Source organism: Ranitomeya variabilis, chromosome 3 (genome assembly GCF_051348905.1).
Source record: "Ranitomeya variabilis isolate aRanVar5 chromosome 3, aRanVar5.hap1, whole genome shotgun sequence".
NCBI classification, from domain to species: domain Eukaryota; kingdom Metazoa; phylum Chordata; class Amphibia; order Anura; family Dendrobatidae; genus Ranitomeya; species Ranitomeya variabilis.
In genome coordinates, this window is record NC_135234.1 from 647018548 (window position 1) to 647159112 (window position 140565).

At 47.1% G+C, this 140565-nt stretch overlaps 1 pseudogene; it reads right to left on the reverse strand.

Moving 5' to 3' along the window:
* Window positions 1–47207: 47207 nt before the first annotated feature.
* LOC143817760 (serine/arginine-rich splicing factor 9 pseudogene) lies at window positions 47208–121126 on the reverse strand (annotated as a pseudogene).
* Between the last annotated feature and the right edge of the window lie 19439 nt (window positions 121127–140565).

Genomic DNA, 140565 nt, shown 5'->3' on the forward strand with positions numbered 1-140565 from the left:
GAAGGGCTGGTCTGAGTATTTCAGAAACTGCTGATCTACTGGGATTTTCACGCACAACCATCTCTAGGGTTTACAGAGAATGGTCCGAAAAAGAAAAAAAATCCAGTGAGCGGCAGTTCTGTGGGCGGAAATGCCTTGTTGATGCCAGAGATCAGAGGAGAATGGGCAGACTGGTTCGAGCTGATAGAAAGGCAACAGTGACTCAAATCGCCACCCGTTACAACCAAGGTAGGCCTAAGAGCATCTCTGAACGCACAGTGCGTCAAACTTTGAGGCAGATGGGCTACAGCAGCAGAAGACCACACCGGGTACCACTCCTTTCAGCTAAGAACAGGAAACTGAGGCTACAATTTGTACAAGCTCATCGAAATTGGACAGTAGAAGATTGGAAAAACGTTGCTTGGTCTGATGAGTCTCGATTTCTGCTGCGACATTCGGATGGTAGGGTCAGAATTTGGCGTAAACAACATGAAAGCATGGATCCATCCTGCCTTGTATGGAGCATCTTTGGGATGTGCAGCCGACAAATCTGCGGCAACTGTGTGATGCCATCATGTCAATATGGACCAAAATCTCTGAGGAATGCTTCCAGCACCTTGTTGAATCTATGCCACGAAGAATTGAGGCAGTTCTGAAGGCAAAAGGGGGTCCAACCCGTTACTAGCATGGTGTACCTAATAAAGTGGCCGGTGAGTGTATATATATATATATATATATATATATATAAAATTTCCAGGTCGTACAGACTCTTAAAGGGCCAGTACAAGCCCAGGGACATAGTGTGTGTACTGTGCGATCTGGTGCTTAAGAGTACTGTGGGAGTCCACGAGGTGTACCCCAGGGAAGGGGTGGTGTCCCTAAAAGGATGGTGTCCATAAGTGGGCGGTGACCCAAACAGGGATGGTTGCCCAAAAGGGGGTGGAGTCCCAAAAGGGGGCGGTAACCCAAACAGGGGTAGTAGCCCATAAAGGGGTGGAATCCCTAAAGGGGGCTGTAACCCAAACAGGGGTGGTGGCAAAAAACGGAGCACTTGCCCAAAAGGGGGCAGAGCCAAAAAAAGAGGCGGCAATCAGTGAGGAGTCACGACTGTCCTTTTTGGCTGGATGGAGAGCGTGTGCGGGGGTTGATAGACCCGGGGAGGGAAGCGTCTTTGCTGAGGACCCTTCCAGGAAGTTCTGTGTCACCTGGGACAAAGGCGAAAGTAAGTGGCATAGGTGGGGACACTAAAGGTCTTCAGGTAGCCACTCTCTATATTGTCGCAGCTGATGTTTCCACATACCATGAGGTGGCTGTAGTCCCGAACTTGCCTTGTCCTATGGTAATAGGACAAGATTTGGAAGCACTGTGGGACTGGTGGAAAAAGGGTGAAGTGTTTGTGGCAATTATGTGTATGGGAGGTAGTAATGTTGAGAATGCGCCCCCTAGAGTTAACAGTCCTAAGGTGGGCATGACCAAGGAAAATGGTGAACGGGCCCAACTTAGTGACACGACATTGGCAGAAACACCTTCCAAGACTGATGGGTCAGGTATACGGGTGACCAGAGGAAAAGGTGCGTCTGCCGAACTTACTGACGTGACGTCACCTGAAGTGTGCGACAATATGACTGGTAATGATCTGGTAGATAAGGATTTGGTGGTTAAACAGAGTGGAGCTGACACCCAGTTAGAGTGTGAATTGGGGGTTCGCCATACTGTGGGGTATGACAGAGAATACAAGGGTGACTGTGACTCTGAGGAAGTAGGGGAGTACAGTAAAGAAGAGCCCCAAAAGAAGGGCAAATCCTTTGGTCGCCGGAGACGTAAAGGGTGCAAAGAGGTGGTTCCAGTTGCACCTTGTGAAGAAGGGGAGGAGGCCAAAAAAGGAGTGGGGCCTGAAGTGGATACCCGGTTGAAGCAAGAGGAGCTCGGAGACAGGCTGCTGAGTGCCGTGTGGGTGCCTTGGAGAAAGAGGTGGCAGAGCTCAGAGGTCACCTGTCAAAGTGGCAAATTGTGACCAAGGCCCTAAAGGATACGCACGGAGGCGTATTGAGGCCATAGGAATGCATGGCAATCGCAGGCATGACTGTGGTAATGTGATAAAGTCCGGCAGTACTGTGAATGGCCGATATGTGTGTCGCAGAGGAGAAGACTCTGCGCTGCCAGCCTGAAGCTATGTGGTGTTCTGGGACCTATAGTCTCACAAGTATTTGGTATATTTATAATGGGAGGTCGGCAGGGCTAGTTATGTGAGATGGGTGGGACAAACTAGCCACACACCCACACTCCCACCCAGGGGAGTGGTTAAAGGTATATAATGTGACCAGAGTGTGAGTCACATGTTCCTGTGTGGTTCCAGTGTTTCGATCTGAAGGGACCAAGTGCAAGGTCCTGGAAGCCCGTTTTGGAAGTCCTGGGAGTAGGATTCCTGAACAGCACGTGGTGGGGCTTTGAACTTGGTGGCCTGGGGTGTTGGACTAATGTCCTGAATAGCACCCGGACAGGTCACATGCCTGGGGTGTTGGATGAAGTCCTGAATAGCACCGGGACAGGCCACATGCTGGTGAGTTGGGAGGTCCTGGGAGTAGGACCGGATCCCTGAGAAGCGTACAGTGAAACTGTTGGGGAAGCTACCATCCTTCGGTGGGTCTGGACTAACTAAGGTGTGCCGCCCAGGCAAGTTGGTGATCCCCGTGAGGCAGCTTTCCCGGAAGAGAGGACTGATAAGGAGTCAGCAGGTGGAGCAGGAGCTCCCGTAAGGTACCATAGACTGTTGGTGCTTGTGTTGTTCTATGAACTATGTGGTAACCCACGGCAACTGGTAAGGAGAGGACCAGCGTGTTTAGTTGCCACAGACTAAGGATCTGAAACTTGATGTGATGTCCTGGTACAGTGTGTAAATGGACTGCTCATTATGTGGTTTATGATACCTTAATAAACTGAATAGACTGTTTTGTTTGAAAAACCCGTGCCCGTGTGCTTGAATCCCGTGCCAAGCCAGTGTCCCCCAATACACTCAATAAGTGCAATCTTACATATGGTGCTAGACCACGGGCAACGTTCCAGGAAGCACATGTGGAGTTAATTGCTGTGGCTCGGCGGGGCCACGAAGATTGTGTCTGGCTGTAACTTGGCGGGGTTACGAAGCTGACAAGCATCTTGTTGTGGATCGGCGGGTCCACGAAGGGGACAAGCTGCTTGCTGTGGATCGGTGGGTCCACGAAGTTTGCGGTGGAGCCATGCAGAGCCTTGTGGAGCATAGCTACAGTTGCAGCAAGAGGTTCCGCAGCAGCAGCGGCTTGTGGTCAGCAGCTGGAGGTGCCGGTTGTATGTGAATGCAGCGGGAGCTGTGGCAGTACCAGCAGGAGCTGGTGAAGTGATATATATATATATGTATATATATATATATATATATATAAAATTTCCAGGTCGTACAGACTCTTAAAGGGCCAGTACAAGCCCAGGGACATAGTGTGTGTACTGTGCGATCTGGTGCTTAAGAGTACTGTGGGAGTCCACGAGGTGTACCCCAGGGAAGGGGTGGTGTCCCTAAAAGGATGGTGTCCATAAGTGGGCGGTGACCCAAACAGGGATGGTTGCCCAAAAGGGGGTGGAGTCCCAAAAGGGGGCGGTAACCCAAACAGGGGTAGTAGCCCAAAAAGGGGTGGAATCCCTAAAGGGGGCTGTAACCCAAACAGGGGTGGTGGCAAAAAACGGAGCACTTGCCCAAAAGGGGGCAGAGCCAAAAAAAGAGGCGGCAATCAGTGAGGAGTCACGACTGTCCTTTTTGGCTGGATGGAGAGCGTGTGCGGGGGTTGATAGACCCGGGGAGGGAAGCGTCTTTGCTGAGGACCCTTCCAGGAAGTTCTGTGTCACCTGGGACAAAGGCGAAAGTAAGTGGCATAGGTGGGGACACTAAAGGTCTTCAGGTAGCCACACTCTACATTGTCGCAGCTGATGTTTCCACATACCATGAGGTGGCTGTAGTCCCGAACTTGCCTTGTCCTATGGTAATAGGACAAGATTTGGAAGCACTGTGGGACTGGTGGAAAAAGGGTGAAGTGTTTGTGGCAATTATGTGTATGGGAGGTAGTAATGTTGAGAATGCGCCCCCTAGAGTTAACAGTCCTAAGGTGGGCATGACCAAGGAAAATGGTGAACGGGCCCAACTTAGTGACACGACATTGGCAGAAACACCTTCCAAGACTGATGGGTCAGGTATACGGGTGACCAGAGGAAAAGGTGCGTCTGCCGAACTTACTGACGTGACGTCACCTGAAGTGTGCGACAATATGACTGGTAATGATCTGGTAGATAAGGATTTGGTGGTTAAACAGAGTGGAGCTGACACCCAGTTAGAGTGTGAATTGGGGGTTCGCCATACTGTGGGGTATGACAGAGAATACAAGGGTGACTGTGACTCTGAGGAAGTAGGGGAGTACAGTAAAGAAGAGCCCCAAAAGAAGGGCAAATCCTTTGGTCGCCAGAGACGTAAAGGGTGCAAAGAGGTGGTTCCAGTTGCACCTTGTGAAGAAGGGGAGGAGGCCAAAAAAGGAGTGGGGCCTGAAGTGGATACCCGGTTGAAGCAAGAGGAGCTCGGAGACAGGCTGCTGAGTGCCGTGTGGGTGCCTTGGAGAAAGAGGTGGCAGAGCTCAGAGGTCACCTGTCAAAGTGGCAAATTGTGACCAAGGCCCTAAAGGATATGCACGGAGGCGTATTGAGGCCATAGGAATGCATGGCAATCGCAGGCATGACTGTGGTAATGTGATAAAGTCCGGCAGTACTGTGAATGGCCGATATGTGTGTCGCAGAGGAGAAGACTCTGCGCTGCCAGCCTGAAGCGATGTGGTGTTCTGGGACCTATAGTCTCACAAGTATTTGGCATATTTATAATGGGAGGTCGGCAGGGCTAGTTATGTGAGATGGGTGGGACAAACTAGCCACACACCCACACTCCCACCCAGGGGAGTGGTTAAAGGTATATAATGTGACCAGAGTGTGGGTCACATGTTCCTGTGTGGTTCCAGTGTTTGGATCTGAAGGGACCAAGTGCAAGGTCCTGGAAGCCCGTTTTGGAAGTCCTGGGAGTAGGATTCCTGAACAGCACGTGGTGGGGCTTTGAACTTGGTGGCCTGGGGTGTTGGACTAACGTCCTGAATAGCACCCGGACAGGTCACATGCTTGGGGTGTTGGATGAAGTCCTGAATAGCACCGGGACAGGCCACATGCTGGTGAGTTGGGAGGTCCTGGGAGTAGGACCGGATCCCTGAGAAGCGTACAGTGAAACTGTTGGGGAAGCTACCATCCTTCGGTGGGTCTGGACTAACTAAGGTGTGCCGCCCAGGCAAGTTGGTGATCCCCGTGAGGCAGCTTTCCCGGAAGAGAGGACTGATAAGTAGTCAGCAGGTGGAGCAGGAGCTCCCGTAAGGTACCATAGACTGTTGGTGCTTGTGTTGTTCTATGAACTATGTGGTAACCCACGGCAACTGGTAAGGAGAGGACCAGCATGTTTAGTTGCCACAGACTAAGGATCTGAAACTTGATGTGATGTCCTGGTACAGTGTGTAAATGGACTGCTCATTATGTGGTTTATGATACCTTAATAAACTGAATAGACTGTTTTGTTTGAAAAACCCATGCCCGTGTGCTTGAATCCCGTGCCAAGCCAGTGTCCCCCAATACACTCAATAAGTGCAATCTTACATATGGTGCTAGACCACGGGCAACATTCCAGGAAGCACATGTGGAGTAAATTGCTGTGGCTCGGCGGGGCCACGAAGATTGTGTCTGGCTGTAACTTGGCGGGGTTACGAAGCTGACAAGCATCTTGTTGTGGATCGGCGGGTCCACGAAGGGGACAAGCTGCTTGCTGTGGATCGGTGGGTCCACGAAGTTTGCGGTGGAGCCGTGCAGAGCCTTGTGGAGCATAGCTACAGTTGCAGGAAGAGGTTCCGCAGCAGCAGCGGCTTGTGGTCAGCAGCCGGAGGTGCCGGTTGTATGTGACTGCAGCGGGAGCTGTGGCAGTACCAGCAGGAGCTGGTGAAGTGATATATATATATATATATATGTATATATATATATATATATATATATATATATATATATATATATATAAAATTTCCAGGTCGTACAGACTCTTAAAGGGCCAGTACAAGCCCAGGGACATAGTGTGTGTACTGTGCGATCTGGTGCTTAAGAGTACTGTGGGAGTCCACGAGGTGTACCCCAGGGAAGGGGTGGTGTCCCTAAAAGGATGGTGTCCATAAGTGGGCGGTGACCCAAACAGGGATGGTTGCCCAAAAGGGGGTGGAGTCCCAAAAGGGGGCGGTAACCCAAACAGGGGTAGTAGCCCAAAAAGGGGTGGAATCCCTAAAGGGGGCTGTAACCCAAACAGGGGTGGTGGAAAAAAACGGAGCACTTGCCCAAAAGGGGGCAGAGCCAAAAAAAGAGGCGGCAATCAGTGAGGAGTCACGACTGTCCTTTTTGGCTGGATGGAGAGCGTGTGCGGGGGTTGATAGACCCGGGGAGGGAAGCGTCTTTGCTGAGGACCCTTCCAGGAAGTTCTGTGTCACCTGGGACAAAGGCGAAAGTAAGTGGCATAGGTGGGGACACTAAAGGTCTTCAGGTAGCCACTCTCTACATTGTCGCAGCTGATGTTTCCACATACCATGAGGTGGCTGTAGTCCCGAACTTGCCTTGTCCTATGGTAATAGGACAAGATTTGGAAGCACTGTGGGACTGGTGGAAAAAGGGTGAAGTGTTTGTGGCAATTATGTGTATGGGAGGTAGTAATGTTGAGAATGCGCCCCCTAGATTTAACAGTCCTAAGGTGGGCATGACCAAGGAAAATGGTGAACGGGCCCAACTTAGTGACACGACATTGGCAGAAACACCTTCCAAGACTGATGGGTCAGGTATACGGGTGACCAGAGGAAAAGGTGCGTCTGCCGAACTTACTGACGTGACGTCACCTGAAGTGTGCGACAATATGACTGGTAATGATCTGGTAGATAAGGATTTGGTGGTTAAACAGAGTGGAGCTGACACCCAGTTAGAGTGTGAATTGGGGGTTCGCCATACTGTGGGGTATGACAGAGAATACAAGGGTGACTGTGACTCTGAGGAAGTAGGGGAGTACAGTAAAGAAGAGCCCCAAAAGAAGGGCAAATCCTTTGGTCGCCAGAGACGTAAAGGGTGCAAAGAGGTGGTTCCAGTTGCACCTTGTGAAGAAGGGGAGGAGGCCAAAAAAGGAGTGGGGCCTGAAGTGGATACCCGGTTGAAGCAAGAGGAGCTCGGAGACAGGCTGCTGAGTGCCGTGTGGGTGCCTTGGAGAAAGAGGTGGCAGAGCTCAGAGGTCACCTGTCAAAGTGGCAAATTGTGACCAAGGCCCTAAAGGATATGCACGGAGGCGTATTGAGGCCATAGGAATGCATGGCAATCGCAGGCATGACTGTGGTAATGTGATAAAGTCCGGCAGTACTGTGAATGGCCGATATGTGTGTCGCAGAGGAGAAGACTCTGCGCTGCCAGCCTGAAGCGATGTGGTGTTCTGGGACCTATAGTCTCACAAGTATTTGGCATATTTATAATGGGAGGTCGGCAGGGCTAGTTATGTGAGATGGGTGGGACAAACTAGCCACACACCCACACTCCCACCCAGGGGAGTGGTTAAAGGTATATAATGTGACCAGAGTGTGGGTCACATGTTCCTGTGTGGTTCCAGTGTTTGGATCTGAAGGGACCAAGTGCAAGGTCCTGGAAGCCCGTTTTGGAAGTCCTGGGAGTAGGATTCCTGAACAGCACGTGGTGGGGCTTTGAACTTGGTGGCCTGGGGTGTTGGACTAACGTCCTGAATAGCACCCGGACAGGTCACATGCCTGGGGTGTTGGATGAAGTCCTGAATAGCACCGGGACAGGCCACATGCTGGTGAGTTGGGAGGTCCTGGGAGTAGGACCGGATCCCTGAGAAGCGTACAGTGAAACTGTTGGGGAAGCTACCATCCTTCGGTGGGTCTGGACTAACTAAGGTGTGCCGCCCAGGCAAGTTGGTGATCCCCGTGAGGCAGCTTTCCCAGAAGAGAGGACTGATAAGGAGTCAGCAGGTGGAGCAGGAGCTCCCGTAAGGTACCATAGACTGTTGGTGCTTGTGTTGTTCTATGAACTATGTGGTAACCCACGGCAACTGGTCAGGAGAGGACCAGCATGTTTAGTTGCCACAGACTAAGGATCTGAAACTTGATGTGATGTCCTGGTACAGTGTGTAAATGGACTGCTCATTATGTGGTTTATAATTAGTGTTGAGCGATACCGTCCGATATTCAAAAGTATCGGTATCGGATTGGATTTGCCGATATCCAAAAAATATCGGATATCGCCGATACCGATACCAATGCAAGTCAATCGGACACAAATATTGGAACGTAAATAAGCCCTTTCTGTCCTTCTATATGCTGTTCCGGAGGGGGGAAGAGTGTGGGTGGTGCATGGGCGGACACTGTGAGTTTCTGTGTGTGCGGGCGGGGTCTGTGCGGGACCGTGGGTGGTCTGTACGTGCCTGCCAGGGGGTCTGTACAGCCTGCCGGGGGTCTATGCGGCCTCTCCGGGGTCTGTGCGGCCTCTCCAGGGTCTGTACGGCCTGCCGGGGGGTCTGTGCGGCCTCTCTGGGGTCTGTGCAGCTTGCCGGGGGGTCTGTACGGCCTGTCGGGGGTCTTTGTGTCTGTGCAGGCATTGTCCGATGGGACTACAAGTCCCATCGGGCTATGCCTGCTACAATCACAGTGATTGACACATTAGCCAATGATGGGACAGTAGTAGTCCCATCATCCGGCTAATGTGTTGAATGTAAAAAAAAAAATACTCCATACATGCTACATACATGCTACATACATACATGCTACATACATGCTACATACATGCTACATACATGCTACATCCATGCTACATCCATGCTACATAAATACTACATACATACATGCTACATGCATGCTACATACATGCTACATGCATGCTACATACATGCCACATACATACATGATACATACATACTACATACATACTGCATACATACAATGCATTACATACAATACATACATATAGACATACAGTACATTAAAAATAGATTACATACTCACCATTACTTGTCATTTTGATCCCCGAAGCCAGTGTCAACTTGTAAAAAATATGAAAAAAACAAACAACCAATATACTCCCTGTCCGCAGAAATCCACGAGTGTCCCACAACGATCTCTGTTATGATCTGGTGGCCTAAGAGCAGCATGGGACGTACTCTGGAGAAGGTGGTACCTGTACTGACCGCAGACCCTGAACCTAACACCGCAACTAGAATTAGCCGTGGAATGTACCTAGCGCTCCCTAGACATCTCGACACAGCCGGAGGACTAATTACCCCTAGAGATAGAAAAGGCAAAACTATCTTGCCTCAGAGAAAATCCCCAAAGAACAGGCAGCCCCCCACAAATATTGACTGTGAGAGGAGAGGGAAAAAACATACACTGACTGAAATAAGAATTTAGCAAAGGAGGCCACTTCTAGCTAAATAGAACAGGACAGGACAGAGTACTATGCGGTCAGTATTAAAACACTAGAAAATATCCACCACAGAAAATACAAAAACTCCACAGCTAACTAAAGACATGGAGGGTATATCTGCATCTCCAGAGATACCAGCTTGGCTAAACAAAACCTTATACAGACCAAGCTGGACAAGACAAAACATGGAAAATAAGGCTACTTTGACACTAGCGTTAACTGCAATACGTCGCAATGCGTCGTTTTGCCGAAAAAACGCATCCTGCAAAAGTGCTTGCAGGATGCGTTTTTTCTGCATTGACTAACATTAGCGATGCATTTGCGACGCATTGACACACGTCGCAACCGCATGCGCGGCCGGAACTCCGCTCCCACCTCCCCGCACTTCCCCGCACCTCACAACGGGGCAGCGGATGCACTGGAAAAATGCATCTGCTGCCCCCATTGTGCGGCGCAGAGAACGCTAGCGTCGGTAACCTCGGCCCGACACACTGCGACGGGCCGGGCCTGATGCTAGTGTGAAAGTAGCCTAACTGAACAATAAGACCACAGCATGTGGACAGCAAAATCAAGGCCAGAACTTATCTTTGTTGAAAAGAACTGCAAAGCAGAAGAGTCCAGGCAGGGATGTGAATCCTCCAGGAACAATGGACAACTGGCACTGACTAAAGGGTGAAGCAAGACTAAATAGCCCTGTCCAAATTGCACAAAGTGAAAACACTTGATAAATGCTGTGATTCAGAGACAGCAGCGCTACCACTTACAACCACCGGAGGGAGCCCAAGAGCAGAATTCACAACAGATCTCCCGTGGAGAGCAGCAGCAACAGCTGGTGCGACCGCTCTCCAGGGGCCCCAGAAACACAATGACGGGAGGAAAGTTTCCTCCGCCGCTGTAAAAAAAAAAGTCCCTAGTCTGACTTATGGCATTGCTGTATGAGAAATTTACCCAGGCAGCAATTGCCGTAAAGTAAGACTTTGAACTATAGTAACCTCAGTGATGCACTGCAGGAGCCATTGTCTCCTGTCAGTGTGTCACTGAGGGTCCTATAGAGCAGTGACATCACCCGATGTCACTGTTCTATAGGGGAGATCGTCGTGGGACACTCGTTATTAATTGGACTACGGCAGACAGGTAGTATACGGTTTATTATTTTACATTTTTTGCAGGCGCTGAAGTATGGTAAGTATGGTGAAATGAAGAATATTAAAATACTTTTTCCTAATGTGTGTGTGTTTTATTAACCCTTTCTTACTGTTGGATTAATAACGGATAGGCGTCTTATTGACGCCTCTCCGTTATTAACCCGGCTTAATGTCACCTTACAATAGTAAGGTGACATTAACCCCTTATTACCCCATATCCCACCGCTACACGGGAGTGGGAAGAGAGGGGCTAAGTGCTGGAATTGGCGCATCTTACAGATGTGCCATTTACTGGGGTGGCTGCGGACTGGTATTTGTAGCCGGGGGGGGGCAATATCTATGGCCCCTCTCTAGGCTATGAATATCAGCCCGCCGCTGTCTGCGTAGCCAGAAAGGCTATAAAATGTAGGGGGACCCCACATCATTTTTTTGGGGGGTCCCCCTATTTTAATAGCCAGTAAAGGCTATGCAGACATCTGCGTGCTGATATTCATAGCAGGCTACAAATATTGGCCCCTAGCCGTCAGCTTTCCCCCTCTGGCGCAGAAAATTGTGCGGGAGCCCACGCCGTTTTTTTCCATTTTTTTTGTTTTTTTTAAATTTAACGCTCATAAAGGCCTCTTTCACACTTGCGTCGGTACGGGTCAGTCGCTATGCGTCGGGCCGACGTACCGACGCACGTTGTGAAATTTGTTCACGACGTGGGCAGCGGATGCAGTTTTTCAACACATCTGCTGCCCATTCTGTAGTCCGGGGAGGAGGGGGCGGAGTTTCTGCTGCGCATGCGCGGTAGAAAATGGCGGACGCGATGGACAAAAAAAACGTTCACTTGAACGTTTTTTCGTGCCGACGGTCCGCCAAAACATGACGGATCTGTTGCACGACGGACGCGATGTGTGGCCATCGCTAATACAAGTCTATGGGAAAAAAAGCATTCTGCGAGCACATTTGTAGGATCCGTTTTTTTCCCAAAACTACGGATTGCGACGGATCGCTAAAAACGCAAGTGTGAAAGTAGCCTTAGAAACATCGGCCTTTCTATTATATATCTATGGATATATCTATCTATAGATATATTTATAGATAAATATATCTATAGATACATAGAAGTATCTATCCATATATCTGGCTGCTTTCACACATCAGGTTTTTGCCGTCAGGCACAATCCGGCGAGTTTTGGAAAAAATTGATCCATTTTTTTCCACCGGATCCATTTTTTTTCCACCGGATCTGTTTTTTCCACCGGATCCGTTTTTTTCGCCGGATCTGTTTTTTTCCACCGGATCCATTTTTTCCGCCAGATCCGGTTTTCTCATAGAGTTGTATTAGCACTGGATTGCGCCTGATGGCCACACGTTTCATCCGTTTTTTGCAGGATCCGTCAAAAAAGCTGTTTCCGCCGGACAGAAAACACATACAGAGGAACGTTTTTTCTGTCCGGCGAAAAAATGCACAGCGACGGATCCAGCAAAAAATGGATGAAACTGAGATGTGAAATGATGAATCCGGCCTCCGAATCCGTTTTTTCATGCATGTTTCCATTCAAATCATGCACATTTTCCGTTTATTCATTTATTTCCAAAAACTGCATGAAAACCGGTCAAAAAACGGAATGAAAACTGCATCCGCTGCCCACATCGTGCACAAATTTCACAACGTGCGTCGGTACGTCGGCCTGACGCATAGCGACGGACCCGTACCGACGCAAGTGTGAAAGAGGCCTTAATGAGCGTTGAATTTAAAAAAAACAAGAAAAAAACATCGTGGGCTCCCACACAATTTTCTGCGCCAGAGGGGGAAAGCCGACGGCCGGGGGCCAATATTTGTAGCCTGCTATGAATATCCACTCGCAGCTGTCTGTGTAGTCTTTACTGGCTATTAAAATAGGGGGACCCCCCCCAAAAAAATGACGTGGGCCCCCCTATATTTTATAGCCAGAAAGGCTACGCAGACAGCGGGGGGATATGGGGTAATAAGGGGTTAATGTCACCTTGCTATTGTAACTTCCGATTCCGGTATCCGATATCGCAAAAATATCGGAACTCGGTATCGGAATTCCGATACAGCGAATATCGGCCGATACCCGATATTTGCAGTGTCGGAATGCTCAACACTATTTATGATACCTTAATAAACCAAATAGACTGTTTTGTTTGAAAAACCCGTGCACGTGTGCTTGAATCCCAAGCGGGTGTCCCCCAATACACTCAGTAAGTGCAATCTTACAATATATATTATATTCATTATGTAAAATAGGGGGCAGGTCACTGAGAGATCAGTAACCTGTCAGAAGCCATACTGATTAAAACCTAATAAGTAGTGTTGAGCATTCCGATACCGCAAGTATCGGGTATCGGCCGATATTTGCTGTATCGGAATTCCGATACCGAGATCCGATACTTTTGTGGTATCGGGAATCGGTATCAGGATCGATATTAATGTGTAAAATAAGGAATAAAAATAAAAAATATTGATATACTCACCTCTCCGACGCAGCCTGGACCTTACCGATGTAACCGGCATCTTCCGTTCCTAAGAATGAGCGCTTGAAAGTCCTTAGATGACGTCGCGGCCTGTGATTGGTCGCGTTGCGGTCACGTGACCGCTCCGCGACCAATCACAGGCCGCGACATCATCTAAGATCTTTCAAGCGCTTGAAAGACCTTAGATGACGTCACGGCTTGTGATTGGTCGCGTTGCGGTCACGTGACCGCTCCGCGACCAATCACAGGCCGCGACGTCATCTAAGGACTTTCAAGCGCTCATTCTTAGGAACGGAAGCTGGCGGTTACAACCAGGGCGCGTCAGAGGGTGAGTATATCAATATTTTTTAGTTTTATTCTTTATTTTACACATTAATATGGATCCCAGGGCCTGAAGGGGAGTTTGCTCTCCTTCAGACCCTGGGAACCATCAGGATACCTTCCGATACTTGGTGTCCCATTGACTTGTATTGGTATCGGGTATCGGTATCGGCGATATCCGATACTTTTCGGGTATCGGCCGATACTATCCGATACTTTCAAGTATCGGACGGTATCGCTCAACACTACTAATAAGAGCACCACATGAAGACCTCCCCCCACCAGCCCGCCCCAAAGCACGAGTTTATCATTAACTTAAGGGTAAATTCACACAGGGCGTTTTTTCCATTTTTTTTTCTACAGCAAAACCTGATCATCTTGGTAGGAAAGAAGCTGCGTCAAAAACGCAGGTTTAGGTGCGTTTTTGGTGCGTTTTTTTGTTGCATTTTTGGTGCGTTTTTATGCTGCATTTTTTTTCTTTTTCCATGCTAATGTCCTTGGATTTTCAGCAGCAAAAACGCAGCAAATAATGATACCTGCGTTTTTGCTGTGGTTTTTTTCAACACCCATTCAAGTCAATGGGTGAAAAAACGCAGCAAAAACGCTGAAAGAAGTGACATGTTCTATGTCCAAAAAACGCAGCAAAGCGCAAAATACCGATGACACAAAAAACCAATGTGTGTGCATGAGATTTCTGAAATCTCATAGGCTTTGCTGGTATTTTAAAAAGCAGCTGAAAATTAGCATAAAAAAACGCAGCAAAAAAACGACCTGTGTGAACTTACCCTACAACTGAAAATAAAGATTAAACAACAACTACAAGATGGATTTTATCAACCAACGTATCATTTAAATCAGTATATCGGCGCCGACGTGACATTGTCTTTAGTTTACTGAGCACAATCCTGCTGACAGGTTCCCTTTAACCCTCCGTCAGGGGCAACTGATCTGACAGGCGCAGCTCACTTAAGGTACCGTCACACTAAGCGACGCTGCAGCAATACAGATGTAGCGCCCCCACTGCCGCAGGGCCGAGGGGTACCCGGTACCGGGCCTCTGAGTCTCTGCTCTGGGGTTGTCACGGTGGCTAGGCCCGGTCCGTGACCCTGCTGAGGGGCGTACAGTGATAGATGTGGGTAGATGATGGTGGTGGTGATGCCGTAATGGTGCGGTGCAGTAAATAACGAGGACACTAAGTTGCAGTCTCTTTACCTCTTTACTGAAGATCTCTGGGTCCTCAGTCCGGAGTCCAGATAGCCAGGCTGCGCAAGTCCGGCCGGTCCAATGGCACCTCCAGAGTTCTCTTAGCAGATGGAAATCTGTGCCTTCCTTCTAGCGCTATGTGTTGCGGTCCTTCCCTGCTGTGCTTACGGAAAGTCCCCACAACTGTTGTGTCTGTTTCTTAAGTTCCCTCACAACTCGATTAGATGATGTTCTTCTAATTCTCCGTCCCTCCCTGATGTTACGGTTAGAACGGCACCCGTTTGACGGGTAGGCTCGGAGCTCTTCCGGGACCCTAGAGTCGCCCCTCTCCACTAGTTGACCCCCAAGACTGCATAGGTGATTTAGGTGAGACAGCCCGCCTTAGACTGACTGTCCTGCCGCTGTTTAGAGTATTGCTTGAAGCTGAATATTGTAATACTCCCTCGGCGTTCCGGCCGCCGGTTGTGCGCCTCAGTAGGATGTTGCCTCGGTCTTACAGCACGACCCCTACTGGTATTCTCCTTCTTGCTTTGATCTCGTTTCTCACTCAGCACAATCTATCTCGCTTCCAATCCCTTCTTGGGCACCGCTGCTATACTGAGCAGGCACGGTCCCGTTACTTTCTCTCAAGTTGCCAAGTCTCTGTCAGGATCCCACCCCTGACAGAGACCCTACCGAATCTTCTCCTGCAACACCCTCTGCCACAAGGTGTTGCCTGGCTCCAACCCAGTCAGCTTTCTCTCCAACTTCCTGCCTGACCCCCAGTTTTACCAGTGTGTGAGGAGTGGCCTAATGAATAGAACCCTTAGCTCCCCCTGGAGGCCCGGCGGTGAAATGTATTGGTGTCTGTGATACCTGATCAGATGAACTCCTTCAGTGCCATCGGACGTACCACAGCTCCCCTTAGTGGCGGAGCCACAGTACTGCAACGACCAGGACTCTGGGGCGCTGCACTCCCCCCCGGTTAAATCCAGTACTCCGGGACTGGGAAGAAAACAACAATACAGTTTAGCAAAAAGACATACAATTTTGTTGAGTGCAATAACAATAAGTATACTTGAACAGAGCTTCCCTTTATGGGAGGTGAGGACACTTGAACGTTACAAACATGGTTAAACATCATAGCAACATGCTATAAATAACTTTTCTTACCCAACCGGGTATTCTACTTAGTACAAATTCTTGAACAATAATTTAACATTGCCTTTAAGGACGTACACTCTGAATCCGCTAAAGACCTTCTTATAATCACATTATAAGGCAATTTAACTTTTACATTCTCCTTCTTTAAATCTGCAGGACCGCCTGTCCTAACGGCACCAGACCTACTGCCTCTCCTTTCTTACAGGACCGCTCCTTTCAGCCCGAGCCTTCTGTCTTTTCAACTACTATACATAGTATAGAACATAACATTACTTTCAGTTTAAGAGCACTGAGCCATCTCTATATGGCTCCTAGGAGGACTCAGGGTTCACCTTCTGTCCTCGTTGTCTATCAACATTATCAAACATTTTCTATATAACATTAACCTTCTCATTATTTTCTTACTGACATGTATGCTGGACACTACATCTACCCCTACGGGCCCACTGCATTCTTCTTCTAGCTTTTACTTTCTTTCAGGGAACATTATCAGCATTTCTTTACAATTAACTAGTTGGATACACATAACTTTCTCATGCAAACATTATCATCACTTTCTTTCGTCAAAACATTATTGCCATCTGTCTTAAAGCAATATCACCATTTAAGTGCAACAAATGAACATCCCCTTTAAGAGGGGACCAAGTCTCTATGAGGTAGCATATCTTCTCAAGCTACCAGTCCATACACAGCAAAGGTTCCAGTGTGGTATCTTCACAAAGAGTCCTTTTTGAAGTAAAACCAGTAGGGAGCACCTTTAATAAGGTGCAAACTATTTACAAAAAGTTTGTATCATGCACTGTTCATGATTGCGGCAGTTCTGGAAACATATGCAAAAACTTAGAAAACAAACAAAACAATAGCGATCCCGGGTCAACGAAGGGATCCCTTTAAGAGTTTACCCTGAACGGGTTTAGCAGCAAAACAGTAGAACAGTAACTATTTACATTTTCGTGGTATCGAGGTTTATCCCTCCAAGTCTGGGGGTGGCTTCCGCGGGTACCGCCCTCCTCCTGCCACTACATAAAGGGCGTCTGCACCATGGATAGGGGTCTGGGTACTCACGGTTCTCCTTGGAGTAATGGTCCGCAAACATTTGGCACACAGGGAGATTGGGGCAATGACCGCTGGTCTCGGTACGTCATCGGAGGGTGGTGTGGTCACTTCCGGCTTGTATTTACGCACGTGCAGGGCATACCACCCTTTGTCTCCCCAGTGGCGGGTATACCGAACTCGGTCCCCCGGGTAGAGATCCCGACCTGGGTGTCCCTCAATGAGGTGCGCCTCCACATCCCGCCGATTTACAAACACTTCCAAGGCGAGACCGGGCTCCTTAATGAAGCCCCAACCCCCCTGCAGCCGGAAGGTGCTGATCACGCCATAGCGCTGCGGGCCCCAGTTCTCCTCGGCAGCCTGCCGGATCTGGGCTTTAGCTTGAAGGTCCTTCTCCCACTCTACCTGGCGTCGGAGCTCCTTCTTGCGGGCCCACTCCTCTTCCTGCTGGCGCAGCTGCTGCCGGTATTCCCTCTGGCGGATGACCTCGATACTCTCCCCTTCCTCTTGGGCGTACCCTGGGAATCCAATCAGATTGCTGGTGGCAGCGCGGGTCCACTTGAAGGTCACCCACCCTCCCTGGAGCTTCACGGGCTGCTCGGTGGGTCGCAGGGGGCTGTCGGCCGTCTGCAGAGTTTCCCAGGGCCTTTCGCATTCAATGCGGCTACACACCCGTCTGGGTGGTCGTGGTGGTGGTGAGTCCACATCCACCATCAGGGGCTCTTCAGTCGCCGCGCCGGGGTCGGCGCCGTTACCGGCTTCTGGTGCATCTCCGGTGCCGGTCCCCCCCGCTATCGACTGCGGGATCGGTGCCTGGTGCTGGTACGGCCCCTCGCCGGGGGTGGTCGCTCGCTGGCACAGGCTCCGGAGCTGCCGGCACAGCTCCTCCACCTCCGCCCCGAGGATTTCCTGGTCTGCGCAGTCTGGTAAGAGCTCCCTCGGTTCCGATTGGCGGGGTCTGGTACGGGTCTTCTCCCCCTCTCCTGGGTGACTTCCGTGCTCCATGCTGCCAATCCGATTCTGCCTCGTGGCATCCAGAAGTTCTTGCTCCTCCCCGTCTGGAGGGCGGCCTCTCTCTCCTCCACCATCCCACACTAGGAGGCGGGCCCTTCTCATTGATGAGCATATCTTCTGGACATAGTAGTATCTGTGAGGGGCGGGCTCCATCTTCGCGCCACTCTTCCAGGCTACGCCCACGATGACACGCCCCATCCTTCCTGCGCGCCACATAGTACCGTAATGGCGGCGGTTTTGGCGGGGAATTTCGTAGCACAGTCTTTGCAGCATAATACAGCCCTAGCACAATAAATCACAGTTCCAAGGCACACATGACCTGATTCTTCAGGCTTAAGTACATCCTGTTCGTGACGCCAAGTTGTAGCGCCCCCACTGCCGCAGGGCCGAGGGGTACCCGGTACCGGGCCTCTGAGTCTCTGCTCTGGGGTTGTCACGGTGGCTAGGCCCGGTCCGTGACCCTGCTGAGGGGCGTACAGTGATAGATGTGGGTAGATGATGGTGGTGGTGATGCCGTAATGGTGCGGTGCAGTAAATAACGAGGACACAAAGTTGCAGTCTCTTTACCTCTTTACTGAAGATCTCTGGGTCCTCAGTCTGGAGTCCAGATAGCCAGGCTGCGCAAGTCCGGCCGGTCCAATGGCACCTCCAGAGTTCTCTTAGCAGGTGGAAATCTGTGCCTTCCTTCTAGCGCTATGTGTTGCGGTCCTTCCCTGCTGTGCTTACGGAAAGTCCCCACAACTGTTGTGTCTGTTTCTTAAGTTCCCTCACAACTCGATTAGATGATGTTCTTCTAATTCTCCGTCCCTCCCTGATGTTACGGTTAGAACGGCACCCGTTTGACGGGTAGGCTCGGAGCTCTTCCGGGACCCTAGAGTCGCTCCTCTCCACTAGTTGCCCCCCAAGACTGCATAGGTGATTTAGGTGAGACAGCCCGCCTTAGACTGACTGTCCTGCCGCTGTTTAGAGTATTGCTTGAAGCTGAATATTCTAATACTCCCTCGACGTTCCGGCCGCCGGTTGTGCGCCTCAGTAGGATGTTGCCTCGGTCTTACAGCACGACCCCTACTGGTATTCTCCTTCTTGCTTTGATCTCGTTTTTCACTCAGCACAATCTATCTCGCTTCCAATCCCTTCTTGGGCACCGCCGCTATACTGAGCAGGCACGGTCCCGTTACTTTCTCTCAAGTTGCCAAGTCTCTGTCAGGATCCCACCCCTGACAGAGACCCTACCGAATCTTCTCCTGCAACACCCTCTGCCACAAGGTGTTGCCTGGCTCCAACCCAGTCAGCTTTCTCTCCAACTTCCTGCCTGACCCCCAGTTTTACCAGTGTGTGAGGAGTGGCCTAATGAATAGAACCCTTAGCTCCCCCTGGAGGCCCGGCGGTGAAATGTATTGGTGTCTGTGATACCTGATCAGATGAACTCCTTCAGTGCCATCGGACGTACCACAGCTCCCCTTAGTGGCGGAGCCACAGTACTGCAACGACTAGGACTCTGGGGCGCTGCACAGACAACGATGCCGATCGCTGCAGCGTCGCTGTTTGGTCGCTGGAGAGCTGTCACACAGACCGCTCTCCAGCGACCAACGATGCCGAGGTCCCTGGGTAACCAGGGTAAACATCGGGTTGCTAAGCGCAGGGCCGCGCTTAATAACCCGATGTTTACCCTGGTTACCAGTGTAAAATGTAAAAAAACAAACAGTACATACTCACCTTCGCGTCCCCCGGCGTCCGCTTCCTGCACTGACTGAGCGCCGGCCCTAACAGCAGAGCGGTGACATCACCGCTGTGCTGTACTTTCACTTTGCGGCCGGCGCTCAGTCAGTGCAGAAAGCGGACGGCGAGGGACGTGTGACAGACATCAGAGGGTGAGTATGTACTGTTTGTTTTTTTACATTTTACACTGGTAACCAGGGTAAACATCGGGTTACTAAGCGCGGCCCTGCGCTTAGTAACCCGATATTTACCCTTGTTACCATTGTAAAACATTGCTGGTATCGTTGCTTTTGCTGTCAAACACAACGATACACGGCGATCTGACGACCAAATAAAGTTCTGAACTTTAATCAACGACCAGCGATATCACAGCAGGATCCAGATCGCTGCTGCGTGTCAAACACAACGATATCGCTATCCAGGACGCTGCAACGTCACGGATCGCTAGCGATATCGTTTAGTGTGACGGTACCTTTAGTTTCATTTCTCTATTTTCAGTGGTTTGTCTGGGAAACACCATCCTCCCAGTACCTTCCTAACTTTAAAGGCTGTGTGAAACCTGAGAAGCCTCTTGTGCTGCAGAGCTGCAGGAGATCAGATATCAGTGTTTTGGCTTCTCAGGCTCATTGCCCCTGCACGCGTCACACATTTGACGATTAGAATTTGCTGTTTTTATTCATCCCAATTGTTTTTTTAGCTTGTTTTATGAATAGCTAGTGCTAAATTTGTGGATTTGTCATAAAAGGTTTTGTTAGAAATAAGAGTGTGCTTCTCAGGCACATTGCGTCCTAACACATATTCTCTCTCTTGCTTCAGCTTTTCTTCTGAAATGGCGAGGAGAATATTTGACTTGTCCAATGCCCTTCATGTTGAGCAAGTGCAAAATATACTGATTGATGATGAGACAGACCCCTTACAGCTAGAAGATTTAGGGGAAGAAAGTGACATTGCTTCAGAAGATGATGTGGAAGAATGTCCAGATGTGTCTGATACAGGTCAAGATGGAGAGAGTGAGGAGGATGCTCAAGACATAGAAACAGATTACTTTTCTGGTTATTAAACATTTTTTTTACACCTGATTATATGTATTCTCATTTATTACATTCCTATTAAGGTAACTGAACACTTTTATAGCATTGAAATTTTTAAAAAAGGAAAATATAGCCAATTTTCTAGCCTGTGCCGGACAGGCGCAATGCCCCTAAACTCGTTATGAAACATATTGCCCCTGACGGAGGGTTAATAGCGGTACTAACCAGCCATGTGCCCGCACTCAGACTAACCCTGGGGGGAGAAAATAAACCTTATTTCCCCTGCAGCATTGCTGTTTCAGTCACGTGGGGCAGTGCCGACACAGGTTCAATCAACGATCTTAGTATACATAGCTGCAGCTGTAACCACACCCCAAGGCACAGACTGACACTTGATCTGCATTGGGGCCAGCTGGCGGTCAGGGCCATGGGCAGAGTTGGACTGGGATGTCTGGGGTCCACCAGGGGAATGGACTCTGGGGGCCAACCCTACAGCTATATGCAAATATCTGTCAGTCGTTATCCCCATTATAGTGGAGCATCGGCTGTAAAACATAGGTGGCTCCTGCACATCTACTGTGCGCCCCATAACTGAGATGTATAATTACGGTATTTGACATTAACCCCTTCCCGACATGTGACGGTATAGTACGTCACATGTCGGGACCCCCGCTTTGATGTGCGCTCCGGCGGTGAGCGCACATCAAAGCCGGGACATGTCAGCTGTTTTGAACAGCTGACATGTGCCCGCAATAGGCGCGAGCAGAATCGCGATCTGCGCGCGCCTATTAACTAGTTAAATGCCGCTGTCAAACGCAGACAGCGGCATTTAACTACCGCATCCGGCCGTGCGGCCGGATATGAGCGCATCGCCGACCCCCGTCACATGATCGGGGGTCGGCGATGCTCCTCCATTGTAACCATAGAGGTCCTTGAGACCTCTATGGTTACTGATTGCCGGTGGCTGTGAGCGCCCCCCTGTGGTCAGCGCTCACAGCACACCTGCATTTCTGCTGTGTAACAGCGATCTTATGATCGCTGCTGCATAGCAGAGCCTATCGGGCTGTGCCTGCTTCTAGCCTCCCATGGAGGCTATAGAAGCATGGCAAAAGTAAAAAAAAAAAGTTTTTAAAAATGTGAAAAAAATAAAAAAAATATAAAAGTTTAAATCACCCCCCTTTCGCCCCAATCAAAATAAATCAATAAAAAAAAAACAACCTACACATATTTGGTATCGCCGCGTTCAGAATCGCCCGATCTATCAATAAAAAAAAGCATTAACCTGATCGCTAAATGGCGTAATGAGAAAAAAATTCGAAACGCCAGATTTACGTTTTTTTGGTCGCCACGACATTGCATTAAAATGCAATAACGGGCGATCAAAACAACGTATCTGCACCAAAATGATATTATTAAAAACGCCAGCTCGGCACGCAAAAAATAAGCCCTCACCTGACAGCGGCATTTAACTAGTTAATAGCGGCGGGTGATCGCGATTTCACCCGCCGCTATTGCGCGCACATGTCAGCTGTAAAAAACAGCTGACATGTCGCGACTTTGATGTGCGCTCACCGCCGGAGCGCACATCAAAGCAGGGGACCCGACATCTGACGTACTATTACGTCAGATGTCGGGAAGGGGTTAAAATGCAGCAGCAGTTCAGATGTCGGACCGCAACTCCATTAATTTTCTTTGGGGCTTCCAGAACTAACAAGAGCAGCGCTCTCAGCCACAGAGTGAATGAATGGATCAGTGGTCAATTCGGACATACCCCTCGAGTCTAATGGGGATAAAAGTTCCACATTCTGTCGACTGGGTACCAGCAGTCAGACCCCTCCACCACCACCAATGAATACGTTATCACTAATCCTGTGGAGAGGTGATTACTTTTTTCACAGGAGAACCCCTGTAGAATCTCTAACACTGTGATCCAAGTATCCAATCTCTAATGGAAATAAACAATCTTCTAATTAATACTTCTAATTAATATCAGAGAGAACAAATCACGGCCATATACAACACAATCCACTATACCAAGACCAATAATACCCCATACAGGCAAGAAATACCACCACACCAGGAACAGATCACATGGTGACTGAATAATACTACATAATACCAGCATATAGGCACCAAATAATACCACATACAAGGAGAAATACCACCATACCATAACTAGACTACATATTCCACCACATAGAGACCGAATAATACCACATACAAGGGATAAATACTGCCATACTGTGACCAGACCACAAATTACCACCACTTAGTGACTGAATACTGCAATACTGATCATGAATACAAACCACAATACTAACAACACTGTTATTACCACCAGTGACATTATACACAAGAGCTCTGTATATACTGTCAGTATACATGTAATACAGGGATCACCAGTGACATTATACACAGGTGTTCTGCATATAGTGTCAGTGTACAGGTAATACAGTGATAACAGGTGACATTATACACAAGAGCTCTGTATATAGTGTCAGTGTACAGGTAATACAGTGACCACCAGTGACATTTTACACAGGAGCTCTGTATATAGTGTACAGGTAATACAATGATCACCAGTGACATTATACACATGATCTCTGTATATAGTGTCAGTGTACAGGTAATACAGCGATCACCAGTGACTTTATACACAGGAGCTCTGTATATAGTGTACAGGTAATAAAGGGATCACCAGTGACATTATGCACAAGAGCTCTGTTTATAGTGTCAGTGTACAGGTAATACAGAGATCACCAGTGACATTATACACAGGAGCTCTGTATATAGTGTCAGTGTACAGGTAATACAGTGATCGCCAGTGACAATATACAAAGGAGCTCTGTATATAGTGTACAGGTAATACAGTGATCACCAGTGACATTATACACAGGAGCTCTGTATATAGTGTCAGTGTACAGGTAATACAGTGATCACCAGTGACAATATACAAAGGAGCTCTGTATATAGTGTATAGCGTACAGGTAATACAGTGATCACCAGTGACATTATGCACAAGAGCTCTGTATATAGTGTCAGTGTACAGGTAAAAAAGTAATCACTGGTGGTATTATACACAGGAACTCTGTACACAGTATATAGTGTATAGTGTGCATATACATGTAATTCACTGACTCACCGGTGACGTTTCTAGTTGAAGTCCTTCTTCTTTGCTTTTCTTTTTCAGCCAGGACAGACCGCCATCACTTCTTCCAGCCAGGACTCATCTCTGCAAAAAATAACACACAGTCCTCAATTGCTGATCGCTTTCAGAGTACTTTCCTCACGTTTTCCCCGACTTCTACACTACGTCAGATGAAGAAAAAAAAAGCGACGTAGAGCCGCCCTGCACATAACAGGACCCTGATTTTGTTCGCTCCATGAAAAACTGTTTCCTAAAATGTAAATTATATTACAGTAGTAATAAAGTCCCTAATTGGAAATTATGCTCCCCACTTGTCACTATAAACTAATACAGCATGTTTCTCATTCTGGCCCAAAACAGTAATTAAGTCCCTAATGCTGGACCCCTATATCTAATAATCTCACCCAGCCTGGTCCCCTTTATTTTATAATATGCCCCAGCCTGCCCCCCTATGTCCCTTGTGCAGCCTGGCCCCCCAGATATCCATCCTGCCCCCAGCTATCCATACTGGCCCCCATATGTCCCTTGTCCTGCCCCCCCATATATCCATCCTGGTCAATTGTCCGGGCCTTCCCCTCGATTAATCCATCCTGGCTCCCCCCATATACCCATCCTGATCCCACTTATATATGCATCCTGACTCCCCCATATAGCCATCCTGGCCCCCCATATATACCCATCCTGGCTCCCCAATATATATGCATCCTGGTCCCTTGTCCTGCCCCCCCATAAATTCATCCTGCCCCCCTATATATGCATCATGGCTCTACCATATATCCATCCTGGCTCCACCATATATATTCCTCCTTGCCCTGCCCCCCATATATCCCTCCTGGCCCCCCATATATATCCATTTTGGCCCCCATATATATATGCATCCTGTTCTCTTGTCCTGCCCTCCCCTCCCCATAAATCCACCCTGGCCCCCCATATATGGATCCTGGACCCCCATATACTGTATATGCATCCTGGCTCTACCATATATCCATCCTGGCTTCCCATTTATATGCATACTGGCTCCCCCATATATCTGCATCCTGGCCCCCCGTATATATGCATCCTGTTCCCTTGTCCTGCCCCCTCCCATAGATCCATCCTGCCCCCCCATATATCGATCCTGGACCCTCATATACTGTATATGCATCCTCGCTATACCATATATCCATCCTGGCCCTGCACATATCTGCATCCTGGCCCCTCATATATATGCATCCTGGTCCTTTGTCCTGCCCCTCCATATATACTGTATCCTGGTCTTCCCATATGTATCCATCCTGGCCCCTCACATGTATCCATCCTAGTTCTTTGTCCTGCCACTCCCCTTATATCCATCCTGGTCCTCTTTTCCTGCCCCCCCATATATCCATCCTGCCGGTCCCCTTATATCCATCCTGGTCCTTTTTTCCTGCCCCCCATATATCCATCCTGCCGATCCCCCTTATATCCATCCTGGTCTTTTTTTCTCGCTTTTCCTCCTCATATATACATCCTACCGCCCCCTTATATCATCCTGGTCTCCATTCTGCCACCCCCCTTATATCCATCCTGGTCCTTAATGCCTGGCCCCCATGTATCCATCCTGCCCCTCCCCCCCCATATCCATTCTGGTCCTTTTTTCCTGCTCCCCTACATATATCCATCCTGCCACCCCCTTATATCCGACCTGGTCCTTATTTCCTGCCCCCCCACATATCCATCTTGCCACCCTCCGTATATCCATCCTGGTCCTTATTTCCTGCCTCCCCCATATATCCATCCTGCTGCCCCCCTTATATCCATCCTGGTCCTTTTTTTGCTGCCACTCCCCCCAATTATCCATCCTGCTGCCCCCCTTATATCCATCCTGGTCCTTTTTTCCTGCTCCCCCCCTATTTATCCATCCTGTCCCTTATCCTGGCCTCATGGAGAGACAGAGAGAGACAGACAGAGAGACACAGACAGACAGTGACATAGACAGACAGAGAGACAGAAGTTTCCTCTTACCTTCCTGCGCTCCATACAATTAACACTACTATCGAGACATGCGCCACAGCAGTTCAGGTAATGAACACTGTGTGTACCCGCACCCCTGCACTTTCTCTGTCTGCGCTTTTAAAGGGCCCATGCCCCTAAAAATCGCAGACTTTTTTTTTCTTCTTTCTTCTTCTTCTTCTTCTCCTCCTCTCCTGCCCCCAGAGACAAGGGCCCACCGGGGATTTCCCCGATACCCCACCCTGCCAGTCCAACCCTGGCCAGGGGTGCTCCCTTTAAAGATGTGCAAAGATAATAGTGCATAGATAGAGAGATAACAGATATCTGGCAGATATATAACTTCACAACCTCACAAGACATTATAACATTGCACCCTTTAGTGCCCTGCATGTGGAGCTTTTTGTCTAGCTTTGTTTTAACCAAATAAATAGAAAAAAACAATGTGAGGTCCCCCCCATGTTTGATAACGAGCCAAGGTAAAGCCGACAGCTGTGAGATTATATTACACTGGTCAACACAAAAAAATCATGAGCAAAGGTAATATGTCTGTTTTATGGAGTTTGATGTGCTGATTCAAAAAATATGCTTAGTTTTGCTCTTTCACATTAAGTTTCTGAGATAGAAGTATTTTTGTTATTACATTATTTCTGCATTGTCAATGTATGTGGTTTTTCCTATGTTATTCCAATTTCTTTGCTTGTCTAACTTAACTTTGAATTTTCTTACAGGGACAACATCAGTAAAGGTTTTAGTGAGTTTTATGGGAAGGAATATTGACAGTGCAGTCAAAGAATGACTGTTTCTCGGAAAGTCACATATTATGGGGAGGAGCTAACTGTTATGAGGCGGTAAGATTTGAGTCAGTCAGAAAACAATGGTGATGGCAGCAAGGACTGGTATGTGAGACTGATAGGAGACAGACCTCTACAGGGATCTGAGCACTGCTACAGGGAGATGGAAGGGAAGGCAGTGGACAGCCTCCATTGTGAGAGGATTTTCACTGCATTTCTAGGAGGGCAAGTCACCTCAGAGGGAAAAAAATAGCTCAGCCACTGAGGTGTAACTGAGTGAGGGTCTCCACAGAGAGAGAACCTGAAAGCAGCCAATATCACACTGAGAAACTGCCTCAGATGCATCAGATGTACTTTATGTGTCCACTTGGTGATCAAGACAAAAGCTGGGCCCCTCATGTGATATGCTCAAGTTGTTCAAATGGTCTTTGTGACTGGTTGAATATGAGGAAAGTGGCTATGCCATTTTCTGTTCCCATGATTTAGAGAGAACTCAAAAATCACAGTGATGACTGCTACTTTTGTTTTGTCAAACTGAAGGGCTTTTCTACAAAGAACAAACATAAGATTAATTACCCTGCAATTAGGCCAGTTCCACATGATGGTAACTTGCCAGTTCCTGTACCACCATTGTCTGGATTGGATGAAAATTAAGTAGAATATGAAGACTATGGAGTTGAAGATACTGGCGAAGACATGGGGATCTCAAGTCAAGAAGATTATGTACCTGATGGAGCAGCAGAGCAGCCAGAACGCTTTACTCAACATGAATTAAATGATCTCATCAGGGACCTTTCATTGTCGAAAGATAAAGCTGAACCTCTTGGTTGAAACAGAAGAATCTTCTTTATGATGATGTCAAAGTGTGTCATTACCGAAACAGAAGTAACACTTTAACACAATTTTTCAAAGTTGATGGACCAATGGTATACTGTGAATGGCTTCTTTGAAGAACTAAATCAAGAGTATTTTGTTGCAGATTGGCGATTGTTTATTGACTCATCCCAGAGAAGTTTGAAAGCAGTGTTGCTTCACAATCGAAATATGAAACCATCAATCTCTATTGCTCACTCATGTCACCTAAAGAAAAGTTATGAAAATCTGTCAGTCATTATGGATGCTATACAATATAAGCATCATCAATGGAATATCTGTGGAGGTATCCTGTTTACTCCAGTAATGTGGAAGTGATGAATGGATGAGGGAGGGATGGATGGTTGAGGGATGGATGGATGAGAAATGGATGGATGAGGGATCAATGAGGGAGGGATGGATTGATGGACGAGGGAGGGATGGATGAGGGAGGGATGGATAAGGGATGGATGGATGAGGGAGAGATGGAGGGATGAGGGATGGATGGAAGAAGGATGGATGGATGATGGAGGGATGGATGGATGAGGGAGGGATTGATTGATGATGAGGGATGGATGGATGGATGATGGAAGGATGGATGTATGGATAAGGGAAGGATGGATGCACATAGCACATTTTACTCACCTATGTAGAATCATTTTCCTTCCTGGTTAGTCCAATCAGCTGAGTCATTTCCCTACTGCCTCGCACTGTGTGCTGCATGGGGAGGCTGGATCAGGATGCGGGGGGAGGGTCTGCCAGAGACTGGGGGGTGGTATAAGTTGTGACATTAGATTGGTTTCTGTCCTTTGTGAAATTGACCTTCTAGCATCTAACTAGTCTGTGCTAATAGTGTGCAGGCAGGAGTCCACATTTCCTAATCCCAATCTTTTTAAACTAATGCTGTGTTGCAGTCAGGACTCGGGAGGTCACATTTCCTAATGAACATAGTTTGTTCTAATACTAGAGTTCTGGCACCAGGCCCCATTTCCAAATTAAAATTGTTTGGGCTAATATTGTTGTGCAGCAGAAGTCCACATTTCCTAAGTAAAATCATTTCAGTTGCAGGCAGGAGACATTTCCAAATCAAAATCGTTTGGACTAATATTGGGTTGCAGGCACCAGGCCACATTTACTAATCAAAATAGTTTAGGTTAATATTGGTGTGCATGCACCAGGTCACATTTCCAAAGTAAAATTGTCTGGGTTAATATTGGGGTGCAGGCAGGAGACCACATTTACTAATTAAAATCATTTAGGCTAATATCAGTGTGCAGGCAACAGGCCCCATTTCTTATTCAAAATTATTTGGGCTAATATTGTTGTGCAGGCACACTATCTCAGAAAATGAATACTGATTGTTAATTTAGTGACAGGTGACTGATAGGTCTGGGTTTAGGGTTTTAAAACTGCTGGTTAAAAGAGGTGAAGGGTACATCCAAACGAATGGGAAAAGGCGAGTTCTTGGTGGAAGGTGGAATAGGTTTGGTATTCGACATGTACATGGTTTAGGTGGTAATGTTACTGAAAGCTGTGCTGAACAAACACCATCCTATCCAAAGACAACTGACAACATTGACAACTGTCAACATTGACAACTGACAACAATGGTTACTGGATGGGCTACTCCACTCCCTTTCTTTGGGAGCCACACAACGGTACACCATGTAGACAGGGGCCAGAAAGAGCATGTGTTCCAGTGGATGGCAAGCGTTAAATCAAGTGGTCTCTCCTGCTCTTCCTCCACCTTAACATCACACACAGTACAATCCTCAGAGGTGGCACACCAATTACCCTTGTTTGCCCCCGAGTCCCAACTCTCCAACCACCCAACTGACTGGGAGGAATCAGAGATGGTTGAGTCTGCAAAGCTCTTCACACATTCTATTCCATGGGCATCAGAGGTCTGCTCCAAGGATTCACAGATTTCAGAGGAAGAAAGCATCTGCACCCATGCCAAAATGATTTCCTTTTGGATCCGTGGCAGGACAAAATAGGGTCTGAGCAGAATCCAGACCCACGACTCAAGACATTAACCCCTGAGGGAGGAGGTGATCATGATGAGACTCAGATACCTGAGGTGCACACGGACTGTACTGTGCTTTCAAGGCAGGAAGAGGAAGCTGACTCTCAAGGCAAGGAGTGGGAGAACAGAGAGGATGACGATGAGGTTGTAAATCCCACTTGGTGTGAACCCAGACGCATGCAGCTGAGTTGCTCAGCAGAGGGGGTGGAGGAGGAAGACGAGGATACTACATTGCGGCTTGCCGCACATGGAGCGCCCCCAGACGCAGGGCCGCGGGGTACTTGGTACCGGGCCTCTCTATCTCGGTCCTGGGGTTGTCACGGTGGCTAGACCCGGTCCGTGACCCTGCTAAGGGGCGTCTGTTATGGTCTGGTGATTGAGGAGCGACATGCGACTAGCTCTGAGCAGGTGGTAACTATACCGACCGCAGTTCCTGATCTTAACACAGACACTAGCAGTAGCCGTGGGATGTTCCTGTCACTCCCTGGACACCTCGTCACAGCCGGAGATCTAGCTACCCCTAAAGGTAGAAGCAGGAAAGCTATCTTGCCTCAGAGAAAATCCCCAAAGGATAGGACAGCCCCCCACAAATAATGACTGTGAGAGGAGAAGGAAATTACATACGTAGTATGAAACAAGATTTAGCAAAGGAGGCCACTACTAGCTAGAAAGAATTAGTACAGGACAGAACACTGTGCGGTCAGTAATAAAAACTAGAAAAAGTCCACCGCAGAGAAATGCAAAAATCTCCACACCTGACTAAAGGTGTGGAGGGCAAACTCTGCTGCCCAGAGCTTCCAGCTTAGCTGACTAGATACATACTGATAAGCTGGACAAATGAGCAAAACATAGAAAGTGCTAAACAACAAAGTCCACAACAAGTGAACTGCAAAAAGACAAGCAAGGACTTAGCTTTGCTGAAATGGTCAGAGTGACAGGGAAATCCTCAGAGAGCCATGACTCCAAGCTCAACAATTGACAACTGGCATTGAATTAGGGAAAAGGCCAGACTAATATAGCAGAGCCAGAAAGACGATCAGTGAAAACAGCTGCTGATGCTAAATCCAAGAAGCAGCCATACCACTCAAAACCACAGGAGGGAGTCCAAGAGCAGAACTCACAAAAATGCTACTTATAACCACCGGAGGGAGCCCAAGAGCGGAATTCACAACAGTACCCCCCCCTTGAGGAGGGGTCACCGAACCCTCACCAGAGCCCCCAGGCCGATCAGGACGAGCCAAATGAAAAGCACGAACCAAATCCGGCGGCATGGACATCGGAAGCAACCACCCAAGAATTATCCTCCTGGCCATAACCCTTCCACTTAACAAGATACTGAAGCCTCCGCCTCGAAAAACGAAAATCCAAAATTTTCTCAACCACATATTCCAACTCCCCCTCAACCAACACCGGGGCAGGAGGATCAACAGATGGAACAACGGGTACCACATATCTCCGCAACAAAGATCTATGGAAAACATTGTGGATGGCAAAAGAGGCTGGAAGGGCCAAGCGAAAAGACACTGGATTGATAATCTCAGAAATCTTATAAGGACCAATAAACCGAGGCTTGAACTTAGGGGAAGAAACCTTCATAGGAACATGACGAGAGGATAACCAGACCAAATCCCCCACACGAAGCCGAGGACCAACACACCGACGGCGGTTAGCAAAACGCTGAGCCTTTTCCTGAGACAACGTCAAATTGTCTACCACATGAGTCCAAATCTGCTGCAACCTGTCCATCATAGAATCCACACCAGGACAATCAGAAGGCTCAACCTGCCCTGAAGAAAAACGAGGATGGAAACCAAAATTACAAAAGAAAGGCGAAACCAAAGTAGCCGAACTGGCCCGATTATTAAGGGCAAACTCGGCCAACGGCAAGAAAGCCACCCAATCATCCTGATCAGCAGACACAAAGCATCTCAAATAGGTTTCCAAGGTTTGGTTAGTTCGCTCAGTTTGGCCATTTGTCTGAGGATGGAACGCCGAAGAAAAAGACAAATTAATGCCTATCTTAGCACAAAAGGCCCGCCAAAACCTGGAAACAAACTGGGAACCTCTGTCAGACACAATATTCTCTGGAATGCCATGCAAACGAACCACATGCTGAAAAAATAATGGAACCAAATCAGAGGAGGAAGGCAATTTAGGCAAAGGTACCAAATGGACCATTTTAGAGAACCGGTCACAAACCACCTAGATAACAGACATCCTCTGGGACACAGGTAGATCCGAAATAAAATCCATGGAAATATGCGTCCAAGGCCTCTCTGGGACAGGCAAAGGCAAAAGCAACCCACTAGCGCGGGAACAGCAAGGCTTAGCCCGGGCACAAGTCCCACAGGACTGCACAAAAGAATGCACATCCCGCGACAAGGAAGGCCACCAAAAGGACCTAGCAACCAAATCTCTGGTACCAAAAATCCCAGGATGACCGGCCAACACAGAACAATGGACCTCAGAAATTACCTTACTTGTCCATCTATCAGGAACAAACAGCTTCTCCACAGGACAGCGGTCAGGTTTATCAGCCTGAAATTCCTGAAGCGCCCGCCGCAAATCAGGGGAGATGGCAGACAGAATCACCCCTTCCCTAAGAATGCCAACTGGCTCAAGGACTCCAGGAGAATCAGGAAAAAAACTCCTAGAGAGGGCATCCACTTTAACATTCTTAGATCCTGGAAGATATGAGACCACAAAATCAAAACGGGAGAAAAACAGGGACCACCGAGCCTGTCTAGGGTTCAGCCGCTTGGCCGACTCGAGGTAAATCAGATTCTTATGATCGGTCAAGACCACAATGCGGTGCTTGGCTCCCTCAAGCCAATGTCGCCACTCCTCAAATACCCACTTCATAGCCAACAACTCCCGATTGCCGACATCATAATTGCGTTCCGCAGGCGAAAACTTTCGGGAAAAGAAGGCACATGGCTTCATCAAGGAACCATCAGAATTCCTCTGTGACAAAACGGCCCCTGCCCCAATCTCAGAAGCGTCAACCTCAACCTGAAAAGGAAGAGAAATATCCGGCTGACGCAAGACAGGGGCAGAAGTAAATCGGCGTTTAAGCTCCTGAAAGGCCTCAACAGCCTCAGAGGACCAATTAGTCACATCAGCGCCTTTCTTCGTCAAGTCGGTCAGGGGTTTAACCACACTAGAGAAGTTGGCAATGAAACGGCGATAAAAATTAGCAAAGCCCCAAAATTTCTGAAGGCTCTTCACAGATGTGGGTTGAATCCAGTCATGAATGGCTTGGACCTTAACAGGATCCATTTCTATAGACGAAGGAGAAAAAAATAAACCCCAAAAAAGAGACCTTCTGAACTCCAAATAGGGTCATTCCACATCAAGTGGACCAGTTTTAAAAATCGTCCCCACTCGACCTTCTCTGATTTTGCTGAAAATTTATAAGGATGTACATGTATGTTTGAAAAGAGGTTCTGTAAATTTTTAGGGCCAGATCTCAAATACATTGGCCACTGTTGACCTTTCACTGGAGGTTCCACTAAGCCTGTGGCTTCAGCTAAGAGGATTTTGCAAACTTTGGCACATAGCCATTAGAGTTCTATACTGGCTATGATGCTGAAATTTGGCATACTAGCTCAACTTTTGCTGCTAAACACCATAAAATTATTACCGGCTATGACAAAACAATATTTCGGCCGCAATTTTGTGTCAAAGTAGCTTGAAAAACGCGTCGCCTAAAATTTATGCCAAACTTTGCCCATATATAACTCAAGACCAAAAACCAATAGTAACTGGTGCTTTGCCCTGTACACCAAACATCTACATGACTTTGCATTGCTGCAATATCACGGTCAAAGCATATGTATTTGTGGAAATATTCACACCCACATATGATGAAAAACTTAAAAAAAACGAATTTTACCTATTTTTAGGTCAAATTTCTCAAAAAGAGTACCCCTAAAATATATTAATTCTGATATCATTAGAAAGAGCACATTTTTCTCTACAAGGATCATTGGGTTTTTTTTTGGAGTCTCTCAGTTTAAGAATTGAAAAATGCCACTGAACATGGTGTTATTTATTAATACGCAATGAATGGTAACTGCACTATTCAAACCCTTGCGTTGATCCATGGTGGTTATACCACAACCAATTCCCTAAGAATTGGTATTATAATCCTATTAAGAGTTGTAATAATGCTGTCTTTCGAGTATTGGCAGCCCCATCGCCTAGGAGCCAATTGGGAATGACCCAATAGGCACTTAGACCCCTTCACAAATAGAGCATTATCACGAAGGATCTGGAATACCATCCTGACCTGCTTCACATGAGACTCCCAATCATTGGAAAAAATCAAAATATCATCCAAATACACAATCAAGAAATTGTCCAGATAATTGCGAAAAATATCATGCATAAAGGACTGAAATACAGAAGGAGCATTAGAAAGCCCGAAAGGCATCACCAGGTATTCAAAATGGCCTTCGGGCGTATTAAATGCAGTTTTCCATTCGTCACCCTGTTTAATACGAACAAGATTATATGCCCCTCGAAGGTCAATCTTGGTAAACCAACTAGCCCCCTTAATCCGAGCAAACAAATCAGAGAGCAAAGGTAAAGGGTATTGGAATTTGACTGTGATCTTATTAAGAAGGCGATAATCAATACAGGGTCTCAAGGAGCCATCCTTCTTGGCAACAAAAAAGAATCCCGCTCCCAATGGTGACGAAGATGGACGAATATGCCCCTTCTCCAAGGACTCCTTTACATAGCTCCGCATGGCGGTATGTTCAGGCACAGACAGGTTGAAAAGTCGGCCCTTAGGGAACTTACAGCCAGGAATCAAGTCAATAGCACAATCACAGTCCCTGTGGAGGAAGGGAACTGGACTTGGGCTCATCAAATACATCCTGGAAATCTGACAAAAATTCAGGAACATCAGAAGAGGGGGAAGAGGAAATTGACATTAAAGGAACGTCACTATGTACCCCTTGACAACCCCAACTAGTCACAGACATTGATTTCCAATCCAGCACTGGATTGTGTACTTGTAACCAAGGAAAACCCAGTACAACAACATCATGTAAATTATGCAACACCAGAAAACGGCAATCTTCCTGATGTGCTGGAGCCATGCACATAGTCAGCTGAGTCCAATACTGAGGTTTATTCTTAGCCAACGGTGTAGCATCAATACCCCTTAAGGGTATGGGACTCTGCAAAGGCTGCAAAGAAAAACCACAGCGCCTAGCGAATTCTAAGTCCATTAAGTTCAGAGCAGCGCCCGAATCCACAAATGCCATGACAGAAAAAGATGACAATGAGCAAATCAGGGTCACAGACAGGAGAAACTTAGGCTGCACAGTACTAATGGTAACAGATCTAGCGACCCTCTTAATACGCTTAGGGCAATCAGAAATAGCATGAGCAGAATCCCGACAGTAAAAACACAGCCCATTCTGACGTCTGTATCCCCGCTGTTCCGCTCTAGTCAAAATCCTATCACATTGCATGGGCTCAGGACTCTGCTCCGAGGACGCTGCCATATGGTGCACCACTTTGCGTTCGCGCAGGCGCTGATCAATCTGAATGGCCAGAGACATAGATTCTCTCAAACCAACAGGCGTGGGGAACCCCACCATAACATCTTTAAGGGCTTCAGAAAGACCCTTTCTGAAAATTGCTGCCAGAGCATCCTCATTCCATTTAGTGAGCACAGACCATTTTCTAAATTTCTGGCAGTATAATTCTGCCACTTCCTGACCCTGACACAGGGCCAACAGTGTTTTCTCAGCATGCTCTACAGAGTTAGGTTCGTCATACAATAATCCAAGTGATTGAAAAAATGCATCTACATTAAGCAATGCCGGATCCCCTGACTCAAGGGAGAATGCCCAGTCCTGAGGGTCACAACGCAGCAGAGAAATAACTATTTTTACTTGCTGAATGGGGTCACCAGAGGAACGGGGTTTCAGAGCAAAAAACAATTTGCAGTTATTTTTAAAGTTCAAAAACTTAGATCTATCCCCGTAAAAAAAATCTGGAGCAGGAATTCTAGGCTCTAAGGCCGGAGTCTGAACAACATAATCTTGAATACTCTGTACTCTTGCAGCAAGCTGAGCCACACGAGAAAACAACCCCTGAACATCCATGCCCGCATCCAAATCCTGAATCACCCAGAGATTAAGAGGAAGGAAAAAGACAAAACAGACTAAAGAAAAAAAAAATGGCTCAGAACTCTTTTTCTTTTCCTTCTTTTGAGATGCATTCAGCTCATTTTTGGCCAGTTGTACTGTTATGGTCTGGTAATTAAGGAGCGACATGCGACTAGCTCTGAGCAGGTGGTAACTATACCGACCGCAGTTCCTGATCTTAACACAGACACTAGCAGTAGCCGTGGGATGTTCCTGTCACTCCCTGGACACCTCGTCACAGCCGGAGATCTAGCTACCCCTAAAGGTAGAAGCAGGAAAGCTATCTTGCCTCAGAGAAAATCCCCAAAGGATAGGACCGTCCCCCACAAATAATGACTGTGAGAGGAGAAGGAAATGACATACGTAGTATGAAACAAGATTTAGCAAAGGAGGCCACTACTAGCTAGAAAGAATTAGTACAGGACAGAACACTGTGCGGTCAGTAATAAAAACTAGAAAAAGTCCACCGCAGAGAAATGCAAAAATCTCCACACCTGAGTAAAGGTGTGGAGGGCAAACTCTGCTGCCCAGAGCTTCCAGCTTAGCTGACTAGATACATACTGATAAGCTGGACAAATGAGCAAAACATAGAAAGTGCTAAACAACAAAGTCCACAACAAGTGAACTGCAAAAAGACAAGCAAGGACTTAGCTTTGCTGAAATGGTCAGAGTGACAGGGAAATCCTCAGAGAGCCATGACTCCAAGCTCAACAATTGACAACTGGCATTGAATTAGGGAAAAGGCCAGACTAATATAATTGAGCCAGAAAGACGATCAGTGAAAACAGCTGCTGATGCTAAATCCAAGAAGCAGCCATACCACTCAAAACCACAGGAGGGAGCCCAAGAGCAGAACTCACAAAAATGCTACTTATAACCACCGGAGGGAGCCCAAGAGCGGAATTCACAACAGGCGTCCAATGAAAGGTGTGATGGTGGTGCGTGGTGCAAGGTGCGATGAATAACGAGGACACAGGGTTGCAGTCTCTTTACCTCTTTACTGAAGGCTTCAGGGTCCACAATCCAGAGCACTGCTAACAGGGCTGGCTGAGACCGGCCGGTCCGAAGGCACATCCAGAGTTTCCTTTTCAGGTGGAAATCAGTGCCTACCTTCTAGCGCCTGTGTGTTGTACTACCTCCCTGCTGAGCACCACCGGATAGTCCTCACAACTGCTGTGTCTGTTTCTGATGTTCTTTCTCACAACTATCGTTTCTGTTCTGATGTTCTTCTCTGTCCCCCAGATGATATGGCTAGGACGCACCCGTATGACGGGTAGGCCTGGAGTTATTCTGGGACCCTAGAGACGCCCCTCTCCCACAATTGCCTCCTATGTCTGCTTAGGTGATTTAGGTGAGACAGCCAACCTATAATTAACTGTCCTGCCACTGTTTGAAGTAATGCTTGGAGCCCAATACTTCCTCGGCATTCCGGCCACCGGCTACGCGCCTCAGTAGGATGTTGCCACGATCTTAAGGCACAACTCCTACTGGCTCTATTCTCCTTTGTGCTGTGATCTCGTTTCTCACTTCTCCACAATAAACCTCGCTTCGTGTCCTTTCTTAGGATGCCACCGCAACGGGTGCAGGGGCGGCTCCGTAACGTTCTGTCCTTTTCGCTAGGCCACTGTCAGGATCCCACCCCTGACAGAGACCCCCCCTGAATCTTCCACCCCTCTGCCACAGGATGTTGCCTGGATCAAACCCAGTCAGCTTCTGTCTAACTTCCTATCCAGCCCCCAGTTTTACCAGATTGTGAGGAGTGGCCTAATACATAGAACCCTTTGCTCCCCCTGGTGGCCAGAGTGTGAAGTGTAATGTGTGACTGTGATACCTGGTCAGGTGAACTCCTTTAGTGCCATCAGACGTACCATCACTCCCCTTAGTGGCGGAGCGTCAGTACTGCAACGACCAGGACTCTGGGGCGCTGCACACCGACACGGAGTCAGGCAATTTCATTTAATGCCTGCACTAAACTAACATTCCAAACTATTTGGATTATGAAATGAGGTTGGCTGCGCTTGGATTAGCAAATAACAACTCCTGGCTGAACCCCAATTTTAGGCCTAACGATTTTTAAGAGAAAATGTGTCCTTCCGATTCCTCACTGCAACACAGTTTTATGTCAAATGATTTGGATTAGCAAATACGGAGTCCTGGCTGAACCCCTATATTAGACCTAACAATTTTTAAGAGGAAATGTGACCTTCTGATTCCTCACTGCAACACCGTTTTATCACATACGATTTGTATTAGCAAATGCAGCTTCCTCCTAGCTGAACCCCAATATTAGGCTTTTAGGCTTAACTATTTTTAAGAAGAAATGTGGCCTCCTGCTTTCTCACTGCAACACAGTTTTATCCCAAACAATTTGGATTAGCAAATAGGGACTCATGGCTGAACCCTTATATTAGGCCTAACAATTTTAAAGAGGAACTGGGGCCTCCTGATTTCTCAATTCAGCACAGTTTATGCCCAAATGATTTTGATTAGCAAATAGGGTCTCCAGAGACTGCAACACAGTTTTAGCACAATCTAGTTAGATGCTGGAAGATCGATTTCACACAAGAAAGGATCCTATCTAGCTAACTGACAAGTTCACTTTCAGGAGCAGTAGCAGGAGTGGCCTCTCTGCACTGTGACACAGAGAAAATGGCGACAGCAAAACAAGATGTCCGCTTTTTATATGGACAGGACATGTGACTTCGGCAGCCAACCACAGACGACCTTGTGTCATGACGTTGTGGAGGGCTTCTGCACCCTGATTGGCTGTCAGAATGTACACACATTAAGTTGTTAAAGAAAAAAGAAGAAAAAATTACACTATGCAGCTCCTCTGACCTACACACACCCCTTCCCCTCATAAAACATATCCCTCCACCTATCATACAGCACCACTATCCTAGACAAAGGCAAAACAAAAGCATTAGTAGAAACGAGATAATTTACCTAACTGTGACCGAATTCCGCCGACTTTGAGTAAAAATGCTCTGGAAACCGAACACGAATCCGAATGTGTTACGTTCGCATTGAATTTTAGATTGGCGTACATTTTTCGAACATGTTCGTTCATCTCTAGTCTCACTTCCGCTGTTTGCACCCTGCAGGTCATCAACTTGCATTGCTACAGAGGTCGTTCGGCCTACTGATTAACCGTTTTATATGTGATGTGCCGACACGGTGGAATTCTACTCTGTACATGTTGCAGAGACTGTGGCAGCAACGACAAGCACTGGAGAAGTATGTCCTTTTGCATAGCCTGGGCCATCAGTACAGTACAGACATGGTGCAAATCACGCTTGAGGAGTGGGCACAGATGAAGCATCTATGTACCCTTCTGCACAGTTTTGAAATGGCTACTAAGATGGTTAGCGCTGATGATGCCATCATCAGCATCTCTATTCCTGTCATCTACATGCTGGAGCACATGAGGTGGTGGATCCAGAGGAAGAGGTGGAAGCAAAGGAGGATGCAGAAGGGATAACAATATCTCTACGGTCTGGACTGTCGTGGCATAGGAGAGTGCCATGGGAGGGTGGATTACAGCTCATGGTACCTGACGAACTGTTACTGAAGGTGCAGGAGCTGAGGTACAAATGGAGGAGAAACAGGTGATGGGTGCCCAATAGTGTTGAGCATTCCGATACCGCAAGTATCGGGTATCGGCCGATACTTGCGGGTATCGGAATTCCGATACCAAGATCCGATACTTTTGTGATATCGGGAATCGGTATCGGGATTAATAGCAATGTGTAAAATAAAGAATTAAAATAAAAAATATTGCTATACTCACCTCTCCGACGCAGCCTGCACCTCACCGAGGGAACCGGCAGCCTTCTTTGCTTAAAATGCGCGCGTTTACTGCCTTCCGTGACGTCACGGCTTCTGATTGGTCGCGTGCCGCCCATGTGACCGCGACGCGACGAATCACAACAAGCCGTGACGTAATTTCAGGTCCTGAATGCCTAATTCTAGGCATTCAGGATTTGAAAATTAAGTCACGGCTTCTGATTGGTCGCGTGCCGCCCATGTGACCGCGACGCGACCAATCACAACAAGCCGTGACGTAATTTCAGGTCCTGAATGCCTAATTCTAGGCATTCAGGATTTGAAAATTACGTCACGGGTTGTGATTGGTCGCGTGCCGCCCATGTGACCGCGACGCGACCAATCACAAGCCGTGACGTAATTTTCAAATCCTGAATGCCTAGAATTAGGCATTCAGGACCTGAAAATTACGTCACGGCTTGTTGTGATTGGTCGCGTCACCGTCACATGGGCGGCACGCGACCAATCAGAAGCCGTGACGTAATTTTCAAATCCTGAATGCCTAGAATTAGGCATTGAGGACCTGAAATTATGTCACGGCTTGTTGTGATTGGTCGCGTCGCCGTCACATGGGCGGCACGCGACCAATCAGAAGCCGTGACGTCACGGAAGGCAGTAAACGCGCGCATTTTAAGCAAAGAAGGCTGCCGGTTCCCTCGGTGAGGTGCAGGCTGCGTCGGAGAGGTGAGTATAGCAATATTTTTTATTTTAATTCTTTATTTTACACAGTAATATGGATCCCAGGGCCTGAAGGAGAGTTTCCTTTCCTTCAGACCCTGGGAACCATCAGGGATACCGTCCGATACTTGAGTCCCATTGACTTGTATTGGTATCGGGTATCGGTATCGGATTAGATCCGATACTTTGCCGGTATCGGCCAATACTTTCCGATACCGATACTTTCAAGTATCGGACGGTATCGCTCAACACTAGTGCCCAACAGTCAGGACATTATAATCCCCTCTTTGTTGTCCGAGGTTGGTGGGAGGGGATGAAGGAAGCAAGCTTGAGTGTTACCCCGCCACCAACACACCATGAACTTGGAACTCATGAAAGCGGCCGACACATGAGCCCCTTCATGCTGCACTATTTGCAACATGATGCCCATATTGTTAGGATTAGAAATAGTGCTGACTACTGGGTAGCCACACTGTTAGATCCACTGTGCAAGAGTAAATTTTGCCAGATGCTTCCCCCCGGAAAGGAACACGCGCATGCAGGACTATTGAAACACGCTTGTAGACAATCTTATGAGTGGGTTTAGCCAAGACAGCAGGCAGGCATCTAGTGCACATCGCAGTTATAGACTTCTAATGCCAGGAATGTTGAGTCATCAACACAAAAACATTAGTAGCAGAGTGTAAGTGGCATGATCAATTTTGGTTGAGTCATTTCACACAATTTTTAGACCAGAATATGCGCCAGCAGAACAGAGTACAAGTCTGGCATGTTGTGAACGACTGGAGATAATGGTACAGGAGTATCACAAGTTCAATATCAATGCTATTAGAAGGAATTTGGAGCTTTTCACATTTTGTTCTTCAAAAATGGAAGAGTGGCCTGAGCTCGCCTATCGCCATGGAGGTTTTGTCATGCCCAGCAGCCAGCATTTTCTCAGAACGTGTGTTCAGCGCTGCTGGTGGTGTCCTGACTGATAAGCGCATCTGGCTGTCCCCTGAAAGTATTGACCACCTAACTTTCATCAAGATGAGCAAGTCATGCATCTCCAATAACTTTTGCACTCCAACTTGGGTCTCCATATGATGGGTTTCCTGTATTGGAAGTGGTCTCAGAGCACGATTATACTATTTCTACTCTGGGGAAATTGATGCAACGTCAGTGGTATGTGACAATTTTTGCAAATGTAGTGACTCCAATATGGGTCTCCATCTGGTGGGTGGCCTGTAGTGGAAGCGGTCTCAGAATATCATTATACTATTTCTTCTCTGAGGAAATTGATGCGACTTTATGGGTGTGTGACAATAATTTTGGGAAATGTGGAAACTCCAAGTTGGGTCTTCGTCTGGTGGGTTGCCTTTAGTGGAAGGGGTCTTAGAGCACCATTATACTATTTGTCTTCTGGGGAAATTGATGCCACTTTACTGGTGTATGGCAATAATTTTTTTAATAGTTTACACTCCAAGTTGGCTCTCCTTAATATGTGTTGCCTGTAGCAGTAGGGCTCCCAGACCGGCAGGCCTGCACTTAATTTCAGTCAACTACGTGTGTTATCCTTAAATTTTGAAGTTTGAGCTGTTGCATGAGGTGTCAGGGCTCTCAGCACAGCAGGCTTACACCAGTCCCTCACCCACCTCAACTTAATTTAAACTTTAATTGAAAGCTGTAACTGCTGGCCCAAACCCTGATACCTCATGCATGGCCCATGGCTGACTACTGTTGTGCCATTATCAAATTTCTACTGTGGATGAATTGATCATCAGTCAACTACCTGTGTTACTATCTTTACATTTTTCTACCAATAGCAGTCGACGAAGCTGATATGTGTGCCAACTGAATGTGACTGAGCAGAAAAGCAATTTGAGCTGTTGCATGAGGCATCAGGGCTCCTAGCAAAGCAGTCTTCCACTGGTCCCTCACCCACCTCATCTTAATTGAAACTTAAATGCAAAGCCCTAAATGCTGGCCCAGACCCCGATACCTCATGCACGGCCCATGGCTGACTGTTGCTGTGCCATTATCAAATTTCTACTGTGTGTCAATTGATCCCACTTTTTCTCGGATCTGCCCCTAATTATTGGAAATATTTGGACTCCAAGTTGGGCCTCCTTTATGTGTGTTGCCTGAATTTGGCAGGTCTCTAAGAGCACCAGGCCTAAACCTGTCACTCATTCACCTGTTACTGATCAATGTTTCAGCTAGAAATGCTGGTCCAAGCCCTGTCCCAGCTTTATCCCATGCATCCATGCTGTGCAATTATACTATTTGCATTCTGAGTCAATTGATGCCACTTTTCCTGGTGTCTGCCCTAATTTGAGCTGTTTGGGAAGCTTTTTGGCCCTAATTAACATTTTGTCTTTGTGTTTGGTTTTGCCTCCTATTGAATTCAATGAGGTTTGGGTATGTTCTACGAACCACTCGCTCATCTCTAATAATGAACCACAGGATTAAGACATTATAAGGAGAGGACCCACCTCAGTAACTCCTATATTTAATTCCTATAATTTTTTATTACAACTAAATCTGCTGCAAATCTGTATATATTGTTGGATACCAATACTATAGGCTGGGCCATTTATATGGATACACCTGAATAAAATGGGAATGGTTGGTGATACCAACTTCCTGTTTGTGGCACATTAGTATATGGGAGGGGGAAAACTTTTCAAGATAGTTGGTGACCAAGGTGGCTATTTTTTTAAGTCGGCCATTTTGGATTCAACTTTATTTTTTAATGGGAAGAGGGTCATGTGACACATCAAACTTATTGAGAATTTCACAAGAAAAACAATGGTGTGCTTGGTTTTAACTTAACTTTATTGTTTCATGAGTTATTTACAAGTTTATGACCACTTATAAAATGTGTTCAAAGTGCTGCCCATTGTGTTGGATTGTCAATGCAACCCTCTTCTCCCACTCTTGACAAACTTATAGCAACAGTGCAGAAGAAACGCTAGCACAGGCTTCAAGTATCTGTTGTTTCAGATGCTGCACATCTCGTATCTTCACAGCATAGACAATTTCTTTCAGATGACCCCAAAGAGAAAAGTCTAAGTGGGTCAGATTGGGAGACCTTGGTGGCCATTCAACTGGCTTATGATGACCAATCCACTTTCCAGGAAACTGTTCATGTAGGAATGCTCGGACCTTACACCCATAATTGATGGTATGGTGTGGTATATGGGGTACAAAGATAGTGGGGCCATTCTTCATCAATGGAAACCTCAATGCCAATGGATATCTGAAATTGCTACATGATGATGTGTTCTCCTCTTTATGCACTGAAGATGGCACGTTCCCTGAGATTTTCCAGCAAGATGGTGCACCACCACATTATGGGTGTCAGGTCCGAGCATTCCTACAAGGAATCTGACCCCCTTAGGCTAGCATTTCTTCTGCAGTGTTTCTATCAGTGTGTCAAGAGTGGGAGAAGAGGGTTGCATTTACAATCCAACACAATGGGCAACACTTTGAACATATTTTATAAGTGGTCATAAACTTGTAAATAACTCATGAAAGAATAAAGTTATGTTAAAAACAAGCACACTATTGCTTTTCTTGTGAAATTCTCAATAAGTTTGATGTCTCACATGACCCTCTTCCCATTGGAAAAAATAAAGTTGGATCCAAAAAGGAATGACTTCAAAATGGCCGCCATGGTCACCACCCATCTTGAAAAGTTTCCTCCCTCCCATATACTAATGTGCCACAAACAGGAAGTTGATATCACCAACCTTTCCCATTTTATTTAGATGTATCCATATAAATGGCCCACCCTGTATATTGGTATAAAATATTTACTAGTCTTATTTACTGATCCTAAGTCTTGACACACTTCACCTGCCCAGATAATATTGGAGACTATTATAGACAGTTGGCATCAAAATCTATGATATATGACCCTGGCGGCCACAATATGAGCAGCAATCGGCGGCATGAATGCTGGACATTTATAGGTTATTGCCCACCTCCTAGATGACATCACTTGATCTAGCCATAAACAGAGTTCCTTACATTGGACCAATCAGGTTCGGCATTACCAAGATGATATGACTGCACATCATCAGTGGCACAACTACAACAATAGATAGCTACAGGATACTTTCTTGGTTTTCTAGCTCATAGAGGGAGGCCTTTGAGCAGGGTGCGTCCTTGTGGAGACACAAAATTGTATCTTAATTAACCAGACACACATTTTTAGCAAACCAAAAAGAAAAGGCTTTTTATCCGTATGTTGGCTTTTGAATTTAAGCATTTGTTTCTGGCCTGTCCAGAAAACAGACTTTTGTTTGTGTATCCCTGTAATATTGACTTGTATTGTGAGCTTCCTTGATGACTAGTCATGTTTACTGATGTGCTAGTTAATCATTCTCTAGGCCGCGTAGTTTGCTGATTTTTAAACAGAAGAGGAAAAATTATGCAAATATATTAATCAAGTAATGCTACATTCTTACCCTTTATGTCAATACTGAATGAATGACACTTGTTAAGAATTGAAAAAGGTTACATGCCTTTGAATAGGCTGACATCTGAGATAGCGTGAGAGAGACAGGCAGAGATTCTGCCAAGACATCCAGATATCCAGGGGATCCTACAGGACTGCTGCCAATTCATCATGGCTCCATCACGAGTCACACAAATCTATCATTCTGTCATGCCCTCAGCCACAGGTCCGGTCTCCGCTGCGCAGGGAGACCGGCGCCTATCACACAGCCTTACCCACCCTGTCCGTGGCTCCAGATGATCAGCGGCTTCTTTCTCTGCTAAGAACCTGCATCCTCTTGGCTGGTCTCTTGGAAATGCTCTTAGGAGCCACACCCCGCTTCCTGAACATACTTGAAACGGCAGGACACCTGTTCGCTATTAGGGCTGTCTGTTTTATGATGCTCTGTGCATAAAAAGCACCCTCCCCTTAAAGGAGGTGCCTGGACAATGTGTTCATTCTTTGGATTGTTGCCTCAGCTTCAGGCCACGCTCTGCTGTGCTCTGTACTTTACTTATATCTCTATTTTCACAGAGTCCTCTTCTGGCGATTCCCATCCTGGACTCCTCTGGTCTCTCCGGTTCCCACTCCAAGTTGTCTTGCCTCTCCTCACTGAATCCTCCAGACCCTGCTACCAGTGGGATCAACCTTGCTGGATTTCATGGAGATTCTGGGACTCTCTCCACCAGCAGGCTCAAGTATTCTACTGTGTTGCTAGTTTGTCAGTACGGGTTGTCCTCTGGTCCTGGATTCGTAGCATTCAGGCCACCTGGTGTTGTGACAGGGGAATCTCTGTATAGGGGTACACCTTGCCCGGTGCTCCACTACGTGGTACAGTGTTGTGATCCAGAGGTTCTTTCCCTCTGACACCTGTTTGCTTTTTGTTTTTACCTTGTTAATAAATATCTTTAGGCTAATGAGATCCACTCTCCTGTCTTTTGAGTATTGGGTATACAGCCGCCACTGTACCATCAGTGGTCTAGTGAGTCCACTATACCTTGTCACACCCTGTGGGCGTTGCATATTCTAATCATTCTATAGGAAACAACCTAGGGTTTTTTGGCCCCGGTTGGAAGAATACAGATCTGCTCCATACATGGATATGTTTGGAGAAAGCCAGGATTGGGACCCGTTGGTTGCCTAGCTCCATGAAGATGTTCGGAGAAGCCAGGTTGTGACCCTCGGATCAACTGGTCATGTACCTCAATGGACTGTCATCTTCCTAAGTTTGGTGCTACCTCCTCTCTGCCACAGGTGGAGTAGCCAACCCTAGGAGCTCTAAAGTAACAGCTGCCATTATCCCAGAGAGTCAGCGGAAGGGTGAGACTCTGTAATGTGTACCATCTTGGGGTATTTTGCTGGGACTGTTCTACATGTTATCTGCCTGTTTTGTGGTTCAATAAAGCATTGCCACACTGTTTCACCCTCACCCTGTGATGTCTGTGTAGGGTTATGCCCACATTAAAAGGAGAGCGGGCATTTGGTGGGACAATCCCTGGTCCATGTGGTTTCGGCTAGCGGACCTGGGTGCCCGCTGACACCTGTGTCTGTTTGGTCTGCTGGATCTGTTTACATGCATTGTGGAGCCCTGGACATTGTCTATGAACACCAGTCCCCTGCAGCTCACTCAGTTCAGCCTGGCTGAGTAGTAGCCCACTGCTGTCACCAAGTGACATGAGGGTCAGTGGGTGCTCTCATCCGCTGTCCTGGCTGTCTTTAGAAAGACTGTATGGACCATGGCTCATACCATTGAATGCCCGCGCTCTCTCCCCATTGGCAGAACACTACTCAGACACCACAGGGTGAGGGTAAAACAGTGTGGCAATAATTTATTGAACCACAACACAATAGCATACAGAACAGTCCCAGCAAATAACCATTATGGTGCAAATTACAGAGTCTAACCTTTCCGCTGACTCACTGGGATTAGAGCTGCTTCCTGTGCTGAATACTCCCACCAGTGGCTCCCCACTTTTGGCAGGCCCACACAGTGAGGAGGCAACCACAAGCTTAGGAAGCTGACAGTCCATTGATGTACGAGGGCAGGTGACTTGGTTGTCCAAACCTGGATTTTCTAAATGTCTTTGAGGGTTCAGTGATGGCCAATGAGCCAGCTCTGTATTTCTTCAGTTGGAGTGATGATGCCATGACTTCTGTAATGTAGACTCCCTGAACACAGGCAGAGCCTCCTTTTTATAGGTCACAACTTCTCATTCAGTCATTCCATCACAGGCTTGGGGGAAGGTGGGGGAAGGTGGAAGGAGGCCATCCCTCACTGCTGGAGTGTTTAAACAACATGCATAGATTATCCTTCATATTGCAGAGCACCAAAGGGTCAACATATTAACAAACATTCAAACATTGTGCCTTTGTTTCCCAAAGAGAGCAAAGAGAGTAGAAAAATACTAGGACTGCAATACTAGGACAGATACAACAGCTAATCAGCATCCAGTCAACAAATGCAGCCAGTGAAAAATAATTCAATGAGAATAAAGGTCACCAGTCATTCTCACATAAACCCTCAAGTCCCTGGGCCTACTGAAATAATATGTTTGAATAATTCAGATTAAATGCAATGTCGCCACATACCTCCCCCATCTTAATTAACCAGACATGAAAGGCTTCCAGTCATCCTTCTCCACTTATCGGGGACAATCCGTTAGCATGTCTTTAAGCAGAGACACAAATGTAAGAAGTTTCACCTTCATGAAAAGAAAACTTTGCATCATCCAGCTTCCTCAAAGCATATTCAATGTCATGGTTGCGAACAAACGCCAGAATCCCCGTGCTGTCCTTGTGCACATCGGCATGGCAGACATCTCCAGCTTCTCTCATATGATCTTTTAGATCTTGTCAACTTTCTGAGATGGGAAGCTCTGAGACAAGGACTCTGTATTCAGTTTGCCAAGAAGGTGATCCGTTCCTCTGGCGGAGTCCTCCATAACCTCCCCCTGGTCTCCTGCTTGACCTAGGAAAAGCCATACATAATCAATGAGAACCAAATTCGTATCCATTGCTTCCACTCACGGCATTCGCCGTATCCTGCGTATCCTGGAAGCTGATGAAGGTTAATGGTGTGGCACTGCCTACCCCATGATTCTTCAGCTCAATGGTACGGATCCTCCCATGCTGATGGAACAACTCCAGTTCCTTCTGTTGTACATTGGCAGGTAAATTGCCCACAAAAATGCATCCATTCCCCAAGCCCTGATCCTCAGCCCTGAAGAAGGCCACTTAGTGGCCTGGTAAATGGTGATCTGGTGGTACAATATCTGGTCTGGCTAGGGTGATGGAAGACCCAGTTTTCCGAGGTCCCTGAGCCTTGATATCACTAACCTTAACTGGCTGGAGGTAGCTATGGAGGTTGGCTAGTGTAGAGTGGTCAATCTGTCATATAGTGTGAACAGGGTATATCAGTTCATTCTTTGCTGGTGTATCCCAGGGATAGTGCCCCTCAGACCCTGATGGCTCGTGTTGGCCAACATTGACTGGATTTTCCAGCAGATAGGCTCCAGGTATGAGGCCCCATCCCTGGGAACAATCTTGGGCAGTGTCCAAGGCGCCCGCATGTATAACAGCACCGGGAGTGAGTCAAATCACTGGTACTGTTAGTAACTCTTTGTCCGGATGGGTTTTCTGCTGGGAAATTGGAAAATCCTGCTTGAGTGACTGGTGGCTGGTCAAATCTTTGGTTGACAGGGCTTGGGTCTGTAGCGGGGTCGGTTGGCTGTAAACTCATCGGCCAATCAGGATGCTTGGTTTGGGGTGTCAGGCTTCCGGTCGGCTATCCACTCTCGTTTTGCTGAGGCTATAAGTTGCTCAAGAACAGTAATGTTCCTGAGGGTATCAGCGGAGTGGGCGGCCTAACCATCAAGCCAGCGGTTGCAGAGTCGGCGTAGTTGACTGCCAAATTCTACATAGGAGACCCCCTAGAGAGACAGTGTGCAGAACTTGGTGCGATATCTTTCAGGGGTGATGTTAAAAAGGGACAACAGGGTGTCCTTAATAGTTCAACAGTCCAGACAGTCCTGAGGCCCAGGAGACTGGTCAGCTAATCAGTATCCAGTCAACAAATGCAGCCAGTGAACAATAATTCAATGACAATAAGAGTCACCAGTCATTCTCGCATGAACCCTCATGTCCCTGGGCCTACTGAAATAATATGTCTGAATAATTCAGATTAAAGGCAATTTCACTACAATCCTTTATTGTCTCTAAAGGTTATGTGGTAATCTCTTGTGGTGCAGTGAGCCATCCCAAAGGTAGACATTGATATCTATCAGAAAACAATCATGGATATGGTAGTGGCCATAGAGGTAAAACAGTCTCTTCTCCTTGTTCTGTATTGTAGAGAGAGCTTTGCTCAGAAAAATATTTACCAAGGAAAAGGTGGCATCTACTGAGCAAGTGGAGTTTCCAAAGAACCAAATTATATGAATTTACTTTCCATAAACCTTTTACAGTAAACTATAATTAATCTGAAGTATTTGAGTTTTAACACATCACTTACTACGTAATGTCAATATAGCTATTTTAGACTTATAGTGTGCATAAAAAGACCCCAAATGTGTTTTTAACAATTGGTCTAATGATATCGCTGTGGTCTGTACCTCCATTGTCCTTTGGAGATTTGCTATAAGGAAATTTTGTCCTTCAGGACTGATGAAGGCTAATGCTCATTTTGTCAGATATAGTAGTCATATGAATTTGTTGTGGCTCCCTCAAACAAGGATGAAGAGTTAATCTTTTTTTTTTTAAATTGATCTGGAGCTCCTGTCTCCTTTCTGATCTATGACTAGACTAGGGTAATAGTTCATTTGGTATATCGATGTCATTGTGCAACCAGACCAGGCAATAGGTCTTAAGAGAAGACCAGTCAGTGCCGAATTCAAATAGGAAATCCTGAGTCGCCCCTTCACAAAACTAATAGTAAGTTTTGACCTTGTCTCAATGATAAAGACTTACTGAATCCTTTTGCTTTCAGGGTTGGCAGCCAGCAACTGTAATTTTGCATTTGTTATTCATTTGTCTGTGTGCTCTGTAGAAAATGCTACGTTTGAGATAAATCTTCTCAAGACAGATTCCTCATAAAACCATCTTTTGCTGCCCCAGCTTGTGACTTTTTAGGGAACTAATTTAAGACATGAGAATATCAGCTCTGAAAGAACAAAACGTGGTTCCAAAATGTGTGAGGCAACCTATGGGAGCTGTTCATGTTCCGGCAGTCACCTTATAATGACAGCTTTCTGTGGAAGTAATTTGTACCATAAGAACATAACTCTTCCAGGAAACGTTTGAAATGACCACTCTATCACAAGGACGTTCTGCTGGTGTCTTTGTCTACCCTACATGTAAATATTACGATGAATGATTTTTTTATATTGTCACTGTACTCTTGATCTCATTTGAGAGAACTTGTGATAAACAGACAATCTGCAAATCACTTTACATAAAAACTATGTTGTCTTATTTCTGCAAAAGTTACTCCAAAGGATGGTTCATTATTTGTTTCCCTTTTGTCTAAATTGCCAAGCACCGCCTGGTATTGAGAATGATCCCTATTCAGCAGCTGAGATGCGGAGAACGATTACCGAAAGAAGGGAAAGGCTTTGTCTCTCTGCTTCCCATTCTCCTGTCCATTAAATTGAATACAGGAATGCCAAAAAGATGAGTTTTCAGATAAGTGACAGATAAACCATGAATAAAAGCAGGTGCAATGCATGCATGGTAAGTGAGGGGCAAGAAGTTCCAACACATACAGTGCTGCCAGAATGATGATGAGGAGATACTGCCCACTCTAAAAGAGTGGATAGAAGAAAGTTACAGAGCATGAGAATTATTTGCTGTATTGTTGCAGCATATGCTGGTAATGCAGTTCCAAATTGTAATGAGGGACATAAGGACATAAATCAAATCCTTCATACATGTTTTAAGTTAAAAAATGTTAAAAGCCTTACAGAGGGATACAACTCTCCTGAAATTGCTAAGATATCAGGGTGTGATCACAGAACCATCAAAGGTTTTATTGCAAGTAGTTCAAAGGGTTGCAAAAAAAATGCACACGTGGCCGGCACTATTTTCAAACTGATTTTTTTTTAATTAATTTATGGATATCATCAAAGAAAGGAATTAAATAAACATTATAAATGTGATCATGCTGCATTGCAGGTGCCGGATTTCATTACCCAGGTATTATTATCAGTATAAGGCTGGCGTCACACTCAGCGTAGGGAAATACGGTCCGTATTTTACGGCCGTAATACGCAGTAGTTTTCACAAAACACTGTTCCGTAGTCTATAAGAGGATGCGATTTTTACGGACAAATGTATCCGTCTGTCATCCGTATGGCATCCGTATGGCTTTCGTACGGCAATTTTTTTTGTGCAGGCTTGCAAAATGGACAAATCATGGACCCATCCGCCAAAATATTTATACAGTATATATATATATATATATATATATATATATATATATATGTCAGTGAGCCACACACACATATATATATATATATATATATATATATATATATATATATATATATATATATATATATATATATATACAGTGGGGCAAAAAAGTATTTAGTCAGTCAGCAATAGTGCAAGTTCCACCACTTAAAAAGATGAGAGGCGTCTGTAATTTACATCATAGGTAGACCTCAACTATGGGAGACAAACTGAGAAAAAAAAATCCAGAAAATCACATTGTCTGTTCTTTTATCATTTTATTTTCATATTATGGTGGAAAATAAGTATTTGGTCAGAAACAAAATTTCATCTCAATACTTTGTAATATATCCTTTGTTGGCAATGACAGAGGTCAAACGTTTTCTGTAAGTCTTCACAAGGTTGCCACACACTGTTGTTGGTATGTTGGCCAATTCCTCCATGCAGATCTCCTCTAGAGCAGTGATGTTTTTGGCTTTTCGCTTGGCAACACGGACTTTCAACTCCCTCCAAAGGTTTTCTATTGGGTTGAGATCTGGAGACTGGCTAGGCCACTCCAGGACCTTGAAATGCTTCTTACGAAGCCACTCCTTCGTTGCCCTGGCGGTGTGCTTTGGATCATTGTCATGTTGAAAGACCCAGCCACGTTTCATCTTCAATGCCCTTGCTGATGGAAGGAGGTTTGCACTCAAAATCTCACGATACATGGCCCCATTCATTCTTTCATGTACCCGGATCAGTCGTCCTGGCCCCTTTGCAGAGAAACAGCCCCAAAGCATGATGTTTCCACCACCATGCTTTACAGTAGGTATGGTGTTTGATGGATGCAACTCAGTATTCTTTTTTCTCCAAACACGACAAGTTGTGTTTCTACCAAACAGTTCCAGTTTGGTTTCATCAGACCATAGGACATTCTCCCAAAACTCCTCTGGATCATCCAAATGCTCTCTAGCAAACTTCAGACGGGCCCGGACATGTACTGGCTTAAGCAGTGGGACACGTCTGGCACTGCAGGATCTGAGTCCATGGTGGCGTAGTGTGTTACTTATGGTAGGCCTTGTTACATTGGTCCCAGCTCTCTGCAGTTCACTCACTAGGTCCCCCCCCGCGTGGTTCTGGGATTTTTGCTCACCGTTCTTGTGATCATTCTGACCCCACGGGGTGGGATTTTGCGTGGAGCCCCAGATCGAGGGAGATTATCAGTGGTCTTGTATGTCTTCCATTTTCTAATTATTGCTCCCACTGTTGATTTCTTCACTTCAAGCTGGTTGGCTATTGCAGATTCAGTCTTCCCAGCCTGGTGCAGGGCTACAATTTTGTTTCTGGTGTCCTTTGACAGCTCTTTGGTCTTCACCATAGTGGAGTTTGGAGTCAGACTGTTTGAGGGTGTGCACAGGTGTCTTTTTATACTGATACCAAGTTTAAACAGGTGCCATTACTACAGGTAATGAGTGGAGGAAAGAGGAGACTCTTAAAGAAGAAGTTACAGGTCTGTGAGAGCCAGAAATCTTGATTGTTTGTTTCTGACCAAATACTTATTTTCCACCATAAAATGCAAAAAAAATGATAAAAAAACAGACAATGTGATTTTCTGGATTTTTTTTTCTCAGTTTGTCTCCCATAGTTGAGGTCTACCTATGATGTAAATTACAGACGCCTCTCATCTTTTTAAGTGGTGGAACTTGCACTATTGCTGACTGACTAAATACTTTTTTGCCCCACTGTGTAAATATATATTTAGATTTAATTCAGCGCAAGATAGCATAAAAGCCGGTAATTCAATTGCCGGCTTTTGCTATCTCCTTCCCAAACCCGACAGGATATGAGACATGGTTTACATACAGTAAACCATCTCATATCCCTTTTTTTATTACATATTCTTCTTTACTAATGTAACAAGTGTCTGTGTGTAAAATCTTGAAGCTCTAGCTATTAAATTAAAGGGTTAAATCCCGGAAAAAAATTGGCGTGGGTTCCCGCACAATTTTCTCCTCCAGAGTGGGAAAGCCAGTGACTGAGGGCAGATATTAATAGCCTAGGGAGGTACCATGGTTATAGGACCCACCCTGGCTAAAAACAACCGCCCCAGTCACCCCAGAAAAGGCACATATGTAAGATGCGCCTATTCTGGCACTTGGCCTCTCTCTTCCCACTCCCGTGTAGCGGTGGGATATGGGGTAATGAAGGGTTAATGTCACCTTGCTATTGTAAGGTGACATAAAGCCAAGTTAATAATGGAGAGGCGTCAATTATGACACCTATCCATTATTAATCCAATAGTATGAAATGGTTAATAAAACACACACACATTATTAAAAAGTATTTTAATGAAATAAAGACTCAGGGTGTTTTAATATTTTATTATACTCTCAATCCACCTGAAGACCCTTGTCACCTGAAATAAAGTTAAACAAAACAAACAACAATATTCCATACCTTCCGTCGTTCAGTCTTGTCCCACGCTGTAAATTCATCTGAAGGGGTTAAATCATTTTACACCAAGGAGCTCTGCTAATGCAGCTGTACTCCTGTCTGTAAAATTTGGTGAATGAATGGAATGCAGGGGAATGTCCTGTAGTTACCTCGAGTCGCGGTGATGCGCCCTCTGCTGGATGAACTCATATGAACTCGAGCCTGGGAACTTTGCAGAAAATTCCACGCCATTTTTTTCCGGGATTTAACCCTTTAATTTAATAGCTAGAGCTTCAAAATTTTACACACAGACACTAGTTACATTAGTAAAGAGGAATATGTAATAAAAAAAGGGATATGAGATGCTTTACTCTATGTAAACCATGTCTCATATCCTGTCGGGTTTGTGAAGGAGAGAGCAAAAGCCGGCAATTGAATTACAAGACCGTATAATACGGATCAGTAAAATACGGCAGATAGGAGCAGGGCCATAGAGAATCATGGTACCGTATGCAATCCGTATTTTCTGCGCCTCTCATACATCCGTAAAACATGCCAGTGTGGCCTAATGGTGTAGACCTGACACTGTCTGTAGGTTCAGGAGCACAATTCTGCTGACAGGTTCCCTTTAAAGATAAGAAAATAATGACATGGCCACTTCCTCACCTGACCTAAATCATATTGAGAACATTTGTGCTTTACAGTAAACTAAAACAGTACACCTCTCTGAGCAGAGTCTGGGAGTCTTTGATTAGTGCTGCCTAAAAAGTTGATTGTCAACTGAGTAAGAAACTGACAGACTCCATGGATGGATTATGACTGCTATTGCAAAGAAAGGTGACTATATTGGTTACTAATATTTTGCTTGAAATGTCAGAAATGTACTTTTGTACATTTTGAGTCGTTTGGTTATTATTCTCACTTTAACACATGAAAATAAACAATTGAGATGGGAAAATTTACATTTTCCATTTAGCTGCATAATAATTCTGTGCACTAATAGTTTACCAATAATTCTGCACCTAGATATTTTCCTCAGAAAAATAAAACCTCACTTTCTTAAATATTCTGTTTTCAACTTTATTAACCTTTTGGATTGACTGACAGCGCTGTAGTTGTTCAATAATAAAATTAATCATCAAAAATACAAATTGCCTAATAATTTTGCATACAGTGTAAATGTCAGGCTGCAATAATTTTCCTTTATTCATTTTCAGACCCCTGATAAGCAGTTTTCAAACTGATACAAATTTCAGATTTTTCTCTTGTGGGAATGTCTTTTTCTGTAATATAGGCTGGATGTGAGGTCTGGGAGTCTGGGGTGCTGCTGTCTTCACACACTTTCATGTATTAGCACAGCTCTAACACTCACCTTATTTCTTCTTTATGTGCTTAGGCCTCCTTCACACGTCCTGGTGATTACCATGCAGGAAAAACCAGTACTGGTGAGATCCGCGGTCCATGTGTGCGTATATGCCATCTGTGTGCCGTCTGTGTGTCCGTGTTTACTATCCGTGCATCTGTGTGTCAATGTGTCAGTGTGTTACATCCGTGTACCGTCCATGTGTCACATACTGGCGCCAGTGAAGAAGCAGTACAGTTTGCACTGTTCCCTGGCACCGGCTGGCTGCTGAAAGCAGCTCTCATCATTGTCTCCAGCTCACGCTAATCTCAGTGCGACCAGGAGACCATGATGGCAGTTGTACTCAGCAGCAACTATGTACCTCCTGTATAAATTAGATAAAAAAATGTTGTGGACTCCGCGCAATTTTCAGAACCAGCAGAGGGAAAGCTCACAGTTGTGGGCTGATGTTAATAATCTGGGACAAGGGACAATATCCCATTAGGTTCCCAGGCTATTAATAACAGCTTACAGCTGTTTGTTTAGCCTTTCCTGGTGACCCCAGAAATTACATAGGGTCCCTCTATAAATTCAAACCATCAAATGCTAAACAGACAGCTATGGGTAATTTTCTCACTGTACTTGCGGTGATCTCATTGAGGACGTGTGAAGAAGGCCTTACCTGTAGTCTGTTTTCTCTTCTGTCCCTGAGACTTTGAATTCTGTGTACATCACCCTCCGCCCCCTTACTGTCATCAGTTAGGCCTCATTCAGGCGACTGTGATTTTTGTGGTATAATCTGAGTTTCATTTGCGCTTTTGGTTCATTTTTTATTAGTGATTGGTCAGCTTTTTTTCAACCGTCAATGTTTTTCACATATGAAAAAATATATACTGTACATTTCAAAGATTCTCTTAAATTATAATGGGTATGGGTTCTATCCATCAAAGATGGAACATGTACATAAAAAGCGGACATCTGAATGAGGCCTAACACTAAGAGAAGAGAGGGGGAAAGGATAGAGAGTTGTCAGAGCTGAGCAGGTGCTCTGAAGGATTTGTATAAATTTTGTAAAATGACTAAGCTATATAAAGGACAATTTGCAGCTGCGAAATAATAGAACATTTAAAAATGAATTTAAATTTTGTATATAAGAAACAAATGAACAATAAAAAAAATCTGCAATGGTCTTATTTTTGACAGCAAAAAAAATGTGTCAAGCTTTTCAATATATATTTGCTAAACTTACTTTATTGTTCAAAAGTGTAAAATTTATGCATATGGTAGAGTTGTGTGGATTGATCGTCGAAGGAGTCAAGTTTCCTGATATTTGTAGTTTCATGTCAATTAAAATATTATAAGATTTGAATAACGGTTCACAAAAAAAACTTGTCCACTACCATTTCCCACACCGGTGAAGCATCAGAGAGTGGGCAAATGTAATTTTGCATTGCCACACTGGCCTCCCCATAATGCACTGTAGATATGACATCTTACAGATTATCATATCTTATACATTTGTCGAAAAATATTTAGAAATGAGAGTCCTCAGTGGTTGATACCTTTTAATGGCTAACTGAAAAGATGGTAACAAATTGCAAGCTTTCGAGACTACTCAGATCCCTTCATCAGGCATAGACTAATACAAATTCTGAAGAATCACTCTCAATCAAGCACAGTGATACTGTTGTTTTTCAACTAGGTATTGGTACTTTTGGTAGTGTGGACAGCTGCCAAGTCCTGCTGGAGAATGAAATTTCCATCTTCAAAAAGCTTGTCGGCAGAGGGAAGCATGAAGTGCTCTAAAATTTCCTGGTAGATGGCTGTGCTGACTTTGGCCTTGATAAAACACAGTGGACCTACACCAGCAGATGAAATGGCTCCCCAAACTATCACTGATTGTGGAAACTTCACACTAGACCTCAAGCAGCTTGGATTGTCTGTCTCTTCACTAGTGTTGAGCATTCCGATACTGCAAGTATCGGGTATCGGCCGATACTTGCTGTATCGGAATTCCGATACCGAGATCCGATATTTTTGTGGTATCGGGTATCGGTATCGAAACAACATTAATGTAAAAATGTGTAAAAGAAAGAATTAAAATAAAAAATATTGCTATACTCACCTCTCCGACGCAGCCTGCACCTTACCGAGGGAAGCGGCAGCGTTCTTTGTTTAAAATTCGCGCTTTTCTTTCCTTTACTGAAGTCCCGGCTTGTGATTGGTCGCGTGCCGACCATGTGGCCGGGACGCAACCAATCACAGCAAGCCGTGACGTAATTTCAGGTCCTTCAGGATTTTAAAATTACGTTCCGGCGTTGTGATTGGTTGCGTCGCAGTCACATGGGCAACGCAACCAATCACAGCAAGCCGTGACGTAATTTCAGGTCCTTAAGGATTTTAAAATTACGTCCCGGCTTTGTGATTGGTTGCGTCGCAGTCACATGGGAGACGCAACCAATCACAAGCCGTGACGTCACGGGAGGCTGGACACGCGCGCATTTTAAAATGGGCGCGTGTCCAGCCTCCCGTGACGTCCCGGCTTGTGATTGGTTGCGTCGCGGTCAACCAATCACAAGCCGGGAGGCTGGACACGCGCGCATTTTAAAATTTTAAAATGCGCGCGTGTCCAGCCTCCCGGCTTGTGATTGGTTGATCGCGACGCAACCAATCACAAGCCGGGACGTCACGGGAGGCTGGACACGCGCCCATTTTAAAATGCGCGCGTGTCCAGCCTCCCGTGACGTCACGGCTTGTGATTGGTTGCGTCTCCCATGTGACTGCGACGCAACCAATCACAAAGCCGGGACGTAATTTTAAAATCCTTAAGGACCTGAAATTACGTCACGGCTTGCTGTGATTGGTTGCGTTGCCCATGTGACTGCGACGCAACCAATCACAACGCCGGAACGTAATTTTAAAATCCTGAAGGACCTGAAATTACGTCACGGCTTGCTGTGATTGGTTGCGTCCCGGCCACATGGTCGGCACGCGACCAATCACAAGCCGGGACTTCAGTAAAGGAAAGAAAAGCGCGAATTTTAAACAAAGAACGCTGCCGCTTCCCTCGGTAAGGTGCAGGCTGCGTCGGAGAGGTGAGTATAGCAATATTTTTTATTTTAATTCTTTCTTTTACACATTAATATGGTTCCCAGGGCCTGAAGGAGAGTTTCCTCTCCTTCAGACCCTGGGAACCATCAGGAATACCGTCCGATACATGAGTCCCATTGACTTGTATTGGTATCGGGTATCGGTATCGGATTGGATCCGATACTTTGCCGGTATCGGCCGATACTTTCCGATACCGATACTTTCAAGTATCGGACGGTATCGCTCAACACTACTCTTCACTCTTCCTCCAGACTCTGGGACCTTGATTTCCAAGGTCTAGTGTGAAGTATTAACATCTTAACCATAACAACCTCACTCAAGGTCCAGCAGTTTGTCCTGTTCACCCTACTCCACCTCCTCTCAACACAGCTGCCAACCCTCGCTCCTGCAGTTGTGGTCATGTAAAAGAATGTTTCCTCCTACACATACCAAAGCTAAGAGCTTGAACTCCACCATATCCAATCTGTTGGTCATGGAAATTATACCTCTCCGCCTGGTGGATACAGATGGTTTCAGAAAATTGATGACCATCACAGTCCCCCAGTACCAGTTGCCCAGTCACCATTACTTCTCTAAGAAAGCTATACCTGAGCTACTCTAGCATGTTGCAGATAACATCACACATTACCTTAAAAAATCTATGTCTGCCATGGTGCATTTCACCACCAACACCTGGACAAGCAAATATGGCCAGGGGCGTTACATCTTGCTGACTGGGCACTAGGTGACTTTGGTGGCTGTAGGGGCAGGCGGTCAAGGGGCTGCTCCACAAGTCTTCAAATCCCCAAGGCTTGTGGGACAAACTTCTGTATTTAACACTCCCTCCACTGCTTCTGGGTACTCAACATCCTCTAGGGCTTTCACCTGTGCTCCCAACCTCTCCCTTAATGAGACGCATTCCAACAGTGGAGAGAGAATCCACCCCACCTCCGTACTGCGCAGTCAGGGCACACCACAATCAGGCAGTGTTAAAGTTAATATGCTTTGGAGATTGCAATCACACAGTTCAAGAGTTGCGGACAGCTATCCAGGCCGAGTTAGAGCAATGGCTGATCCACTGAACCTATGAAAAGGCCATGTGCAATAACAGCGCAATCCTGGTAGCGGCCCTAGGCTGGGACAACCTTACACACATGCCTTGCATAGCTCACATCCTCAACCTAGTGATACAGTAATTTCTCAGCTACTATCCTGACCTGGATGTGCTGCTACAGAAAGCATGGTCGCTGTGTGCTCACTCAAGATGTTGGCACCCCACAGGTCATCGTTTTACAATGATACAGATTTCTTTCAGCCTACCGGTTAACCATTTGATCTACTGAGTCACCCACCAGGGCAGTGGGGATACTTGGTATTGGGTCCGGTCGCAATTAAAGGGGTGGTCATGGTGGCAGTGACCCGGTCCATGGCACTGGGCACCCAAGTAAAAGGGACAGTCTTTAAAGGGGTTGTGGAAATAATGAAAGTTCGTGACACCACCTGTGGTTTTCGGTCAGAGGTGACCGACACTGCTAAAAGGGGTCCTCTGGGGGCGATGGTGCTGCAGCAAATATGGTGTCGATTCCAACAGGTGAAGCGGGGACCCCAGGGCTCCCGGAGTGTTTAGCAGGGATGGTAAATGCTGGCAAATAAATGGAGGACACAGGGTTGCAGTCTTTACCTGGTTTACTGGTGTTAAGCAGCCTCAATCCAGGATACCGACAACAGGTGTAGATGGAATACAGGCAGCCTGAAGACAAGTGGAAATCCCTTTGACAGGTCAGTTTGGGAGCCTTCCACTATGCTCTGGTCTGTAGTCCCTTGCTGCCTGTAGTTGTCTAACAAGGTCCTCTTTTTCCCCTGTCCAGGGACAGTACCTACACGGTAGGCAACTTGAGCCGTCTTTTTTGGGGTCTCTGTCCATGGTGACTCTGGGCTCTGATTGCTGCTGTACCTCAGGTATTATGTTGGCAAGTCCCTTTTAGTTTCCTGCCCTCCAGTTCTGCCGTGGGACCTGTAGTTCCCTACAACCTCAGGCTCCCGGTGCCCGGTTTCTGTGCTCAGCTTAGAGAGGCCCAGTCGCAGGCCTCCTCTAGCTCCTAAGTCTTTCTGTGCTCCTTCACTGTCTGCTACCAACTGTCAACTCTCTGCTTGTCTGCACAGACTAACTGACTCCTTCTCCAGACCAGGATGTATATCAGGAAGTTCCCCTTAAACCAGGTTTAGAGCCTGGAGTCAGAAAGTGTTGCATGTGAGATTACCTGCCAAAGGGATCAGTCCTGTCTCCAGGCGTGGCACTACCCTCCCCGAGAGGAAGGCAGCACCACTGTGGTACCCAAACTCCTGGCATGCCACACTACGATGTTCCTACAAGGTAGAATTACACTCTGCACATGTTAGCGCGACTGTGGCAGCAGCGAAGATCCCTGGTGCAGTATGTCCTTTTGCATCACCTGGGCCAATGCAGTACGGATGTGGTGCAAATCACACTTGCTGAGTGGGTAAAGGTGAAGGAACTCTGCGCCCTTCTGCACTGTTTTTAAATGGCTACTAAGATGTTAACACTGACGATGCCATCATCATAATCTCTATTGGTGGAGCACACTTTGAATAGTCTGCGTGAGGAGGCGGTGGTCCCAGAGGAAGAGGTGGAAGCAGAGGAGGATGCAGAAGGGATAACAATATCTCTAAGTTCCGGACTGTCATTACACAGGTAGGTGCCATGGGAGGGTGGCTTACAGCGATCAAGGGGGCTCTTGGTACCAGACAAACTGTTAGTGAAGGTGCAGGAGCCAAGGAACAAATTGAGGAGCACGAGGAGGAAGAGGTGAAAGACGCACAACAGTCAAGAGATGAAGAGGACAATGATCCCCTTTCTATTGTCCATGGTTGGCAGGCAGGGACAGGAGAAGCAACACAACCTTGAGTGTTACCCAGCCACCTACACACCATGGACTTGGACCTCATGGAAGCACCTGACACATGAGCACCTCCGTGCTACACTATTTTCAACATGATGCCTGTATTCTTAGTGTTAGAAATAGTGCTGACTACTGGGTTGAAACTCTGTTAGAGCCACAGTACAAGAGTCAATTTAGCCAGATGCTTCCCCCTGGAAAAGGATGCGTGCATGCTGGAGTACCAAAACACACTTGTAGACAATCTTAAGAGTGGTTTTCCTCAAGACAGCAGCGAGGTATACATCGGCAGTGTAAGTGGCATAAGCAATTTCTGTGAGTTATTTCACACATTTTTTAGACCAGCCCATGCACTAGCAGAATAGAGTGCAAGTCTGAAATGTTGTGAACAACTGGAGATGATGATGCAGTAGTATCTCAAGCTCAATATTAATTCCATCAGGGGGGATTTGGACCCTTTTCCATTTTGGTCTTCAAAAATGGAAGAGTGGCCTGAGCTCACCTGTCACTCCTTGGAGGTTTTGCGATGCCCGGCAGCCAGCATTCTCTCAGTCTTCAGCGCTGCTGGTGGTTTTCTGATGGCTAAGGCATCCAGCTTTAGATTGCCAGACTTTCATCAAAATGAACAAGTCATGGATCTTCAATGGCTATTGCACCACAGTAGCACACTAGGCAGAATAGGCCATGGTCAGAAACAACGACCCAGGTCCAGAAACCATAATCACAAGGTGATCCTACCGGGATCAACCTAAATCAATTGGGATAGTACCCCGAGATACTTCCTAGATAGATATCAACCTCACAAAATGAAGTATAAACAGGCTCAAAGAAAATGTTTGTAAAAAACTAAAGTTTTATTGAATAAACCACTAAAATTACAACGAAATACATATATAAATAAATAATAAAGTATTATAGAGTGCTTAAAATATTGGGTACAGGTGCACCAAAAAGACACGCTAAGTGTCACATAATGGAAAGAAGGAAGGAAAAGAAGGGTACAGTCACATGAATACTGATTCCCAGTAAACACTAATTTTAGCTCATCTAAATGATTATATCATAAGGGGGAACCACCACAACACTATGCTGCCAAAAAAAAGGGCCAATACAACGGTCCAGTGACCAAATTTATACAAGTGCAGGGAGGACGCTTTATCCCATACTTAAGTCTTACCCTTCTCCTTCTCCATAATGCCGACACACACCCCAACGTGGGGCGTGTGTCGGCATTATGGAGAAGGAGAAGGGTAAGACTTAAGTATGGGATAAAGCGTCCTCCCTGCACTTGTATAAATTTGGTCACTGGACCATTGTGTTGGCCCTTTTTTTTGGCAGCATAGTGTTGTGGTGGTTCCCCCTAATGATATAATCATTCAGATGAGCTAAAATTAGTGTTTACTGGGAATCAGTATTCATGTGACTGTACCCTTCTTTTCCTTCCTTCTTTCCGTTATGTGACACTTAGCGTGTCTTTTTGGTGCACCTGTACCCAATATTTTAAGCACTCTATAATACTTTATTATTTATTTATATATGTATTTCGTTGTAATTTTAGTGGTTTATTCAATAAAACTTTAGTTTTTTACAAACATTTTCTTTGAGCCTGTTTATATAGAATAGGCCATGGTGTTGTTTTTAGTGTCATGTGGAGATTCGAAGTTGGATCTACATTTGGTGGGTTGCCTGTAGTGGAAGGTGTGTCAGAGACCTATTATACTGTTTCTATTCTGTGGAAATTGATGATACTTTAGTGGTGTCTGACAATAATGTTTTGAAATGTGGAGAATTCAAGATGGGTCTCCTTCATATGTGTTGCCTGTAGAAGTAGGGCTCCCAGAGAGGTGGTCCTGCACTTACTTTCACTGAACTACCTGTGTTATTATCCTTACATTTTTATACCAACATTAATGTATGAAACTGATGTTTGTGCCATCTGAATGTGGCTGGGAAAAAATTGGAGCTGTTGCATGAGGTATCAAGGCTCCTAGCAAAGAAGGCTTATACCTCTCCCTTAATGACCATGTCCTCATTAAAACTTCAATTCAAAGCTGTAAATGCTGGCCCAGACCCTGATACTTCTTGCATGACACATGGATGACTGCCATTATAAAATGTTCTTCTGTTGGTCAATTGATCAGTCAACAACATGTGTTACTTTCCTTACATTTTTCTACCAATAGTACGATATAAAACTGATGTTTGTGCCATCTGAGTGTGGATGAGGGGGAAAAAATGGAGCTGTTGCATGAGGTATCATGGCTCCCAGCAAAGAAGGCATACACTGCTCCCTTAACCACCAGGTCTTCATTGAAAATTTAATTCAAAGCTGTATATGCTGGCCCAGACCCTGGTACCTCATGCATGGCCCATGGTTTACTGCCGCTGTGCCAGCAAATTTCTACTGTGGGTCATTTGATGAAACTTTTCATGGTGCCTGCCCCTATACTGTATTTAGCTGTTTGGGAAGCTTTTTGTCATCTCTTAAGATATTGTGTATATGTTTAGCTTAGTCTCCCATTGAAATTAATGGGGTTCAGGTATGTTCGTCGAACTGTTTGGCAAACATTGAGGCGTTAGGTAAATTGAACCGAACTGAACCTTCAAGGTTCGCTCATCTCAAATAATAATTACCAAACATACTATCCAAACAATCATTAAGAGGGTCACAGAGTTCTTCTTTAACATACCTAAGGACTCTCTGTGGTTGCACATTAGTCAGCATTTGTGTTAATGCAATGGCTGTGGACTATGCTAATGCTGAGGACAAAAATAAAGCAATTTATACTTTGTGCATCAAAAAGACATATTGATACCAGTCCTAAAGGACATACAGAGAGCTACATAACTTATAGAATGGCAGGGGAGACTAGACATTTACAATGCTTTGATCTATTGCCTGCTGCCAGCTTCTGAATCATTGCTGTTGGAATTCAGCCATGTTGGCACCACTAGACGCAGTGGCAAAGACTGGAATACGGATTAAGGCCAGGTACAATTAGGATTGTCAATACTTTTGTTAACTCTTTGAAAATAAAATGAGGTCACCTTTGATGATACTTGTAGGTGAAAACGCCACTGCACACAATTTATTTGGTGAGTTTTGTTTTCCAGTATGTATTACATGTTCACAAATTTCTACTCCTGGATAAAAAATAATCATCCTGATGTATTAAGCATCTTAGTAAATCAGATTGATGCGCATGGTCATATTAGAGATCTGAAATAAGGCATCCATTGATATTTTGGGACCGCAATGAAATTTATATACCTCCAATTTCACATGATATATGTCTATCCTAAACCATTGGGGCTGGTTTATAAGACTGTTTAATGAAAAACTGTCTTTGTTGCTCACAGCAACCACTGACAGCTCATCTTTCATTTTTCAAGAGGCAAAAACAAAAATAATTTTCAAGTTTGAGCCTACCTGACCAATCCAAATTTTACAATTCTGATCAGTATCAATTTATGTGGTAATAACTCTGGAACACTTCAACATATCCCAGTGATTCTGAGGCTGTTTATTTAATGACACATTGTACTTTATGTACGGTAAGGAGGTAAATTTATGTCGATAATTTTTGTGTCTATTTGTGAAAATATTGGAGTTTTGTTGAAAATTTTGCAATTTTCAAACTTTTCATTTTTTATGCCATTAAACCAGATAAAGGAAAAAAGTCAGCTTACCCAACTGAGGCCAGGGATCCGAGGCACGGACAGGTCAGCAGTGCAACAAGAATATCAATCGAGTGAAGAAAAAAGGATCCAGCTCCAGAAATCCCAATAAACAAATATTTATTGAAAATTCTTAAAATCCATTATATCAGCATAGTAGCCACTAACCCTATAGGGGGAGTTCACACTGGCAGATGCGTTTCAGAACACAAGGTCCATAGTCATTGCAAGAATTTTCCTTAAACATTCATTTTATGGGATTTCTGGAGCTGGATACTTTTTTCTTCACTTGATTAAACCAGATAGTTTGACATAAAATAGTTAATAAATAACATTTGCTACATGTCTACTTTACAGCATCATCATTTTTTAAACACTGTTTGTTAGGTGTCAAGTTTCCGCCTCTGCACAGGGGGAATCTCGAGCCATCTCCGCTGCGGTCTCCCATTCTTCTCCTGCCACAGTGGAGCCTGCTCGGTGGAGGAGTTGGTCTCAGCGTCTCGCTCAGTCTGACACTGTGCAAAGAGTTACTGCTTCCTTCCCAGCTTCTGCCATTGTAGCCAGTACTGGTCAGCGGCGAGCAGACGTCTTTGGGACTAAGTCCTACTTTTCCTCTTCTGAGCATGCCCAGGGTAAGATCTCTCATTGGAGATCAAGGGTCACATGCTCAGGTACTGCAGCAACTCCCATTGGTCCTCTAGGAAGGTCCTAAAGTTGCTCAAGTTCTGTGGCAGCCTCCCATTGGTCCTTCTGGGAAGGTCCTGTAGTTGCTGCAGCTATTAAAGGTTCGCATGACCGAACGGCCATGCGCTAGTATCAATCTATGTTATGTGCTTTGCGCCAGTGTGGTCTTGTGTGTATGTATTTAGGGCCCCAGCTGAAATAAGCCCCTAGAATACCGGCACCTCCGGTGAGGAGTTTGTGTGTATGTATTCAGAGTCCCGGCTGAAATAAGCCCTAGAATACCAGCACCTCTGGTGAGGAGTTTGTGTGTGTGCAAGACCACTGACTGCTATCAGCTCAGCAGTTAGCTGTGTACTCCTATGAGTCTAACAGAGCACAGTGCTTTCTTTTGTCGGTGACTCTGTGAAGTAACAGAGTTTGCTTATACCGTCATATAGTGCCATTTGCTAGCAGCAGGTTCCTCCTGCATGGTGGACCCCGTGCTGCGAACGCACCAATAACTTCATCTATTTACTTGGTGCGTTCTGCTAGCCCTAACACTGTTTTCTTTTTGAATTAGAAGGTTAAACGTTTTTCAGCAATTTCTAATTTTTCCAACAAAATTTACAAAACCATTTTTTTTTAGGGACCACATGTCATTTGAAGTGACTTTGAGGGGCATGTATGACAGAAAATACCCAAAAGTAACCCCATGTTAAAAACTTTACCCCTCAAAGTTTTCAAAACCATATTTAAAAAGTTTATTTTCCCTTCAGGTGCTTCATAGGAATTAAAGCAATGTAGAAGAAAAAACTAAAAATGTTACTTTTCTCACAAGAATGTTGATTAAGCCCCAAATTTAGCATTTTCAAAGGGTAACAAGAGAAGATGAACCATACAATTTGGTGTGCATTTAATCCTGAGTACGCTGATACCCTATACATGATGGAAAACTACTGTTTGAGCTTGGAAGAGAAGGGACACTATTTGACGTTTGGAACACAAAATTGGCTTGAATAGATAGTGGACACCATGTCACGTTTGCAGAGCCCCTGATGTGCCTAAATAATGGAAACCCCCACAAGTGACCCTATTTTAGAAACTACACTCCTCAAGGAATTTATTTAGAGGTGTGGTGAGCACCTTGTACCCACATGTGCTTCACAAAATTTTATGATGTTGAGCAGTAAAAATGGATAAAAAAATGTTCCCACAAAAATGTTATTTTTGCCCAAAAGTTTTCTTTTTCACAAGGGTAACAGGATAAAATGTACATTGTAATTTGTTGTGCAATTTCTCCAGAGTCTACTGATATCTCATATGTGGTAAAAAAAAACCCCTACTATTTGGGCGCATGGCAGGGCTCGGAAGGGAAGGAGCACCGTTTGACTTTTGGAATGCAAAATTGGCTAAAATAGATAGCGGACACCATATCACGTTTGCAGAACCCCTGATGTGCCTAAACAATGGAAACACTCCACAAGTGACCCGTTTTGGAAAGTACACCCCACAGGGAATTTATTTAGATGTGTAGTGAGCACTTTGGACCCACAGGTGCATCACAGAATTTTATAACCTTGAGCCATGAAAATTAAAAAATACATTTTTCCAGCAAAACATGTGCTACAGCCCCAAATTTCTCATTTTCACAAGGGTATCAAAAGAAAATATACCATAAAATTTGTTGTGCAATTTCTCCTGAGTTCAGTGATACTCCATATATGGTGGAAAAGTATTGTTTGCCAATTTAATTCTGAAGCGCAATTTTGGCTGGAATTGATTGAGAATACCATGTTACATTTTAAGAGCACCTGACATGCCAAACCAGCAGAAACCCTCACAAGTGACCTTATTTTGGAAACTACACCTCTTGAAGAATTCATCAAGGAGTAGAGTACTAATTTTTAACCCTCCACTAAAATGTTGTATTGGCTCCAAGTTTTTCATTTTCAAAAATAATAATGAGAGACAATGAACAGTACAATTTGTTACACAATTTCTCTTGAGTATGTCAATATCCAATATGTAGTTGAAAACTACGTTTGAGGCACACTGCAAAGTTAAGAAGCAAAGAAGCGCCATATTGAAGTTCAGAATTGGCTGGAATGGTTTCAGGGTGTCATGTCACACTGGCAAACTCATAAAGTGCCTGAACAGCAATCCCCCCATAATAACCCCATTTTACAAACTACACCATGTTCCAAATTATTATGAAAATTGGATTTAAGTGTCAAAGATTTAATCGTTTTGTTTTTCAAATAATCTCGTGGATGGTATTGTGCCTCAGGGCTCAATGGATCACTGAAATCAATCTTAAACACATTTGATAATTAGTTTTCCAGGTGATTCTAATTAAAGGAAAACTACTTAAAAATGATGTTCCACATTATTAAGCAGGCCACAGGTTTCTAGCAATATGGGAAATAAAAAGGATCTCTCTGCTGCTGAAAAGCATGAAATAGTGCAATGCCTTGGACAAGGTATGAAAACATTAGATATTTCACGAAAACTTAATAGTGGTCATCATACTGTGAAGAGATTTGTGACTGAAACAGAGCACAGAGAGTTAATGCAGATAAAGGCATAATGAGGCAGGTTTCTGCCAGACAAATTCATTGGATTAAGGGAAAAGCTGCCAAAATACCATTACAAAGCAGCAAACAGTTATTTGAAGCTGCTGGTGCCTCTGGATTCCCTCAAACCTCAAGGTGTAGGATCCTTCAAAGGCTTGCTGTGGTGCATAAACCTACTATTTGGCCACCCCTAAACAGTGTTCACAAGCAGAAACGGTTGCAGTGGGCCCAGACATACATGAAGACTAATTTTCAAACAGTCTTGTTTACTGATAAGTGTCGAGTAACCCTGGATGGTCCAGATGGATGGAGTGGTGGATGGTTGGTGGATGGCCACCATGTCCCAACAAGGCTGTGATGTCAGCAAGGAGGAGGAGTCATGTTTTGGGCTGGAATCATGGGGAAACAGCTGGTCGGGCCCTTTAACCCCTTCACCCCCAAGGGTGGTTTGCACGTTATGGACCGGGCCAATTTTTACAATTCTGACCACTGTCCCTTTATGAGGTTATAACTCTGGAACGCTTCAACGGATCCTGGTGATTCTGACATTGTTTTCTCGTGACATATTGTACTTCATGATAGTCATAAAATTTCTTTGATATTACCTGCGTTTATTTGTGAAAAAAATGGAAATTTGGTGAAAATTTTGAAAATTTCGCAATTTTCCAAATTTGAATTTTTATGCAATTAAATCACAGTGATATGTCACACAAAATACTTAATACGTAACATTTCCCACATGTCTACTTTACATCAGCATCAGTTTGGAACCAAAATTTTTTTTTGTTAGGGAGTTATAAGGGTTAAAAGTTGACCAGCAATTTCTCATTTTTACAACACCATTTTTTTTTAGGGACCACATCTCATTTGAAGTCATTTTGAGGGGTCTATATGATAGAAAATACCCAAGTGTGACACCATTCTAAAAACTGCACCCCTCAAGGTGCTCAAAACCACATTCAAAAAGTTTATTAACCCTTCAGGTTTTTCACAGGAATTTTTGGAATGTTTAAATAAAAATGAACATTTAACTTTTTTTCACACAAAATTTAATTCAGCTCCAATTTGTTTTATTTTACCAAGGGTAACAGGAGAAACTGGACCCCAAAAGATGTTATACAATTTATCCTGAGTACGCCGATACCCCATATGTGGGGGTAAACCACTGTTTGGGCGCATGACAGAGCTCGGAAGCGAAGGAGCGCCATTTGACTTTTCAATGCAAAATTGACTGGAATTGAGATGGGACGCCATGTTGCGTTTGGAGAGCCACTGATGTGCCTAAACATTGAAACCCCCCACAAGTGACACCATTTTGGAAAGTAGACCCCCTAAGGAACTTATCTAGATGTGTGGTGAGCACTTTGACCCACCAAGTGCTTCACAGAAGTTTATAATGCAGGACCGTAAAAATAAAAAATCATATTTTTTCACAAAAATGATCTTTTCGCCCCCAATTTTTTATTTTCCCAAGGGTAAGAGAAGAAATTGGACCACAAAAGTTGTTGTGCAATTTGTCCTGAGTACGCTGATACCCCATATGTGGGGGTAAACCACTGTTTGGGTGCATGGGAGAGCTCGGAAGGGAAGGAGCGCCGTTTGACTTTTCACTGCAAAATTGACAGGAATTGAGATGGGACGCCATGTTGCGTTTGGAGAGCCACTGATGTGCCTAAACATTGAAACCCCCCACAAGTGACACCATTTTGGAAAGTAGACCCCCTAAGGAACTTATCTAGATGTGTGGTGAGCACTTTGACCCACCAAGTGCTTCACAGAAGTTTATAATGCAGAGCCGTAAAAATAAAACAAAAATTTTTTCCCACAAAAATTATATTTTAGCCCCCAGTTTTGTATTTTCCCGGGGGTAACAGGAGAAATTGGACCCCAAAAGTTGTTGTCCAATTTGTCCTGAGTACGCTGATACCCCATATGTGGGGGGGAACCACCGTTTGGGCGCATGGGAGGGCTCGGAAGGGATGGAGCGCCATTTGGAATGCAGACTTAGATGGAATGGTCTGCAGGCGTCACATTGCGTTTGCAGAGCCCCTAATGTACCTAAACAGTAAAAAAAACCCACAAGTGACACCATTTTGGAAAGTAGACCCCCTAAGGAACTCATCTAGATATGTTGTGAGAGATTTGAACCCCTAAGTGTTTCACTACAGTTTATAACGCAGAGCCGTGCAAATAAAAAATATATTTTTTTCCACAAAAATTATTTTTTAGCCCCCAGTTTTGTATTTTTCCAAGGGTAACAGGAGAAATTAGACCCTATATATTGTTGTCCAATTTGTCCTGAGTACGCTGATACCTGATATCTGGGGGGGAACCACCGTTTGAGCGCATGGCAGAGCTCGGAAGGGAAGGAGCATCATTTGGAATGCAGACTTAGATGGATTGGTCTGCAGGCGTCACATTGCGTTTGCAGAGCCCCTAATGTACCTAAACAGTAGAAACCCCCCACAAGTGACCCAATATTGGAAACTAGACCCCCCAAGGAACTCATCTAGTTATGTTGTGAGAACTTTGAACCCCCAAGTGTTTCACTACAGTTTATAACGCAGAGCCGTGAAAATAAAAAAATAAAAAAATTCCCCCCAAAATTATTTTTTAGCCCCCAGTTTTGTATTTTCCCAATGGTAACAGGAGAAATTGGACCCCAAGAGTTGTTGTCCAATTTGTCTTGAGTACGCTGATACCCCATATATGGGGGGGAACCACCGTTTGGGCGCATGGGAGGGCTCGGAAGGGAAGGAGCGCCATTTGGAATGCAGACTTAGGTGGAATGGTCTGCAGGCGTCACATTGCGTTTGCAGAGCCCCTAATGTACCTAAACAGTAGAAACCCCCCACAAGTGACCCAATATTGGAAACTAGACCCCCCACAGAACTTATCTAGTTGTGTTGTGAGAACTTTGAACCCCCAAGTGTTTCACTACAGTTTATAACGCAGAGCCGTGAAAATAAAAAAATAAAAAATTTCCCCCCAAAATTATTTTTTAGCCCCCAGTTTTGTATTTTCCCAATGGTAACAGGAGAAATTGGACCCCAAAGGTTGTTGTCCAATTTGTCTTGAGTACGCTGATACCCTATATGTGGGGGGGAACCACCGTTTGGGCGCATGGGAGGGCTCGGAAGGGAAGGAGCGCCATTTGGAATGCAGACTTAGATGGAATGGTCTGCAGGCATCACATTGCGTTTGCAGAGCCCCTAATGTACCTAAACAGTAGAAACCCCCCACAAGTGACACCATTTTGGAAAGTAGACCCCCTAAGGAACTCATCTAGATGTGTTGTGAGAGCTTTGAACCCCCTAGTGTTTCACTACAGTTTATAACGCAGAGCCATGCAAATAAAAAATATTTTTTTTTTCCACAAAAATTATTTTTTAGCCCCTAGTTTTGTATTTTCCCAAGGGTAACAGGAGAAATTGGACCCCAAAAATTGTTCTCCAATGTGTTCCGAGTACGCGGATACCCCATATGTTGGGGTAAACCCCTGTTTGGGCGCACGGGAGAGCTTGGAAGGGAAGGAGCACTGTTTTACTTTTTCAACGCAGAATTGGCTGGAATTGAAATGGGACGCCATGTCACGTTTGGAGAGCCCCTGATGTGCCTAAACAGTGGAAACACCCCAATTATAACTGAAACCCTAATCCACACACATCCCTAACCCTAATCCCAACGGTAACCCTAACCACACCTCTAACCCAGACACACCCCTAACCCTAATCCCAACCGTAAATGTAATCCAAACCCTAACCCTAACTTTAGCCCCAACCCTAACCCTAACTTTAGCCCCAACCCTAAATGTAGCCCTAACCCTAGCCCTAACCCTAGCCCTAACCCTAATGGGAAAATGGAAATAAATACATTTTTTAATTTTTTTTAATTTTTCCCTAACTAAGGCTACGTTCACATTAGCGTTCTGCGCCGCAGCGTCGGGCGCCGCAGCGTCGCCGCATGCGTCATGCGCCCCTATATTTAACATGGGGGCGCATGGACATGCGTTGCACTTGCGTTTTGCGACGCATGTGTCACTGCGGCGCACGCGTCATGGCGCAGAGGACGCAGCAAGTTGCATTTTTTGTGCGTCCAAAATCAAGCAAAAAAGGACGCATGCGTCGCAAAACGCAGCGTTGTGCATGCGTTGTGCATGCGGTGTTCCTGCGTTGTGCGTTGTGTCGCCGATGCTGCGGCGCACAACGCAAATGTGAACGAGTCCTAAGCGGGTGATGAAGGGGGGTTTGATTTACTTTTATAGCGGGTTATTTAGCGGATTTTTATGATTGGCAGCCGTCACACACTGAAAGACGCTTTTTATTGCAAAAAATATTTTTTGCGTTACCACATTTTGAGAGCTATAATTTTTCCATATTTGAGTCCACAGAGTCATGTGAGATCTTGTTTTTTGCGGGACGAGTTGACGTTTTCATTGGTAACATGTTCGGGCACGGGAGATTTTTTGATCGCTTTTTATTCCGATTTTTGTGAGGCAGAATGACCAAAAACCAGCTATTCATTAATTTCTTTTGGGGGAGGCGTTTATACCGTTCCGCGTTTGGTAAAATGGATAAAGCAGTTTTATTCTTCGGGTCAGTACGATTACAGCGATACCTCATTTACATCATTTTTTTACGTTTTGGCGCTTTTATACGATAAAAGCTATTTTATAGAAAAAAAAATTATTTTGGCATCGCTTTATTCTGAGGACTATAACTTTTTTATTTTTTCGCTGATGATGGTGTATGGTGCCTCGTTTTTTGCGGGACAAGATGTCGTTTTCAGCGGTACCATGGTTATTTATATCCGTCTTTTTGGTCGCGTGTTATTCCACTTTTTGATGAGAATAAAGCGTTGTTTTTTGCCTCGTTTTTTTTTTTTTTACGGTGTTCACTGAAGGGGTTAACTAGTTATGTAGTTTTATAGGTGGGGTCGTTACGGACGCGGCGATACTAAATATGTGTACTTTTATTGTTTGATTTTTTTTTATTTAGATAAAGAAATTTATTTATGGGAATAATTTTTTTTAATTATTTATTTATTTAGGATTTTTTTTTTTTTTTTTTACACATGTGGACATTTTTTTTTTACTTTTTTACTTTGTCCCAGGGGGGGACATCACAGATCGGTGATTTGACAGTGTGCACAGCACTCTGTCATATCACCGATCTCACTGACAGGGCTGCAGGCTTACCAGCGTCTGCACTGAGCAGACACTCGGTAAGCCACCTCCTTCCCTGCAGGACCCGGATGCCGCTGCCATCTTGGATACGGGACCTGCAGCGAGGAAGGAGGTAGGAGACCCTCGGAGCAACGCGATCACATCGCGTTGCTCCGGGGGTCTCAGGGAAGCACGCAGGGAGCCCCCTCCCTGCGCGATGCTTCCCTATACCGCCGGTACACCGCGATCATGTTTGATCGCGGTGTGCCGGGGGTTAATGTGCCGGGGGCGGTCCGTGACCGCTCCTGGCACATAGTGCCGGATGTCAGCGGCCGATCGTGCTGGACGTACTATTCCGTCCTTGGGAAGTAGGGCCCACCCCACATGGACGGAATAGTACGTCCAATGTCAGAAAGGGGTTAAGGTTCCTGAAGGTGTGAAAATGACCTCTGCAAAGTATATAGAGTTTCTTTCTTCCATGGTATAAAAAGCAGGAACGTGCCTTCAGGCGCAAAATCATCTTCATGCTTGACAATGCATCATGTCATGCTGCAAAGAATACCTCTGAGTCATTGGCTGCTATGGGCATAAAAGGAGATAAACTCATGGTGTGGCCACCATCTTCCCCTGACCTCAACAATAACCTTTGGAGTATCATCAAGCAGAAGATCTATGAGAGTGGGAGGCAGTTCACATCAAAACAGCAGCTCTGGGAGGCTATTCTGACTTCATGCAAAAAAATACAAGCAGAAACTCTCCAAAAACTCACAAGTTCAAAGGATGCAAGAATTGTGAAGGTGATATCAAAGAAGGGGTCCTATGTTAACATGTAACTGGGCCTGTTAGGATGTTTTGAAGTTAAACAGCTTTTTTGTTCAGTGACTGTGACCTCCTAATGCTGAAAATTCCACAAATGAGCATTTTCAGTTCTTTAACCCCTTTCTGCCATTGGACGTACTATTCCGTCCATGTGGGGTGGGCCCTAACTCCCAAGGACGGAATAGTACGTCCAGCACGATCGGCCGCGCTCACGGGGGGAGCGCGGCCGATCGCGGCCGGGTGTCAGCTGCCTATCGCAGCTGACATCCGGCACTATATGCCAGGAGCGGTCACGGACCGCCCCCGGCACATTAACCCCCGGCACACCGCGATCAAACATGATCGCGGTGTGCGGCGGTACAGGGAAGCGTCGCGCAGGGAGGGGTCTCCCTGCGGGCTTCCCTGAGACCCCCGGAGCAACGCGATGTGATCGCGTTGCTGCGAGGGTCTCCTACCTCCTATCCCTGCAGGCCCCGGATCCAAAATGGCCGTGGGGCTGCATCCGGGTATTGCAGGGATTACTTCCGGGTGCAGAGCAGGCTGCAGATGAAAGCTGCAGCCTGCACTGCTGGAAGTAAGATCGGTGATCTGACAGAGTGCTGTGCACACTGTCAGATCAACGATCTGTAATGTCCCCCCCTGGGACAAAGTAAAAAAGTTTAAAAAAAAATTCCCACATGTGTAAAAAAAAAAATAAAAAAAAAATTCCTAAATAAAGAAAAAAAATATATATATTATTCCCATAAATACATTCCTTTATCTAAATTAAAAAAATCAAACAATAAAAGTACACATATTTAGTATCGCCGCGTCCGTAACGACCTGACCTATAAAACTATATCACTAGTTAACCCCTTCAGTGGACACTGTAAAAAAAAAAAAAAAAAGAGGCAAAAAACAACGCTTTATTCTCATACCGCCAAACAAAAAGTAGAATAACACGCGAACAAAAAGATGGATATAAATAACCATGGTACCGCTGCAAACGTCATCTTGTCCTGCAAAAAACGAGCCGCCATATAGCATCATCAGCGAAAAAATAAAAAAGTTATAGTCCTCAGAATAAAGCGATGCCAAAATAATTATTTTTTCTATAAAATAGTTTTTATCGTATAAAAGCGCCAAAACATTAAAAAAATGATAGAAATGAGGTATCGCTGTAATCGTACTGACCCGAAGAATAAAACTGGTTTATCAATTTTACCAAACGCGGAACGGTATAAACGCCTCCCCCAAAAGAAATTAATGAATAGCTGGTTTTTGGTCATTCTGCCTCACAAAAATAGGAATAAAAAGCGATCAAAATATCTCCCGTGCCCGAACATGTTATCAATAAAAACGTCAACTCGTTCCGCAAAAAACAAGACCTCACATGACTCTGTGGATTTAAATATGGAAAAATTATAGCTCTCAAAATGTGGTAACGCAAAAAATATTTTTTGCGATAAAAAGCTTCTTTCAGTGTGTGACAGCTGCCAATCATAAAAATCCGCTAAAAAACCCACTATAAAAAGTAAATCAAACCCCCCTTCATCACCCCCTTAGTTAGGAAAAAATAAAAAAATTTTAAAAATGTATTTATTTCCATTTTACCATTAGGGTTAGGGCTAGGGTTAGGGCTAGGGTTAGGGCTAGGGCTAGGGTTAGGGCTAGGGTTAGGGCTAGGGTTAGGGCTAGGGTTAGGGCTAGGGTTAGGGTTAGGGTTGGGGTTAGGGTTGGGGTTAGGGTTGGGGCTAGGGTTGGGGCTAGGGTTAGGGTTGTGGCTAGGGTTAGAGTTGGGGCTAGGGTTAGGGTTGGGGCTAGGGTTAGGGATGTGTGTGGATTAGGGTTTCAGTTATAATTGGGGGGTTTCCACTGTTTAGGCACATCAGGGGCTCTCCAAACGCGACATGGCGTCCGATCTCAATTTCAGCCAATTCTGCGTTGAAAAAGTAAAACAGTGCTCCTTCCCTTCCGAGCTCTCCCGTGTGCCCAAACAGGGGTTTACCCCAACATATGGGGTATCAGCGTACTCGGAACACATTGGAGAACAACTTTCGGGGTCCAATCTCTCCTGTTACCCTTGAGAAAATACAAAACTGGGGGCTAAAAAATAATTTTTGTGGAAAAAAAATATTTTTTATTTGCATGGCTCTGTGTTATAAACTGTAGTGAAACAATTGGGGGTTCAAAGCTCTCACAACACATCTAGATGAGTTCCTTAGGGGGTCCACTTTCCAAAATGGTGTCAATTGTGGGGGGTTTCTACTGTTTAGGTACATTAGGGCCTCTGCAAACGCAATGTGACGCCTGCAGACCAATCCATCTAAGTCTGCATTCCAAATGGCGCTCCTTCCCTTCCGAGCCCTCCCATGTGCCTAAACGGTGGTTCCCCCCCAAATATGGGGTATCAGCGTACTCGAAACACATTGGACAAAAACTTTTGGGGTCCAATTTCTCCTGTTACCCTTGGGAAAATACAAAACTGGGGGCTAAAAAATCATTTTGGGGGGAAATTTTTTTATTTTTATTTTCACGACTATGCGTTATAAACTGTAGTGAAACACTTGAGGGTTCAAAACTCTCACAACACATCTAGATGAGTTGCTTAGGGGGTCTACTTTCCAAATTGGTGTCACTTGTGTTTTTTTTTAACTGTTTAGGTACATTAGGGCTCTGCAAACGCAATGTGACGCCTGCAGACCATTCCATCTAAGTCTCCATTCAAAATGGCGCTCCATCCCTTCCGAGCCCTCCCATGCGCCCAAACAGTGGTTCCCCCCCACATATGGGATATCAGCGAACTCAGGACAAATTGGACAACAACTTTTGGGGTCCAATTTCTCCTGTTACCCTCAGGAAAATACAAAACTGGGGGCTAAAAAATAATTTTTGTGGGAAAAAAATGTTTGTTTTATTTTTACGGCTCTGCATTATAAACTTCTGTGAAGCAGTTGGTGGGTCAAAGTGCTCACTACACCTCTAGATAAGTTCCTTAGGGGGTCTACTTTCCAAAATGGTGTCACTTGTGGGGGGGGTTTCAATGTCTAGGCACATCAGTGGCTCTCCAAACGCAACATGGCGTCCCATCTCAATTCCTGTCAATTTTGCAGTGAAAAGTCAAACGGCGCTCCTTCCCTTCCGAGCTCTCCCATGCGCCCAAACAGTGGTATACCCCAACATATGGTGTATCAGCGTACTCAGGACAAATTGTACAACAACTTTTAGGGTCCAATTTCTTCTCTTACACTTGGGAAAATAAAAAATTGGGGGTGAAAAAATAATTTTTGTGAAAAAATATGATTTTTTATTTTTACGGTTCTGCATTATAAACTTCTGTGAAGCACTTGGTGGGTCAAAGTGCTCACCACACCTCTAGATAAGTTCCTTAGGGGGTCTACTTTCCAAAATGGTGTCACTTGTGGGGGGTTTCAATGTATAGGCATATCAGGGGCTTTCCAAACGCAACATGGCGTCCCATCTCAATTCCAGTCAATTTTGCATTGAAAAGTCAAAGGGCGCTCCTTCGCTTCCGAGCTCTGTCATGCGCCCAAACAGTGGTTTACCCCCACATATGGGGTATTGGCGTACTCAGGACAAATTGTACAACATCTTTTGGGGTCCATTCTCTCCTGTTACCCTTGGTAAAATAAAACAAATTGGAGCTGAAGTAAATTTTGTGTGAAAAAAAAGTTACGGTAAATGCTCATTTTTATTTAAACATTCCAAAAATTCCTGTGAAACACCTGAGGGGTTAATAAACTTCTTGAATGTGGTTTTGAGCACCTTGAGGGGTGCAGTTTTTAGAATGGTGTCACACTTGGGTATTTTCTATCATATAGACCCCTCAAAATGACTTCAAATGAGATGTGGTCCCTAAAAAAAATGGTGTTGTGAAAATGAGAAATTGCTGGTCAAATTTTAACCCTTATAACTCCCTAACAAAAAAAAATGTTGGTTCCAAAATTGTGCTGATGTAAAGTAGACATGTGGGAAATGTTACTTATTAAGTATTTTGTGTGACATATCACTGTGATTTAATTGCATAAAAATTCAAAGTTGGAAAATTGCGAAATTTTCAAAATTTTCGCCAAATTTCCGTTTTTTTCACAAATAAACGCAGGTAATATCAAAGAAATTTTACCACTATCATGAAGTACAATATGTCACGAGAAAACAATGTCAGAATCACCAGGATCCGTTGAAGCGTTCCAGAGTTATAACCTCATAAAAGGACAGTGGTCAGAATTGTAAAAATTGGCCCGGTCCATAACGTGCAAACCACCCTTGGGGGTGAAGGGGTTAAAACATATCAAATGTTTAGAAATTCTACTGTGCCTAATAATTTGGAACAGTGCATTTTGAGTTTTTATTCATTTTGGAGATTATACTGTTATCATTGGGAGGTTTCTTCAATAAAATTCGGTGTATACTCTAACGGGTAATGACTTTTATTAAACTGACTGTCATTTCCCCTGAGCATTTAGGAAAATCCAAGAAAAATTTGCATAATAATTTGGAACATGGTGTACACCCCCCAATGATTTTTCCTAGGGGTGTAGTGTGCAGTGAGCATGTTGACATCACATGTGCCTCCCAGAATTTTATACTATTTGGTGATGAAGAAAGAATAATTTCATTTTTACCACTAAAATGCTGTTTTAGCCCCAAAGTTTTAATTTTTATAAGGACCGATAAGAAAATATGGACCTGACAGTTTGTTGTGTAATTTCTCCTGAGTGTGCCAATGCTCTACAGGTAATCGGGAACTTCTTTTCAGTGACAGTGGACAGCTCATAAGAGGAGCGCAATATTATAATGCAGATTAATTACATTTTTACCACAAAAATGTTGTTTCAGCCCCACATTTTACATTTTCACAGGGAAACAGGATAAAAATGCACCAAAATTTGTCAAACCATTTCTACTGAACATGGCAATACCTCATAAGTAGTGTTGAGCGATACCTTCCGATATCGGAAAGTATCGGTATCGGAAAGTATCGGCCGATACCGTCAAAGTATCGGATCTAATCCGATACCGATACCCGATCCCAATGCAAGTCAATGGGACGAAAATATCGGAATTAAAATAAACCCTTTATACACTTGTAGGTTCATTCTACATGAAGGAAAACAACTAAGAATAATGTAGGATGTATTGGGGGACGTGGCGGAGATATTAAAGGCACAGAGGTTTAGCCCAATGTAATAGAATAGCAGGATTTTGCGTTTTTTTTTATGACGTTCGGCGTTAGAAAGAATTTGACTATGTTAATTTTTTTTTTAATGTCAGATATTGATGTTTCACTGCTTCCACGCCCTTCACCTTTTTTTTTACTTCTCCCACGCTTTCTTCTTAATTATCCTCATCATCAGCTTCTTTGACATCAACTTCTTCACCTTATTCATCTTCTTCTTCATCTTCTACCTATTATTTTTTGGGTTACATTGTTCATATTGTTTTTAGTTTACTATTATCTTCATCATATTCTACTTCTTCATCATATTCTTATTTGTGACAGGCATTCCCGTAGTTGTTATCTATAAAAGTTTGAAGATTACACCTTCCGTTCTGCCTGTCACAAAACAGTTACATTTGTCCGCGTTCAGTTTGGCCTGCAGCATCAGGCTTTATCCAGGGGCACCACGAGGAGGAACGGACTCACCCCCATACACTGCTTAGTCTTCTTCTGCTTATAATTTACATAATATTTTTTGCTCTGATATTTTGTGTTATGCTTAATGTCCTTCTGCTCTTTGTTCTGCAGCCTCTTGTTCTTCTGCTTCTCGGTCTTCCAGGTCGTCGTCGTCTCCAGGGTCGTCGTCTCCGGGGTCGTCGTCATCGGGGTGGTCTCCGGGGTCGTCGTCATCGGGGTGGTCTTCAGGGTCATCGTCTCCAGGGTCGTCGTCATCACGGTGGTTGTCGTCTCTGGTGTCGTCGTCATCTTAGGGGTGGTCTTCCGGGTCATCGTGTTTAGTCTCTTGAACTTGGAAATGTAGCAGAAGGTACAAGAAGGCTGAGAAAATGCCGAGAACCAGCTGATGGAACTGGAACTCGGATGGCTACCCGAAGGTCCAAGAGCCAATGGAACGACCGAGGACCAGCTGACGTTACTGGAACCCGGTTACTAAGCAGGAGGTACCTGTGCTGAAAGCACTACCAAGGACCACCTGACGTTGGTGGAACTCAGATACCCAGAGGGAGGCACCTAAGCCAAAGGCTCTGCCCGGAACCAGCTGACGGTACTGGAACCAGGATGGGGAGCAGAAGGTACAAGAGCAAAAGACACTGCCGAGAACCAGCTGACGGTGCTGGAACCCGGATGGGTAGCCGAAGGTCCAAGAGCCAATGGAACTACCGAGGACCAGCTGACGTTACTGAAACCCGGTTACTAAGCAGGAGGTACCCGTGCCTGAAAGCACTACCAAGGACCACCTGACGTTGGTGGAACTCGGATACCAAAGGGAGGCACCTAAGCCAAAGGCTCTGCCCGGAACCAGCTGACGGTACTGGAACCAGGATGGGGAGCAGAAGGTCCAAGAGCAAGTGTCTGCGTGGCTTTTGCAGGACACGTTGCCGGCTGCACAGCAGGGGAACAGCTGGCGGTGCTGGACCCCACTGACACATTGGCTGGTGTTTTTCTCTGTGCAGCTAGCACATCTGGGCCCCAACTGGCGGTTTGTTAGAGCCCAGGGTCAGCAGGAGGAGGAGGAGCAGGAGCAGGGGGAGGGGAGTGTAGGCCGAAGCCTGCACTGGCGGCAGCTTTGGGTCTGTTGTGTCTGCGTGGCGGTCGCAGGACACGTTGCCGGCTACACAGCAGGGGAACAGCTGGCGGTGCTGGACCCCACTGACACATTGGCGAGGTGTTTGGCTCTGTGCAGCCAGCACTTCCGGACAGCAACTAGCGGTGTTGGAGCCCGGGCTCTGCAGGGGGAGCAGAGTGTAGGCCGAAGCCTACTTGAACCAATTTCAAAGGTAACCTTTAACCCCCCCTCAGGGGTTAGAAAGTAGAAGAGCCACAGCTTATGCAGCAGTAGTGCTGCACAAGTCAAAGGTTGCTCTTTTAATTTCGCTCCTTGCACACGCTGAATGAAACACGTATAACATTTAGCCCTTTATACAGTCAAACTGTGTTGGAGGCGCGAGTTCCCTTTGTAATGAGACGCAGCACAGATGTCAAGAATCCCACCTTGGTGCTGGGTGCAGCCTCCTGAGCGTTGTTATTTGCTGTACAGGAGTCTGCGCTGACGTGTTATCCCCTGGCCTAGCGCTGTTAGCGCTGCCCATCTTCTGACATCATTTAATGTCGGCCGGTGCGTTTCGCGATGACCATGAATCCCAGCCCCGCAGTGTCTTAACATTGTCAAAACACTGCGGGGCTGGGATTCAGGGCCTGGCGCAGCACATATGTTGGCCTCTCACACTCGGGTCCTTACACCCGCTTCAGACTGTGCGGCGTCATCTGATCCCTTATCGCATGCCACGGCCATGAAGCCGCACAGTCCGAAGAAGGCGGAAGGAGAGGAGGGACAGGCGAACTGATGCACTGATCCTGCCCATCAATCACACCCTCGCAGTCCCAATAAATAAGACACCGAGGGGCGTTGTGTGGGTCAGGGCGGCCGCAGAGGCGCAGCCAGCCAAACAATGATGCCAGAAGACGGGCAGCGCTACCAAGGGGGTTGCAGCGTGTCATTACAAAGGAAAGTCACACCACCGGGACGGTTAAATGGTCACACAGAGGACACATTGCAGACGTGTTTTCAGTTCCACATGTGCGAGGAGAATACGTTTCTGAGCCACCTTGCACACATGCAGCATTACCGCTGTACAAGGTGGCTGGATAACGTAAAAACGCCTGGGGGAGGGGGGACAGGTTCCCTTCAATTTCAGTTCTTGTGTCTGCGTGGCTTTTGCAGGACACGTTGCCGGCTGCACAGCAGGGGAACAGCTGGCGGTGCTGGACCCCACTGACACATTGGCTGGTGTTTTTCTCTGTGCAGCTAGCACATCTGGGCCCCAACTGGCGGTTTGTTAGAGCCCAGGGTCAGCAGGAGGAGGAGGAGCAGGAGCAGGGGGAGGGGAGTGTAGGCCGAAGCCTGCACTGGCGGCAGCTTTGGGTCTGTTGTGTCTGCGTGGCGGTCGCAGGACACGTTGCCGGCTACACAGCAGGGGAACAGCTGGCGGTGCTGGACCCCACTGACACATTGGCGAGGTGTTTGGCTCTGTGCAGCCAGCACTTCCGGACAGCAACTAGCGGTGTTGGAGCCCGGGCTCTGCAGGGGGAGCAGAGTGTAGGCCGAAGCCTACTTGAACCAATTTCAAAGGTAACCTTTAACCCCCCCTCAGGGGTTAGAAAGTAGAAGAGCCACAGCTTATGCAGCAGTAGTGCTGCACAAGTCAAAGGTTGCTCTTTTAATTTCGCTCCTTGCACACGCTGAATGAAACACGTATAACATTTAGCCCTTTATACAGTCAAACTGTGTTGGAGGCGCGAGTTCCCTTTGTAATGAGACGCAGCACAGATGTCAAGAATCCCACCTTGGTGCTGGGTGCAGCCTCCTGAGCGTTGTTATTTGCTGTACAGGAGTCTGCGCTGTCGTGTTATCCCCTGGCCTAGCGCTGTTAGCGCTGCCCATCTTCTGACATCATTTAATGTCGGCCGGTGCGTTTCGCGATGACCATGAATCCCAGCCCCGCAGTGTCTTAACATTGTCAAAACACTGCGGGGCTGGGATTCAGGGCCTGGCGCAGCACATATGTTGGCCTCTCACACTCGGGTCCTTACACCCGCTTCAGACTGTGCGGCGTCATCTGATCCCTTATCGCATGCCACGGCCATGAAGCCGCACAGTCCGAAGAAGGCGGAAGGAGAGGAGGGACAGGCGAACTGATGCACTGATCCTGCCCATCAATCACACCCTCGCAGTCCCAATAAATAAGACACCGAGGGGCGTTGTGTGGGTCAGGGCGGCCGCAGAGGCGCAGCCAGCCAAACAATGATGCCAGAAGACGGGCAGCGCTACCAAGGGGGTTGCAGCGTGTCATTACAAAGGAAAGTCACACCACCGGGACGGTTAAATGGTCACACAGAGGACACATTGCAGACGTGTTTTCAGTTCCACATGTGCGAGGAGAATACGTTTCTGAGCCACCTTGCACACATGCAGCATTACCGCTGTACAAGGTGGCTGGATAACGTAAAAACGCCTGGGGGAGGGGGGACAGGTTCCCTTCAATTTCAGTTCTTGTGTCTGCGTGGCTTTTGCAGGACACGTTGCCGGCTGCACAGCAGGGGAACAGCTGGCGGTGCTGGACCCCACTGACACATTGGCTGGTGTTTTTCTCTGTGCAGCTAGCACATCTGGGCCCCAACTGGCGGTTTGTTAGAGCCCAGGGTCAGCAGGAGGAGGAGGAGCAGGAGCAGGGGGAGGGGAGTGTAGGCCGAAGCCTGCACTGGCGGCAGCTTTGGGTCTGTTGTGTCTGCGTGGCGGTCGCAGGACACGTTGCCGGCTACACAGCAGGGGAACAGCTGGCGGTGCTGGACCCCACTGACACATTGGCGAGGTGTTTGGCTCTGTGCAGCCAGCACTTCCGGACAGCAACTAGCGGTGTTGGAGCCCGGGCTCTGCAGGGGGAGCAGAGTGTAGGCCGAAGCCTACTTGAACCAATTTCAAAGGTAACCTTTAACCCCCCCTCAGGGGTTAGAAAGTAGAAGAGCCACAGCTTATGCAGCAGTAGTGCTGCACAAGTCAAAGGTTGCCCTTTTAATTTCGCTCCTTGCACACGCTGAATGAAACACGTATAACATTTAGCCCTTTATACAGTCAAACTGTGTTGGAGGCGCGAGTTCCCTTTGTAATGAGACGCAGCACAGATGTCAAGAATCCCACCTTGGTGCTGGGTGCAGCCTCCTGAGCGTTGTTATTTGCTGTACAGGAGTCTGCGCTGACGTGTTATCCCCTGGCCTAGCGCTGTTAGCGCTGCCCATCTTCTGACATCATTTAATGTCGGCCGGTGCGTTTCGCGATGACCATGAATCCCAGCCCCGCAGTGTCTTAACATTGTCAAAACACTGCGGGGCTGGGATTCAGGGCCTGGCGCAGCACATATGTAAACGTAAAAACGCCTGGGGGAGGGGGGACAGGTTCCCTTCAATTTCAGTTCTTGTGTCTGCGTGGCTTTTGCAGGACACGATGCCGGCTGCACAGCAGGGGAACAGCTGGCGGTGCTGAACCCCACTGACACATTGGCTGGTGTTTTTCTCTGTGCAGCTAGCAGTACCGGGCCCCAACTGGCGGTGTTAGAGCCCAGGGTCAGCAGGAGGAGCAGGGGGAGCGGAGTGTAGGCCGAAGCCTGCACTCGAGCAAGTTGAAAGGAAACCTTTAACCCCCCCCCCCCCAGGCGTTTGTAGCTGAAAGAGCCATTGTGTACAGCACTAATGCTGGAAAAGGTAAACTTAGCTCTTTTAATTATGGTCCTTGCACATGCGGAACCTAACAGTTATGAAATGTGTCCCCTCACAGCGTTAAACCGTCCGGTAGGTGGAACTTTCCTTTGTCGTGTGACGCAGCACAGCCATCATTTTTACCCCCTTGGCGCCGTGCGCCGCCTCCTCAGCGTTGTTTGAATCTGTCCCGGAGCCTGCGCTGTTAGGTTAGCCCTTGGCCATGCACACATTTTGCGCTGCCCGTCTTCTGACATCATTTGGTGTCAGGCTGGCTGCGCCTGTGCGGGTGCGCTGGCCGAGATCCCGCCTCGCAGTGTCGTCTAATGTAATCCCACCGCGGGCCTGTGATCCGTGCCCGTGCGCAGTGCATATCCTCGCCTCTCACTCCCCTCCCTACGGCTTTTTCAGACTGTGCGGTGTCACGGCCGTGGCATGCTATTAGGGACCAGCTGACATCGCACAGTCTGAAGAAGCCGTAGGGAGGGGAGTGAGAGGCGAGGATATGCACTGCGCACGGGCACGGATCACAGGCCCGCGGTGGGATTACATTAGACGACACTGCGAGGCGGGATCTCGGCCAGCGCACCCGCACAGGCGCAGCCAGCCTGACACCAAATGATGTCAGAAGACGGGCAGCGCAAAATGTGTGCATGGCCAAGGGCTAACCTAACAGCGCAGGCTCCGGGACAGATTCAAACAACGCTGAGGAGGCGGCGCACGGCGCCAAGGGGGTAAAAATGATGGCTGTGCTGCGTCACACGACAAAGGAAAGTTCCACCTACCGGACGGTTTATCGCTGTGATGGGACACATTTCATAACTGTTAGGTTCCGCATGTGCAAGGAGCACCACGAAAAGAGGCACTTTTTCCCTTTGCATCATTACTGCTGCACAAGGTGGCTCCTTCAGTAACAAACGCCTGGGGGGGGGGGGGGACAGGTTCCCTTAAAGTAAACTTGTTGTGACTGCGTGGCGGTCGCAGTACACGTTGCCGTATACACAGCAGGGGAACAGCTGGCGGTGCTGAACCCCACTAACACATTGGCGAGGTGTTTGGCTCTGTGCGTACAGCACTTCTGGATGGCAACTGGCGGTGTTGGAGCCCAGGGACAGGTGGAGGAGGAGGAGGAGGTTGGAGGAGGTAGGAGGGATTGCCACACACACAGCAGGGGAACAGCTGACGTTACTGAACCCCAATAACAGAGGAGGGACTGTTGACTGTGCGTACAGCACTTCTGGACGGCAACTGGCGGTGTTGGAGCCCAGGGACAGGTGGAGGAGGAGGAGCAGGTTGGAGGAGGTAGGAGGGATTGCCACACACACAGCAGGGGAACAGCTGACGTTACTGAACCCCAATAACAGAGGAGGGACTGTTGACTGTGCGTACAGCACTTCTGGACGGCAACTGGCGGTGTTGGAGCCCAGGGACAGGTGGAGGAGGAGGAGGAGGTTGGAGGAGGTAGGAGGGATTGCCACACACACAGCAGGGGAACAGCTGACGTTACTGAACCCCAATAACAGAGGAGGGACTGTTGACTGTGCGTACAGCACTTCTGGACGGCAACTGGCGGTGTTGGAGCCCAGGGACAGGTGGAGGAGGAGGAGGTTGGAGGAGGTAGGAGGGATTGCCACACACACAGCAGGGGAACAGCTGACGTTACTGAACCCCAATAACAGAGGAGGGACTGTTGACTGTGCGTACAGCACTTCTGGACGGCAACTGGCGGTGTTGGAGCCCAGGGACAGGTGGAGGAGGAGGAGGAGGTTGGAGGAGGTAGGAGGGATTGCCACACACACAGCAGGGGAACAGCTGACGTTACTGAACCCCAATAACAGAGGAGGGACTGTTGACTGTGCGTACAGCACTTCTGGACGGCAACTGGCGTTGTTGGAGCCCAGGGACAGGTGGAGGAGGAGGAGGTTGGAGGAGGTAGGAGGGATTGCCACACACACAGCAGGGGAACAGCTGACGTTACTGAACCCCAATAACAGAGGAGGGACTGTTGACTGTGCGTACAGCACTTCTGGACGGCAACTGGCGGTGTTGGAGCCCAGGGACAGGTGGAGGAGGAGGAGGAGGTTGGAGGAGGTAGGAGGGATTGCCACACACACAGCAGGGGAACAGCTGACGTTACTGAACCCCAATAACAGAGGAGGGACTGTTGACTGTGCGTACAGCACTTCTGGACGGCAACTGGCGTTGTTGGAGCCCAGGGACAGGTGGAGGAGGAGGAGGTTGGAGGAGGTAGGAGGGATTGCCACACACACAGCAGGGGAACAGCTGACGTTACTGAACCCCAATAACAGAGGAGGGACTGTTGACTGTGCGTACAGCACTTCTGGACGGCAACTGGCGGTGTTGGAGCCCAGGGACAGGTGGAGGAGGAGGAGGTTGGAGGAGGTAGGAGGGATTGCCACACACACAGCAGGGGAACAGCTGACGTTACTGAACCCCAATAACAGAGGAGGGACTGTTGACTGTGCGTACAGCACTTCTGGACGGCAACTGGCGGTGTTGGAGCCCAGGGACAGGTGGAGGAGGAGGTTGGAGGAGGTAGGAGGGATTGCCACACACACAGCAGGGGAACAGCTGACGTTACTGAACCCCAATAACAGAGGAGGGACTGTTGACTGTGCGTACAGCACTTCTGGACGGCAACTGGCGGTGTTGGAGCCCAGGGACAGGTGGAGGAGGAGGAGGAGGTTGGAGGAGGTAGGAGGGATTGCCACACACACAGCAGGGGAACAGCTGACGTTACTGAACCCCAATAACAGAGGAGGGACTGTTGACTGTGCGTACAGCACTTCTGGACGGCAACTGGCGGTGTTGGAGCCCAGGGACAGGTGGAGGAGGAGGAGGTTGGAGGAGGTAGGAGGGATTGCCACACACACAGCAGGGGAACAGCTGACGTTACTGAACCCCAATAACAGAGGAGGGACTGTTGACTGTGCGTACAGCACTTCTGGACGGCAACTGGCGGTGTTGGAGCCCAGGGACAGGTGGAGGAGGAGGAGGAGGTTGGAGGAGGTAGGAGGGATTGCCACACACACAGCAGGGGAACAGCTGACATTACTGAACCCCAATAACAGAGGAGGGACTGTTGACTGTGCGTACAGCACTTCTGGACGGCAACTGGCGGTGTTGGAGCCCAGGGACAGGTGGAGGAGGAGGAGGAGGTTGGAGGAGGTAGGAGGGATTGCCACACACACAGCAGGGGAACAGCTGACGTTACTGAACCCCAATAACAGAGGAGGGACTGTTGACTGTGCGTACAGCACTTCTGGACGGCAACTGGCGGTGTTGGAGCCCAGGGACAGGTGGAGGAGGAGGAGGTTGGAGGAGGTAGGAGGGATTGCCACACACACAGCAGGGGAACAGCTGACGTTACTGAACCCCAATAACAGAGGAGGGACTGTTGACTGTGCGTACAGCACTTCTGGACGGCAACTGGCGGTGTTGGAGCCCAGGGACAGGTGGAGGAGGAGGTTGGAGGAGGTAGGAGGGATTGCCACACACACAGCAGGGGAACAGCTGACGTTACTGAACCCCAATAACAGAGGAGGGACTGTTGACTGTGCGTACAGCACTTCTGGACGGCAACTGGCGGTGTTGGAGCCCAGGGACAGGTGGAGGAGGAGGAGGAGGTTGGAGGAGGTAGGAGGGATTGCCACACACACAGCAGGGGAACAGCTGACGTTACTGAACCCCAATAACAGAGGAGGGACTGTTGACTGTGCGTACAGCACTTCTGGACGGCAACTGGCGGTGTTGGAGCCCAGGGACAGGTGGAGGAGGAGGAGGTTGGAGGAGGTAGGAGGGATTGCCACACACACAGCAGGGGAACAGCTGACGTTACTGAACCCCAATAACAGAGGAGGGACTGTTGACTGTGCGTACAGCACTTCTGGACGGCAACTGGCGGTGTTGGAGCCCAGGGACAGGTGGAAAAGCAGAGGAACACAATGTAGGCCGAAGCCTGAGAAAGTCGAAAGGGAACCTTTAACCCCCCCCCAAGGCGTTTGTAGCTGAAAGAGCCAGCTTGTGCAGCACAAAAGATGCAAAAGGAAAAGGTGGCTCTTTTCATCATGCTCCTTGCACACGCAGAACTAAACACTTATAAAATGTGTCCCCTGCAACCGTAAAACCGTCCCGGAGGTGGGACTTTCCTTCGTAATGTGACGCAGCACAGCCGTCATTCCTACCCCCCCGGCGCCGCGCACCGGCTCCTCAGCGTTGTTTTATTCCGTCCCGGAGCCTGCGCTGTTATGTTATCCCGTGGCCAGGCACACTTAGCGCTGCCCATCTTCTGACATCATTTGGTGTCAGGCTGGCTGCGCCTGTGCGGCCGCGCTGGCAGAGAGCCCGCCTCGCAGTGTCTTCTGATTTAATCCCACTGGGGGCCTGGGATCCATGGACATGCGCAGTGCATATCCTCGCCTCTCACTCCCCTCCCTACGGCTTCTTAAGACTGTGCGGTGTCACGGCCGTGGCATGCTATTAGGGACCAGCTGACACCGAACAGTCTGAAGAAGCCATAGGGAAATGAGTGAGAGGTGGAGGTTCAGATATGCACTGCGCATGTCCATGGATCCCAGGCCCCCAGTGGGATTAAATCAGAAGACACTGCGAGGCGGGCTCTCTGCCAGCGCGGCCGCACAGGCGCAGCCATCCTGACACCAAATGATGCCAGAAGACGGGCAGCGCTAAGTGTGCCTGGCCACGGGATAACATAACAGCGCAGGCTCCGGGACGGAATAAAACAACGCTGAGGAGCCGGTGCGCGGCGCCGGGGGGGTAGGAATGACGGCTGTGCTGCGTCACATTACGAAGGAAAGTCCCACCTCCGGGACGGTTTTACGGTTGCAGGGGACAAATTTTATAAGTGTTAAGTTCTGCGTGTGCAAGGAGCTAAACAAAAATAGCTACCTTTTCCTTGTGCAGCATTACTGCTGCACAAGGTGGCTCTTTCAGTAACAAATGCCTTGGGGGGGGGGGGACAGATTCCCTTACATTTCAGTTGTTGTGTCAGCGTGGCGGTCGCATGACACATTGCCGGCTACACAGCTGGGGATCAGCTGACGTTACTGAAACCCAATAACACTGGGTCGTATGTTTTGACTGTGCAGACGGCACTTCTGAGCCTCAACTGGCGGTGTTGGAGCACAGGAATTTAAGTTCAGGTGGTAGAAAGATGAACACAACAGGAGACCTGGATAACGTATACAGTGACCTAATTATTTAATCAGGAGGAGGAGTGGCAAATTCCTGCGAGATCCAGGCCTTGTTCATTTTCAGGAAAGTAAGCCGGTCAACGTTATCGGAGGATAGTCGCATGCGACGGTCAGTTAGTACACCACCTGCAGCACTAAAGACACGTTCCGATAATACACTGGCCGCAGGGCAAGACAGCACCTCCAATACATACTGGCTTAGCTCTGGCCATGTATCCAGCTTTGAGACCCAAAACTTGAAAGGGGAAGAGCCGTCTGGGAGTACAGCAAGAGGGCAAGACATGTAGTCTGTCACCATCTGACGGAACCGTTGCCTCCTGCTGACTGGAGCCGTCTGTGATGGTGTAGACTTTTGTGGGGGGCACAGAAAACTGTGCCACAGTTGGGCCATACTGGTCTTGCCTTGGGCAGAGGCACTGCTTCTGCTCCCTCTTTGTGCAGAGCCTCCACCACTGCCTGGACGCACTGAGCTGCTTTGGAATGCACTAGCAGCACTTCTCTCAGTTGGAATGGAGAAGATGATGGAATTCACCAGTGTGTCTTGGTACTCCCGCATTTTTCGCTCACGGTTCAACGGTGTGATGAGGCTTTCTACGTTGTCCCGGTAGCGAGGATCGAGGAGGGTGAACACCCAATAATCAGACATGTTGAGAATGTGGGCGATGCGGCGGTCGTTTCTCAGGCACTGCAGCATGTAATCCACCATGTGCTGCAGACTGCCAACTGCCCAAGAAACGCTGTCCCCTGCTGGAGGCGTGATCTCTGCCCGCTCGTCATCACCCCACCCTCGCTGTACACACTGAGTACTGGACAATTCGGTAACTCCCTCCTCTGGACGGACGTCTTCCTCCTCCATTGACTCCTCCTCATCCTCCTCACAAACTGTCCCCTGCCTAAGCATTTGTGAGGAACCACGTGGCGCTGACTGTCCAGAAGATGATGGAAATGGTGAATCCTCATCCTCCACCTCTTCCACAACATCATCCCTTAGCGCTTGCAGTGATTTTTCAAGCAGGCAGATAAGGGGGACAGTCATGCTGACTAGTGCATCATCTGCACTCGCCATCCGCGTGGAATAATCAAAGGGACGCAAAACCTGGCAGACGTCATTCATAGTGGCCCACTCTGTGGTTGTGAAGTCTGTACGGCGCTGAGTGCGACTTCTTTGCGCCTGAAGCAGCTGGTACTCCATTACAGCTTGCTGCTGCTCACACAACCGCTCCAACATATGTAACGTGGAATTCCACCTGGTAGGTAGGTCACATATGATGCGATGTTCCGGCAGGCGGTGTCGGCGCTGCAGAGCCGCAATGCGCGCTTTTGCCGTGCTGGAACGCCGCAAGTGAGCACACTCTAGGCGGACCTTGTGCAGCAGTGCATCAAGATCCGGATAGTCCCTCAAAAAGCTCTGCACGACCAAATTGAGCACATGTGCCAGACATGGGATGTGAGTGAGGTTGCCGAGGCCCAGAGCTGCCACCAGATTTCGGCCATTATCACACACTACCATGCCTGGCTGGAGATTCGCTGGCACAAACCACACATCGCTCTCCTGCTTGATGGCATTCCAGAGCTCCTGCGCTGTGTGGCTACGATTCCCCAAAAAAATTAATTTCAACACGGCCTGTTGACGTTTGGCCACGGCTGTGCTCATGTCGGTCGTAACAGGTACACGTTCATCACGGGTCCATGTGGAGGTGGACTGTGACGGCTCCTGCAGCGATGATTCTGAGGAACTGGTGTAAGAGGAGGAGTCAATGCGTACAGAATGGATTCCTGCAATCCTTGGAGTGGGCAGGACACGTCCTGCGCCACTCGCACGGTCTGTACCCGGCTCAATGACATTAACCCAATGGGCAGTGAGGGAAAGGTATCGCCCCTGTCCATGTTGACTGGTCCACGCATCGGTGGTGAGGTGGACCTTGCTACTGACGGCGTTCAGTAGCGCGTGTTTTATGTGTCCCTCCACATGCTTGTGCAGGGCAGGGACGGCTTGCCTGCTGAAGTAAAAGCGGCTGGGCACATTGTACTGTGGGACTGCCAATGACATCAAGTCACGGAAGCTGTCAGTCTCCACCAGCCTGAATGACAGCATTTCCAGTGACAGAAGTTTGGCAATGCCTGCAGTCAGAGCCTGTGCTCGTGGGTGGTTTGACAAGAAAGGCCGCCTTTTCTCCCATGCCTGTACTACCGATGGCTGTAGACTGGGCTGGGAGTGTGTGGATGACTGGGAAAGTGGTGCTGCGGGTGGAATTACAGCGGGTCTCTGGACAACAGGGCCAGAGGTTCTTCCACGGCGATCCTGGGAGGAAGCCGAACCAGCTGCGTGTGAGCTAGAGGAAGAGGCAACACGAGCTGAAGAGGTGGTAGCTGCCGCTGTTGGTTGGCCTACCTCTTCAGTGTGTTTTTCTAACTCTGCCGGGTGCCTGGTGCGCACATGTTTCCACATGTTGGAGGTATTGAGGCTGCTGACATTTCGACCTCTTTTGACTTTGTGATGACACACGTTGCATCTGACATAGCAAATGTCATCTGCAACTGTGTCAAAAAAGGACCAGGCACTGCAAGTCTTGGGAGCGCCCTTTTTGGCTTTTGGAAGAGACATGCTCCTAACGGGTGCCAAAGCGGAGGCTGCAGGATCCGCAGTCTTCCCCCTCCCTCTCCCTCTTTGGGCCGTACGGGGAATCTCTTCCTCAGAGCTGCTCCCACCACCTTCCTGTCCCTCACGCCAAGATGGGTCGAGGACCTCATCATCTACACTACCCTCTGCCCCCAACTGCTCCTCCTGGGTAGTCTCAGCAGCAGAGCACGCACCAGTAAGTGGCACCTGAGTGTCATCATCAGCTGATGCGGCCTGCGATGTGGTGACCGGAGCCACTGGCCCACCCGCCTCTTCAGAGGAAGACAGAAAAAGCTGTTGGGCATCACTGCACCCTGCCTCTTCTTCCATTTCTCCAATGCTGCTTGGCTGGCCCCCTGTTTCCAAGCCAAGAGATTCAGAGAACAGAAGTAGAGACGGCTCCTGTCCTGGGCTCTCTGTCTGCCTGGGCAATTTGGCAGGTGGTGAAGAGACAGATGGCTGCTCTCCAGTGCTCTGTGTCTGAGAGGATGTGGCACTAATGGAAGTTGATGCATTAGCTGCCATCCATCCGACAACGGCTTCAATTTGGTCTTCACGCAGCAGCGGTGTACGGCGCTCTGACACAAAGCTGCGCATGAACGACTGTTGCCTGGTGAAAGTGGGTGCTGATGAGTCACCGGTGCCCGCAGCAGGCACAGAATCCCCACGTCCCCTCCCTGCTCCGCGCCCACGCCCACGTGCCTTACTCACTGCCTTCTTCATCTTGGTTGACTGATAAAGATAAGCAGAAAAGTACTAACGGATTTGTGTGCTTATTCCTGAGCAACTCCTCCTAACAGGTATAAGAAACACTAATTTTCTAAAGTGTGGACTAGACTTTAATATGAGCTAATGTGGCCTACACAAATGTAAAGTGGTGTAACTGGTGTGTTTGGTGAACTTTATTATTTATTTCTTTTTTGGGGGCTGAACTGACAACAGATAGAGCTGCAGTCACACAGAGACCGTGCAGACAGACGTAAACGGCGCTGCAAGGCCCAAAAACCCTCCTCTACTTTATCCTATGTAGTGTTTTTCCACAAATTAGCTGGAGACGGGTGGAAAGACACTAATAGGATTTTTTTAAATTAATTAGCAGCAGACTACACTACTTGAAAAAAAATTAAAATTGATTTGGCGGTATGACGCAGTGAACAACCCTGAGCTGGAGACAACCAGGCTACGGCTGCTCACAGACTACAGGGCGAGCTGCAGTCACACGGAGACCGTGCAGACAGCCGTAAACGGCGCTGCAAGGCCCAAAAACCCTCCTCTACTTTATCCTATGTAGTGTTTTTCCACAAATTAGCTGGAGACGGGTGGAAAGACACTAATAGGATTTTTTTAAATTAATTAGCAGCAGACTACACTACTTGAAAAAAAATTAAAATTGATTTGGCGGTATGACGCAGTGAACAACCCTGAGCTGCAGACAACCAGGCTACGGCTGCTCACAGACTACAGGGCGAGCTGCAGTCACACGGAGACCGTGCAGACAGCCGTAAACGGCGCTGCAAGGCCCAAAAACCCTCCTCTACTTTATCCTATGTAGTGTTTTTCCACAAATTAGCTGGAGACGGGTGGAAAGACACTAATAGGATTTTTTTAAATTAATTAGCAGCAGACTACACTACTTGAAAAAAAATAAAAATTGATTTGGCGGTATGACGCAGTGAACAACCCTGAGCTGCAGACAACCAGGCTACGGCTGCTCACAGACTACAGGGCGAGCTGCAGTCACACGGAGACCGTGCAGACAGCCGTAAACGGCGCTGCAAGGCCCAAAAACCCTCCTCTACTTTATCCTATGTAGTGTTTTTCCACAAATTAGCTGGAGACGGGTGGAAAGACACTAATAGGATTTTTTTAAATTAATTAGCAGCAGACTACACTACTTGAAAAAAAATTAAAATTGATTTGGCGGTATGACGCAGTGAACAACCCTGAGCTGCAGACAACCAGGCTACGGCTGCTCACAGACTACAGGGCGAGCTGCAGTCACACGGAGACCGTGCAGACAGCCGTAAACGGCGCTGCAAGGCCCAAAAACCCTCCTCTACTTTATCCTATGTAGTGTTTTTCCACAAATTAGCTGGAGACGGGTGGAAAGACACTAATAGGATTTTTTTGAATAAATTAGCAGCAGACTACACTACTTGAAAAAAAAAAAAAAAAAAGAACAGTATGAGGCAATGAACCACCCTCCCTGAACTGAATACAACCAGCTATGGATGGCCTATGTGGCTGCACTCAGACTAGAGAGTGGGCTGCACTCACACATACACACACACACAGACCTTGCAGATCGCTGTGAAAACAGCGCTACAAGGCAAAAGCAAGGTGAATAGTAGGTGAACACAGCGGTTGCTAAATTAGCCTTTGGAAAGCACAAAGAAGCAAATCGCTATCTCTAAACTGTCCCTCAGTCAGCAAACAGCGTCCTGTCACTAACTGAATTCACAGCAGAGTGATCGGAAAATGGCGCCAGCGACTTTTAAACTGCATCATGACATCATTTCAGCAGCCAATCACAGCCTTGCCAGTAGTTTCATGCCCTCCATGCTAAACAGGATGTGCCCACACTTGGAATCATTCTCATTGGCTGAATTTCTGAATTTTGAATCTTGGAACTTCCGATTCCGGTATCCGATACGCGGCAAGTATCGGAATACCGGTATCGGAATTCCGATACCGCAAGTATCGGCCGATACCCGATACTTGCGGTATCGGAATGCTCAACACTACTCATAAGTGGCTGTACAGGACTGTTTTGCCACACAATGGGACTCGGGAGGAATGGAGCGCTATTTGACTCTTGGAGAGCAAATTATCATAGAAGTTTGTGAACTCCATATACAGAGGCCCTAAGTGCCAGAAGAGCAGAATCCCTTCTCCAGTGACTCCTTATTAGAACTTACACCCTTCTGGGAATTTATCTACAGGTATAGTGATGATTTTCGTTCCGTGGGTATTTTCCAGAATCGAGCAGCACTGGATGTTGCTAAGTGAAAATTGCAAATCTGCCATTGTAATGCCATACACTGCAATGACATTATGCCCAACTTGTGCTTCTGGAGAAATGCACACTTAAATTAAGCAGACTCTCATTGCTACAGAAATGCCAAACATGTAGAAACTAAATGTGGTTTAGGCACACAGGGGCTCAGAAGTGAGGCGGCATTTGGGCTTGGTAGAGTCAAATTCACTTGATTTCTATTGGGGGATGGGGAGCCATAGCGCTTTTCCAAAGCCTTTGTGCTACCAGTAACATGGAAGCCCCCTATATGTCGATTGACAGATGATGGGCCTCAGTAGGGACTTAAATTATTGTGGCTGGAGTTGAAGCTTTTATTGGAAACATTTTACATAGGATTTTGGATCACGTTTGTCATGCACTCTACACTGAGCACTTACATTGAGGTTTCCATCTAAATCTCTGAATAATGTGATTCAGATGAAACACATGTTACATCCATTCACTATAATGAGGCGGTAGAATTACTCTGGACTCCGTCTGGCCTCTGTCTGGCCTCTGTTCAGTGGTGACGTTCTTTTTACAGGTTCACAAAATCGTGGCAGACCTCGCTTTTATGAGCGTTTAAAAAGATGGACACTGCTGGATCATAGACCAGACAGACTTTACAGGATCCCCATCTGCCGCAGTACAGGAAATCTTCCACTAGAGGTTACCCCTGAATAAAGTATTTCAGAGATTTACACAGAAATCCCAGTGTGAACGGTCAGCACAGAGCGCAGGATAAAAATGCACCAAGCCTTACTGCGATCTTTGTGAGGCAGAATGAACAAATAAACAGCAGGTCAAGTATTGGTTCATTTATTTTTTATGCTATTCCTCTTATGGTATTAGTGATTAGATGACTTTATTCTTCGTGTCGGTGCAATTACAGCAACACCAAACATATATATTGTAAGATTGTGCTTACCACATGTCTTGGGGGGACACTCGCTTGGCACAGGATTCAAGCACACGGGCACATTTTTTAAACACAAAAACAGTCCATACAGTTTATTTTATACAGCATAAACTGCACCGTAAGCCAGGTCACATATCATTAGCTTACATATAATCCGTTACTTCATCATTAGCTTGCATCATTAATCTGCGGCAACTAAACACACTGGTCCTCTCCTGACCAGTTGCCGTGGGTTACCACACAGTTCATAGAACATCATAAGCACCAACAGTCAATGGTACCTTATAGGAGCTCCTGCTCCACCTGCTGACTCCTCGTCAGTCCTCTCTCCTGGAGAAACTGCCTTACAGAGTTCACCAACTTGCCTGGCTACAACACATCAGTCTGTCCAGAGCCACCGAAGGACGGTAGCTTAACTAACACAGACTATCCAGGTCCACAGTCTCTTAGGTGCTCCAGGAAGACTCCACTCACAGGAGCTTCCAACACAGACTGTCCAGGACCATAGTCTTACTATGCGCTATTCAGGACGTCCATCCCACATGAGACCGTCCATCACACTGGCATGTGCTCTTCCTCTTCAGGATTCCTACTCCCAGGAGTGTCATGGTTCTCAATGGCAAGAGACCGTAGTAAAGCATACAAAAGGACTAGCTCTTGGAAGATGGGAACTCGAGCTGACTGTGAGCTAAACCTACCGCACAACTAACAGTGGCCGGGTAGCGTGCCTACGTTTTATCCCTAGACGCCCAGCGCCAGCCGGAGGACTGACTGACCCTAGCAGAGGAAAATACAGACCTGGCTTACCTCTAGAGAAATTTTCCCCAAAAGGCAGACAGTAGCCCCCACATATATTGTCGGTGATTTTAGAGGAAATTGACATACGAAGTATGAAGATAGGTTTAGCAAATTGAGGTCCGCTTACTAGATAGTAGGAAGACAGAAAAGGGAACTTCACAGTCAGCTGAAAACCCTTTCAAAACACCATCCTGAAATTACTTTAAGACTCTAATATCAACTCATGACACCAGAGTGGCAATTTCAGCTCACAAGAGCTTCCAGCCTCAGAAATATTCAAACACAGAGAACTGGAACAAAAATGCAAAACAATCTTAGGACTACAAGTCCAACTTAGCTGATAGTAGTCTAGGAGCAGGAACATGCAACAGAAAGGCTTCTGGTAACATTGATGGCCGGCATAGAAATGACTGAGGAGCAAGGCTAAATAGAAACTCCCACATCCTGATGGAAACAGGTGAACAGAGGAGATGAAGCACACAAGTTCAGTACCACCAGTGACCACCGGGGGAGCCCAGAAACCAAATTCACAACAGTACCCCCCCCTCAAGGAGGGGGCACCGAACCCTCACCAGAACCACCAGGGCGATCAGGATGAGCCCTATGAAAGGCACGGACCAAATCGGAGGCATGAACATCAGAGGCTGTAACCCAAGAATTATCCTCCTGACCATAGCCCTTCCACTTGACCAGATACTGAAGTCTCCGTCTGGAAACACGGGAGTCCAAGATCTTCTCGACAACGTACTCCAACTCACCCTCAACCAACACCGGAGCAGGAGGCTCAACGGAAGGCACAACCGGTACCTCATACCTGCGCAACAATGACCGATGGAAGACATTATGAATAGAAAAAGATGCAGGGAGGTCCAAACGAAAGGACACAGGGTTAAGAATCTCCAATATCTTGTACGGGCCGATGAACCGAGGCTTAAACTTAGGAGAAGAAACCTTCATAGGGACAAAACGAGAAGACAACCACACCAAGTCCCCAACACCAAGACGAGGACTGTTGTGAATTTGCTTTTTGCTCCCTCTAGTGGTTACTAGTTTTTTGACTCTGGTTTTTCTGTCATTCCTTTTATCCGCACCTGGGTCGTTAGTTAGGGGTGTTGCTATATAAGCTCCCTGGACCTTCAGTTCAATGCCTGGCAACGTAGTTATCAGAGCTAGTCTGCTGTGCTCTTGTCTACTGATCCTGGTTCCAGTTATATCAGCTAAGTCTGCCTTTTGCTTTTTGCTATTTGTTTTGGTTTTGTATTTTTGTCCAGCTTGTTCCAAATCTATATCCTGACCTTTGCTGGAAGCTCTAGGGGGCTGGTGTTCTCCCCCCGGACCGTTAGACGGTTCGGGGGTTCTTGAATTTCCAGTGTGGATTTTGATAGGGTTTTTGTTGACCATATAAGTTACCTTTCTTTATTCTGCTATCAGTAAGTGGGCCTCTCTGTGCTAAACCTGGTTCATTTCTGTGTTTGTCATTTCCTCTTACCTCACCGTCATTATTTGTGGGGGGCTTCTATCCAGCTTTGGGGTCCCCTTCTCTGGAGGCAAGAAAGGTCTTTGTTTTCCTCTACTAGGGGTAGCTAGATTCTCCGGCTGGCGCGTGTCATCTAGAATCAACGTAGGAATGATCCCCGGCTACTTCTAGTGTTGGCGTTAGGAGTAGATATATGGTCAACCCAGTTACCACTGCCCTATGAGCTGGATTTTTGTATTCTGCAGACTTCCACGTTCCTCTGAGACCCTCGCCATTGGGGTCACAACAGAGGACCAACACGACGACGGCGGTTGGCAAACTGCTGAGTCTTCTCCTGGGACAACTTCAAATTGTCCACCACATGCCCCCAAATCTGATGCAACCTCTCCACCACAGCATCCACTCCAGGACAATCCGAAGACTCCACCTGACCGGAAGAGAAACGAGGATGAAACCCCGAATTACAGAAGAAAGGAGAAACCAAGGTGGCAGAACTAGCCCGATTATTGAGGGCAAACTCCGCCAAGGGCAAAAAGGCAACCCAATCATCCTGATCCGCAGACACAAAACACCTCAAATAAGTCTCCAAGGTCTGATTAGTTCGCTCGGTCTGGCCATTAGTCTGAGGATGGAAAGCAGACGAAAAAGACAAATCAATGCCCATCCTAGCACAGAACGCTCGCCAAAATCTAGACACGAATTGGGTTCCCCTGTCAGAAACGATATTCTCCGGAATACCATGAAAGCGAACCACATTTTGAAAAAACAGAGGAACCAGCTCGGATGAGGAAGGCAATTTAGGCAAGGGGACCAAATGGACCATCTTAGAGAAACAGTCACACACCACCCAGATGACAGACATCTTCTGAGAAACAGGGAGATCAGAAATAAAATCCATGGAGATGTGAGTCCAAGGCCTCTTCGGAATAGGCAAAGATAACAACAATCCACTAGCCCGAGAACAACAAGGCTTGGCCCGAGCACAAACATCACAAGACTGCACAAAACCTCGCACATCTCGCGACAGGGAAGGCCACCAGAAGGACCTAGCCACCAAATCCCTGGTACCAAAGATTCCAGGATGACCAGCTAACGCAGAAGAATGGACCTCCGAGATGACTCTACTGGTCCAATCATCCGGAACAAACAGTCTACCAGGCGGGCAACGAGCAGGTCTATCCGCCTGAAACTCCTGCAAGACCCGTCGCAAGTCTGGGGAAACAGCAGATAATATCACTCCATCCTTAAGGATACCTGTAGGTTCAGAATTACCAGGGGAATCAGGCTCAAAACTCCTAGAAAGGGCATCCGCCTTCACATTTTTAGAACCCGGTAGGTAAGAAACCACAAAATTAAACCGAGAGAAAAATAACGACCAGCGCGCCTGTCTAGGATTCAGGCGCCTGGCAGACTCAAGATAAATTAAATTCTTGTGGTCGGTCAATACCACCACCTGATGTCTAGCCCCCTCAAGCCAATGACGCCACTCCTCAAAAGCCCACTTCATAGCCAAGAGCTCCCGATTACCAATATCATAATTTCGCTCAACGGGCGAAAATTTACGAGAAAAGAACGCGCAAGGTCTCATCACGGAGCAGTCGGAACTTTTCTGCGACAAAACCGCCCCAGCTCCGATTTCTGAAGCGTCGACCTCAACCTGAAAAGGAAGAGTAACATCAGGCTGACGCAATACAGGGGCGGAAGAAAAGCGGCGCTTAAGCTCCCGAAAGGCCTCCACAGCAGCAGGGGACCAATCAGCAACATCAGCACCCTTCTTAGTCAAATCAGTCAACGGCTTAGCAACATCAGAAAAACCAGTAATAAATCGACGATAAAAATTAGCAAAGCCCAAAAACTTCTGAAGGCTCTTAAGAGAAGAGGGTTGCGTCCAATCACAAATAGCCTGAACCTTGACAGGGTCCATCTCAATGGAAGAGGGGGAAAAAATGTACCCCAAAAACGAAATCTTTTGAACCCCAAAAACACACTTAGAACCCTTTACACACAAGGAATTAGAGCGCAAAACCTGAAAAACCCTCCTGACCTGTTGGACATGAGAGTCCCAGTCATCCGAAAAAATCAAAATACCATCCAGATACACAATCATAAATTTATCCAAATATTCACGGAAAATGTCATGCATAAAAGACTGAAAGACTGAAGGGGCATTTGAAAGACCAAAAGGCATTACTAAATACTCAAAATGGCCCTCAGGCGTATTAAATGCGGTTTTCCACTCATCCCCCTGCTTAATTCGCACTAAATTATACGCCCCACGAAGATCAATCTTAGAGAACCACTTGGCCCCCTTTATTCGAGCAAACAAATCAGTAAGCAGTGGCAAAGGATACTGATATTTAACCGTGATTTTATTCAAAAGCCGATAATCAATACACGGCCTCAAAGAGCCATCTTTTTTAGATACAAAGAAAAAACCGGCTCCTAAGGGAGATGACGAAGGACGAATATGTCCCTTTTCCAAGGACTCCTTAATATATTCCCGCATAGCAGCATGTTCAGGCACAGATAGATTAAATAAACGACCCTTTGGAAACTTACTGCCCGGAATCAGATCTATAGAACAATCGCAATCTCTGTGCGGAGGTAGTGAACCAAGTTTAGGCTCCTCAAAAACGTCACGATAATCAGATAAAAATTCCGGAATCTCAGAGGGAATAGATGACGAAATGGAAACCAAAGGTACGTCCCCATGAGTCCCCTGACATCCCCAGCTTAACACAGACATTGCTTTCCAGTCGAGGACTGGGTTATGAGATTGCAGCCATGGCAATCCAAGCACCAACACATCATGTAGATTATACAACACAAGGAAGCGAATAATCTCCTGGTGATCCGGATTAATACGCATAGTTACTTGTGTCCAGTATTGTGGTTTATTACTAGCCAATGGCGTGGAGTCAATACCCTTCAGAGGTATATTAACTTCCAGAGGCTCTAAATTAAACCCACAGCGTTTGGCAAAGGACCAATCCATAAGACTCAAAGCGGCGCCAGAGTCGACATAGGCGTCCGCGGTAATAGACGATAAAGAGCAAATCAGGGTCACAGATAGAATAAACTTAGACTGTAAAGTGCCAATTGAAACAGACTTATCAACCTTCTTAGTACGTTTAGAGCATGCTGATATAACATGAGTTGAATCACCACAATAGAAGCACAACCTATTTTTTCGCCTAAAATTCTGTCGTTCGCTTCTGGACAGAATTCTATCACATTGCATAATCTCTGGCGCCTTCTCAGTAGACACCGCCAAATGGTGCACAGGTTTGCGCTCCCGCAAACACCGATCAATCTGAATAGCCATTGTCATGGACTCATTCAGACCTGTAGGCACAGGGAACCCCACCATAACATCTTTAATGGCATCAGAGAGACCCTCTCTGAAATTCGCCGCCAGGGCGCACTCATTCCACTGAGTAAGCACAGACCACTTACGAAATTTTTGGCAGTATATTTCAGCCTCATCTTGCCCTTGAGACAGGGCCATCAAGGCTTTTTCAGCCTGAATCTCTAAATGAGGTTCCTCATAAAGCAACCCCAAAGCCAGGAAAAACGCATCCACATTGAGCAACGCAGGATCCCCTGGTGCCAAAGCAAATGCCCAATCCTGAGGGTCGCCCCGGAGCAAGGAAATTACAATCCTGACCTGCTGTGCAGGATCTCCAGCGGAGCGAGATCTCAGAGACAAAAATAATTTACAATTATGTTTGAAATTCTGGAAGCGAGATCTATCCCCGGAGAAAAATTCAGGTAAAGGAATTCTAGGTTCAGATATAGGAGCATGAATTACAAAATCCTGTAAACTTTGAACCTTCATAGCGAGATTATTCAAACCTGTAGCTAAACTCTGAGGATCCATTTTAATCAGATGAAATCAGAACCATTCAAGGATTAGAAGGAGAGAGAGACGAAGGCTGCAGTAAGCAGAGATGCAAGTGAATCAACTAATGAGCAAACTCAGAAAAAAAAAAAAAAAAATTCTCTGCAGACTTCTTTTCTCTCCTTTCTTCTGCCAATTATTTTAACCCTTGGCCGGCCAAACTGTCATGGTTCTCAATGGCAAGAGACCGTAGTAAAGCATACAAAAGGACTAGCTCTTGGAAGATGGGAACTCGAGCTGACTGTGAGCTAAACCTACCGCACAACTAACAGTGGCCGGGTAGCGTGCCTACGTTTTATCCCTAGACGCCCAGCGCCAGCCGGAGGACTGACTGACCCTAGCAGAGGAAAATACAGACCTGGCTTACCTCTAGAGAAATTTTCCCCAAAAGGCAGACAGTAGCCCCCACATATATTGTCGGTGATTTTAGAGGAAATTGACATACGAAGTATGAAGATAGGTTTAGCAAATTGAGGTCCGCTTACTAGATAGTAGGAAGACAGAAAAGGGAACTTCACAGTCAGCTGAAAACCCTTTCAAAACACCATCCTGAAATTACTTTAAGACTCTAATATCAACTCATGACACCAGAGTGGCAATTTCAGCTCACAAGAGCTTCCAGCCTCAGAAATATTCAAACACAGAGAACTGGAACAAAAATGCAAAACAATCTTAGGACTACAAGTCCAACTTAGCTGATAGTAGTCTAGGAGCAGGAACATGCAACAGAAAGGCTTCTGGTAACATTGATGGCCGGCATAGAAATGACTGAGGAGCAAGGCTAAATAGAAACTCCCACATCCTGATGGAAACAGGTGAACAGAGGAGATGAAGCACACAAGTTCAGTACCACCAGTGACCACCGGGGGAGCCCAGAAACCAAATTCACAACACAGGAGATCCAACACAGGTTGTGCTCTCCAGGAAGCCTACTCCCAGAACTTCCAACATAGGTTACTCAGTGTGCTATTCAGGACGTCCATCCCACATGGGACCGTCCAACACACAGGCATGTGACCTGTCCGGGTGCTATTCAGGACATCTGTCCAACACCCCAGGCCACCAGGTCCAAAGCCCCACCATGTGCTCTTCAGGGAGACGACACTCCCAACACATAGGCTCTCCAGGACCTTCCAGCATAGACCATTCAGGTCCACACTCAGCGACCATACAGGAACCATGTGACCCACACCCTGGTCACATTATACACCTGTAACCACTCCCCTAGATGGTAGTGTGTGTGTGTGGCTAGTTTGACCCGCCCATCTCTCATAACTAGCCTAGTAAGTCTCCCTTGACAACTATACATATACTTGTGGGACTATAGGTTCCAGAACAACATTACATCAGACTTACCATGCAGACTCCCTCTGCGACACATATCGCCCACTTACAATTCTGCCAGTCACTGTTTTACCACCATTATAACAACAGATACGCCTCCATGCATATCCTGAGGAACCCACACAGCACCCCCTAGTAGCCACAGGGGTCACTGCATCACAATATATATTTTTTATGCTTAAAAAAAACAACAAGTTTTTGCATTGCCATATTTTAGAGCTATAATTTTTCTATATTTCGGCCAACAGAGACATGTGAGGGCATGTTTGTTTGTGGGCAGTGGTGTAACTACAAAGTTATGGGCCCCGATGTGAACTTTCAAATGGAGCCCCCCATACCAAAATATATAGGTGAATTAGAAATGGCGACACACAAACGTCATCTGCGTTAGTAATACATGCACCATTACAGAATTAGTCGTGGGCTGGGTATGTGTATGGCTATAATATGTGTTATGTGGCTATGTGGGATCATTATGGGATGTCTGCAGCTAGCCAGACTCTGCTCCACTATGCATATGGCTATAATATTTGCTCTGTGGCTATGGGGGATCATTATGGGATGGCCGCACCCAGCCGGAAATCTGCATCCCATAAATTGGTGCATGGGTCCCACACCTCTAAGCTCCTGCCCGCAGAGTACATGACATGTGTGCTCCATACCTCCCAACTTTTGAAGAAAAGAAAGAGGGACAAAGTTTGCGGCGCGTGCAGCGGGTCGTGGCAAATTTTAGGCCACGCCTCTGACCACACCCATTTCACAACTAGTCACACCCAAATCCACGTCCCAACCACAGCCATTTAGCACTGCTGATCACACTGTTCCATAAACAATAATTATAAACAAAAAAATATGGACAAACACATGATGCTCCATACTGTATAATGGCCCCACATGGTGCTCCATACTGTATAATGGCCACACATGATGCTCCATACTGTATAATGGCCACACAGTGCTCCATACTGTACAATGACCACACATGATGCTCCATACTGTATAATGGCCACACAGTGCTCCATACTGTACAATGGCCCCACATGGTGCTCCATACTGTATAATGGCCACACATGATGCTCCATACTGTATAATGGCCACACATGATGCTCCATACTGTATAATGGCCACACAGTGCTCCATACTGTACAATGGCCACATATGATGCTCCATACTGTATAATGGCCACACATGGTGCTCCATACTGTACAATGGCCACACATGATGCTCCATACTGTATAATGGCCACACAGTGCTCCACACTGTACAATGGCCACACATAGCGCTCCATACTGTACAATGGCCCCACATGGCGCTCCATACTGTACAATGGCCACACATGGCGCTCCATACTGTACAATGGCCACACATGGCGCTCCATACTGTACAATGGCCACACAGTGCTCCATACTGTACAATGGCCACACAGTGCTCCATACTGTACAATGGCCACTCATAGTGCTCCATACTGTACAATGGCCACACATAGTGCTCTATACTGTACAATGGCCACATATGATATTACCTACAGTATAATGGTCACACATAGTTACTCCTACATACGAGGCTGAGCTCCGTACACCTTGCACGTGCGGCTCCGGTCCGCTCACCTCGTACACACACGGCTCCGCTCCGTACACCTCGCACACACACGGCTCCGCTCCATACACCTCGCACACACACGGCTCCTCTCCGTACACCTCGCACACACACGGCTCTGCTCCGTACACCTCGCACACACACGGCTCCACTCCGTACACCTTGCACACACACGGCTCCGCTCCGTACACCTCGCACACACACAGCTCCACTCCGTACACCTCGCACACACACGGCTCCGCTCCGTACACCTTGTACACACACGGCTCCGCTCCGTACACCTCGTACACACACGGCTCCGCTCCGTACACCTCGTACACACACGGCTCTGCTCACCTCGTACACACATGGCTCCAGACACCTCGTACACACCCGGCTCCGCTCCGTACACCTCGTACACACCCGGCTCCGGACACCTCGTACACACCCGGCTCCGCTCCGTACACCTCATACACACCCGGCTCCGGACACCTCGTACACACCCGGCTCCGCTCCGTACACCTCGTACACACCCGGCTCCGGACACCTCGTACACACCCGGCTCCGCTCCGTACACCTCGTACACACCCGGCTCCGCTCTGTACACCTCATACACACGCAGCTCTGGTCCGTACACCTCGTACACACCTGGCTCCGCTCCGTATACCTCGTACACACCCGGCTCCGCTCTGTACACCTCGGCCACATATGATATTACCTACAGTATAATGGTCACACATAGTTACTCCTACATACGAGGCTGAGCTCCGTACACCTTGCACGTGCGGCTCCGGTCCGCTCACCTCGTACACACACGGCTCCGCTCCGTACACCTCGCACACACACGGCTCCGCTCCATACACCTCGCACACACACGGCTCCGCTCCGTACACCTCGCACACACACGGCTCTGCTCCGTACACCTCGCACACACACGGCTCCACTCCGTACACCTTGCACACACACGGCTCCGCTCCGTACACCTCGCACACACACAGCTCCACTCCGTACACCTCGCACACACACGGCTCCGCTCCGTACACCTTGTACACACACGTACCTTGTACACACACGGCTCCGCTCCGTACACCTCGTACACACACGGCTCCGCTCCGTACACCTCGTACACACACGGCTCCGCTCACCTCGTACACACATGGCTCCAGACACCTCGTACACACCCGGCTCCGCTCCGTACACCTCGTACACACCCGGCTCCGGACACCTCGTACACACCCGGCTCCGCTCCGTACACCTCATACACACCCGGCTCCGGACACCTCGTACACACCCGGCTCCGCTCCGTACACCTCGTACACACCCGGCTCCGGACACCTCGTACACACCCGGCTCCGCTCCGTACACCTCGTACACACCCGGCTCCGCTCTGTACACCTCATACACACGCAGCTCTGGTCCGTACACCTCGTACACACCTGGCTCCGCTCCGTATACCTCGTACACACCCGGCTCCGCTCCGTACACCTCGTACACACCTGGCTCCGCTCTGTACACCTCGTACACACCTGGCTCCACTCCGTACACCTCGCACACACACGGCTCCGCTCCGTACACCTCGCACACACACAGCTCCGCTCCGTACACCTCGCACACACATGGCTCCGCTCCGTACACCTTGTACACACACGGCTCCGCTCCGTGCACCTCGTACACACACGGCTCCGCTCCGTACACCTCGTACACACACGGCTCCGCTCACCTCGTACACACATGGCTCCGGACACCTCGTACACACCCGGCTCCGCTCCGTACACCTCGTACACACCCGGCTCCGGACACCTCGTACACACCCGGCTCCGCTCCGTACACCTCATACACACCCGGCTCCGGACACCTCGTACACACCCGGCTCTGCTCCGTACACCTCGTACACACCCGGCTCCGGACACCTCGTACACACCCGGCTCCGCTCCGTACACCTCGTACACACCCGGCTCCACTCTGTACACCTCATACACACGCAGCTCTGGTCCGTACACCTCGTACACACCTGGCTCCGCTCCGTACACCTCGTACACACCCGGCTCCGCTCCGTACACCTCGTACACACCCAGCTCCGCTCCGTACACCTCGTACACACCCGGCTCCGCTCCGTACACCTCGTACACACCCGGCTCCGCTCCGTACACCTCGTACACATGTGGCTCTGCTCCGTACACCTCGTACACACCCGGCTCCGCTCCGTACACCTCGTACACACACGGCTCCGCTCCATACACCTCATGCACACCCAGCTCCGCTCCGTATAACTCATACACACACGGCTCCGCTCTGTACACCTCATACCCACACTGCTCTGCTACATCCACACAAACCCCTCCTGACCTCACACAAAAGCTTACCCTCCTCCAGCACGATGACAACCAGCACTGCACTACTGTCCTGCACTACATGGAAGCCCTTGTTCATGTGACTCCGACTCCTCCCCTCCTGTGACCTCATCACAGGTCCTGTGCGCACAGAGCAGCGGCAGCCATAGTTGTGGTGTACGGCTCTCTGCGGTGGAGGGGCTCTGCTGCGGGACAAGTGCAGTCCCACCCGTGATCGCGCATGCACTGAGAGAGTGCACGCGCACCAGGGCCTGTAAAGAAGATTTATTTAAAGGGCCGGCGGCCCATTTTGTAGCTCAGAGTTCTTAGGGGCCCGCCCAGTCTGCTGGACTGGGTGGGCCCCTAAGCACTGCGGGCCCCGTCGCAATTGCGACCCCTGCGACCGCGGTAGTTACGCCCCTGTTTGTGGGAAGAGATTATGTTTTTAATGGTATTATTTTCAAGCACATAACATCTTTTAATTGCTTTCTATTCCAATTTTTGGATGGCAGAATGAACAAGAAACAGCAATTATTTTTTGCTTTTTATGCCGTTAACCGTGTCGTAAATGTGATGTCAGCTTTATTCTTTAGATCAGTGCTTAGTGGGCAAAAAAGATGGCAGAATCATGTGAGACTCCAGGGAGAGTGACAAGAGGAATATCAGAGCCAGAAGCTGGCGTGACAGCAGACATGGCAGGAGACTGTGGTCTGGATCCACCCACTTTCCCGGAATGACAAAGGCCAAATACCAGGCTGCAGCTTTCACCACTGGGGTTCTTGTGGACTGCGGATGGGAGAACCAAGATCCAGGAACTGATGAGTGGACTGCAGAGCCTAGGTTGGTCAGAAAAGATAAGGAGTCGAACCAGGATCAGGGCTGGAGGCATGCTAGCGGGCTGCTAGCTGCAAGATAGGCATCCCAGGGGGAGGTCGTTACGTACGACCAGCAGCGGAGTTGGAAGCCCATAGAAGCGGTTTGGACCCATTATCACATCTTGTTCAACCAGCGAGTAGTAGAGACTGAACATTTGCAAATAAGTTCCTTTTTCCTCTGAGTGAATGATATATTTTATCCACCTGTGCTAAAGAGTTAAACCAATTAAGAGGAGTAAGCAAATGAAGTGGAGTATTGGTGCTAGTAACAAACACCCCTCCTTTTCCATTTGTAAAAAGGGTTTATAAAGACATGGTTATTGTTCCATGTATATTATTTTCAGACGTGGGCCGGCCCTCGGGGCTGCGGGGCGGAGAGCGGTGGACACATGCGCCGATACAAGCAGTGGTGTAAATACCCGGTCACATGACTGTCGCAGGTCCTACAGGATATAAGGTTAGGTGTTTTGAGGAAATGACACTTCCCCTTGAGAAAGCCGCTAGGATAGCAGCGAAACGTGCGTCGGGGGTGACGCTCAGTCCAGGGATCCTCATGTGGGTAAGATTGTGCTTGTGCTCTGGGAGGTGGATTTTCTAACACCGCATGGCTTGTTACTCTTGCTGCTCCTCCGGGCACTCTCCATGTTAGTCTCCATTGTGGATCAGGTTCTTGTATTGGCACCTTTTCTAACTTCATAGTTGCACAGGCTTACATGTATTACTGCGGATATAGGGTGGCCATTGGGAACTGGGTCCACTTGGTAGGATTACATGGAGTTACCGCACATCTTCTCTTTGTACATTCCAATGGTTGGTTGTTAAAATGGGATATAATATGGATTCCTGGTACATTCATTTGGTGTCTTTTAAATGTGTGTGTTTTTAATTGTGTTTTTCAATAAAATTGTTACTTTTCTATATATACTCCCGTTGTCCTCCTCTTATATAGTTCCTATTGGGAGTTATACGCACAGGGGTGGGGACATTGTTCCTGACCACCTGTTTTATTATGAGTCTGGGTGTGGGTGGAATTCCATGTATATTATACCTGATGAAGGCTTTTTTTTCAGCCGAAACACGTTATTGTTACTTGGTACATTTCAGAATAATTTTTTTTTAAAATAAGCCTATCTATCACATGTTACAATTTTTGGGAGTGCCGGCACCAGACTGGATTTCTGTTTCTTTTTACTTTTTACTTGCGGACAATTGAGGATCATCCCGTTGACTAGGAGTCATGCAGCAGACCGGGCAACTAGGACCTTGGTTAGGATACTTCCCTAGGGTCAATACGCTGTTCTTACCTTTGGTGAGTGCATCAGCTTTGCACTTTTATTTGTGATATTTGTAATTTTGCGCTTAGATCCTGCCAGGTGCTGTGCCTTTTATATTCCCTATCCTGAGGGTACTATTTGAAAAGAACGGGCTTGGGAGAGGCTCCTCCAGGCGGCTTGAGACAGGCTACCACGCCCGAGAGATCGTACTATCCTTGGGGTTTCCCACCTCCTATGCGGGAGCAGGCAATGGTGCAGGTGATACCAAGGGGCTGTTGCCCATATCCACATGTCAGGGTCTCCAGTTATTGCCTTCAAAGGTTCTATGTAAAACAGTATTACCCTCCTTATCATTTTCTCCTGGTTTTGCACTTTGTGAAAAGCCTTTATTAGTGTAGGAGTACATCAACTATACTTTCAAAATATTTGAATAAGGCCCGCCAGTTGTTGCCTTTAAGAGTCTATGGATGACTGGATAACCCTCCTCATAATGTTTTTCTCGCCTTGCACTTTGTGCAAAGTCTTAATGAATGTAGGAGTACATCAACTTCAAAACATTTGAATGAGGCCCACACGTTGTTGTCTTCAAGGGTTTATGGATGACCCTCCTTATAATTTTTTTCTGGCTTTGCACTGTTTGCACAGTGTTTATGAATGTGGGAGCACTACAGCTACACTTTCTTAATATTTGAATGAGCCACTACAATTGGTGCCTTCAGGGGTGTATGGATGACCCTGCTTGTAATTTTCAGCTACAGGGACAGGACGACTGGTTGCGATTGAAGGAAACATGAATGCAGCCAAGTGCAGAGATATCCTGAGTGCTCTGGACCTCAGACTTGGCCGAAGGTTCACCTTCCAACAAGACAATGACCCTAAGCACACAGCTAAAATAGCAAAGGAGTGGCTTCAGAAAAACTCTGTGACCATTCTTGGCTGGCCCAGCCAGAGCCCTGACCTAAACCCAATTGAGCATCTTTGGAGAGTCCTGAAAATGGCTGCCCACCATTGTTCTCCATCCAACCTGATGAAACTGGAGAGGATCTGCAAAGAAGAACGGCAGAGGATCCCCAAATCCACATGTGCATCATTCCCAAGAATACTCATGACTGTGCTATCTCAAAAGGGTGCTTCTACTCAATACTGAGCAAAGGGTCTGAACACTTATGACCATGTGACATTTCAGTTTTTCTTTTTTAATAAATTTGCAAACATTTCAGTTTTTTTTTCAGTCAAGATAGGGTGCAGAGTGTACATTACTGAGAAAAAAAATGATCTTTTTTGAATTTACCAAATGGCTGCAATGAAACAAAGAATGAAAAATTTAATGGGGTCTGAATACTTTCCCTACCCACTGTATATGAGGCCTTCCCTTATATAGTTACATAGTTATTAAGGTTGAAGGAAGACTTTAAGTCCATCTAGTTCAACCCATAGCCTAACCTAACATGCCCTAACATGTTGATCTAGAGGAAGGCAAAAAAACCCCATGTGGCAAAGAGTAAGCTCCACATTGGGGAAAAAAATTCCTTCCCGACTCCACATACGGCAATCAGACTAGTTCCCTGGATCAACGCCCTATCAAGGAATCTAGTGTATATACCCTGTAACATTATACTTTTCAAGAAAGGCATCCAGTCCCCTCTTAAATTTTAGCAGTGAATCACTCATTACAACATCATACGGCAGAGAGTTCCATAGTCTCACTGCTCTTACAGTAAAGAATCCGCGTCTGTTATTATGCTTAAACCTTCTTTCCTCCAGACGTAGATGATGCCCCCTTGTCCCTGTCTCAGGTCTATGATTAAAAAGATCATCAGAAAGGTCTTTGTACTGTCCCCTCATATATTTATACATTAAAATAAGATCACCCCTTAGTCTTTGTTTTTCCAAACTAAACAGCCCCAAGTGTAATAACCTATCTTGGTATTGCAGACCCCCCAGTCCTCTAATAACCTTGGTCGCTCTTCTCTGCACCCGCTCTAGATCAGCTATGTCTTTCTTATACACCGGAGACCAGAACTGTGCACAGTATTCTAAGTGTGGTCGAACTAGTGACTTGTATAGAGGTAATATTATGTTCTCCTCATGAGCATCTATGCCTCTTTTAATACATCCCATTATTTTATTTGCCTTTGTAGCAGCTGCCTGACACTGGCCACTGAATATGAGTTTGTCATCCACCCATACACCCAGGTCTTTTTCATTGATGGTTTTGCCCAGAGTTTTAGAATTAAGCACATAGTTATACATCTTATTACTTCTACCCAAGTGCATGACCTTACATGTTTCCATCCTGCCCCATGATCCTGTTCCATCTGTCTCCATCCTGCCCCATGATCCTACCCCATATGTCTCCATCTTGCCCCATGATCCTGCCCCATCTGTCTCCATCCTGCCCATCTGTCTCCATCCTGCCCCATGATACTGCCCATCTGTCTCCATCCTGCCCCATGATCCTGTCCCATCTATCTCCATCCTGCCCCATCTGTCTCCAACCTGCTCCATGATACTGCCCATCTGTCTCCAACCTGCCCCATGATCCTGCCCCATCTGTCTCCATCCTGCCCCATGATCCTGCCCCATCTGTCTCCATCTTGCCCCATGATCCTGCCCCATCTGTCTCCATCCTGCCCCATCTGTCTCCATCCTGCCTCATCTGTCTCCATCCTGCCCCATTATCCTGTCCCATCTGTCTCCATCCTGCCCCATGATCCTGCCCCATCTGTCTCCATCCTGTCCCATGATCCTGCCTCATCTGTCTCCATCCTGTCCCATGATCCTGCCCCATCTGTCTCCATCCTGTCCCATGATCCTACCAAATCTTTCTCCATCCTGCCCCATCCTGTTGTGGATTCTGTTTTTGGGCTCCCTCTGGTGGTTACAAGTGGTACTGGGTGACTTTGGTGGGTTGCGGTCTCTGGTTTCCACCTGTCCATCATAGGCTGGGTGTTTCCTATTAACCTGGCTTTCCTGTCATTCCCTTGCCGGCTATCAATGTAATCAGAGTGTCTCTGTTTGCCTCTGCTACCTGCTCCTATAATCTGCTGGACAAGCTAAGTTCTGATTTTCCTGTTTTTTGTGTTCTGCCTTATCATGTTTTTAGTCCAGCTTGCATACATATGTATCTTTGCTGCTGGTTGCTCTAGTGGGCTGAAATTACTTCCCATGTACCATGAGTTGGCACATGGGTCCCAGTAATTTCAGGATGGTTTTTTGAAGAAAGGGTTTTTCGCTGACCGCCTAGATCTCTTTTGTATCCTTCTGCTATCTAGCTGTAGCGGGCCTCATTTTGCTAAAACTGTTTTCATACCTGCGTATGTGCCTTCCTCTTAATTCACCGTCATTATATGTGGGGGGCTGCTATCCCTTTGGGGTATTTCTCTAGGAGGCAAGAGAGGTCTGCTTTTCATCTTCTAGGGGAAGCTAGTTCTCCGGCTGGCGCGAGACGTCTAGAGTCCCCGTAGGTACGTTCCCCGGCTGCTGATAGTGTTTGTGTTAAGTTCAGGATCGCGGTCAGCTCAGGTTCCATCACCCTAGAGCTTGTCCTATTTTTGTGCTTGCCCTTTTGGTGATTCCCTGCCATTGGAATCATGACACCATCCGTCTCCTTCCTGCCCTATCTGTCTCCATCCTGCCCCATGATCCTGCCCCATCTGTCTTCATCTTGCCCTATCTGTCTCCATCCTGCCCCATGATCCTGCCCCATCTGTCTCCATCCTGTCCCATGATACTGCCCCATCTGTCTCCATCTTGCCCCATGATCCTGCCCATCTGTCTCCATCCTGCCCAATGATCCTGCCCCATCTGTCTCCATCCTGCCCATCCGGCCCCATGATCTTGCCCCATCTGTCTCCATCCTGCCCCATCTGTCTCCATCCTGCCCCATGATCCTGCCCCATCTGTCTCCATCCTGCCCCATGATCCTGCCCCATCTGTCTCCATCATGCTCCATCTGTCTCCATCCTGTCCAATCTGTTTCCATCCTGCCCCATGATCCTGTCCCATCTGTCTCCATCCTGCCCCATGATACTGCCCATCTGTCTCCATCCTGCCCCATGATCCTGTTCCATCTATCTCCATCCTGCCCCATCTGTCACCAACCTGCCCCATAATACTGCCCATCTGTCTCCAACCTGCCCCATGATCCTGCCCCATCTGTCTCCATCCTGCCCCATGATCCTGCCCCATCTGTCTCCATCTTGCCCCATGATCCTGCCCCATCTGTCTCCATCCTGCCCCATCTGTCTCCATCCTGCCTCATCTGTCTCCATCCTGCCCCATTATCCTGTCCCATCTGTCTCCATCCTGCCCCATGATCCTGGCCCATCTGTCTCCATCCTGCCCCATCTGTCTTTATCCTGCTTCATGATACTGCCCCATCTGTCTCCATCCTGCCCCATGATCCAGCCCATCTGTCACCATCCTGCCCCATGATCCTGCCCCATCTGTCTCCATCCTGCCCCATCTGTCTCGATCCTGCCTCATCTGTCTCCATCCTGCCCCATGATCCTGCCCCATCTGTCTCCATCCTGCCCCATGATCCTGCCCCATCTGTCTCCACCCTTCCCCATCTGTCTCCATTCTGCCTCATCTGTCTCCATCCTGCCCCATGATCATGCCCCATCAGTCTCCATCCTGCCCCATGATCCTGCCCCATCTGTCTCCATCCTGCCCCATCTGTCTCCATCCTGCCTCATCTGTCTCCATCCTGCCCCATGATCCTGCCCCATCTGTCTCCATCCTGCCCCATGATCCTGCCACATCTGTTTCCATCCTGCCCCATGATCCTGCCCCATCTGTCTCCATCCTGCCCCATCTGTCTCCATCCTACCCCATGATCCTGCCCCATCTGTCTCCATCCTACCCCATGATCCTGCCTTATCTGTCTCCGTCCTGCCCCCATGTCTCCAATCCTTCCCCCGTGTCTCCAATCCTGCCCCGTGTCTCCAATCCTGCCCCGTGTCTCCAATCCTGCCCCCATGTCTCCAATCCTGCCACCAAGTCTCCAGCCTGCCCCGGGCAGGTTGAAGACCCAGGGTCCATGTGTCTCCATCCTGCCAGTGAAACATATTCCATCTTTCCACATTCAATTAAAAAACAAAACACCTTTCTCCTTACCTGGCCGCTCTCCTGCGGCAATGATCCCTCCAGACGTTTCAAGCATGCACACGCCGGCGAATGACAATGACGATTGGTTGGTGGATTTAACTATTGCCGTGCAGCCCCGCACGGCAATAGAGTAGCTGAACCTGCGTCTCAGACACGGGTTCAGTTACTGCACCAGCAGAATCCTGCTGCTGGGGGCCCAATGGGCAGATGAGACAGGGCCTGATGCGGGCCACCTCTGCTGATTGGGCTTCATACACCAGTCAGGGCAGTAATGTTTTTGGACGCTGCAGCTGGCCTTTTAAAGATGCTTTCTTGTACTACGGTAGTGGTGCCTTGGCTATAGGACAGGTTATCAATATCAGACCTGTGGTGGGCGGACACTGCCAGCTTCAGCCAGATGTATCCAGTGCACAGCAGACAGCAGAGCACCACTCACTATATGGTGGGCACTCCTGGGTACTGCAGCTCAGCCCCTATTCATGTGCATGGGATCTGATGGGCAGCAGTAGTCAGAGCTCTCATACAGAGTCTTTACAAGAGCTCCTGGAGGACATGCACCATACAGCCGCAGTGTGTGACCCCATACAGTCAGGCGCAGTGTGGTCCCCCGCTCTGGTCGCACTTGGATCACACTGCCCTGCATCCACACCATGCTGACTTCCAGCTCCATGCCGCCAGGAGACTGCTCTGGCCAGTAGGACGGCTGTTATGACCCCAATGGCAGAGGGTCTCAAAAGTACATACCAAGTCTGCAAACACAAAAAAACAGCTCATAGGGCAGTGGTAACTGGGCTGACCATATATCTAATCCTAGCACCACAAATAGCAGCAGCCGGGGAACGTGCCTACGTTGGTTCTAGACGTCTCGTGCCAGCCGGAGAACTAACTAACCCTAGAAGGGAAAAGATAGACCTTTCTTGCCTCCAGAGAAAAGACCCCAAAAGTTGGATACAAGCCCCCAACAAATAATAACGGTGAGGTAAGGAGAAAAGACAAACGTAAGAATGAACTAGATATTTAGCAAAGTGAGGCCCACTGACTAATAGCAGAATATAGTAAGATGACTTATATGGTCAGCAAAAACCCTATCAAAATTTCCACGCTGGATATTCAAGAACCCCCGAACCGTCTAACGGCCCGGGGGGAGAACACCAGCCCCCTAGAGCTTCCAGCAAAATCAGGAATCACATTTAGTACAAGCTGGACAAAAAATAAGAGCAAGCAAATGACCAAAAAACAAGGAAGCAGGACTTAGCTTAATTTTGCAAGATCCAAGACCAGCAGACAGGAGCAAACAGAAAGGAACTGATTACAACGATGCCAGGCACTGGACTGAGAAACCAGGAAGTTTATATAGCAACACCCCTGGACTAACGACCCAGGTGGGTGCCAAACTGAGGAAAGACAATCCCAGAGTCATATCACTAGTGACCACAAGAGGGAGCCAAAAAAGTCTAATTCACAACAGTACCCCCCCTTTAAGGAGGGGTCACCGAACCCTCACCAAGACCACCAGGGCGATCAGGATGAGCAGCGTGAAAGGTACGAACTAAATCGGCCGCATGCACATCAGAGGCAACCACCCAGGAATTATCCTCCTGACCATAGCCCTTCCACTTGACCAGATACTGAAGCCTCTGCCTGGAGAGATGAGAATCCAAGATCTTCTCCACCACGTACTCCAACTCGCCCTCAACCAACACCGGAGCAGGAGGCTCAACAGAAGGAACCACAGGTACAACGTACCGCCGCAACAAAGACCTATGGAACACGTTGTGAATGGCAAACGACACCGGAAGATCCAAGTGAAAGGACACAGGATTAAGGATTTCCAATATCTTGTAAGGACCGATGAAGTGAGGCTTAAATTTAGGAGAGGAGACCTTCATAGGAACAAATCGAGAAGACCCATACCAAATCCCCAACACGAAGTCGGGGACCCACACCGCGGCGGCGGTTGGCAAAACGCTGAGCCTTCTCCTGTGACAACTTCAAGTTGTCCACCACATGATTCCAGATCCGCTGCAACCTATCCACCACGGAATCTACCCCAGGACAGTCAGAAGGCTCCACATGTCCCGAGGAAAAACGAGGATGGAAACCAGAGTTGCAAAAAAATGGCGAAACCAAAGTAGCGGAACTAGCCCGATTATTAAGGGCAAACTCAGCCAACGGCAAGAAGGTCACCCAATCATCCTGATCTGCAGAAACAAAACACCTCAAATAAGCCTCCAGAGTCTGATTAGTTCGCTCCGTTTGTCCATTAGTCTGAGGATGAAAGGCAGACGAAAACGACAAATCAATGCCCATCTTAGCACAAAAGGATCGCCAGAACCTGGAAACAAACTGGGATCCTCTGTCAGACACAATATTCTCAGGAATGCTGTGTAAACGAACCACATTCTGAAAGAACAAAGGAACCAGATCGGAAGAGGAAGGCAGCTTAGGCAAAGATACCAAATGGACCATCTTGGAAAAGCGATCACATACCACCCAGATGACAGACATGCCCTGAGACACCGGAAGATCTGAAATGAAATCCATGGAAATGTGTGTCCAAGGCCTCTTCGGGACAGGCAAGGGCAAGAGCAACCCGCTGGCACGAGAACAGCAAGGCTTAGCTCGAGCACAAGTCCCACAGGACTGCACAAATGACCGCACATCCCGTGACAAGGAAGGCCACCAAAAGGACCTAGCCACCAGATCTCTGGTGCCAAAAATTCCCGGATGCCCTGCCAACACCGAGGAATGAACCTCGGAAATGACTCTGCTGGTCCACTTATCAGGAACAAACAGTCTGTCAGGTGGACAAGAGTCAGGTCTACCAGCCTGAAATCTCTGCAACACACGTCGCAAATCCGGAGAAATGGCTGACAGGATAACTCCCTCTTTGAGAATACCAACTGGTTCTGCGACTCCAGGAGAGTCAGGCACAAAGCTCCTTGAAAGAGCATCAGCCTTCACATTCTTTGAACCTGGTAAATACGAGACCACAAAGTCAAAACGGGAGAAAAACAATGACCAGCGGGCCTGTCTAGGATTCAGGCGTTTAGCAGACTCGAGATACATCAGATTTTTGTGATCAGTCAAGACCACCACACGATGCTTAGCACCCTCGAGCCAATGACGCCACTCCTCAAATGCCCACTTCATGGCTAACAACTCCCGATTGCCAACATCATAATTCCGCTCAGCAGGCGAAAACTTCCTAGAGAAAAAAGCACATGGTCTCATTACAGAGCAACCAGGGCCTCTCTGCGACAAAACGGCCCCTGCCCCAATCTCAGAAGCATCCACTTCAACCTGAAAGGGAAGAGAGACATCAGGCTGGCACAAAACAGGCGCCGAAGTAAACCGGCACTTCAACTCTTGAAAGGCTTCCACGGCTGCAGGAGCCCAGTTAGCAACATCAGAACCTTTCTTGGTCATATCCGTCAAAGGTTTAACAACGCTAGAAAAATTAGCGATAAAACGACGGTAGAAGTTAGCAAAACCCAAGAACTTCTGAAGACTCTTAACTGACGTGGGTTGAGTCCAATCATGAATAGCTCGGACCTTGACTGGGTCCATCTCCACCGCAGAAGGGGAAAAAATAAAACCCAAAAAGGGAACCTTCTGTACTCCAAAGAGACACTTTGAGCCCTTAACAAACAAAGCACTCTCACGCAAAACCTGAAACACCATCCTGACCTGCTCTACATGCGAGTCCCAATCATCAGAAAAAAACAGAATATCATCCAGATAAACAATCATAAATTTATCCAGATACTTCCGGAAAATATCATGCATAAAGGACTGAAACACTGAAGGAGCATTAGAGAGCCCGAAAGGCATCACCAAGTACTCAAAATGACCTTCGGGCGTATTAAATGCAGTTTTCCATTCATCTCCTTGCTTAATGCGCACAAGGTTGTACGCACCATGAAGATCTATCTTGGTGAACCACTTGGCACCTTTAATCCGGGCAAACAAGTCCGACAACAGAGGCAAAGGATACTGAAATTTAACAGTGATTTTATTCAGAAGCCGATAGTCAATACAAGGTCTCAAAGATCCGTCCTTCTTGGCCACAAAAAAGAATCCCGCACCAAGAGGGGAAGAGGATGGACGGATATGCCCCTTCTCCAGAGATTCCTTGATATACGAACGCATTGCAGTATGCTCAGGTACAGACAGATTAAATAATCTTCCCTTAGGAAATTTACTACCTGGAATCAAATCTATAGCGCAGTCACAGTCTCTATGAGGAGGAAGAGCACTGGACCTGGACTCGCTGAATACATCCTGGTAATCAGACAAATACTCTGGAACTTCCGAAGGAGTAGAGGAAGCAATAGACACCGGCGGGGAATCACCATGAATTCCCTGACAGCCCCAACTTGACACAGACATTGCCTTCCAATCCAAGACTGGATTATGGGTCTGTAACCATGGCAGATCCAAAACGACCAAATCATGCATTTTATGCAGAACAAGAAAACGAATCACCTCCCGATGTTCAGGAGTCATGCACATGGTTACCTGTGTCCAAAACTGCGGTTTATTTTCCGCCAATGGCGTAGCATCAATACCTCTAAGAGGGATAGGATTTACCATCGGCTCAAGAACAAAACCACAGCGCTTGGCAAACGACAGATCCATAAGACTCAGGGCAGCACCTGAATCCACAAACGCCATAACAGGGTAGGAGGACAATGAGCAAATTAAAGTCACAGACAAAATAAATTTAGGTTGAAAATTACCAATGGCGACAGGACTAACAACCCTAGTTAGGCGTTTAGAGCATGCTGATATAACATGTGTAGAATCACCACAGTAAAAACACAACCCATTCTGACGTCTATGATTTTTCCGTTCATTTCTAGTCTGAATTCTACCACATTGCATTAAATCAGGTGTTTGTTCAGACAACACCACCAGAGGATTCGCGGCTTTGCGCTCCCGCAAACGCCGGTCAATTTGAATAGCCAGCGCCATGGAATCATTAAGACCTGTAGGAATGGAGAAACCCACCATCACATTCTTAATGGTTTCAGAAAGGCCATTTCTGAAATTTGCGGCCAGAGCACACTCATTCCACTGAGTAAGCACGGACCATTTCCAAAATTTTTGGCAATACACTTCAGCTTCATCCTGGCCCTGAGAGATAGCCAGCAAGGCTTTTTCTGCCTGAATTTCAAGATTGGGTTCCTCGTAAAGCAATCCGAGCGCCAGAAAAAACGCATCAATATTTGCCAATGCCGGATCTCCTGGCGCTAGCGAGAAGGCCCAATCCTGAGGGTCGCCCCGTAAGAAAGAGATAACAATTTTTACTTGCTGAGCTGAGTCTCCAGATGAACGGGGTCTCAGAGATAGAAACAATTTACAATTATTCCTGAAATTCCTAAACTTAAATCGGTCTCCAGAGAACAGTTCAGGAATAGGTATTTTAGGTTCAGACATTGGACTACTGGTAACAAAATCTTGTATGCCCTTCACACGAGCAGCAAGCTGATCCACACTTGTAATCAAAGTCTGGACATTCATGTCTGCAGCAAGCACAAGCCACTCAGAGGTAAAGGGGAGGAAAAAAGAGGGGAAAGAAAAAAAAAAAAAAAAACTCAGACTTTCCTTTCTTGTAATCCCACTTCTGCAATGCATTAAACATTCAACCTTGGCCTGGCATACTGTTATGACCAAAATGGCAGAGGGTCTCAAAAGTACATACCAAGTCTGCAAACACAAAAAACCAGCTCATAGGGCAGTGGTAACTGGGCTGACCATATATCTAATCCTAGCACCACAAATAGCAGCAGCCGGGGAACGTGCCTACGTTGGTTCTAGACGTCTCGCGCCAGCCGGAGAACTAACTAACCCTAGAAGGGAAAAGATAGACCTTTCTTGCCTCCAGAAAAAAGACCCCAAAAGTTGGATACAAGCCCCCAACAAATAATAACGGTGAGGTAAGGAGAAAAGACAAACGTAAGAATGAACTAGATATTTAGCAAAGTGAGGCCCACTGACTAATAGCAGAATATAGTAAGATGACTTATATGGTCAGCAAAAACCCTATCAAAATTTCCACGCTGGATATTCAAGAACCCCCGAACCGTCTAACGGCCCGGGGGGAGAACACCAGCCCCCTAGAGCTTCCAGCAAAATCAGGAATCACATTTAGTACAAGCTGGACAAAAAATAAGAGCAAGCAAATGACCAAAAAACAAGGAAGCAGGACTTAGCTTAATTTTGCAAGATCCAAGACCAGCAGACAGGAGCAAACAGAAAGGAACTGATTACAATGATGCCAGGCACTGGACTGAGAAACCAGGAAGTTTATATAGCAACACCCCTGGACTAACGACCCAGGTGGGTGCCAAACTGAGGAAAGACAATCCCAGAGTCATATCACTAGTGACCACAACAGGGAGCCAAAAAAGTCTAATTCACAACAGACGGCCCCGCTGCTTCTTACATTGCGTCAGCCAGGCTGCCAGCATCTTCACCGGGGGGAGAGTTGAACTTTGCTCCCGCCACCTGCACCACACTCACATCCGCCATGTGTCTCCTCACCACAGCTTCAAAGCCCTGCGTTGTACTGAGCTGGACACCCGGCTGCCAGAGCGAGCAATGTGCAAGTGTCAGTGTCCAGTGTGGGAAAAGTAAGAGGACAGGACAGCGAGACAGAGTCTCAAAATCGGGACTGTCCCGCTGGATCTGGGACGGTTGGGAGGTATGTTAAAGGGGTCATGATATAGAGTGAGGGCTATTTAGGAGACCCTGATGCAGTGTGGGGGCTATTAAATGGTCCATGATACAAATGGGAGCTACCGCTGGGAACATCATACAGTGTGAATTCTACTGCAGGAGCCATAATACAGTGTGGGAACTTATGTGAGGGCCATCTTACAGTGAGGGGGGCATCATACAGCATATAAGCTAATGTGTGGCCATCATACTGCGTGGGGGCATGATACAGATTGAGGGCTACTGTGGGGGCAATCATACAGTGTAGGGGCTACAGTGGGCCATCATACAGTGTGGGAGCCATCATACAGTTTGGGGAGTATCAAACAGTGGCGGCTACTAAGTGGCCATTATCAGTGATGGGGCTACTGTGAGGGCATTTTACAGTTTGGGGGTCATTATAATGTGTCTAGGGGAGCATCACACTGTAGAGGGGAGTTGTGGGGACATCATACTGTGTAGAAGGGAGCTGTACAGGTGGGCACTCGGGACATTGTTAAATGTTAAGTGGGCACTTATTGTTATAGGGGTACTCAGGAAATTATGACTGTCAAAGGAGCACAGTGTTTGCATAATAGCTTTCTATAGTGTTTGAGGCAATGGCCGGTGTCATATGCGAGGGTTGCTATGTGTCCCCCAGGATGCGCACAGAAGCATATTGAGGCCGCGGGAGTGCATTGCAGTCATAGGCTGAGCTGGGATTGCAGTGCAAAATAAAAGTAAGAGTTGGTCTTGGGCAAGCTATTTGCCCAAGGCAGATTTAAGACAACCCGCCATAGGCTTTTATATTTTAAGCAGACTACAGGATGGTAGTGGCCTACGGCCACAGGTTCCTTGTAAAAACCATGCAGCAGAGGGTTGGGTCTGTCAGTTTTGGTTTGCAAGTATGCATAGCAGGAGGCTCTGCAGAGCTTAGCCTGCATGAATCAACATGGAGCCAAGCGGAGCCAAAAAATCTGGCACCTTTCAGCGTACACAGTGGTGTAGTCGCCCATGGCAACCGATCCCGGTTATGGACTATCTTGTTTCCTGGCTGCGATCCGGAGGATACTATTTGCTTTCTGTTTTTAAATATGCTGACCATTAAAAGAGACATTGTTTTTTAACTTTCCTGGGTCACTGACCGTCTATCACACCTTTGCCAACTCTGTTGCTCTACAAGTGCAAAATATGGGAACTATTTTTTAAGGCACTAGCACAGGGCATTAATATATTCTAGAGGTATGATGTACCATCTAGAGCGCATAAAGGAGGCGATTTATGTTACAATGGGCATAGTGGTGGGCATCAGGGCTGCCACTAGGAAATTTGGGGCCCCATACTGGCAAAATTTTAGGGGCCCCCTTGAAACTCCAAGTCCCGCCTCCACCTCTCAAACCTTCTACAGTCCCACCACCCTCTCTTGTAAAAACTCCACTTCTGTCCTCCAGGGATGCCACCAGGAGTTTCAGGGCCCCATACTGGCAACATTTTTGGGCCCCCTTGACACTCCACCCAGCCTCCACCCTAGCTCCACCTCTACCCCTCATAGCTTCCACAGACCCACCACCCTCTCTTGGAAAAATCCAACCATTGGAAATCGCAATGATCTGAAGAATGGAGAACTTTTATCTCCATTTTAAAATGCAGTGGCATGTGGGATATCTGTCTGCAACTGCATTCATGCTCTTTGGGGCTTCCAGAAAAAGCCAAGTGCAGCCACTGAGGAAATGAATGGATCAGTGGTCGAGTCGCACATGAGCTCCGTTCTAATGGGGATAAAAGTTCCACATTTGGCTTATCAGTGTGGGTCCCAGAAGTCAGACCCCCATCAATCAATAGGTTAGCACTTATCATCAAGCCACGTTCACACGTTCAGTATTTTACATTATTTTTTTAAGCCAAAATCAGGAGCAGAAAAATCAGTGGAAAAGTATAATAGAAACATGTCACTACTTTTGCATTTTTCACACACTCCTACTTTTGGATTACAAATACTGATGTAAAATCCAGACCAAATACTGAATGTGTGAATGTGTCTTTGGGATAGGTGATTACTTGATTTGCGCCAGAATGCATATTTGCTACTGTATAATAGTCAGAGGACAGAGAGGGGTTAAACATCCAAATACTTAATCTCTAATGTAAATTCCTGCACTGCTCCCGCTGATCTCCTGACAGCGGGTGCCGGGCAGTGACGTCATCACGCCTGCTGTCAGTGTCGGCGACGTCAGACACCGACACTGACAGGGAGATGATGGGAGAAGGAGCGTAGCGCTCCTTCTCCCATCATTGCGGTCAGCTGTATTGGCTGAATGCCGGTACAGCTGATCTTCCAATGATGGTGGGTGGGCCCACTGCTGGCACCGGGCCCCCCGCCTGCTCAGGGGCCCCACAGCAGCCGGGTGGCAAGCAGAGAAATCGATTCTCCCTGCTCTGCCACAGAATGTAACTACTGTTACAGTAGTGTAGCTCCGGGTGGGCCCCCTCAGAGCACCGGGTCCGGGGCGCCCGCACCCTCTGCCCCCCGGTAGCTACGCTACTGGTGAGAAGCAATAGTGGTGAAAAGGGGGCAGGGGGACACGTATCCCTCATCCTGTTCTAAGAACAAACCTGTGGGCTGCAGAGTGGAGGCTTCTTCATCCTGGAGGCAGCAGTCTGCTCTGCTCTGCAGGAAGCTCAGGAGAGCAGGCAGAGTCTGCACTGTCTGAAGATTGCAGCAGCTGAGCAGAGCAGTGAGACTGAGTGCAGCAGAAGCCAGAGCAGAGCAGTGAGTGCAGCAGCAGCCAAAGCAGAGCAGTGAGTGCAGCAGCTCTTGGCTTTCATGTAGCTGATCTCCTGCGTGGAGCACAGACACTTACAGGAGCGGTGACATCTATGTGTTGTGCTCCCAGGCGCAGGAGAGGAGTTAGGGAAAGGCAGTGCTGCTGTATCAGGCTGCTCTGGAAGAACGTGCCCTCAGGAGGTTCGGAGCATCACGCTTTCGATCCAGCATTCAGGTCCCGAAGTTAACTGCCTAGGAGCCCGGTAAGCAGAAGCAAAGTGGTGAAAAGGGGGCAGGGGGACACGTATCCCTCATCCTGTTCTAAGAACAAACCTGTGGGCTGCAGAGTGGAGGCTTCTTCATCCTGGAGGCAGCAGTCTGCTCTGCTCTGCAGGAAGCTCAGGAGAGCAGGCAGAGTCTGCACTGTCTGAAGATTGCAGCAGCTGAGCAGAGCAGTGAGACTGAGTGCAGCAGAAGCCAGAGCAGAGCAGTGAGTGCAGCAGCAGCCAAAGCAGAGCAGTGAGTGCAGCAGCTCTTGGCTTTCATGTAGCTGATCTCCTGCGTGGAGCACAGACACTTACAGGAGCGGTGACATCTATGTGTTGTGCTCCCAGGCGCAGGAGAGGAGTTAGGGAAAGGCAGTGCTGCTGTATCAGGCTGCTCTGGAAGAACGTGCCCTCAGGAGGTTCGGAGCATCACGCTTTCGATCCAGCATTCAGGTCCCGAAGTTAACTGCCTAGGAGCCCGGTAAGCAGAAGCAAAGTGGTGGGCCCCGAGTGAGTGAAACACGCTGCTAGCATATCTTACCCAGTTCAGGCCACTCCTCCTTGCTTATGCTCACTGGGTCCGGTACACCAGTAAGGGTATTAATGCCCTGATGGCGGCCCTGGTGGGTATTACTATGTGGGGCACTAGTTTATACCACACAGTAGGTTCAGTAACAGGGACACTTACGGCAGCAACTCAGCATTGGGGTATCAGTAGGATGAGGAGGTGCTGGAAATGTGTCTTTGTTGTAACCTCTGCAGATGATTCTTGGTTGGAAGAACTTGGTATATCGGTCTTGGCAAGATGGAAAAGACAGGAAAAATTAATAATTCCATTAGAAATAACATCACCTGTAAGTCACTTTATATAACTGTACTCTGATCTATGATATATGGTCCCCATATGGTGGTAATATCAGTGTTGGTCTTTGTATAAAGATTTTTTTTCAGTAACTGCACGGTCATCTACTGAGGCTCTCATATACCCTCAGTTACGGTGCGCCACCGTAGTTGTAAGCATGATTACCTAGCTAGCGGCCCATTCAAAAGTTTGCCCCATCTCCTCCTAGCTAAACCCTTAGCTATGCCTCTGCTGTGAAGCAAAGCTTTTACTGCTTATTTTTAAACAGTTTTACCTCACAGAAAGAATCAGCTGTGATTCCCAGCTGTCCTGTCTATATCCTCTCTTTTGCTTCCTCCCCTTCCCAGGAGCTGTGGTATGATCAGACCATGTTCCTGCACGGTCAGACGCAGACTCTACACAGTACACAGCAGGGGAACATTTATAAGATTATCTCACCACAGGAACATTTATTTTTAACACATCCAACTGTGGAACTTATTTTTATTCCAAGATCTATTAACATATACGGTACTTTGTTCATATGACAGCCTATTTTCCTCAACCACAAAATACAAGTAACAGTAACTAAAAGTAAATGCGCTTAACCCTTCCCACCCTACGTTACCCACCTCATTGCCTCCTGTCCAGCACATTTTGTCCCAGTCACTGTCATTCACTTCTTAGTATGGTGAATATTTTTAAAGGGCTTTCTACAAGTTTTGAAAATTAGCACTAAAGAAACCTGCTCAAATTGGAAAAGATGACTACCTGCACATCTGTCACCTGCAACTAATCTCTGGCCTCAGCAGGAAATATGTGCAAAATAACATCCCACAATGACTAGACTACATAATACCTCCACATAGTGACCAAATAATACCACATACAAAGGATAAATACCGCCACACCATGACCAGATCAAATATTCCCTCTACATAATGATTGAATAATATCACACACTAGGGTCAAATGCCATCACACCATGACCAGACCATATATTACCACTACCTGGTGCCTGAATAATACTACATACAAGAGATAAATACCACCACACCATGACTGTTATGGACCTGGTGGTTAGGTGCACCAGGAAAGACCTGATAGTTAAACAAGGAATCGGGACGAGCTCTGGGGAAATGGGAACTCTGCTGACCGCAAACCCTACTCCTATCAACACAACTAGAAATAGCCGTGGAGCGTGCCTGACTCTGCCTAGACGCCTCTTCACAGCCTAAGAGCTAACTACCCCTAAAGAAAGGAAACAAAGCCTCACTTGCCTCAGAGAAATTTCGCCAAAGGTAAAAGCAGTCCCCCACAAGTATTGACTGTGAGTTAAGAGGAAATCACAAACACAGGATGAAATAGGCTTTAGCAAAGAGAGGCCAGTCTAACTAAACAGATTGAGTATAGAAAAGGGATCTTTGCGGTCAACACAACAAACTACAAAAACCACGCAGAGTGTGCAAAAAATACCCCCGCACCGACTCACGGTGCGGTGGTGCCACTCTGCACCCCCAGAGCTTCCAGCTAGCCAGGAAGTTTCACAATAGCAAGCTGGACTAGAACTTAGCAAGAAAAACCATAAGTAACAAATGAACAAGCCAGAACTTAGCTTTTGCTGGAGTAGTCAGGTCCTCAGAAAGATCCAGGAGAGATCTGAACCAGTACTAGAACATTGACGGCTGGCATGGAGTAATGATCTGAGTGGAGTTAAATAGAGAATCCAGCCTAGCCCCAAACGAGGGCAGGTGGGGAAGGAATCTCAGAACCAGCAGCTCCACTCACAGCCACCAGAGGGAGTCCACGGACAGAACTCACTGAAGTACCATTCATGACCACAGGACGGAGTTCGAGAACGGAATTCACAACAGTACCCCCCCCTTGAGGAGGGGTCACCGAACCCTCACCAGAGCCCCCAGGCCGATCAGGACGAGCCAAATGAAAGGCACGAACTAAATCAGCAGCATGGACATCAGAGGCAACAACCCAGGAATTATCTTCCTGACGATAGCCCTTCCATTTGACCAAGTACTGAAGTTTTCATCTCGAAATACGAGAATCCAAAATCTTCTCCACCACATACTCCAACTCCCCCTCGACCAACACCGGAGCAGGAGGATCAACGGAGGAAACCATAGGTGTCACATATCTCTGCAGCAACGACCTATGGAACACATTATGGATGGCAAAAGAAGCAGGAAGGGCCAAACGAAATGATACAGGATTAAGAATTTCAGAAATCTTATAAGGACCAATGAAACGAGGCTTAAACTTAAGGCCCCGTCTCACACAGCGACGCTGCAGCGATACAGACAACGATGCTGATCGCTGCAGCGTCGCTGTGTGGTCGCTGTGTGGTCGCTGGGGAGCTGTCACACAGACAGCTCTCTCCAGCGACCAACGATCAGGGGAACGACTTCGGCATCGTTGAAACTGTCTTCAACGATGCCGAAGTCCCCCTGCAGCACCCGGGTAACCAGGGTAAACATCGGGTTACTAAGCGCAGGGCCGCGCTTAGTAACCCGATGTTTACCCTGGTTACCAGCGTAAATGTAAAAAAAAAACAAACACTACATACTCACCATCTGTTGCCCGTCAGGTCCCTTGGCGTCTGCTTCCTGCTCTGACTGAGCCGCCGTACAGTGAGAGCAGAGCGCAGCGGTGACGTCACTGCTGTGCTCTCACTTTACGGTGGCTCAGTCAGAGCAGGAAGCAGACGCCAAGCGACCTGACGGACATCAGATGGTGAGTATGTAGTGTTTGTTTTTTTTTACATTTACGCTGGTAACCAGGGTAAACATCGGGTTACTAAGCGCGGCCCTGCGCTTAGTAACCCGATGTTTACCCTGGTTACCAGTGAAGACATCGCTGGATCGGTGTCACACACACCGATTCAGCGATGTCAGCGGGACCTCAACGACCAAAAAAAGGTCCAGGCCATTCTGACACGACCAGCGATCTCACAGCAGGGGCCTGATCGCTGGTACGTGTCACACATAGCGAGATCGCTACTGAGGTCGCTGTTGCGTCACAAAACTTGTGACTCAGCAGCGATCTCGCTAGCGATCTCGCTATGTGAGACGGGGCCTTTAGGAGAAGAAACCTTCATAGGAACATAACGAGATGATAACCAAACCAAATCCCCAACACGGTCGGGGACCAACACGGCGACGGCGGTTAGCGAAACGTTGAGCCTTCTCTTGGGACAAGGTCAAATTGTCCACCACATGAGTCCAAATTTGCTGCAACCTGTCCACCACAGAATCCACACCAGGACAGTCCGAAGGCTCAACCTGCCCTGAAGAAAAACGAGGATGAAAACCAGAATTACAAAAAAAAGGCGAAACCAAAGTAGCCGAACTGGCCCGATTATTAAGGGCGAACTCAGCCAATGGCAAGAAGGTCACCCAATCATCCTGATCCGCAGAAACAAAGCATCTCAGATAGGTTTCCAAGGTTTGATTGGTTCGTTCGGTTTGGCCATTTGTCTGAGGATGGAAAGCCAAAGAAAAATACAAATCAATGCCCATCTTAGCACAAAAGGAACGCCAAAACCTTGAAACAAACTGGGAACCTCTGTCAGACACGATGTTCTCCGGAATGCCATGCAAACGAACCACATGTTGGAAAAATAATGGAACCAAATCAGAGGAAGAAGGCAATTTAGGCAAGGGTACCAAATGGACCATTTTAGAGAAGCGATCACAAACCACCCAGATGACCGACATCCTTTGAGAAACAGGAAGATCTGAAATAATATCCATGGAAACATGCGTCCAGGGCCTTTTCGGGACCGGCACGGGCAAAAGTAACCCACTGGCACGAGAACAGCAGGGCTTTGCCCGAGCACAAGTCCCACAAGACTGCACAAAAGAACGCACATCCCGCGACAAAGAAGGCCACCAAAAGGACCTAGCCACCAAATCTCTGGTACCAAAAATCCCAGGATGACCAGCCAACACCGAACAATGAACCTCAGAGATAACTCTATTAGTCCATCTATCAGGGACAAACAGTTTCTCCGCTGGACAACGGTCAGGTCTATCAGCCTGGAACTCCTGCAGCATCCGCCGCAAATCAGGGGAGATGGCAGACAGAACTACCCCCTCTCTGAGAATACCAGCTGGCTCAGGAACCCCAGGAGAATCAGGCACAAAACTCCTTGAAAGGGCATCAGCCTTCACATTCTTAGAACCCGGAAGGTACGAAACCACAAAATTGAAACGGGAGAAAAACAGCGACCAACGAGCCTGTATAGGATTCAACCGCTTGGCAGACTCGAGATAAGTCAGATTCTTGTGATCTGTCAAGACCACCACGCGATGCTTGGCTCCTTCAAGCCAATGTCGCCACTCCTCGAATGCCCACTTCATAGCCAACAACTCCCGATTGCCAACATCATAATTACGCTCAGCAGGCGAAAACTTTCTTGAAAAGAAAGCGCTTGGCTTCATTACAGAGCAATCAGAACTTCTCTGAGACAAAACAGCCCCTGCTCCAATTTCAGAAGCATCAACCTCGACCTGAAAAGGGAGCGAAACATCTGGCTGACACAACACAGAAGCCGGAGAGAAACGACGTTTCAACTCCTGAAAAGCCTCAACGGCCGCAGAGGACCAATTCACCACATCAGCACCCTTCTTGGTCAAATCAGTCAACGGTTTAACAACACTAGAAAAATTAGCGATGAAGCGACGGTAAAAATTGGCAAAGCCCAGAAATTTCTGAAGGCTCTTCACAGATGTAGGCCGAGTCCAATCATAAATAGCTTGGACTTTAACAGGATCCATCTCGATAGTAGAAGGGGAAAAAATGAAACCCAAAAAGGAAACCTTCTGAACTCCAAAGAGACACTTACATCCCTTCACAAACAAGGAATTAGCACGAAGGACCTGGAACACCATTCTGACCTGCTTCACATGGGACTCCCAATCATCCGAAAAGACCAAAATATCATCCAAATATACGATCATGAATCTATCCAGATACTTTCGGAAGATGTCATGCATAAAGGACTGACACACAGAGGGAGCATTAGAAAGGCAGAATGGCATCACCAGGTACTCAAAATGGCCCTCGGGCGTATTAAATGCTGTTTTCCATTCATCGCCCTGTTTAATACGCACGAGATTATACGCCCCTCGAAGGTCTATCTTGGTGAACCAACTAGCCCCCTTCATCCGAGCAAATAAATCAGACAGTAGAGGCAAAGGGTACTGAAATTTGACCGTGATTTTATTAAGAAGGTGGTAATCTGTACAAGGTCTCAGAGAACCATCCTTCTTGGCCACAAAAAAGAACCCTGCTCCCAATGGTGACGACGACGGGCGGATATGCCCTTTCTCCAAGGACTCCTTTATATAACTCTGCATAGCAGCGTGTTCAGGCACAGACAAATTGAAAAGTCGTCCCTTAGGGAACTTGCTACCAGGAATCAAATTAATAGCACAATCACAATCCCTATGAGGAGGTAGGGTACTAGACTTGGGCTCATCAAATACATCCCGGTAATCCGACAAAAACTCAGGGACTTCAGAAGGAGTGGAGTTAGAAATTGACAACAATGAAACATCCCCATGTACCCCTTGACAGCCCCAACTGGACACCGACATTGATTTCCAATCCAATACTGGATTATGGACCTGCCGCCATGGCAAACCCAACACCACCACATCATGCAGATTATGCAACACCAAAAAGCGAATATCCTCCTGATGCGCAGGAGCCATGCACATGGTCAACTGGGTCCAGTACTGAAGCTTATTCTTGGCCAAAGGCGTAGCATCAATTCCCCTCAAAGGAATAGGATGCTGCAAGGGCTCCAAGAAAAAACCACAGCGCCTGGCAAACTCTAAGTCCAACAAATTCAGGGCAGCGCCTGAATCCACAAATGCCATAACAGAATAGGATGACAAAGAGCAAATCAGAGTAACGGACAAAAGAAATTGAGGCTGTACAGTACCAATGGTGACAGACCTAGCGAACCGCTTAGTGCGCTTAGGACAATCAGAGATAGCATGAGTAGAGTCACCACAGTAAAAACACAGCCCATTCTGACGTCTATGTTCTTGCCGTTCAGCTCTGGTCAAAGTCCTATCACATTGCATAGGTTCAGGCCTTTGCTCAGAGGATACCGCCAAATGGTGCACAGTTTTGCGCTCACGTAAGCGCCGATCGATCTGTATGGCCAAGGACATTGATTCATTCAGACCAGCAGGCGTGGGGAACCCCACCATAACATCCTTAAGGGCTTCAGAAAGACCCTTTCTGAAAATTGCTGCCAGGGCACACTCATTCCACTGAGTAAGCACAGACCACTTTCTGAACTTCTGGCAATATACCTCCGCTTCATCCTGACCCTGACACAAAGCCAGCAAACTTTTCTCTGCCTGATCCACAGAATTCGGTTCATCATAAAGCAATCCCAGCGCCAGAAAAAACGCATCTACATTACGCAATGCAGGATCTCCTGGCGCCAGGGCGAATGCCCAGACTTGAGGGTCGCCACGCAACAAAGAAATAATGATTCTCACTTGCTGAATAGGGTCACCAGAAGAGTGGGGTTTCAGAGCAAGAAACAGTTTACAATTGTTTTTGAAACTCAGAAATTTAGATATCTATCCCCAGAAAACAAATCAGGAATTGGAATTCTAGGCTCCAACATAGGATTCTGAACTACATAATCTTGAATGTTTTGTACCCTTGCAGCGAGTTGATCTACACTTGAGGTCAGACCTTGAATGTCCATATCCACACCTGAGTTCTGAACCACCCAGAGTTTAAGGGGAAAAGAAAGGCAAAACACACTGCAGAGAAAAAAAAAATGGTCTCAGAACTTCTCTTTTCCCTCTATTGAGATGCATTAACATTTTTGTGGGCCAGCTGTACTGTTATGAACCTGGTGGTTAGGTGCACCAGGAAAGACCTGATAGTTAAACAAGGAATCGGGACGAGCTCTGGGGAAATGGGAACTCTGCTGACCGCAAACCCTACTCCTATCAACACAACTAGAAATAGCCGTGGAGCGTGCCTGACTCTGCCTAGACGCCTCTTCACAGCCTAAGAGCTAACTACCCCTAAAGAAAGGAAACAAAGCCTCACTTGCCTCAGAGAAATTTCCCCAAAGGTAAAAGCAGCCCCCCACAAGTATTGACTGTGAGTTAAGAGGAAATCACAAACACAGGATGAAATAGGCTTTAGCAAAGAGAGGCCAGTCTAACTAAACAGATTGAGGATAGAAAAGGGATCTTTGCGGTCAACACAACAAACTACAAAAACCACGCAGAGTGTGCAAAAAATACCCCCGCACCGGTGCCACTCTGCACCCCCAGAGCTTCCAGCTAGCCAGGAAGTTTCACAATAGCAAGCTGGACTAGAACTTAGCAAGAAAAACCATAAGTAACAAATGAACAAGCCAGAACTTAGCTTTTGCTGGAGTAGTCAGGTCCTCAGAAAGATCCAGGAGAGATCTGAACCAGTACTAGAACATTGACAGCTGGCATGGAGTAATGATCTGAGTGGAGTTAAATAGAGAATCCAGCCTAGCCCCAAACGAGGGCAGGTGGGGAAGGAATCTCAGAACCAGCAGCTCCACTCACAGCCACCAGAGGGAGTCCACGGACAGAACTCACTGAAGTACCATTCATGACCACAGGAGGGAGTTCGAGAACGGAATTCACAACACATGACCAGACCACATATTACCACCTCACGGTGACCAAATAATGCCACTTGCAAGCGATAAATACCACCACACCATGACCAGATCAGTTATTACCCCCACATAGTGACCAATAATACCCCATACTAGGGACAGATACCACAACACCATAACCAGACAACATATTACAGTGACCAAACACTACAATACAGATCATTATTTAAAAAAAGAAATGCAATACTAATAATACTACTATTACTATTAGTGATGAGCGAATATACTCATTACTCGAGATTTCTCGAGCATGCTTGGGGGTTCTCCAAGAATTTTTTAGTGCTCAGAGATTTAGTTTTTCTTGCCGCAGCTGAATGATTTACATCTGTTAGCCAGCATAAGTACATGTGGGGATTCCCTAGCAATCATGTTTCCATCCTCATAGCCCCACTGTTATGATCCGGTGACCTTGGAGACTTTCTCAGGAGAAGGTGGAACCTGTACTGACCGCAAACCCTAAACTGTCACCGCAACTAGAAGTAGCCGTGGGGTGTACCTAACATATCCTAGACAACTCGACACAGCCGGAGGACTAAATACCCCTGTAGATGGAAATGGGAATTCTATCTTGCCTCAGAGCAGAACCCCAAAGGATAGGCAACCCCCCACAAATATTGACTGTGAGTATTAGAGGAAAGACACACGCAGGCAGAAAATAGGATTTAGCAAAAGAGGCCACGCTAGCTAAATAGGAAAGGATAGGACAGAATACTAAGCGGTCAGTATTAAAACCCTAAAAATATCCACAGCAGATAATACAAAAATTCCACCATCTAACTAAAGACATGGAATGTATATCTGCATCTCCTGAGATTCCAACTTGACTGAAATATCCAAACACTGTCTAAGCTGGACAAGAAAAAACATTGAATAGTACTGAATTGTAAAGCACACAGAATGTGCTGTAGAAACAAAACCAGACACTTATCTTTGCTGATTTGGCAGCAGGGCAGGAGGAACCAGACAGAGATGCAAAACCTCCAAGAACAATGGACAACTGGCAAGGGCTAATGAATCCTGCACACCTAAATATCCCAGTCAGAGCTGCAATCAGCAGGGACACCTGCCCAGGATTGCAACCCAGGGACAACTGCATTACTACCAACAACCATCGGAGGGAACCCAAGAGCAGAATTCACAACAGTACCCCCCCCCCATGAAGAGGGGTCACCGAACCCTCACCAGAGCCCCCAGGCCGATCAGGACGAGCCAGATGAAAGGCACGGACCAAATCAGCAGCATGGACATCAGAGGCAAAAACCCAAGAATTATCCTCCTGGCCATAACCCTTCCATTTAACAAGGTACTGAAGCCTCCGCCTCAAAAAGCGAGAATCCAAAATCTTCTCAACCACATACTCCAACTCCCCGTCAACCAACACAGGGGCCGGAGGATCAACAGAGGGAACAATGGGCACCACATATTTCCGCAATAAAGATCTATGGAAGACATTATGGATAGCAAAAGAAGCCGGAAGGGCCAATCGAAAAGACACCGGATTAATAATCTCAGAAATCCTATAAGGACCAATAAAGCAAGGCTTAAACTTAGGGGAAGAAACCTTCATAGGAACATGACGGGAAGACAACCAGACCAGATCCCCAACCCGAAGCTGGGAACCAACACACCGACGATGGTTAGCAAAACGTTGAGCCTCCTCCTGAGACAATACCAAATTGTCCACCACATGAGCCCAAATCTGCTGCAACCTGTCAACCACAGAATCCACACCAGGACAGTCAGAAGGCTCAACCTGCCCCGAAGAAAAACGAGGATGAAAACCAAAATTACAAAATAAGGGCGAAACCAAGGTAGCCGAACTAGCCCGATTATTAAGGGCAAACTCGGCCAATGGCAAGAAAGCCACCCAATCATCCTGATCAGCAGACACAAAGCATCTCAGATAAGTTTCTAAAGTCTGATTAGTTCGCTCGGTCTGGCCATTTGTCTGAGGATGAAATGCGGAAGAAAAAGACAAATCAATGCCCAGCTTAGCACAAAAGGCCCGCCAAAACCGAGAAACAAACTGGGACCCTCTGTCGGACACAATATTCTCCGGAATACCATGCAAACGAACCACATGCTGAAAAAACAACGGAACTAAATCAGAAGAGGAAGGCAATTTAGGCAAAGGCACCAAATGGACCATCTTAGAGAACCGGTCACAAACAACCCAGATGACAGACATCTTCTGGGAAACCGGAAGATCAGAAATAAAATCCATAGAAATATGCGTCCAGGGCCTCTCAGGGACCGGCAAAGGCAAAAGCAACTCACTAGCACGGGAACAAGAAGGCTTGGCCCGCACACAAGTCCCACAGGACTGCACAAAAGAACGCACATCACGTGACAAAGAAGGCCACCAAAAGGACCTACCAACCAAATCTCTGGTACCAAAAATACCAGGATGGCCAGCCAACACAGAACAATGAACCTCAGAAATCACTCTACTAGTCCATCTATCAGGAACAAACAGTTTCCCCACTGGACAGCGGTCAGGTTTGTCAGCCTGAAATTCCTGAAGAACCCGTCGTAAATCAGGGGAAATGGCAGAAAGGACCACCCCTTCTTCCAGAATGCCGACCGGTTCAAGGACCTCAGGAGAATCAGGCAAAAAACTCCTAGAGAGGGCATCAGCCTTAATATTCTTAGAATCCGGAAGATACGAGACCACGAAATCAAAACGGGAAAAAAAACAAGGACCATCGAGCCTGTCTAGGATTCAGCCGCCTGGCAGACTCGAGGTAAATCAGATTTTTATGATCGGTCAAGACCACAATACGGTGCTTAGCTCCCACAAGCCAATGTCGCCACTCCTCAAACGCCCACTTCATAGCCAACAACTCCCGATTGCCGACATCATAATTGTGTTCAGCGGGCGAAAACTTACGGGAAAAGAAGGCACACGGTTTCATCAAGGAACCAACAGGATCCCTCTGAGACAAAACGGCCCCTGCCCCAATCTCAGAAGCGTCAACCTCAACCTGGAACGGAAGAGAAACATCTGGTTGACGCAACACCGGGGCAGAAGTAAATCGGCGTTTAAGCTCCTGAAAGGCAGAGACAGCCGCAGAGGACCAATTCGTCACATCAGCGCCTTTCTTCGTCAAATCGGTCAAGGGTTTAACTAACTGGAGAAGTTAGCAATGAAACGGCGATAAAAATTAGCAAAGCCCAAAAATTTCTGAAGGCTCTTCACAGATGTGGGTTGAATCCAATCATGAATGGACTGAACCTTAACCGGATCCATCTCTATAGATGAGGGAGAAAAAATAAAGCCCAAAAAAGAAACCTTCTGCACTCCAAAGAGACACTTAGACCCCTTCACAAACAAAGCATTATCACGAAGGATCTGAAATACCATCCTGACCTGTTTCACATGAGACTCCCAATCACCGGAAAAAATTAAAATGTCATCCAAATATACAATCATGAATTTATCAAGATAAGTCCGGAAGATATCGTGCATGAAGGACTGAAAAACAGATGGAGCATTAGAAAGCCCGAATGGCATCACAAGATATTCAAAATGGCCTTCGGGCGTATTAAACGCAGTTTCCCATTCATCACCCTGCTTAATACGAACAAGATTATATGCCCCCCGAAGGTCAATCTTAGTAAACCAACTAGCCCCCTTAATCCTAGCAAACAAATCGGAAAGCAGAGGTAAAGGGTATTGAAACTTGACCGTGATCTTATTCAAGAGGCGATAATCAATACAGGGTCTCAAGGAGCCATCCTTCTTAGCAACAAAAAAAAATCCTGCTCCCAATGGTGAAGAAGATGGCCGAATATGTCCTTTCTCCAAAGACTCCTTAACATAACTCCGCATGGCGGTATGTTCAGACACAGACAGGTTGAAAAGTCGGCCCTTAGGAAACTTACAGCCTGGAATCAAGTCAATCGCACAATCACAGTCCCTATGCGGTGGAAGGGAACTGGACTTGGGCTCATCGAATACATCCTGAAAATCAGACAAATACTCTGGAATTTCAGAAGTGGAAGAAGAGGAGATTGACATCAAAGGAACATCATTATGAACCCCCTGACATCCCCAACTAGTCACAGACATAGACTTCCAATCCAACACAGGATTATGTGCCTGCAACCACGGAAAACCCAGCACGATAGCGTCATGTAAATTATGCAACACCAGAAATCGACAATCTTCCTGATGGGCTGGCGCCATGCACATGGACACCTGTGTCCAGAACTGGGGCTTATTTTTAGCCAAAGGTGTAGCATCAATGCCCCTTAAAGGAATAGGGTTCTGCAAAGACTGCAAAGGAAAACCACAACGCCTGGCAAACTCAAAGTCCATTAAGCTCAAGGCGGCGCCTGAATCCACAAACGCCATGACAGAAAATGATGATAATGAGCAGATCAAGGACACAGATAATAAAAATTTAGGTTGTACAGTACTGATGGTAAATGAACTAGCGATCCTCTTTGTACGCCTAGGGCAGACTGAAATGACATGAGAAGCATCGCCACAATAAGAACACAACCTATTCTGACGTCTGAATCCCTGTTGTTCCGTTCTAGACAGAATCCTATCACACTGCATTGACTCAGGCATCTACTCTGAGGACAACGCCACAGCGCGCACAGTTCTGCGCTCCCGCAAACGCCGATCAATCTGAATGGCCAGAGACATAGAATCACTCAGCCCGGAAGGCGTGGGAAACCCCACCATAACATCTTTAAAGGATTCAGAAAGACCCTTTCTGAAAATTGCCGCCAAAGCATCATCATTCCATTTAGTCAACACAGACCATTTTCTAAATTTCTGACAATACAATTCTGCCGCTTCTTGACCCTGAGACAGGACCAACAAGGTCTTCTCCGCTTGATCCACAGAATTTGGTTCATCATATAATAATCCTAAAGCCTGAAAAAAGGCATCTACATTAAGCAAGGACGGATTCCCAGATTCCAGGGAAAATGCCCAATCCTGAGGATCACCACGCAGCAGGGAGATTACAATTTTAACCTGCTGAATGGAATCACCCGAGGATCGAGGTCTCAGAGCAAAAAAAAGTTTACAGTTGTTTTTAAAACTCAAAAATTTGGACCTGTCCCCAAAAAACAAATCAGGAGTAGGAATCTTAGGCTCTAAAACTGGAGTCTGAACAATATAATCAGAAATACCCTGTACCCTAGCAGCAAGCTGGTCTACACGAGAAGCTAATCCCTGAACATCCATGCTAGCACAAGACTCCTCAGCCACCCAGAGAAAAAGAGGGAAGAAAAGACAAAGCAGGCTACAGAAAAAAAAATGGCTCTTTCTTCCCTTCTTCTGAGATGCATTAAACTCATTGTTGGCCAGTTGTACTGTTATGATCCGGTGACCTTGGAGCCGCATGAGACTTTCTCAGGAGAAGGTGGAACCTGTACTGACCGCAAACCCTAAACTGTCACCACAACTAGAAGTAGCCGTGGGGTGTACCTAACATATCCTAGACACCTCGACACAGCCGGAGGACTAAATACCCCTATAGATGGAAATGGGAATTCTATCTTGCCTCAGAGCAGAACCCCAAAGGATAGGCAGCCCCCCACAAATATTGACTGTGAGTATTAGAGGAAAGACACACGCAGGCAGAAATCAGGATTTAGCAAAAGAGGCCACGCTAGCTAAATAGGAAAGGATAGGACAGAATACTAAGCGGTCAGTATTAAAACCCTAAAAATATCCACAGCAGATAATACAAAAATTCCACCATCTAACTAAAGACATGGAATGTATATCTGCATTTCCTGAGATTCCAACTTGACTGAAATATCCAAACACTGTCTAAGCTGGACAAGAAAAAATATTGAATAGTACTGAATTGTAAAGCACACAGCATGTGTGCTGTAGAAACAAAACCAGACACTTATCTTTGCTGATTTGGCAGCAGGGCAGGAGGAACCAGACAGAGATGCAAAACCTCCAAGAACAATGGACAACTGGCAAGGGCTAATGAATCCTGCACACCTAAATATCCCAGTCAGAGCTGCAATCAGCAGGGACACCTGCCCAGGATTGCAACCCAGGGACAACTGCATTACTACCAACAACCACCAGAGGGAAGCCAAGAGCAGAATTCACAACACCCCACATCAATTATGACTCCAACTTCCTGGCCCCACATCCATCATGCTTCCATCCTCCTGGCCTCACATCCATCATGTCTTCATCCTCCTGGCCCCACATCCATCATGTTTTCCTCCTCCTGGCCCCACATCCATCATGTCTTCATCCTCCTGGCAATACATCATTTCTCCCTGTCCCCTATATTGCTGCTTTTCACTAAAAGAAAAAAATGTTTCTTCTTACTTAGCTGTGGTCCAGTGGTGTTTTCTTCTTTCTTCATATTCAGCGTGGACCGGGTGACGCCTGGCAGTAACATCATATGCTGGCAACATGCACGCCTACATCAGCTGCTGGCAGTGTACTTTTGTGGTGCAGGAACTCTCGCCCTTGGGGTTGACCATACAACGCCTTTTTATTCTTTTATAAGGTAGGGCTAGGAGGTCAGAGTGCACAGCTAATTCCACATAAGGACATGAAAAGACCAGAATTGGATTGTGTTGTACTACCGCACTAGTGTTAAGTCACTGGAAAAAGAAATGAAGAGTTCACACTCCTTGCTGGTAATACAGTCAGCTGAAAGGATTCTTAAGCGGTTTGTGCTGTGTTCAGCTGGCGTGCGCAGCAATATGAGAGAGAAAAAGGATTTCAGCATATCCTTCCAGTAATATGTATAAAATGTTCATCTTTATTTTGAATCTATTAAAACGTGAACTTCTATGGTGACATTATTTAAAAACTGACACATTTCTGGCAAACCTGCCCTTAGTCATGCTATTTTTGTATTTTTTGCTTAGTTTTCCTGGTATCGGTAGCTTGTAGATTGAATCATGTACACCACATTCGAGGATGTACATGAGAAGAAATCCATGATTTTATAGTCCTGATTTGTATTGGGTATACAGACTGTACTTGTTAATATGTGGGTACAAGTACGTTTATTGTTACATGGGAATGTGCCCCTCTCGGCTGGTCATGAGAGGACACTGCTGACAAGGAGGTTCCTTAAGTTAGTGGGCTGTTTGTAGGAGAGAAGTGGAATATGGGTTGAAGATCAGCACCAGTCTTTATGGTAACACAATACATTCAGACTTACCCGATGAAAAGCATACATCAGGACACCAATGTTGGATAGAGAACAGGCCATGATGTTTATTAAGAGTAACATATTAAATTTTAATAAATAACCATAAATTAATATATAACAATTATATTATTATTGTTATGATCCTAGTGGCAAGGATCGCAGGTAGGACTAGCTAAGTAACTGAACAGACGACTAGCTCTGGGAAGGTGGTAACTAGTGTTGAGCGATACCGTCCGATACTTGAAAGTATCGGTATCGGAAAGTATCGGCCGATACCGGCAAAGTATCGGATCCAATCCGATACCGATACCCGATACCAATACAAGTCAATGGGACTCAAGTATCGGACGGTATTCCTGATGGTTCCCAGGGTCTGAAGGAGAGGAAACTCTCCTTCAGGCCCTGGGATCCATATTAATGTGTAAAAGAAAGAATTAAAATAAAAAATATTGCTATACTCACCTCTCCGAGGGAACCGGCAGCGTTGTTTGCTTAAAATTCGCGCGTTTACTTCCTTACGTGA